The 144,179-nt window shown below is 44.7% G+C and overlaps 1 protein-coding gene and 1 pseudogene across 1 annotated transcript; one reads left to right on the top strand and one right to left on the bottom strand.

Annotated features, from left to right (window-relative positions):
* Positions 1–25,607: 25,607 nt before the first annotated feature.
* LOC144762333 (transcription factor BTF3 homolog 4 pseudogene) lies at positions 25,608–26,165 on the bottom strand (annotated as a pseudogene).
* A 17,762-nt stretch (positions 26,166–43,927) lies between these two features.
* LOC144762332 (zinc finger protein 862-like) lies at positions 43,928–99,408 on the top strand. The gene is given in 3 exon segments (XM_078647495.1): positions 43,928–44,322; positions 52,899–53,637; positions 97,235–99,408. Coding segments are annotated over 3 exon segments (3,243 nt in total). The 3' UTR covers positions 99,344–99,408.
* Positions 99,409–144,179: the final 44,771 nt, after the last annotated feature.

Here is a 144,179-nt window from a genome sequence, read left to right as displayed (position 1 = left end):
AAGCACAAAAGTTAGTAGTTCCAGGCAAATCATTAGTATTTTCAGCTGCTTAACAATATAGCAAAGCAAAGAGAATATTCTGGGCCTCATGTATCAAACGTTCACTCAGCACAACAAGCCACCTTGCTGTGCTGCATGAAAGAGCAGGAATGTGCCATATTTAACAATCTACAGTGCATTATTGTCCTTTTCTTGCTCTGGCACACAAATTGCTGCCTAGTGCCAATGCAGGCACTTTTTTGCTGAGGTGCAAGGGTGCCTGCGTTGCAAACCGTGTTGTTTTTGTGCAGGAAGGTATACCTTCCTGCACAAAAACAATCCTCGGAGGCATTTTTATCTTTCTACGTGTGCTACACAATGTAGCACAGATGGAAACAGGAAAAAATGAAGAGAAATACAAATATTTCTTCTTGTGATGCGTCACCTGGAGAGGCGTAACAATTTGACATATTCACATGTCTACCACTAATAGTAAATCTGGGAATGTGTCAAAATCCATGGCTGAATGCATAGGAACACCCATGCTCCAACCATGGAACGCCTCCCTGGGGCAGAGTAATGCAATGCCGTGATTTGCACTGTGTTTCATTACTCTAGATTTATCAAGCCAAATGAGACCATGCAAGATTATGCAAGGCCAAATTCTTCCTAAAGACTGTACATGAGCCCATAGTGTGACCTCCTGCCGGACTGCAATAGTAATCCTTGGTGGGCAGGCAGTGCTGCAGCAGTGTCACATGGTGCCTATCCCAGGCTCATATGAGAGATTCACACTGCACTTATGTGACACCAGTGCAGCCTGTTCCTGCATGGAATGTAATGCACCATGTTGTGCATTCCATACCGTGCAGGAACTGGGGGTGCATTTCCAGGTGGGAATAACATGTGCCCTCCTACATGCACCCCCTGGCTTTGAAGCAACTGGTAGTTGCCTCCCTGCGACCCTTTTCATGTCTGGCTCACCATCTATGAGAGGGTGTGATGAGGCAACTTGTAATATGCTCGGCGGTGCCAGCATATTACTCGGCCTGACCACTACCACACCGCAGGATCCTGGATGGCCAGCGGTCACCACAGTCCTGTGGTGGTCCGACTGCCACACATGTAATACTGCAGGCAGGCCCATTGCGCGGCGGTGGTCAGACTTCCACCACGGATTTGGTGGTCCTATGGACTGCAAAACTCATAATGAGGCCCTTAATAGTTATGTTCCCCTTATGCCCCAATGGTGTTGCAACTGCTTATTAATCTGATCCTCAATATATAGCAGCCGATCCACTTAATCGCTGGGGCAGCAGAGACACTTCTGCTAGCTCACTGGTCTTAAAGCGGCCACCAAGTTATGTGAGACCTTATTTATCAAACTTTCACACAGATCAGCAAACCCCCTTCTTGCACTGCGTTTGAGATAAAGGGCAGGAATGCACTGTATTTAACATTATACAGCACATTCCTTTCATTTCCTTGCACTGGTGCACAAAATTGCTGCCTTGCGCCAATGCAGGCACACTTGTGCCGTGGTAGAAGGATTCAGGGTGTTTTTTGTGTAGAAAGGTGCAACTTGCTGCACTAAAAATATCCTCTGAGGCCTTTTCCTCTTATCATGTGTGCTACAGAATACAGCACACATGGAAAGAGGAAAAAACAAGGAGAAACGTAGATATTTCTCCTCATTACGCCTCACCTGGGGAGGCTTGGCATTATGACGCATTCCAAGGTCTACCAGTAATGGTAAATCTGTGAATGTGCCAAAATCCATGGGTGGATGCAATGGAGCACCCAAGCTCCACCCATCAAGTGCCTCCTTGGGGCAGAGTAACGCAATGCAGTGATTTGCATGCCTTGATAAATATTACTTAGTAGTTGGGTCGCACTTGTGCCCCATTGCATGGCACGAGGATGACACAACTGCTTGATAAATCTTCCCGTTGATGTCAGCCTATGAGCTGTGTTTGGTAAAAAAAACTCTGTAATGGATTCCCCTGCTGATGGCGTTTCCTCTTACCCCTCACCATGACACCCCCTGTTTCTCCCACACTCACTCCACTTTCTTTGGCATCCAATGGTCAAATGGTTTACCCAAACTTTGGGAGGACTGGCTTCTGTTGTCCTGAAAATAGGGAGCAAAAACGCACAGTACTGCGGGCGTGACATCTGCCTCTTTTTGACAGATGTCTTATTACTGATCTAATCTGAATAATTCCCACAGTTTTGACAAGAGGCAAATTGGCTGTGATATCTGCCAAGTAATATACATGCTTGTCGAAGGTCCGAATATAGATTAGGAATCAGCTGACCTACTAAATGCAGTGCCTGGTTGATTATCGTGGAGACAGTCTTTTTTCATATGTGACTCCCTAATAGGGTATGTCGCTGATCTGTAGTGGAGAACAACTGTTTACCTCTTACATTCTGTATGATGAGAACAATTTTTTTGTCACTGAAAGCCACCCAGTAGGGAGAGATAAGCACACAGCAGGTGCTACAGAAGGACGATCGAGAATGCTGCTCATTGTACAGAGTTAAATCTTGTATTTTCTATTTACAGCTCGATACAAGGACATAGGGTTTGCAATTAGAGCAGACCCAACAGTACCATTAGTCATGACCGGTGCACAGACAGGAGGTGTTTCTATGTTCTGTTTTCCTGTAGTGTGCAGTATGGAAAACATAGGAATGGATCAATACTGAGTCTTTGCAGTAGAAAGAGATTATACTGATAGTGATGACCAAGCTGCATTTTTTTGCTCTGTTATTTCTTGTTTATTGGAGCCTTATTATTTTTTTGCAGCTTCGTTCTCCCAGTGGATAATCTGCAAGGCAGCTCGTTTTATTTGTATTCAGTGGACAGAGAAGAGAGGCAGCAGAGCAGTCTATCACCACAGAATGCCAAGACATCTAGTGCCCTCGAAGCACTGTTCTACTGATGAAAAAGGGAAAGACAACTGCTCTTTACCTGAAGAGATTTCAGAAGTAATCTATCATCATTCGAGCCTGAGACTGTGGACAGAAGCATTTCACCTTCCAACATCGATTACCTTTGTGCAAAGGATTGTCACTTCCTATCTCTCTCCATTCAGTTGTTCGAGCTATGTGGAAAGGTGAAGTGCAGCTATCACCGGAAGAATAGTTGCATTTCTTTAATAAGGTGTTCGCAGTGAGCGAGCAAGAGAGTGTCAGACACTTCTAACATCAGCAATACAAGATACTATATATTCAACTTTTTAAAACATCCTGCATCTAATCGAGTTTTCTGTTCAGAAGTTTCCTTTTGAACACGGAATAGATCTGTAAATAACAAAGTAGCATACAGATCAAATACCAAAGAAATAGGACCTGATCTACAGACAGATACTTTGTAAATACTGGGCACAAATTGCACACAGACGTTTTGCAGCCTGCTTTTCCTTTTGTACTAATACGTCGCTTTGCAAAGTGTCCATTTAAAAAGGAATGCAAAATTACATGCCTAATAAATGTTAATTAGGCAAGTCACAACTTGCGACCCCATTAGCATGAGTCAAAAGGCAGAGATAGTGAAACCAATGCTTGCATGTGCTTTACCAAACTATCTTTCTTTTTAGAGCAGCAACCCCTGCCCATTAAATGGATAGCTGCTGCTTTAAAAAAAAGTTGAATACTTGAGGAGAGCTTCTAGTGATCCTGTGAGCCTCTGCACTCCTTTCGAGGGTTTCTAACATGATTTCCAAACGTATTACCCCATTTGAGGGGTCCATATCTGATCAATGGGATGAGACCACTATTGCAGTCACAAGGCATTTATACATTTCATTAAAATTTCAAAATAGCTGAAGGACGTCCTTTCCCTCCACCTTCTATCTATGATCCGTAATTGGTTACAGAGACCTTTTACAAGTTGGAAAGAATGTTCTGACTAATAATAGGCTTTGATACTTTGTAAACATTTATTTTGTGGTAACACACCTTATGATTTTGTGAATCTCAGGCTTTGCAATTAAAAACCTCTTAATATACGGGTCTAAAAAGTAGTAGCAGGTGAGGAATAGGGGGTTTATGCCAAACATCTTATTAAAATCTGTGGTTATATTATGTGAACAGACATTATGTTCAACCTGGCATTATCAATGTTCACCAGCATCCCATAAACATTCTCCCACTCCCCTCAGTGATCACTGGAGAGTAACGCCGTGGTAAAAATGCTGTTTGGAAAATGCTCAGCTCGTCATTGCAGGAGGACATGTCATTTTTAACATTGCGCTTCCTCATCCATATCATACATTGCTCCCGTTATTTTAATGGACTAATGCAAGTTGGGATCAATGAGCCCCTTCTGTTTAAGAGGCACCTCTTAATCCCCTTTACTCAGCGAAATATAATATTCCAAGGCAGGCAGACAAAGGAATATTTTATGTAATATCTCTCCATCCAGTCATTACCACCTGACAGATATATTTCCACCTCGGTAAAGCAGAGAGTAATTGTGTCTATTCACTTATGTCAACTGAATTCAAACTGAACGATCTGACCAAGAAGATAATAAATAAAAAAACACTACTTGACTGATTGTAAATCATTGCTTTTGAATCACAGCAGTCAAGAATCAATCAATCAATCAATCACAGCACTTGTATAGCACGCTACTCACCCGGAAGGGTCTCAAGGCGCTTGGGAGCGGGGTCCGCTACTGCTCGAACAGCCAGGTCTTGAGTTGTCTCCTGAAGGTGAGGTGGTCCTGGGTCAGCCGAAGGTGGATGGGGAGGGAGTTCCATGTCTTGGCCGCCAGGTAGGAGAAGGATCTGCCTCCGACGGTGGCTCTTCGGATGCGTGGTACGGCGGCAAGGGCAAGGCTGGTGGACCGTAGCTGGCGGGCGGGCGTGTAGAAGGTCAGGCGGTCGTTGAGGTACTTGGGGCCCAGGTCGTGGAGAGACTTGTGTGCGTGGGTGAGGAGTCTGAATGTTATCCTCTTGTTGACGGGGAGCCAGTGCAGGTCCCTCAGGTGGCCGGAGATGTGGCTGCGTCGAGGGACGTCCAGTATGAGTCGGGCGGAGGCGTTCTGGATGCGTTGGAGTCTTTTCTGTAGTTTGGCTGTGGTTCCGGCGTAGAGGGTGTTTCCATAGTCCAGTCAGCTGGTGACGAGGGCCTGGGTGACCGTCTTCCTGGTTTCGGTTGGGATCCATCGGAAGATCTTGCGAAGCATGCGAAGAGTGTGGAAGCATGACAAGGAGACGGCGTTGACTTGTTCGGTCATCGAGAGGGAAGAGTCCAGGATGAAGCCTAGGTTGCGTGCGTGGTCTGTTGGCTTGGGAGCGATGCCCAGGGCTGGGGGCCACCAGGAGTCATCCCAGGTGGAGGGTGATGGTCCTAGGATGAGGACTTCCGTCTTGTCTGAGTTCAGTTTCAGGCGGCTGTTCTTCATCCACTCTGCGACGTCTTTCATCCCTTTGTGTAGGCTGGTTCTGGCAGTGTCTGGGTCTCTGGTGAGGGAGAGGATCAGCTGGGTGTCATCGGCATAGGAGATGATGTTGAGGTTGTGTTGGCGTGCGATGGCAGCAAGAGGTCTCATGTAGACGTTAAAAAGGGTGGGGCTGAGTGAGGATCCTTGCGGGACGCCGCAGATGACTTCGGTGGCCTCGGATCGAAACGGGGGGAGGCCGACTCTCTGTGTTCTTCCGGCGAGATGATCCACTCCAGTGCCTTCTCTTGGATTCCAGTATTGCTGAGGCGTTGGACTAGGGTGCGGTGGCAGACAGTGTCGAACGCTGCAGAGAGGTCCAGGAGGATGAGTGCCGCTGTTTCCCCGTTGTCGAGCGGGGCTCGGATGTCGTCGGTGGCTGCGATGAGGGCGGTCTCGGTGCTGTGGTTGGCTCTGAAACCGGACTGCGAGGGGTCGAGGGATCCGTTCGTCTCAAGGAAGGCAGCAAGCTGTCTGTTGACGATCTTCTCGATGACTTTGGCAGGAAAAGGGAGGAGCGAGATGGGGCGGAAGTTCTTGAGGTCGGTGGGGTCTGCTGTTGGTTTCTTCAGTAGGGCGCTGAGCTCGGCGTGCTTCCAGGTCTCCGGGAAGGTGGCGGTGGGAGATGTTGATGACGTCCCGGAGCTGGGGTGCGATGGTGGAGTCGGCCTTGTTGAAGACGTGGTGGGGCAGGGGTCGGTGGGGGATCCGGAGAGAATGGTGTTCATCGTGCGGGCTGTGTCTTCGGTGGTTACCGTGGTCCAGGTGCGGAGGGTGGCGGTGGGGTGCGTTGGTTCGGTGGTTGGATGCGAGGGCGGTGCGCCGAAGCTGTTGTGGATGTCGGCAATCTTGCGGTGGAAGAACGAGGCGAGAGAGTCGCAGAGATCTTGTGTGGGAGTGATGTTGTTGTTGCCGGTGCTGGGGTTGGAGAACTCCTTGACGATGCTGAAGAGTTCCTTGCTGTCGTGGGCGTTGTTGTCTAGTCGTTCCTTTAGTGATTTCTTCTTGGTGGTACGGATGAGCTGGTGGTGCTTGCAGGTGGCGTGTTTGAGGGTGGTCATGTTGGCTGTGGTCTGGTCGCGGAGCCAGGCTTTCTCGAGGTTGCGGCAGGTCTTCTTGGAGTCCTTGAGTTCGTCGGTGAACCAGGGGGCCTTCTTGCTACTGGGTCTGCTGGGAGGGTCCTTCAGTGGGCGCAGGCGGTCAGCCACTGCGTGAAGTTGCGGCCTGCTTCGTTGGGGTTTGTTGTGCTGGCAAGTGGGTTCTGGCTGAGGGAGGTGGTGAGCTGGTCGGCGGTGATCTTGCTCCATCTCCTGTGAGGAGCCTGCTGCGGGTGGTGGTGGGTTGTGGTTTTTCTGAAGCTGAAGTGGATGCAGCTGTGGTCGGTCCAGTGGAGTACGGTGGAGTGGCTGAAGGTGATGTGCTTGCTGGATGAGAAGACTGGATTAAGCATGTGGCCGGCGTAGTGGGTGGGGGTGTTGACCAGTTGCTTGAGTCCGAGGTTGGCGAGGTTGTCCAGCAGGGCGGCGGTGTTGCGGTCCTTGTTGTTCTCCAGGTGGAAGTTCAGGTCCCCTAGGAGGATGTAGTCAGCGGAGGGGAGGGCGTGTGGGCTGATGAAGTCCGCGATGTCCTCGCTGAATTGTGTGCGTGGTCCCGGGGGTCTGTAGATGAGGGTGCCTCTGAGGGTCGTCTTCGGGTCGGTGTGAATCTGGAAGTGGAGGTGCTCGGCGGCGGCGAAGGTGTAGATGGCGTTGGTCGTGATGCGGATGGTGTTCTTGTGGATGATGGCGATGCCTGCTCCGGTCTGGTTGACACGGTCCCTCCTGATGATCTTGTACCCGTCCGGGATGGCGATGGCAATGTCGGGGGCTGAGGAGGCATTCATCCAGGTTTCCGAGAGGAAGGCGACGTCTGGTGATGTTGTGTCGAGGAGGTTCCAGAGTTCCACGGTGTGTCTGTGGACGGAGCGGGTGTTGAGCAGGATGCACTTGAGGTTGCTGCTGGTGTTCGGCCTGGCGGGTGCGGTGCAGGTTCGGAGGCAGGTGAACTTGCAGGTTCTGCAGGTGAAGGGTCCGTGGGTGCATTTCGGGGCGGCCCGGCAGCAGGTGGGGTCCCGGCCGGCATTGAGGGCGTTAAGGGCAGCGGCGTTGTAGGTCCGTCGGGTCGTCTTGCATCGTTGGGGGCCAGGGGAGGGCACAGAACAAAAGGGGGCATGACCTCATGAGCGGCAGCGGGGAGCGGGGCGGGGAAGGCGCTGGGGGGAAACGGCAAGAATTAACAAAAGGCTAAGAAATATAACAGTGCAACAAAAGTACACGAAAAATACGGCGGAACTGCGGGGCAATGAGCAGCGAGGCAGGCAGGTAGGTAGACGTCACAGCGAGGCTGCGAGCAGCAGCGAGGGCGGGGGCACACACACAGCTGGTAGCCGTGCGGCACGGGGGTGTCCTGCATGTTTACCAACAGTTACAGCTGCAGTCGGTAGTGGGTGTACCTGCCGGGCGGTGACGTGGGGAGGGGGAGGGGCAGGGTGAGGGGTAGTAATCTATGGATTACGGAGCTTGACAGGTAAGTAAAGCTATAAATAAATAAAACAAATTTTGTTGCGTGCATTGCATCCCAAAATGAGATGCAGTGCACGCAACATTTTTCTATTTATTTATACGTTTACTTACCCTTCTGCCGTTTTCCTGCTACTTCTTCCCCAGCGGCCCCTACCTCCTCCTGCTAGCAGTGGGCGTGCCAATGGAACGCCAAAGCCATGCCTGTCTGCGGCTGTCTGCGACTCACCCACGACCAGAGCCAGGGATCCTGGTACTCCGACCCACCAACACTACAGCTCTTCGGCTCTCTACACACTCAATGTTAGCAAGAACAACAACTGCAGCTATCTTCACCTCTTGACATCCACTGACCTTTCACCTGCCTATGCTGTCGCTAGTCCTTCACCTACGCTGAGACCCATGACCCATCTCCACCATCGAGCAATTACTCCACTGCACCCCAAACCATGTAATGCATCCTCCTCAACATCTGCTCCCTCCACAGACACCCTGCGGAAGTCTGGGACCTCCTCGTCAGTGCTAACACCAAGAGGGGAATCAAAAGTGATGAACGTGCAGTGGCACAACTTGTGTTAATTGAAAACTGCCCTCACTCACACACAAATGTGTGTGACATGCTTCATCATCGGGTCTGCTTACAATACACCCTGGCGTAGCAACGCTCAGGATGGAGCATAGGGAGGGGGAAGACATACAACATAAAGATAGGCAAAAAAAAATAAGAGTGCTCCATCAAATGACGGGGAACAGTGATAGAACAGGTGCAGTGAAACAGGTGGTTAAAACTGGTTCGTGGGCAATCTATAAATCACCTTTATTCCAGGGTCCCCCAGCCAGGGTTAAAATGGTGAATGATGGGGGTGTTATAGAGATGATTAGGTACTCACAAAACCCCTCCTTAGACTGCCAAAGTTGTCATCATGTTTCGACTGTGTTAATATGCCCACACTAAAGGGTCAAGTCGGACTTCTTCAGGATTTCTATCAGTCTCAATCACGCTCGCCCCATTACCTTAGTCTGGTCAATTCCCGGGGCTCAAAGCCTAAAGACATCCATACGTGTGGAGGCAGTTCCCCGGACACGGGATACAAATACTGCAAAATAAAACATAAATATCACAAAAATATGAGACAGGTTTGGTAATATACATCCTATCCATCAATTGAGTGTCAACAGACATCTCTCATTTAGATATCATACTATACACTACATGTGTGTGCCAAATCCTCCCAATGGTTCCAAAAACAGGGGTTGTAAATATAATTATATCACCCACTTCCTACATACACTACTCCGGGATGTCCCTGTAAATCCCACGTATCCATGTACGTCCGCTGCTGCCACACACAAATTACATTATTCTCCATCTACTCATATTAAAATCAGCCTCGCAATCATTTCCTAAGGAGGTGATCCACTCCCATACCCCGACCTGCACTCGCAGAGTTCATCAATATCTCAAACTCGAAATGACAGCAGGCTGGGGGAACCTGCATCGAAAAGAAACAATGTGAAACATAAGTCGTAAGCACCAGTAATGTGCTATATACAATATCCAAGTTCGTGATCAGGACAAAGAGTGACCCCCAACTGGATCCCCTTACTGTTCCGAAGGTGGTTCTCTCCACTCATGCTAGCCTCTCACCGCCGTGCAGTACAATGTAAAAACGCCACCGGAGCATTACATTTCCGGTATCCGCATACGCCCCAATGGTCACGTGGGGCGAGCATGCGTCAATACTCCCAATGATAGAGGGGGCGATCCACGCTCGTGGTAGTCACGCCTCACAACAACAACACAGCCCCATGTTGCCGTAATGAGGGCAACCTCTAACATATCCAAGTGCTGAGGAAACACCAGGGAACAACCATTACAAACCAGGAAAAGGAGCCGCTGCAGATAGCCCTGCTGCATGTAACAGTAAATCCCTATCTGAAGGAAAAGGTGGTATTTCCTCCTTCCGCCCGATAATAATATGCCATTAATCATTTGGGAGTTCGATGTAATGGAGTGTATCAATAAAATATCGGCTCACACACCCAAACTCCAAAGGTAATAATCCAGGGGGCATATACCCACAACGTCAGTGCTACTATGGGTAACGCCCTACATCAAGTACAATTACAGATCCTCCTAATGAGAGATGTTGCGGACAAGGGGGGAGTGTGGATACAAAATTTCAAACAAACAAACCAACCAACAAACCCCCGTGCATAACCAGCAAGCTAGGCTTTCTCTTCCCCTACATGTATTCCAAGTAAAACCAAAACATGAATATACAAGGGTTATCTTGTGAGGGCATTCCAAAGGATATCATCAGTCAACCCCACAACGTGGCTTTCCAAACGATATAACCACTTCTGTTCTCTCAATAAAAGGGCTCTGTTCTTCTCCCCAGTGTAGGAATTAAACTGCAATTTCTCGATAACGGGCCACCTAAGATCTTCGGTGGTGTGCCATTGCTCCAAGAAGTGTGCGGTCAGTTTTGTCTTAGATCTCTCACTTCTAAGAGTACTCCGATGCTCCATTATCTGAGTCTTCACCTTGCGGCTTGTCATGCCGACATACTGCTTCTGGCATGTACAAGTAATCAGATAAACTACCACTTCAGAATTGTAATTTGTATGGGATCTCTGCTCCCAGGGGTATGCTAACCCAACATCAATATACTTTGTATTGCTGGAAAAATGGCCCACACTACAAGAACCACATCATGTTTGAGCACTGACCGGGGGCAAGGTAGTCAATATGCTTGCTTCACCATGTTGAATGACCCTCGGTCTGGTATGAACCAATAGATCTTTCAAATTCTGAGTCCGTTTGAATGAGAATAGTGGCTTTTTCACACTCAACCCATTAGAATTTAAAATCCTCCCATTCTTGAGGACAGTGCGTTTCATTTGTTGGGATGTCGTGTTAAAAGTGGAGACAAAAACTAGTTTATTAGTTACAGGTCTAATGGTTTTGGACAAGAGGAGTTCTCAGTTAACATTGGTCGCTCTCTTTCTTGCCCTTTTGATCACCCGTTCTGGGTAACCCCTCCTCGCCAGTTTATCAGATAGAAGACAGGCCTCGCCCTTGAAATTGGTTTTGTCAGAGCAGTTCCGTCGTATATGGAAAAATAGCCCAACCAGTAAGTTTTCCCGCAGGGATTTAGGGTGGAAACTATCAAAGGCTAGTAAAGAGTTTGTATCCGTAGGTTTATGGAAGACCCTTGTTTGGAGTAACCCCTCTTTTGGCTCGATCATCAGATCCAGAAAGGGTAACCCTGTCTTGGTTACAGTAGACGTGAAGTGAAGCAAAGGATTCCTCATATTTAGCCACTCCAGGAAGAGATGCACAGATGGTTCATCTCCCTTCCAGATCACCAGCACATCGTCTATATAATGACCCCAGAGTTTTATGTTGGTCGACTAAGGATAAGAGGTGTCATAGATCACAGATCGAAGGAACCTACATAAAGCCCTGCGAAACTAGGGGCAAAAACACTGCCCATAGAGGTACCATGGGTTTGCAGGTATAGGGTACCCTCATATTCAAAATAGTTCCTGGTCAGGGCTATTTCTGCCAAGTTAAGGATGAAAGCCCTAGGTGTTTGATAAGGCCAATCCTCAAAGAACAAGATGTCATCTAGACCCTGAGGGTTTCTCTCTATGGGATGTTACTGTACAAGGCCTCAATATCGAGGCCTATGAGAAACTCCGTCCTAGGGTCAAATGACAAATCCTTCAGGTGGTGTAGGATATCTAGAGTATCACGGAAATATGCCGGTAACTTCTGAACCAAAGGTTTCAAATAGAAGTCACAAAATTGTGACAGAGGTTCCAAAAGGGAACCCATCCCTGAGACAATACGTCTACCATGAGGTGGTCTGGTAGGTTTATGAATTTTAGGGAGAACATAAAAATATGGGGTTCTCGGTTGTTTGCTTACCAAAAATTCAGCCTTATGGCCCGAAATCCAATCATTGGACCGTGCTTCCTCCACCAGAGAAACAATTTCTCTAGTGATCTCCTGTGTAATTTCTGATAATTCCTCACATCAGATAACACAGACGGGTACACTCATTGTCATAGGTGGTTCTATCCAGAATCTCAATGGCCCCGCCCGTGTCTGTAGGTTTCAGAACAATGTCCAAATTCTCCTCTAGTTCTTTCAAAGCCCTGTTCTCCACATTGGACAGATTGGAGAAGGAACGTGTTTTTTGTTCATTTAAATTCTCTAGATCGTGGATCACTGCCTGTTCAAAAGTCCCGCCTCAAGAGGCAATACAAATAGTTGGGGAATGAAAGTAGACTTGTTTGTGGGAACAAATCCCAGCCCTTTGTTGAGGAGCTTTTCCTGAGTTTACCACTAGAGATGCTCCTTGTGACCCGTTGGTTGATGTCCTGGTCCTGGTCGTCCAAGGTAACCCTCTTTTGTCCTCTCTGCTTGCCCCTGCCCTTACTCCGGCCCCTCTTTAAAAAAGGAACCTGGAAGTTCTGAAATTGGGCTGGTTGTAACTGGGGTTTTTTAAATCGGGGTCCTCAAATTGATGGTTCTAAAAAGGGGGGTCCTGAGGAAAACCCATCATAGGCCAATTAAAGGCCTGGTTCTGATATTATTGAAACGGGTGTTAAAACATCGGGGGTCTAGGTCCCCGCCAATAGCCGCGTCGTCTCCCCCTCCTTCTCTGGGGATATTCATTGTCACTACTGTCACTGGAGCTACTCGTTGTGTAGTGTTGTGTTCTTCCTTGATGGTTACCCCTACTATTCTCTGTTAATTTCTGTTGTAAGTGTTCCTCTGTTGCATATGGGTACACTTTTTCTCTGGAGAAGTTTTTAAGATCTTTATGCAACTTGGTGATTTTGGATTGCATAAGATAGTCTCGATACTCTCCCAGTTCAGTGTTGACCAGGTCTAGTTTATCATCAAAAGTCCTGATTCAGTGGACTGTATCTGTATGAGGAGAGCATCAGCCAATCTTTTGGCTGTACTAATTATTAGAACCAACCAGTCCCTGGTGCAACTCCAAGCCACTAAGGCCCACTAAGGATGACACCTGGTGTCATCCCGCCTTTGGGAACCCCCTCCACCATGGACCACGCAGGCAACCTCAGAATCATCTTCAACTCAGAACTCAAAATGGACCGCCAAATCAACGCTGTCATCTCTTCCTTCTACCACACCCTGCGCCCACTCTGAAGGACCTTCAATTGGATTCCCCTCAAACACAAGAAAACTGTCACCCACACCCTCATCAGCAGCAGACTAGACTATGGCAACGCACTCTTCTTCAGGATCAACAAGAAACTCACTTGCAAACTCCAGAACATCCAGAACTCTGCTGCCAGACTAGTGCTCAAACTACTGCGCCACTTCCACATCAGCCATCACCTATGGATACTACACAGGCTCCCCGTCGAGAAGAGAATCACTTTTAAGCTTCTCACCCACACACACTAGGCCCTCCACAACACCGGACCCACCTACATGAACTACCGGCTCTCGTTCCACGCACCCCACTGATTTCTCTGCGCCGCAAAGCTCTCTCTTGCAACGTACCATGCATCAAGAAGGCCAGAACAGGAGGATACTCCTGCTCCCTCCTCACAGTCAATGCATGGAACACCCTCTCTCTCCACTCTGACAGACATCAACACGCCCCAAGTTCTTGAAGGACCTCAGCGCCCCACCCCCCCAGCACCTTGAGTCTAGCCATAGGCAGAGTTCACAGAGTTATGCTACACAAAATTCCACCACACTACGCGGAGCTCCGCAAGCGGTGGAGTGTGGTAGAAAAATGTTGTTTGCAGTGATTTTCAGTGCCGGAAGCTTGTCCACACTGTAATCATCGTGAATGGCACCATGCACAGCGCAGGCGGGCTCTGCTTTTTCTGCCAATCAAGTAGATTTTTACTTGTGCGGCAGCTTTCTCAACGCGAACGGGCAGTTTCTCAAGGCAAGCGGTCGCGAGCATACATGACCACTCGCAATGAGAACCCTGATCCCCCTGCATTGAGAAATCTCACTGGGAGGTTTATTTTCCACACTCACGATCGCCAGCTTGATGTTGAAAAATGTCACCGGGAGGTCGATTTTCCTCATTCCCATTCCCCAACTTGACATTGATGAATGCGAGCCAGGAAAAAAACTCGGCGTAACATTTTCGGAACTCCGCGAGCTCCACGTAACGTGAATTGTGGAAAACTCCACAAACTCCGTGCGTGGAGCCGAGTTCACCACCCAGGCTTACTTGAGACCCTTTGGAGTGAGTATCTGCGCTTCACAAACCCTGATTGATTGATTGAATCATAAACCATTGTGAGTGCGCATGCTCCAGCTTTCTTTATTTTTTATTGTTTTGGTGCATGCACGAAAGAACTAAAATGTATTAATCTAGAGCGTACCAGAGGTTCAGAAATTAACAATGTAACCATATCCGCCTCCTAATTTTTTATTCAAAGGCCTTGATAAGCCTATTAGTTTTCCTTTCTCTGCTAATGGAAGGAATAGCTCACAGAGCTGAAGAACCGGGTTTTCTTAGAACCCAGCGGTGCCAGGGACACACCCGAAGTCTTCGGATTCTCCTGTCTTGGAATACAGAGACACGGAATACTTCTGGATGGCGTCAAAGATCAAATTTATTAGCTGCAGCTAGTAACAGTAAACCAAGCAATACAACACGGTGTACAACTCAGGAAACTGCTCAATTTTCGTAGAGCAAGACATCTCTTTTTATACATATTTTGCTCATTACAAATGCATACCCACTGTGCAAAATTCTGACCAATAGGACACATTTTCTAACTATTTTTTTTACTTTAGTTTAATACACCACACCAGTGTATCAGGATTGACAGGCAGTGTCAAGGAGTGTCCATCTAAGTCTGGCAGAGGTTGCAGGCAACAGGTTCATCGTTGGATGGGGGAAGCATGATTTCTGACATTGGGAGCAATTTTTCGCAGCAGGAAAAGATCACTGGATGATTGACACCTGTGTGTCTCTCCAGTACGGGTGTTCTGGACACCGCAGGGGGGTGAGCTGCTTTGAGGTGCAGGCGATGGGGAACTAAAAGGCCTACAATCCCCCCTGGAAACTGCAGCTGACTACAATCAACGCTATCTAAGGGCTCCAGGGAACCGATGTGCCCGTCAGTGTCAGGAAGAGGCAGGGCTGGGCCACCCCTCTTGGCTAGGTAGATCTTCCTGCATCTATGGACTACTGAACAAAACGTGCCCCTTGAGGTCTGTTAAATTTAGTTATTTTTGATTTGTTCATTAATGATCACCACTTGTTTAGACTTTGGCCCAGTCCTGGGGTCACTTAAGTGGAAGGGGAAAATTACACCAACAAGCTGTTTAGTTGTATCTATTCTTTTTTTTTTTGTTCAAAATGATTTTATTGAAGTTTTGTTCAACAAAAGAAATAAACAAGTACAATACAGAAAGAATAATCCTTACAAGCCTAAATGAGTAAGTGATAAGTATGAAATGCAATAATCCAAAAATGAAGAGGAAGGGGAAGGGGGGAAAGGGATGGGAGGGCATGGGGGTGAACATATCATAGAATCATAAAATATAGAGTTACCATTAAGTTAAAAACAACAAAGATGACAAATAAAGAGAAATTAATCACCAAGATGCATAAAAGCATACTAATCATATCATTGAAGAAACATATGAATCAATAGGAGACAAAAAAGACTGAAATGACTGTGAATTGTGAGTAACAACTTTAAGGGACAGTTGAGCTCCTCTTCTTGTAAAGGTAATCCAAGACCACCAAGCATGAACTGAAAGAGAAGAAGCGTCCTTCCAACAAAAAGTAATGGATTTTAAAGCAGCTGTAAAAAATTAAATAACTTTGTCTCTGAATCATTAAGAGGATGGGAAAGGGCAACCACTTTGCATATTAACACAGCATAAGAAATATCATCATGTAAAGGCAAAATTTTCAGAATGACATTCCAAACATCCAGCCAAAATTTCATAACAATTGGACATTCATATAACATATGACGAAGTGATCCAGAAGTTGAAGTGCAGTGCCAACAAGTATCAGATGGTATCAATTTTGCATGACTTAATCGAGATGGGGTCCATAGAGCGTTAAATAAAATATAAGCATTAGTCTGATAAAGGGACACCGGAAGCCAACCAGAGATACTGTTGAGCCATATTGAGGACCATGAGTCATCCGATAAAGAAAGGGAAAGTTCATTATTCCAAAAAGATGAGATTGCACCAACATTGGAGCCCTGGAAAGTGGAATTTATAAAAAACAGAGACAGCTTTGGAGGATGACGTAACAGCCTTATGGTAAATCAAAAGGTAATTAGTGGTGGAAGAGGGAATACCATCGGGAAAGGAATCCAAAATAGAGTTACATAAAAATTGGTATTTTGAAAAATCAGAAGCTGTAATGTCAAACTGTAACTGCAGTTGCTCAAAAGGAATAAAGGCATTGCCAGAAAAGACATCTTTAAGATATAAAATTCCTTTTGAAATCCATGAGGACCAAAAAGTAATGTTTCTGTTTAGTTTAAGGAGAGCACTATGCCATAAAGACAAGTGGACTGTAGAGAGTAAGGGCAATTCAAAATTAGAGTCTAAATCATTAAGTATTAATCAGGAAGATTTAAGTATAGATGACCGATGAACAACCTTGGAAGCAGAGGACATTGACATCAAAGAGAGCAATGTAAAGGGACGTACAATTGAGGATTCAATATCTAACCAAATGGGAGGCTTGACCACATATGAATTTGTAAACCACAAGGAGCTTTGTTTTAAGATAAAAGCTTTATGGTAAAGGTAAAAGTCCGGAAGGGCAAAACCCGCCTGGGACTTGGGGAGTTTTAATTTTCTGTAGGCAATACGAGGAACTTTGTTGGACCAAAGGAATTTAGATAGCAATTTATCAAGATCTTTATAGAATTTGAGAGGAAATTGAGTGGGAATCATAGCCAAAGAGTAAAAGATTTTTGGTGCAATATTCATTTTTACAGCCTCCATTCTCCCCCACCAGGTGAGATGAAGGGAAGACCACTTGGACGTTTTGTCTTTGATGTAATCAAGGATAAAATCCTTATTGAGTTTTAATGTAGCAGGCAAAGAAGAGGCAAATAGGATACCCAAGTATTTAAGCTTAGTGGATTGCCAAAGAATATCTGTGTTTGGTAACATATCCGGTGTACAGAAAACATTTAAAGGAAACAATTCAGTCTTACTTACATTTAATTTGTAACCTGAAACTACAGAATAATTTGCAATAATATCTAAGAGGGAGGGAACAGAGGAAAGAGGATTACTAATAAACAATAAAAAAGTTTTAACATTGACATCATTTATCGCAACACCTTGAATAGTATCACAACAGCGGACATAATTAAGAAAAGGCTCAATTCCTAATAAAAACAACAGAGGGGAAAGGGGACAACCCTGCCTAGTACCTCTAAAGAGGGGAAATTGAGTAGAAATTTGACCATTAATAAACAAATGAGCAGTAGGGGCAAAATATAAAGCAGAAATCATACGAATAAAATGGGTACCAAAATTAAAAGACAATAAAGTTTTAAATAAAAATTGCCAATGAATTTTGTCAAAGGCTTTTTATGCATCCAACGCCATCACTCCCGCAGGAGAAGTAAGGTGAGAGCTCTGTTCAATAACGTGTAAAAGCATTCTGGTATTATTAGCAAAGTATCTATTTTTCATGAAACCAGATTGATCTGGATGAATGATGGAGTGAAGGATAGGAGCCAACCTAGTGGCAAGGATTTTAGCATCAAGCTTACACTCCTGGTTTATTAGGGAAATGGGACGATAATAAGAAACCAGGGTAGGGTCCTTATCAGGTTTGGGCAAAACAATGATTAGAGCATCCTTAAAGGAGCCCGGAATAGTACCAGAGGAACCAAAATGGGAATAAAGTGCACTTAAATAAGGTAAAAGATGAGAATGAAACTCTGTATAAAATTCAGCCGGGATACCATCTGGGCCAGGAGATTTATTTTTAGAAGTGATTTAATAGCAAGTAAGATTTCATCACAGGTAATAGGGGAATCTAAAGCTAGTCTATCGGATGGAGAAACTTGAGGCAAATTACATTTATTTAAAAAGGAATCAATTAAAGAATCATCACAGGGATCAGGTTTACTATATAAGGTAGAGTAAAAAGTTAAAAATTCTTGGACAATATCATTATGGGAAATAGCACTTTGGCCACGAGCACCACGTATTGAGGTTATTTGGGTTTTATCCTTCTTGATCCGTAAATAGTTTGCAAGGAGTTTCCCAGACCTGTTGGTATTAAAGCGAAATTTAGCATTGTATTTTGCAAGTTGAATCCCTGCTCTAGTACTAAGTATAGCATTGAATTCATAACGAAGCTTTTGTAGTTTAAATTTGTGTTGAGGGTCATTTGAAGAAATAAATAAACGTTCATATTTAGCAATTTGTTTGTCCAAAAGCGTAACCTTAGAGCTAAATTGCTTGTTTGCATGGGCCATAATGGAAATTGTGGTACCTCTAACGTATGCCTTAAGTGCATCCCATCCATTGACAATCGAAGTTGAACCTTCAGGGTTAAATAAAAAATAGTCCTGAATAGCTTGTAATAGTTTAGGTTTATGCGTATCATTAAGTACAATATTCGTGTTCATACGCCACCTATTTTGTTTGGTAAAAGTAGAAGAGATATTTAAAACAAAAAAAATTAAGGCATGGTCTGAGATATCAATATTACCTACAACAGGATTGGCAGCTGACTGGAGTAAAGAAGGTGTAAGCAAAAAATAATCAATCCTTGAGTGAGAATTAAGGGAATTAGAGAAAAAGGAAAAACATTTAACAGTAGGAAAGTGTAATCTCCAAATATCAGCCAACTTGGTGGATCGAAGGAAAGAATTAAAGGCATAAAAAACTTTAGGAGGTCGGAATTTCGTTGAGGAAAGCCTATCCAATAACGGATCAATAATCACATTAAAGTCCCCCCCAACAATCAAAGGAACTTGTCCCAACTTCAAAACTTCAGTTGTTGTAGAGGACCAAAAGGAAGGGTCATCAGCCGTAGGGCCATAAATATTAAGTAAATAGAAGGTTGAGTCATACATTTTTACCTTAACAACAATCTTCTGCGTCATTAAACTTACTAATAATCTGACAGTGTAACCTTTTTGCAAAGAAAATTGCAACACCATTTTTCTTCCCCAACGCAGGTGAGGAAACAATATTATCAACCCACTTTTTCCTCATAAATTGTAAAATTTTATCATCAACATGCGTTTCTTGAAAAAAACAAATGTCCGCTTTGCACTCACCCAGGTAGTCCAAAATTTTTGTGCGTTTTACTGGATGCCGCAGGCCCTTGACATTAAGTGAAAGAAGTTTAACAGCATGAGTATTAGCCATTAGGAGTTAGAAGAAAGAGGACAGAAAAAGATTCAAAGGAAGGAGAACTGAAAAACAGCCACTGAGAAAGAGTAACTCTACATAGAGAGCAAGAGAAGGAAGGATACAAAAGGGAGAAACACAAAGGGAGGAAAAAAGAACAAACAAGAAACATGAACATAAAGAAGAACATAGAGAAGCACACACGTTCCTCAAGCATGGCCATAGAAACCGTTGGAGCCCATGAAGATAGAGATATATAGATGTCAGGAAAAGTCAGAGTAGACGCCTTCAAGTAACAGGATCATGAGTGTCCATTGACGGTGAAGTTTGTTGTTCCAGAAAGAGTCTCAAATCTTCAGGACGATGAAAGGATTTAGAAAAGGTGTCTTTCCATATTCTCATCGTAGAGGGATCAAATAGACCATACTTAAAACCAAGGCTTCGCAATTGTGGACGAAAAGAGGAAAATTCCTTGCGAATAGCAAGTGTTTCCTTAGCAAAGTCTTGATGGATAAAGATTTTACAGCCATCGACTAAGAGTGAGGGAATGTCTCTTGCTGCTTTCCTGATAAGGACCAAATGATGGTGTCGCAGAACCTTAAAAATCACTTGCCTGGGTTTAGTGTGGCGAGGATTCCTATGTGAGGGAATCCTGTGAGCCTTATCAATTTCAAATTTCTCGGGAAATTTAATATTTAGGAGGCCAGGAAGCAAAGACTCTAGATATAAGCGACAATCAGATCCCTCAACCTCTTCAGGAAGATTAAAAATACGAAGATTGTATTGTCTGTTGCGGTTTTCCAATTCCAGCAGTTAAGTATGCATTGGTACTATTTGATTCACCAAAGGAGTAAAAGCGTCCAATTTATTTTTATTGTCCTGAATTTTGATAGCATTATCAGACACTTTCATGGAGATAGAAGCCATATCTTTGCGCACATTTTTCACTTCAGTGGCAATAGTATCGGTATTCAGACGCAGCGCTTGAATTTCCTCGAAAATGAGAGCAAGGGAAGATTCAGAAGATTCAACAACTTTAGACTTAGTTGGAGGTGGTGATATCTGCTGTTTCCTTTTCTTAGTAGGTACATTTTTATTTTCCATCTTGAGGTGAAAAAATTACCTTTTGCGTCAGAAGAATGCAAAAAAAAAAAAAACACCTCAAAATTTGATAAATATGAGGGAAAAAGGATGTAAAATTCCCCAAAAGTACTTGAAAAGGACTGGTGCAGCAGCTAAATTGGGTCGTGGGCGTGGCCAGGCCAGAGCCAGGCCCTTTCTTTGTGAGCACTCCGCCCCCCAAGCAGAGCAAGCCGGCAGAAGCTGGAGCAGAGGCAGGGGAAAGGACCGAGGAGCGAGCAGGAACACTTCCCCCCACAGAAATCGCTCAAAAAAACGAGCAAAAGGTAGGAGATGTGAAGCTGGAACAAGCGCTGCTATATTCTGGCGATACCTGACAAAAAAATCGTCGTTTTCCGGCTAATTGGGCCGGGAGACTTACGGAGCTCCGGCGGTGGCGGCCATCTTGGTCGACGCGCTCGCGCGACTCCAGTTTTATCTATTCTTGATTGAGTTTCGAAATGTAATAAGCACGTGGTCACTGAAAATGGGGTAAAGAAAACACCTAAGAAACAAAAGAATGTAGAACAATTGGGAGGGGGAGAACAGATTATTAGAAATGAAAGGTCCCAAAACCCTGCAGTCACAAAACCTTCAACTAGAGTACCAACTAAAAAGATGCATATGGAGGATTTTAAAACTCATGTTACATTGGTACAAGTGGTACAAGTGTTGGAAATCCTGGTAAAGACCTCTTTCAGCACACTTACCGATAGATAAATACACATGAAAAGCATTCTATGTATGTGTGATTATTTATTAGGCAAGGTACATCCACAGCCTACTAGACATATTTTGTCTGTGGAGTTCCCACAAGGTATTCATTAGTTCCCACAAGGTATTCATTAGTTCCCACAAGGTATTCATTCAGATACAAGAGGTAAAATGCTACTATCAATATTGCCTAACATAAATGGGGTAATCTTGAACGGTAATGTCGAGGGAGATATTCCGGCATCGTACACTAGACGGGGAAATGGGACCTTTTCTATTATAGACTATATCATCTGTGGTATGGATTTACTGGAAACAGTCACGTATTTGCTCTCGAATTTTACAGTAAATAGTGATCACGCACTGATGCATTTAAACACCTGCTGGTTGGCTAACCCTGCAGCTGCAGGACAGATCATCTTTTATAGAAATTCAACTTTGGTACAAATTGAACAGAGACGCATTTTCTGGAACTCAACAACTATGGACAAAATATCAGCTCTGATCAAATATTCTCAATTCTTAAAGAAAATATACTCAGATGATCCTATAGCAAACTTTTAGGTACATAATTAAGGAACTTAAAGATGTATTATTATATAAGTTTCAACAGGGCAAAATAGGAAACAAAAAGAATAAAAATAAAAATAATTCCCGGAATTCAATAACTAAGAAAAAGCTCAATAAACTGATACGTGCTCAATATGCGTACTTTTCCCCTTCAAAAAAGAAAGAAATTAATAAATTAAAAAAGCAATTGAGAAGAGAGAAACTTAGCTATAAAAAAACACTACAAGATCGGAACTGGGTTGATATCCAATTAGCCGCAAAAAAATATAACCAGCGCAAATATTGGTCTCTTATCGCTAAAATAACTGGAACAAAAAAGAAACTACAAGCCATACCGGTTCCACCGAAAGATTAGGAAACTTATTTGACTGATCTTTATAAAGCAAATTTGACTATATTAGATGGAAAAAGCGTTGATAACATCATGGAAAAGCATAATTCATCAATTTCTAAACCCACGGCAATATCTGTAGAAATATATATTCGAAAAGCAAGAAATACTGGTGCCTCTGGCCCAGATCAAATATCTATCAAGGTCTTGCAAGCTGACCCCAAGGAGTGAAGCCAGATGCTATCACCATTCTTCAATCACATTTTTAAGACTGGACTAGTACCAAAATCATGGCAGGGGAGCATAATTATCCCCATACACAAAAAGGGGAGTAAAAACATAGCAGGAAATTTCCGGCAAATAGCACTGATGGATGCCACCGGAAAATTTTTCGCCGCTGAGGTATTCGAACATTTGAAAGATTGGGCCTTCTCGAGGGGTCTAATACCTTTGTTTCAAGCTGGCTTTAGACCTAAACACTCCGTTACTGACAATATTGCAATCATCCAGGTTATCCTTGATAAATACGTAACACGAAAAACTCAGGCTGTATATGCAGCATTTATAGACTATTCTACCGCGTTTGACCGTGTCGATCGACCAACACTATGGAATAAATTAAGGAGTCTTGGTATACCAGAACAATTGCTACAGGTCATAGTAAGCCTCCATACTAACACCTGGTGTCAAGTGCAAATGGGGGGCGAAAAAGGCTTAACGGAAAAAATAAATACAGCTAACGGTCTCAAACAAGGGTGTCTTTTAGCCCCGATACTATTTTCCCTATATCTCAGTGACTTACCTTATCAGCTACAACAGGGCTCCAGTTTACCTCCTAAAATCGATAAAAAAAGTATTCATGCGTTGCTTTACGCTGATGATATAGTGATGTTAGATCTCACTCCTTTTAGACTGCAAAAACTACTGGACATCCTACATAAATACTGAAAAGAATTTTTTTTAATCCCAAATATAAAGAAGACAAAAGTTGTAGCCTTCTCTGGGAGGAAACAAAGTGCTAAATACAACTGGAGGCTTGGCGGAGAAAAGATAGACGAAGTTGACGAATATATATACCTTGGCAGGATTCTTTCAAAAAACTTAAAAAATACAAAACATATAAACAACCTAATAAAGAAATCTGATCTACATGCTGGAGCACTTTCTAGACTCTATAGTGCTACCGGTAATAGGCACTTTTCCTCACTGTTAAAAATATACAGAGTGAAGATCCCTCCTGTCCTGTCCTATGCAACGGAATATATCCCTATAAAGCAGTGGGATTACATGGATCGTAAAGAAGGAAAAATCCTAAAAAGAATTATGAAGGTCTCTGACTCCATACCAGTTCAAGCGTTAAGATTAGAACTTTCAATTACAAGCTCTTACGCTACGGCCGTGGCTAACGTTATTAGGTGGGCTTATAACCTCCTCCATGCAAAAGAGGGAACACTAAGATTCCTGTTGAAAAACGAAACTTTTAATTTAGAAGCCGCAAAACAAACTTTCCTAGGTAATATGACCGTTGCATTTCGAATGGCCAAAATCTGTCCGGACATTTTGCTCTCCTGGTCTGTATCACAACTGAAACTTTTTCTAAAATGTTTTACCCCAAAATTGAGCTACGAACTCGATCTTGCACATTGTAATAAACTATCTACCTACAAACCTTTTATAGAATTACTGGAGTACAAACAAATCCAGCCATACATTGGGTTTTCACTAACACACAGTGCAAGGAGGGCGATCATAATATTACGACTAGGCATATTACCTGTGCAATCTTTTAAATCAAGATGGTCGCCCGGAGGATCTTCACTATGTTCTCTTTGCCAAGGGGGTAATCAGACCATCGAGCATTTATTATTTGTATGCCCTAGTCCTAACGTAACAATGGCACGTGTAAGATACCTTGATCCTATATATCGCACTTGCAGAATTACAATGGTAAAAGAGCTAATAACAGTGTGTAAACAGCCACCAAATGAATTCGTATGTTACAATTTTTACAAATTTTTAAAATCTCTGTTATTTTTATATTGATTAGTAATGTAATTTTTCTTTTATTGATTGTTTAAATGTTATATTTGGGGTCCTCTGTCGAGTACCAATACAAATAAAAAATCTTTTTGTCTGTGGATAACAGGGCTGTACCTCAGACATTTAATGATGCTATTAGAAGTATCGTGACCAACCCCAACTGTTACCATTAGCTGCTGGATTACCTAGTGGTCCCCCATTAAAAATACCATTGCCTAGCACTGGGGATGTTCGCACCTCAAAGTGTCCCCAAGCTTGTGTTGTTGCTAGCACAAAGAGTTCTAATACCAGCAAATCTTTCCCCCTTTCACTTTTAGCCACATTCCCCATTAGAGAACCTGCCACTTATCTTCCAGTCAAAAAATCTGATTTCTTGAATTTTCCCCCTGCAGTGACACCGTACGTGGGAATTCTGGTCAATGTCCCAACATTACCTACGCCAGAACACGAAACATGGTATTCACTTAGAAACAAATCATTAAACTGGTTATGCAACAGGGTGGGGTCAACAGGGAGGAGCTCTTTTAGCTGAAATTAAGATTGTGAGGATAGTAAAATGGGTTAGAAGGGGACACAAATCATTTTAGGGAGACTGAGTGGTTTTCGGCCACATGCATCAATGTTCCCGTTTGCAAATTATTAATTGCGAAAATTAAGGAATCGCAATTAAGAATTCGCAAACGGCTATGCATCAAGAAATCGCAATTTTTTTTGCGATTTCTTAATTTTCCTTAATTGCGATTCACAATTTGCGAATCGCAATTAAGGAATCCCTTCCTATTGATTCCTATGGGCCTAGAGGCCCATAAGAATGAATGTGAAGGCATTCTTATTTTGCGATTCGCAATTAAGGAATCGCAAAATGAGAATGCAATTGCAAGGTGCATGGGGGGTCCAAAGGATCCCCCCCTGCACCCCTGAAATGTACCTTTAAGTACATTTTTCACACCCACATGCCCCAAGGGCATGTGTGTGTGTAAAATGAAACTTTCAAAAATTCACTTTTGTGCACTTTTGAAAGTTTTCGCAAATTACCATGAAGATTAACTTCATGGTAATTTACCACTACCTATTTGCGATTTCGCAATTTAAAAAAAATCATGCATTGCATTTAAGAAATCGCAAAATTACGATTTCTTAAATGCAATCGCAATTTAAGAAATTGCAAATAAATTGCGATTTCTTAAATTGCGAAAAAAAAGCAAAAAGCTTCATGCATCCCAAAAAAGGGATTTTCATTCGCAAACGGCCGAATTTTGCAATTCGCACCATTTGCGAATGCAAAAACCTGTGATGCATGTGCCCCAGAATCTTTTAAAAAACAGACTCGGTTGAAACCATGTTAAGCGGAGCCTGCTCTCTGTCCATGAACGTCACTCCTAATCGCAGTTTTACCTCTCGGGAATTTTTATCAAAACCCACTGTAAGAGAAGTTTATAATCAGACAGTACACACCAGTCAAGAGATACCTTGCCTTCCGTTTTCTACGAGATAAGGAACATCATCATCATCTTCATCAATGTCTTCAAGTTTTTGTGTTTTACTATCCAACACTTGTTTTGGAGGCATTTCCGCTAACTTTCTAAGACTCGGTAAACTATCTGTGCAGAGTTGGCTTAAAATGCCAGGAAGCATTTCTGTAATGTGTTTAGGCTCTGTGTGTCCGATAATTGTGACGTTGTTCGGCGAAAGAGAAGCCTAGACCTTTGGGTTGATAAAATGAATAACTGTTCCATCATCTTTTCTCATGGTTACCTCTTCAATTCCAGCTATATTATTTACTGCTAGCTTTTTTAGAGGACCCTAGTTTTTTTCATCAGCTGTCCCTGTTCAGTGTATGACGTTCTTCTTTCTGCGAACTGTATGTACCCTTCCCCTCATAAGAACCTGGGCCTGAAGTTTGGCTAGCTTTTCTTGATTTATTACTGAATCTGTGACTAAAGACCTCCGCAGCCACATGCAGTAAGTAAGATGGCAAAACAGGAGGAGAAGCATAGGAGACTCACATGCCTCCATCCTCTTACTCTTTTGTCTCTCTCTCTCTTAATTTTACCTCCATATTTCAACTCTCCCTCCGTTGTTTTTTTCAGATCTGTAGCTTTCTTCTATAGTGTGCCTACCGGGTGCAAGTCGCCCTCCCACCACATAAAAGACATGAAGCAGGTTGTTGTCGTTCACCGCATAGTCTTTTTATTAAATGTTAAAGCAGTGTAATGTCTTTAATGCTATATTCATCTTGATTAAGGTAGCTCTTTAAATACTTCGCTTATCAACACCACAGGATTAAATATAAATCTCAAAGTTATAAATTGTCATTATATTTGCAACCCGCTGTCCACGGGGCCTTTTTCTTGACCTTCAGGCTGTGCCAGCAGGCCACAACCAAGATAGCCTGCTCTCCTTAAGTTGACCGCTCTCGAAAGCAATTGAACGGTGCCCGGCCACCACTTGTGACAACCATACCGGGGTATACCCCCTCCAATGTTTATAAATCTACACACCGGCCTCTTGGGGTAGGGCAGGAAAAGCCAGGACCACCAGCAGGTCAGTCCCCGCTCTTGCCAGCCCAGAGCCCCTGAACGAATGCTTGCCCTTTCCATGGGCAGCCAATCCATACCAAAAAGGAAGTCCACACCCTTTTCTTGGCTGGGACCCCGCCACAGGGCGAGTAGCTTACTGGCGGGCTCGCCCTCCCCCTGACCTACCAGCCTTCTCAGTTGGTACCACACACCTGTTCATGTATGCCTGGGTACCCCCGCTCTTACCACCAACGTGACAATTATCAGCTGATGGCATACTAGGCCGCCCATCAGCACTTCCCATAGGCTGCTGTTGATGCTTTTCGATCCTTTCACAGTCATACTTGAGCACTGAATCTATCTCTTTAAGCAGTAGTAGCTCAATTAGTAACTCTTATCTTTCCAAGTGAGCATCATATACTCCTGATATATAATAAAAGAACTACCTATTTGTTTTACGTTCCCCTGCCTGGAAACACTTGTACTGTTCTAGCAGAATTATATTCAATTGCTACTATATTGCTAGTAATAGGTCAAACCTACTGGCTTTCCCAACACTGTTTGCTCCTTAACGCAACTAGAGATGGATCTAGGGGGGGCTTTTACCCCACAGAATTACTCATACAAGGAACCATAATTACCTTGTGAGTCAAGTCAAACTTTCCAGCGACCCTAACTACAACATTAGGACTGTTGGAAAACATGAAGGTGTCGAGAGTGGTATGCCGTCCCTAATGAAATTTCCCAGGAGTATATTTATGGTGATGACCTAGCTGTGCAGTTCCACAGTTATGATCGAGATTTAGAATGAACACCACACGTCCATACTATATACTAGGAGCCAACCTGTATTGTCTGGCAATGTAGATCTTCCTAGCGCAAGGATTGCATTAAGACCTAACACATACCTCTGTTTTTAAATTAAATGCAATTGGTTCTCCATTGATTGTCTAATTTCCTTGTTTGGTTTTTCTAATGAGTGAGCCAGTGAGTGTGAAACAAAGGGAGACAACAAGAAAGCCATTCACCGCATGTGACATGGACCTTTGGCAAGGCGCATTTGAATACTTTTGGAGCTTTTCACTGTCAGCCCATGTAACCCTAATCACTTATGTCCTACGTTCGGAGTGCCAGGCCTCCTGCCCTATTAGAGGTTGAGGCCTGCCTTCTGGATGCCTTAAAGGCGTTAAAAGGAACATGTATGCCTGGCAACGAGGTTTATTTTGCTGGGGATAGATGGCAAGGTAAGACTGCACAACAGGTTGCCGTGCCGGCTTGAGATATGTTTAAATTATGTTACTTCAGGGAGTGGCACCATGAAAGCTGCAGCCCACTTGTAGCATATAGAAAGCAGGTCCCGAGTTCATGTTGAACCACCTAATAGGGACTAGTAAGTATAACTGAGACCATCACGTGTATGCCAAATTTCTGATTCAAGGGATATGATTTCCAAAGAAATCGGGGAGTGGAGTCGACAAACACAAGCAATAACTCGTTCCGGCTATCCGATCTATCCGAATAATATAATGCATTGCAATACCTAACGTGAAACTGGGAAACCGTTGAGTCCCTTCACTTGTTAAGTGATTGTTTACCCCTTTGTAATGAATCGGATAGTCGTGGGCCTATGGGTACTTACTATGCATACGTACATTGTCAGCTTTTGACAAAACGTTAAATAAAGACAGGAAAACGTTATAATAAATAGCATTTATAAACATTTGAATTATTGAGGAGAAGTCTAGTGCTAAACATTTGCGTACCCCCAGGATGAACCTCCCGTGCAAAGCATCAGGGCATAATGTACAACATAATCCGGTTTGTTGAGGACACAGCCATATGAACAATTTGAAATATGCCATTTGAATACGTCGCAACATGTAAAGAAACCTGAAATACATGCCGTGCTGCTGTAATGGGTGTCTAACTGCCAGTAAAGGCAACTTGTGTCTAGCAGGAATATTAGATTTATGTTCTGGTCATGAGACCAGTCTTGTATCGCTAGTTATTGGTACTATGTCCCCAATGTTTTCTTTAAACTGTTCTGTTAGAATAAATGTTTTTGCGTCATATGTTAGGTATCAAGTAAAGGCTGCCCTTAATCTGTCCGTACGCCCCCAAACGTTCTCTTCTTTCACCGTACTTTGTGATAAGGCTTTAGCACTCTAGAATCTGTGCTATATTATGAATTTTAAACCGCAATGAATATCTGTCAACGTTAAGTAAAGCAAGCTAATTTCAGCATGCAGTTCAAAAACGAAATCTCTTCAAACTGTGTTAAGTGTAAGTCTGCAAGGGTGTCCTGGAGCGCTCACTAATGCCTGCAGGCCTAATTCATTGACTTACATGTATATCGCCAGTCAAATGTGCGCCCATGACGTCTCACTACCCACGATAACCATTTAAACGAATTACAACACTGAGCCTCGTGAAGCAGAACGTCCCTGCTCAGCACTGTGGCAATTCTTGATCCAACTAGTGACCCTGGAATTTAACTGCGAGTCCAGAAAAACGCCGGGGCCTGCCCCGAATCTTGGCCGCCTGCCTGCCAAGGCATCATAGAGCATTTAGCTCACTCTGTAAATCCTGCCTTACTTTTTCTCAAAAAGGAAATATGAAAATAAATAAATTGCCACCTATCTTCAAAGCTCGGGAATGATAGATCACTTGCAATCGACTGGCTTACATGTATATCACCAGTCAAATGTGCTCCCGTGACGTCGCACTTCCCACGATAACCAAACAAATTACTCCACTGAGACTCCACAAGTTACAGTAGAGGGCGGTGCATAAGTTTCTGTTGGCTGCAGTTTCTCTCACCCGTGAGGTTGTAACTGATTTCATGTAATTCAGGAGAGGGAAGGACTACATAATTTTCTATAGTTTTTCTAAGGCCGCAAGGCTCTGTGCCCTTTGCCTGCTAGCAAGCATGGCTGATGGCTAATTAGGCAATGTATGCACCTTCTACGGTGTTTGAGAAGAAACTGCAGATCAAAGCTCGAATACGTGCCACTATTAGCTTGTTAGGCTGGTAACAGTTGCCATTCTAAAATGCATAGGTGCCAGGCTCGGGAAAATTATCACACAATGCAGGACATTCATAAATGTTTTTTTTTTTTTTTTGAGTTGCACTAACATATAAAATAACAAATGCATACGATAACATAGCAAACCTGCCTAATTTTAAATTCTCAACAGTGCTATAATAACATATATACACTTACACGAAAATGCACATAAACGCCTAGTGATCAAGTCTGCCAAACGGACAGACCGTCCCTGATCAGTCCAACACAATCACCTACTAAGATGAGTGCCTCTAAAAATGTCCGCCCAAAACAACATTCTCTAAGAGGGTCGGACAATGAACAATCCATCCCATGACATGGCCGCCCTGGGTGCCATTGACCCCCTGTACCGGTCAATAGTGCTCCTCAAAATGGCCGTACCTGGACGCCATTACCACGTGGTGGCAAAGGACTTAACGTCCGCTTTAGTAATCTTGCAATCTGGATGCCTTCGCATGTATGGCACCATACATGTAATTTACCGTGTATCATGTTATATTGCATTGGTAACAAGTCTAATTCGCTTTTAATTATCCTCACAGTGAACGTCACTCACGGAATAGCGTTTCTCTAGGAAAGGGCTTTCGCCATCTTTGAACTAATGTTGGGAAAAGTCCTTCGGGCCGGATATGAACCGGCGACCTAAGGATGACAGTCACTCCACTACAGTCCTCCTCTCTACCCACTGAGCTATCGAAGGCCCTGCCTGCGTGTGAGGATTCCATCAATGTTTATTTTTAACAAGGACAGTACGTAGTGGATAATTGCACTTATTGCAGAAAAAAGTGGGGGCAAATCCACAAGCCCCCCCGCGCCAATCCTACCCCATCCCTCAATGTTAAGCTGACGCTGAATGGCGCAAGGGTCCTGCAAATCCGCCCCGTGGCCTTTAGGCATCCGTTTTGTTATGGCCGTGAGGTGTGACCCGTTACGATTCACGAAATGAATGTGGGACCTGTGACACTTGATATTTTGTAAACAATGCGTAAATATGTAACCCCCTTCGCTCATAGGCCTTTACACCCCCCAGAGAGGTTGAAGAGCTCCATACCCAAACTATGTAACTGTTTGTCACGGACTTGCAGGCGCGCATCAACAGTGTCCTGCGTCCGGTAGATAAACATTATGTAACACGAGGCAAGGGGTTTGAGTTCTGGTGTATGAAGCAAACGGGAACGAAGTGTAGTTAATTGCACGAAATGACCCCACACGTCCCATCCCTTTTAATAATATTATGTCCTTACAGCTGAGAAAGTGAGGCATCTGCAAAGTTTGAAATCGCTCAAACCGGTAGATGCCAGGTAGAGGTGGAAATAAGCTTATAATGACGGTGCTTACGATTAATTCCTTAAAACAGAAACTCCCAAAAATCTCTGAATTACTTCCTCCGACATACTTAATAAAGCAATTGAACGGTGCCCGGCCACTTTGCTTCTAAACTCTTTACCGCCAGCCATTAATTAAGCTCCGAAGGGAACACTGTGTTTTACGGAATTCGTGACTCACCCCACTGCCTGGCCATAAAAATTAAGGGAGCAAAGCGTCTGGGCCAATTCACAATGACCCACCCCTGCTCGAACCAGCCACAAGCGACGCCACTATTTTGCCATCCTAAAGCGTCTCCATCCTGCGCCTTCGCGTGCTCTCCTACTAATTAATTGTATATCACATGGGCGGCTTGACACGGCTTTCTTTTTGTACCAACTCACAATAAAATAAAATCCCCTCAAGGCTTGTAGCTGTTTGCCTTAGTTCGTAATGCCTGTTTCGGGCTGCCTCTGACTGTGCCCACTCTTCATTACAGCTTGGTGCACAAACCTCGCACAAACTCTACGCTTTCTCTATCCCTGTCAACAGGGTCGGATTGGGATTAAAAACCGGCAAACAAGAAGCGCCCGCGCGCCGTATCCATACCTTTTGTGCACGAGCTATGAGGCTTCCGCCATTGCTGTCCACGCTGTGGACATCTTCCGACGCTCGCTGGCCATCTTACCGGGCTAGGCTGCTGCTCTCCAGGCATGTTGCCAAACCGGGAACTCTCACTGACTGCGTTCTTTTCTAGGAAGCATGTCCTCGAAGTGAAAGAAAAACAGAAGAATCGATTAGTGCTAACGAATCCCGCACTGCTGAACATGCAACTGCTGATGCTCGGTGAGAACTCATTCGCAATCACCCACACAGGCATATACTAACACTCACCTAAGACTACGCTGTGAGGCCCTCTCCTTTCCTCCATGTGCAGCGACCCTGCTTCCGCCGTAATTCCTCGCAGGTCTGCTGCCGCCGGAGCTGTGGGAAGAGGACAAAGAGGGTTAGTTCCGCCTCCCCCGAGGCTTTTGTACCCTCGGGGGAGGGAAGGCCGACCCTGCCTCCCTGCTGACGTGGCTCTCCCCTATCATATTTCTTCGAGGCCATCTCTGCCGGCTTCCGCCCCCGGGTCCCACTAAGGGCGCCACGCCCCTAGGAGCGGGTGGCGCCATTGAATTTCCACTTTCTCTCTCTGCCGCCCTTTCCGTCTCCGTTGTCTATCACCAGCTGTCTCATTATTACCTTTGTCACACCAATCCCTGTATTTGTCTTCCTGCTCTTCTTTTCGTTTTCTTCTCAGTCTTTTCCTTCTTCCCCTGTTCTCTCTCTCTTTTTGGCACCTGTATTTCACGATTCTACCACATAGTCAGACACCGAGACAGATGCCTTTTTAATGAGATCCGCACACGACGTAGTTGAGAGGTACAGAAAGCAAAACAAAGCTCAATAAAGCCTTGTTTACCTTCTGTTTCTGACACTGCCCTTATCACCTATAAGACCAGAGGTCGCAGGATGCAAGGTAGCAAAATCAGCATGTATACAGACACAGCTAATCCCATAATATTTCTCGATATCAGCAAAATACCTAATAAATAATGAAAATAAATAACATCAAGTTTACCAAACTTATTGGCGAGACTGTTCACTAATGCCACCAAAAAACAGACAAATTAAAAATGAGGACCAACGAATTGTCACAGTACATTCCAGCATCTATAAATAAAAGGATAAGGGAAAATGAGTGAAGAAATAGGGTTTAAAGAATTGCACTTTCTCCTCGCATTTTCCCCACGTTTTCTTCAAATCCGCATGCTTATGGTGCATTTATGTGCCCTTCTGCCACTACTGTAGACATGGTGGAATATGAGGAATAAATATGAAGGGCAAACACATTTTTTCTTCACGCTTCCCATGTGCCCCGCTACGCTACACACTATAGGTCTCCTATGTCTTCTTTTCCTTAGTACTTAAAATAATGTGAACATGGTCTGTATTCAGGAAAAACGAGACAGCATAGCGAACGAAAATAGACTCTGTAATTGTAATTGTATTTATATAGTGCTTGTTACCCCTGATGAGGCTTTAAAGGTACTATTTGGAGAGAAGCATGCTACTCCTGGACCCAGAAGGATTAGTTGTGGATTAGTATAGGGAAATATGTGTTGATATGAGGGGTGGGCATGTGAGGCTGTTAGTTGGATTGACTAGGATAATGGAGGGATAGAAGAAGAAGAGTCTAGAACGCGTTATTTGGCAGATCATAGTTGTAAGATGAGGTTTGGGATGAGTAGAAGGAGAGGTGGAGGTGGAAGAGTTCCTAGAAAGGGATTGAGGAGATCATAGTAGTAAAATGAGGGTTGGAATGAAACAAGGAGAGATGTATGAGGCAAGAAATTAGAACGTGTTGATTGGGAGATCATAGTAGTAAAATGAGGTTTGATATGGGCCAGCAGGGATACAGGAGGGAAGAGTCTAGGAGGGGTTATTTTGGAGATTGTCGTAGAATGAGGTTTGAGATGTGTCAGATAGTGGAGGTAGAGGATATATTGAGAGAGGTTTAGGGTCATAGTGAGAAGTGCATTGTGGAGAGTCAAATGTAATATTTTCTACCACAGTCGAAGTAAAGTAATTCATATAATGATACATAACTACATAGAAAGGGTATAAATGTATAAAGAAGATAATATATCGAAATTTAAAGTTGTATTGTATAAACTCAGACTTTTAAGTGATGCTGCACTTGAAGCTCATTTATTTTGTTTATTTTTATCAATAATTGTAAAAAATGTTTGTATTTAATTAATTAATTTTATTTTAATGTTGTGTTTTCCTCAATAATTCAATAGTGAAGCACTTGTAGACAAAATAGTTATGATAATATTTACATATTGTGATAGATAAAAAAAACTCACCGATGAGTATCTAATCAAATAATGTATATAAAAACTACGCAGCGGCCTATAAACATGTTAAGCATATAATATATGCATTTTTAAACAGACCTTCTAGAGATACTGACAATGTATTTCTCAGAGAAGAAGTTTTATTTTAGTTACACCATAGGACATTTTTGTAAGGGTAGAAAGACTTTATTGTTTGATTAATTAAAACCTTACAATATATATGCAGTAATTCTTAATTATAAAATCAGTTATAAAATCAGTTCTATAAAAATAATAAACTTACAGTTTGTTACGCTATTTTCGTGTTATATACTTTCTAAAATACATTCTTTCAATTTTTGATGTTCTAACTTAATTCTCGATTGCATTAAAAACCTTACAAAAGCAGAGCTTAAAATGATATCGTCCGTATAGAGGCATCTTATCAGTGCTTTTCTGCAACTCCTTATTCCGCGAACATTAAAATGTCTCTTTAGAATAAATATTCTCTTAACTTTCAAATCTGGACAAACACACAGGAGTGCACAATATTCTCTTCGCCAAGTCTGCATAGGTTACAAGTCATTGGACCCTCTGTTCTCAACATGGCATTAGATGACATGAGCCCGGAAATACTCCAAAGCGAGCTTTTATGAAAATTTGTTTAAGTTTCACAGACCAAGGAATTTCGAGGTACGGTTGCACTTTTACTTTGGTATAGCCATTCACGAGAGGCCACGCATGTTTTCTTTTTGAGAAGGTATCTTTATCCAGGAGTAGTGATAAATGCTTTGTTGTACTATTAATGACTTTTTTAAAAGAATTCAGGGTAATTGGCATTTCCCAGACTGAGTTTACTGAATATTCCTCTATTGATGTAAATAGATATTTCCACGCCTGGGCTTTCGAGTTTAAGTTTATTTCCTGCCACAATAGTTTGGACAGTTGGTTTACAGTGTCCATTTTTATCCTTTTCCACACTTTGATGAATTGTCCTTTTTGCGCCAGTACCTGATTATTTATCCCAAATTCCATTTGTATCTGCGCAGGTGATGCATTGTGTGGGAGTAAAAAGAGGCTTTATAGATTTTCGTGATTGCATTGTTGATTAGGATTGAATGATTTCCACACAATGCTTCACTTCCATATGTTAAGTTTGGTAAAAGCTTTGCTGATAGTACTTTTAATGATGGACCATAACTCTGCCCGCCTAAGGATTTCTGTATAATTCTAAATGCCACTAACAATGATTTAGTTCTCCGTTGTATATCAATCTTATGTGGTTGGTATGATCCTCGTTCATCAAATAGTACTCCCAAATATCTATACGTTTTCACTTGCTCTAGTTGCGAGTTATCCAGAAACCATTTATACTTATGCTTGGACCTTGAATATATGTTTATCTCCATAATTTTTGTCTTTGATTCATTTATCACCATTCTATTTTCTGTGGAGTAGGTAGTTATCCTATTTAACAGGCGTTGTAGTCCAACCTTAGTTTGATTTAGTAGGATCACATCATCTGCATATAGCAGGTTTGATATCGGAGTTTTGGCTAATTTAGGTGGGCAAGCGTTCACCTCATCCAAGGCTTTCGTTAGGTCGGCTAAAAATAAATTAAAAAGCAACGGGGCCAATACACATCCTTGCTTCAAACCTGATGCTGTCTGTATTTTTTCTGTTACTGTTGAGCCATCTCCCATCCGTACCCTGACCCATGTGTCAGTGTAAAGAAGTTGGATTAGTTTTAAAAGGGAGGTTGGTATACCTCGGTCTATTGACTTCTGCCATAAAAGATCTCTATGAACACAGTCAAAGGCAGCCTTAAAATCAAAAAAGCACAAGTATAGTGGTTGCTTCTTGGTAATGTATTTATCCATAAAGACTGATAACACAAGGATATTGGTTGTAGTGCCTAATCCTTGAGTAAATCCAGTTTGATTAGGCGGTATTATCTGCTTTTCTCGTACCCATTCTGCTAGGTCAGATAACAGTACACCAGCGAATAGTTTAGCATTGGTATCCTGGAGCGTAATGAGTCTGTAATTTTCCGGCAAAGACCAATCTCCTTTTTTGTAAATAGGGGCTATCAGCGATCCCTTCCATGTTTCAGGTATCAATGATGACCTTACGATTTCCTTAAAAACCTTAGTCAGTTATCCTGACCATAAATTGGGGTCGCTCTTGTAAAGTGCAAACGGGACACCATTTGGACCTGGCGCACCATTTTTTTGTTTCACAATTAATTTACAGATTTGTTTATCCCCAGCAGGATTTAAATGTGTAAACAGGAACCTAATCCACTCATTCTCAGTTAAGGATGATGTTACAGCTGTTCTGTTTGATCGTGTTAGGCCGTTTATTAACATCCAGAATTTTCTGGAGTTTGATTGTTTACTACAATGGAGTACTTTAGCCCAAAGATCATTTTGCTTTTTATTCTTTTCATCCCACAATAACTTCTGTAGGTTCCGATTGACCCTTTTTAGTTTTAAACCCAAATCCATATCTTTAGGATTCTTTTTTATCTGTCTCCTCAGTTGATTACGTACTCTTTTCAGAATCCTTGTTGTTTCAGTTAGTGTAATTTTGTTTTCTCTTTCAGCTTGTACCTTTTCTTTCTTGTAAATGTTTTGAGTGAAGGATTTAACAAATTTATATATAAAATCAACCCATTGTTCAATTGGAGTTAAAGTGTGATCTTCAAAACATGTTCCTACCAAATTAAGGGCTGTTTTGTTTATGTGTTCGTTATTATGGTCCTGCCAAATTAATTTCTTATAGTTTACTGTGCCCGTCTGACCTGGCAATGTTACATATTCGGTATGCTTGTTAACAATCAAATTAGTAATAAGAATTTGTTGACTGTGATCACTCTTGGATGCTTTTACAATTGAATAAGAGATCACGTTAATAAAGATATTCAAGGATACCATGGTATAATCGATTCTTGATTTATGATCCTGCGATTGAAATGTCCAGGCCGGTGGGAAGTCTTGAGGAAACCTCCCATTTAAGATTCTTAGGCCCAGTGCTTCTAGGTCTTTAACAAAAGTTGCACATATTTGGGATTTGAGGGTGTTAGAAATAGTTGGAAATGTTTGCCGTGGGATTGCCCAGAGATAATCTTGTTCCTGAATTAACTCATCTCTCATAATGGGTAAAAACAGATTTAAGTTGAAATCCCCTGATATGATGTATTGTGTAAAAGGGCCATCCATCATCAGCTGAGATAGCATTTCAACCAGGGTGGTCGTCATAGTGCTTCTCGCACTTGCCGTGGGATGTATGTATACATTTATTATAAACAGGTTTTTTTAAATGATTATTTTCTATATATCGCATCTTTACTATCAATAAATTTGGGTTATTTGTATCGATTTTCTCGTGTTTCATTCTTAATTCTAGAGCAACAAATGTGGCTAAACCCCCACTAGGTCGCCCCTGATTACTTTGTTTGATTGCAGGCGCAAAGTATCCTTTGTATCCCTCAAGCATTACAGGATTAGTAGACCAAGTTTCTTGAAAAAGTATAATTTGATAATAGCTGGACATTGGTGATAAATAAGCGTTGCTTATTTTTCTTCGTAACCTTTGAGAAAATGGGGTAACCCATAAGGTATGGACCTGGGTATAATGCGATATAAATAAACAATGGTCCTAGACCTATTGATTGCATAAATTGACTCAATCAATTGTTATTTCAGAATTTCTAACAGTCCAGAGCACTACAAACTAATTTGCTCAAATTAAATCAATAATCTTAGTACAAAATGATAGCAAGCCACTACAACCAAAAAGCAGAGGTACAATGCATTTAATTCATTGTCTCATCATTTCAAATTTATTTTAAACAAATTATTATTTCAATACGTAAAAAGAGCAAGTTGCCCAATTAGAGCGTGCAACGAAAGAGAGGGATCAGGGTGTTGGGTGAATAAGAAGGAAAAAAGAATTCACAGTAGTAATCCTAGCAAGACGTTTCGACTCGTCTTAAGGCCAACCGGTCATTTGAACATGGGGCATGCGAGTCTTCATCAGGACAAGATAAAAAAGGGCAACCAAGGGATATCGATGACCCTGTAGAGAAATAGAGGGATGTTTACCCCTTTGTAGTGGCAAACTAAATCATTCAAAAAACAGCCCGGAAAGGGCAGGGCATGTGCTTACCCTCCAATGGAAAAGCAGCGAGGTGAAGATCCTCAGTCAATACTTTCTATTTAGGCTCCTGCAAGACACATTTTAAAGAAAATACATCTAGACCCAATCAATTCCAGACGTAAATTCTTATAATTATGGTCATGAAGGTGTTCTTTACCTTAATGAGCGATTTAATCGTCAAGTCTATGGGGTGGGCACAATATTTCAAGTATGTGTCGTTATCACGTTAGTACCTAAAAATGAAAATGAGTGGCAGCATCAGTTCATTGTCCCACCACACTATAGAGTGAGAAAGTTGGTGGTTAATACCCAAATGTTACCTTAATCAAATTCCTTCCTTCTAAGGTACATTAGAGAAAAACGCTCCTGCCAACAAGTTCAGGTAGCTGTTTTGATGAAAAGAAAAAGAAAACCTTACTTAAAATTCTAAAGTTAAAATCGGCCAAGGCACGATAGAAATAGAGTTACTCTGCTCATTTCAACTGCCAGAGCAAGACGTAACTGTCAAATGAATGTTCAGCTTGGCTCTTTATATGTGCTGAACAAATGGCTACACTGTAATTTTCCTTGCATTCATTTGACAGTTACGTCTTGCTCTGGAGGGGAAGAGTCAGAGGGAAGAGTTTAGAAAGGCTTGTTTTGGGGGATCGGTGATAAATGAGAGAGTGGAGGTACAGGATATATTGATAGAGGTGTAGGGTGAGAAATAGGGTAGTGCATTGGAAAGAGCAGTAGCAAGATGTTTGAGATGAGTCTCAGTTGAGGTAGAATATATATTGAGAGACGTATAGGGTGAGAAATTGGGTAATGCATTGAATATGCTGAATTCTAAGAAAAGTAATAAATATATTGTTATATTTAGCCTGTCACTTTTCTGCCCATGGGATTTCATTGTGACTCACATGATGTCACCACTAGAATGTTTGGTGACATCATGGAGTGTTGGGGGCTTTGCCTGGTCTCAACTGGCAGTTGGTACCAGGCCGGCTGAGTGACAAGGAGGTCACTCCTGGTGGGGTTTTTCATCTTTCCATCTTGATGACTTGACCTGAAATCCAGTTTAAATAAAAGTAACCTAAAAGTAATATGGCTCAAGGATTTCTATTTACAACATTTTGGGTGACGCGTGGAGAGACATATAAGAGCCTATACACAAGAGAACCTACAGCGTGCAAGGAAAAAAGGAACAAGGAACAAGCAAAGACAAGAGTAACTGGAACTAATTAAAAAAATTACAGCTTTCTGGAGAGACTATGTTTAAAAGAGATTACTGGAACTAAGCTTCACACTGGAAAATAAACGCCTTGCTCAGAACCCCACCAGTGTCATTTACCATATTGACAGCCTGCAACCCAAGGCGTTTAACACAGTAAGTACAGCGTAGCATTGAACATCACACAGGGAGGGCAGGAAAATCATGGAGAACAGCCTATCTGATGATTGATGCTTTCCTGTGCTTGGGAAGTAGTGCTTAAAAAACGTTTCCTAAGCGTTACTTTTAGAGTACTTCAAATGACTTTTGAAAGATCTGATTTATTCGGTGTGAACGGAAGTGATTGGATTGTGTCACGATTATCAATGCGATGCAGAATTTACTACTGCTACAGTTTGGTGAATATACTTCTACAATATTTTTACGAGCAGCGCACAGTTTTAAAGCAATTAGGTGAAGGTATGTGGAGAGCCTGTTACAGTTGGTTACCTGCAGCGCACAGATTTTTTACAAATTCGCTACGTCGCGGGAGAGTTTGGGCAGCAACTCTTGACATGCAGGTCGATTTTGTGAAGATGTGGCAACCAATACAGCTTGTTTATTTTCGTGAGGTGGATGTTACATGGGGATCAAGTGCCGAAGAGGATTTCTGGTGTTCTGCAACAGCTACTGACATGCTACGGACAGTTATTTCTGAGGAGAACTCGGGTGAGAGACCGCTCACCAGAGCACGGGACTTTCTCTCACATTATTTTGCTGGTCATTTTAATGTATGTCTCGTTGTTTGTGTGGGTTCAGTGAGTGGTGAGGGGTGAGTCAGTGGTGATTGGTGTCTTGTTGCAGTTCATTTTGGGTTGGTGTGCTTGAGGGTGAAGAGTTCCCTGTCGTAGTATGTTTTTGGGTGGTGAATACCTTGTGCAAATTTATTTTGGTGTTGAGTGGCGAGTGAGTGGTGTGACGTACTATTGTGCAGTTATAGAATGGTGTGCATTTGTAGGGTGGTGTGTTTTTGGGGTGTGGAGAGCCCTGTGCAGTATGCCTTAGATGGCAATGTTGGTGTTGGAAGTTATATGCTTCAAATGACTTGTTGCGGAGTAAAGAGTACTCCAATTTTTAGTTTTGGGGTGATCAGTTCCCTAGTATAGAGCAGAGTGTAGTCCAAATTTAGTTTTAGGGGTGGTGAGTACCCTGACTTATTTGGTGGCGGAGCAATATGTACTCCAAGGTGCGGTTCACGGGGTGAGATGTACCCCGTTACGGAGCAAAGTGGACTCAATTCTGTCACAAAACCAATTTGTGTTAGTGTTTCCCAAGGAAAGGGGATGGGACTTGGGACTAGTTGTTTTTGGGATTTGTTAGTTATTACCTTTGGGACTTGTTACTAATTACCTGAAGATGTAAGGTAGTGCGGATGTTATCTTAATGCTCAATCTTTAGAATGTGTAGTGTCCTTTTATATCCATGTATACGTTATTTTCAATGGTCTATTTTAAGAATGTACTGTATACTTTTATATGGATGTGTACACTGAAGCTAATTTTATTTATTCTAATTACATCTTTTTGATTTCCCTAAAGAAAGGAGATGTGTTATATTTAGCCTGTCTCTTTTCTGCCCATGGGATTTCACTGTGACTCGCATGATGTCACCACTAGAATGTTTGGTGACATCATGGAGTGTTGGGGGCTTTGCTTGGTCTCAACTGGCAGTTGACACCAGGCAGGCTGAGTGACAAGGAGGTCACTCCTGGAGGGGTTTTTCATCTTTCCATCTTGATGACTTGACCTGAAATCCAGTTTGAATAAAAGTAACCTAAAAGTAATATGGCTCAAGGATTTCTATTTACAACATACATAGATACATAAGGACATGGGAAGTATATAGCTGCATAAAGGAAGTAAGTATATGTAGATTAAAGATGTTGACAGAGGCGTACGGTAAGAAGTAGAGAGTGCATTGGAAAGAAGAGTAGAAAGAGGTTTGAGGTGAGTCAGAGAGCTGAGGTAGAGTATGTATTGGAGAGGTATAGGATGAGAAAAAAGGAAGTGCATTGGATATGTTGAATTACCAGGAAAGTAATAAATATATAGGTTCAGGTACATGGAATGGTATATAGATACATAACGGAAGTAAGTATATGTAGATTAAAGATGCATTAAATAAATCCCAACATTCAAGTGTTGGTGTACTTAGAAATTCATTTTATTATTTTATTATTTCTTTTAAAACACAATTATTCTACATGTTTATACAAAGCAATACACATATATAGGTACGTATCTATTGTACAAATAAATGCTTATATACAGAGGGATATACTGTATATTTCTGTTTGTGTATGGTGCCTATGTGGGGAAGGGTCAGTTCTTGAGTAGTTTTTTGAAGATAAGGTGGTTGTCTGTGGATCTTATTTAGGGGGTAAAGAGTTCAATAGTTTGGCTGCTTCAACAGAAAAGGATATCCCACCCATGTTTTTTTTCTTGTATCTTATGAGTTTCAGGCGAGGTGCCACTCTAGAGCGGGTGTTTCTTTGTAGAATGTGTTTGGTTGTTTTATTCCTGATGAAGAGCAGTCCTGTTCCATGTATCTCTTTGTGGGTGATACAAAACAGCTTGAACGTGGATCTTCTGGCAACCGGTAACCAATGCAAGGCTTGCGGTTTGATATGTAGGAGTAGTCTGGCAGCTGAGTTCTGAATCCATTGTAGTTTTTACATGGTCGTTAGAGGTAATCCGTGGTAGAGGTTTTTGGCGTAATTGACTTTGGACAGAATAAGGTAGATGGTAGCTTGGACCTTGTGTAGAGATCCCAAATGGGGGAAGATTTGGCGCAGAGTTTTTATAGTAGCAAAGCTTGATCTTGCTAGTTTGTCCACTTGGGGATTCATCGATAGCTTGTAGCCCATGGTCATTCGAGGTTTCTTTCTTCCTTCGATACTTTAGGTAGTGATACCAGTTCATCAGGCCAGGATGTGAACAGGTCATAATGTTTACAATCGCCACACATGAGTATTTCCATTTTGGAAGCATTCAATATGAGATGTATTTGGGGCATTGCAGTTGAAGGAGTACTTGCATATCATCGGCATAGTTATAGCACTTGAGGTGAAATTGATTGATCAGTACCTGTAAAGACTTCATGTAGATGTTGAAAAGCATGGGCGAGATCACTGAGCCTTGAGGGAGCCCCGCTGTTGTGAGTACGGTTTGGACAAGAAAGGTGGGGTATGGATGACATTAGTTCTGTTGCTAAGGTAGGATGCAAAACAGGCTAGAGCAGTCTCCTCTATGCCTGCTTTGTAGAGTCTTTGTATTGGAGTATCATGGTAAACCATTTCAAAGGCAGCCAAGATGTCCAAGATAAGTAACGCGGCACCCCGTTGCAGTCAACTGTGTTCTGCAGGTCATCCCAGATGGCAAGGACGGCAGATTCTGTGCCTCTTCCCAGACGGAATCCCGTTTGGAAGTCTGAAAGCATGGCATTGTCTCTAATAAATTGTGACATTTGGGCAAATGCTGCTCTTTCTATAAGTTTGCCCAGGAAAGGTCCATTTGTAATGGGTCTGTAGTTGTCAGGCTTCAGTGGGTCCAAGTTTTGGTTTCTTCAGTAATGGGCGTATGAATGAGTTTTTGAGTTCTTCTGGAAATATTCTGGTAGTTAAGGAATCGTTGATGATTCTTCTTACTGGAGTGGGAGCAGAGGTTGTTAGAAGAATTGTCTTGAAAGCTTGTGGTGGACACGAATCAGAAGAGCTGCCAACAGGCCTGCTTGCTATGACCAGGTCCATAAATTCTACGTATGAAATGTGTTGGAAGGACCGGAGAGGCTGGGTTAGGGTATTATTGGATTGTTGTTTTGGAAAAGGGTCGGCGCTGGTGCTTTGTCTTTGTTTTAAGTATGAATCCAATGTGTTTTCTTTGCCCGTGTAATGGTTTGCCAGTTTGTCTGCGAAATCTTAAATAACGGGATGAGCTCGTTCAAGGCAATTCGGTTAACAAAATGAAATGAGTATTTTATAGAAATCTTTATTTGCACATTTAGCATTTTGAATTCTGTCTGAATAGTACCTTTTCTGATAGCTGAGAGGTATAATCAATTCATTTTCTGTATGTGTAGTTTGTCTTAATTGGTGTTTGTTTTGAGCCAGGCGCAATGCAGCTTTCTAATTTTTTGTTTTATGTCTTTTATCTCTGCATTTCTCCAAGGTGCTTGTTTTCTTTTGTTCTGTTTTGTGGTATTGAGTGGTATCAGGATATCAAAATCTTCCGGTAGCCACTAATAAAGTTTTTGAACAGAATTTATTGTTTCCAGATCTGTACTGAATGTTAGTTGTGTTCATAAGTGTTCCAAATTGAGTTTGTTTCACCCCATTATGCCGGTCCGTTTGGGTCCCTTATCGTTTGATGAGGCCATGTGTCCCATTTTGGCTGGCTATACTCCACACCCGCATTATGCTCCTACTGCTACACTTGTGGAGCTTCGCGTGTTGCATACTTCATTGATATGCGTACATAAGGCTGTTGTTCACTTTGTTTCACGCAATTTTCAGGCGGGTCCGCCTGGAGCTGCTGCGCAATAGGCGGGGCCAGGGGTAGGGAGCATCAGTCATGTTAAGATTAATTCTGTAATGGGCAAGTGTCCCCAAAATAAGGACGAGTTTCCTTATTGGCTTGTCGAAAAATTTGGGAAGCTCGAGGCAGTCTTTCCCAACACCACTCCTGTGGAAAAACCCAGCATTCTAACAGTGAGCTTACCTAAAGATCTGGTTCCTGGTTTTGCTGACTGTAATACTTGGGTTAAAGTGTTTGCAGTAGTATATTCGATGTGCTTCGGCACCTCTTCCATGACCATACTCCCATCCATGATTAAGCGTGTTCAAGATGAGCACAGAGCCGAAGCAGCTGTAGAATTGGGTATGGGACTGGTGTGGGTGTTCGACATTGTGGCTGATATGATCCTTGCTAATGTAAAGAGGGATGCCATGAGCTTTCAGGTGGCTAATAACCACCTCCAGGCCGTGGCGTAAATAGACAAGTTATGAGAATTAGTGAAGTTTATTGCAAAGCTTACAAAACTATAGGGAGCATTAGTCTGGGGGTTAAACCCTTTGCGCAAGCGCATGCGCAAGCCCATGCACCAAAAACACAATCGGATAAGGATGGGAAACCATTGTTTTCTAAAAAGAACTGAAAGAATAAAAAGGGGCAGCAGCTACAGAAGCGGGGTTGCCTGCTGGACACTTCTGAGCTGTACTTATGATTTGCGCGACGGCGCAAAACTTAAGTCACCAGATAGATTTACCGTCCCTGAACAACACTCACCTTGTTCTTTACAGGACACATCGGGCTCACAACTCGGTGCTAAAGACCGACAAGGTCGTGGCAGATGACCATTGACGCAACAGGGATGGGATCAGCCTCGGCAGCTTGACGATAAAGCCAAATCAGAGGAGCTGCCTCAGTTTTGTCCACATTTTAAAAGAAGAAAGTTGCTGCTTTGACAGCGAGATATGCCTCAAAAGGTGAGAACCCGACTGCTGGATTGGACTTGGGCAGTGACTCTGCTCGACAGCGCAGCGAAAGTTACCATAGTGCTGTAGGCACTGCGTCCTTGTCTGGAGGTGACAGCATTACTGTATAGATGGCAGCCACCCGAGTTGCCCCCCCTCGATAGACTGTATAACATCGTTTTTCAAATTGAAAGTGACATTCAGCGTGTGATCACAGGGATTTTTTGAAAAATCTGACCTCTTCTTACAAAATTTTGTTGGCAGCGGTAGGTTGGCCCCCACCTGTTGTTCTGGCCGCATCAAGAGGAGAGGACGTGATACTTCTGAGTCTTTTGCCTTCGCCTCTAAGGAGCATGCGCAAGGTTTCGCCTCTGAGTGGGCTTTGGCCCTTGCACCGGCGGTATACCGTAATCAAGTGGGTTGGTATAAAGATTCTCCGCCACATGAGATTCCATTGCGGTTTATGCCACAGCCTCAACCCAAATATCCCATCCGGCGGGAAGCTAAAGGTCCCGTTTCTGATGTTCTAACTGAGTTGGAGTATCAGGGTGCGTTTGAGACGTGTGTGTCACCGACGAATAATCCTCTTTGTACTGTATCGAAAACCGATGGGTCTTATCGCATAGTGTTAGATAACCGGCATTTGAACTCTCATTGTCGTACTTTTGCGGTACAGAATACCCGTAGCTCTGCACTTGTAGACCGTCTTGTTCGTAAGAAATATAAAATGACACTAGACATTTCCACCGGCTTCTAAAGTCACCACCTATCCCCTGAATGCAGTCAATGGACAGCGTATACAGCCGGTGGAAAACAAAATACATTTCAGCATTTTCCTATGGGGTATAAGAATAGCCCCGGGGTTTTCGCAGCACGTGTTGTTTCTTTGTTAGACAGCATTGACCCAGAGGCATACTCGTACATTGATGATAATATCTGATGAACGATGAACTATGGCTATATCTATGCCGCGTCGACCACGTCATACTTATGTTTGCGGAGTACGGTTACAAATGTAAGTTTGCTTAATCACACATCGCTTGTTATGCCGTGTTTTTTTGGGGCTATGAGCTCAATAATGAAGGTAGGGGCTTAACACCCCACTTTCTGGAGAAATGCGCACAATTTGCAGTCTCCGTCTACTCTGAAGAAATTTCAGTCTTTGCTGGGTGGTCTTACATTCCCGATTATGCCCAGCGTATCAAGCCTCTTTATGCATTGATACAACTGACATTTTCAAAAGCCAGCTGGCTTCCAGAACATTCAGCTATACTGCAATCTTTGCAGTCTGATCTACTTGAATTTAAGTACTTGTTGACACGTGATAATCACACAAACCTGGTGATACGAATCGTGCCAGGTGCAGTGGGTTTCACTTACTTGATGTACAATTAAGGTGACACAGTACCTATTGCATAGAAATCGCATTTGTACACTCCAGCCGAAATGCGGTTTTCCACTGTTGAAAAAGTTTTAACAGCTGTTCAGATTGTGGTCATGAAGGAACTCGCACTGGCGCTGGGGAAACGCATTTTGGTGGTTACACCTTTCCCTGCTTTAGTAGCAGCAACTAAGGCAAGTGTGCCAAAGTCTAAAGCATTACATCCCCGTTGGATGCAATGGGCTACTTCCTTGACGTCTCCTGATATCACATTTATCTATGACCCCCCTCTTCAGACACAGGAGTTCTAGCAGTATGAACAAGTTCATCTACCTCCTCTGTATTTGCTTCCTTTAGAGGAGTAAAAATGTATAATTTACACCGATGGTTCTGCAGAACCGGCCACCGGTTCTAAACATGCTTACTCAGTGGCTTGTGCTATCGTGGCTGGTACAATAGTGAATGGAGAATTCAAGTCTAATATAGTACTTTTCGTTCTGACGTGACGCGGCTGACAACACGAAGGACTGTCGATCACAGTACGGGGTGTGGAACACGAGAGCTTTGCTGTTATTAGATAAGGATCAACCCAGCAAACAGAACCCACCCCCGTTAAAAAAGGCTTTTAGGACTGCAGATCCACGAAATTTGTTTTGCATTAGAGACGGATTGTATAAACCAGACAGAAGAATCACCAGTGGACCACATACAAATACAGAATATAAAAATAGAAGGGAGCAAAGTGCGATACAAAGGTTATAGAAAAAGGTGGCTTCTAGGAGAAAAGAACAGCAACAAAATGAATGAACAGAACAATATGAAGGTTTGAACGCTCTGTATTAGAAAATCTGCGAAAGTAAGATCTGGTGCTATGTGATCAGGAGCTTTATGTCAGTGGCAACCAACCAGTGTCCAACAACAGGAGAGACCTATCACTTAGTCTTGACAAAGATGGTAGATTATCAATAGAAACCATTGAAACGCGTCAACGCCTTCTTCGCACGATCAAGGGACAAAAACTAGCCTGTAGACAAAGAATTAAGCAAGTCCAGGATCTGGTTATGTTTATGTTAGGTCTCAAAACGTGCAAAATTTAATGACAAATAACGTATGTCTCTGTATGTCTCTCCCTTTTTTTGTGTAATTCTTCCAGTTACAGCCAATGAATGTCAATAGAAATTGATTGTGTTTTTAATTTTCATGTGTATCAAAATTGTATTTTATGAAATTGTTCATATCGTTTTTAATTTAGGCGCGCCATGATTTGTTTTTAACAAAAACTGTATTTGTAGACAATATTTTTTATGAAAATAAATAATGAGCTATACTATTGTTGTGTGTTCCGTAATGTTGAAAATTGCCGGGGCAATTTTGGTCGAACCTGGCTGTTTTATACTTTCTTTAAAAAATTGTGCTTAGTCCCAGTATCCGCCGGGCATAGTCACTGGACTTTAACTAACAAAAGACGACGCCAAGTGGGCGCCGTGTTAGCTGCGAAGCATACCATTCCCTACTTGGGGGATTACACAAGTAAAACCACCGATGCTGGTCAATCATAGGACGTCAAAATAGGGATCTGAACAATTGTTATTCGCATACAACATGGTGAATGACCATTTTACATAGAAGCCTTGAAAAAGTGGCAAATGGTGACGAAACACGTGTCAGCTGTACCATTGCTGTAAAAAATCTGACAGCAGTGGTGAAGATCATTTGCTGGATACAGTGCTGCTATGTTCTATGTATTAAATAATCTTTTCTGACTAGAGATATTCAGTCGTATACTTGTTTGTGCTGTGCTCTGTCTTTGCTTTATAAACAGCTTTGTGTTCGAGTGGCAGAACTCAAAACACGTCTCCCACTCACACATGTTATCCATACTCTTGGCCATCAGCTTGTGGGAGCACATGCTGTTGGTAATTCTTTGGCTGATGAGGCAGCAAAATCTGCAGTAGCCGTGTGTTCCTTATCAGCTTTTACAAGGTCCATGACTGAGATTGATAATGACATTTTGGCAGCAATACCTGCTACTGTGGAGGACACCAATTACCCACATAGTTTCCCTTCAAAGTATTCTTATCAGTTAACTCCAGAACAAGTATATTTTGCAAGGATACCAGACGTTGGTGATCGGCTGATTCCCAACGTGGACCGCAAGTACTCTTTGATCAAAGCTGCACACAAAGGCATGGCTTCGGCTTATGTCGGACTGTCTGCAACAGTGTCTATCTTGCAGCAGCGTTACTGGTGGCGTGGTTTATGTTAACATACCCGTAATTATGTACATTTTTGTGACATCTGTAAACAAATCAAGCCTTCTACGGTAACATGTCTGCCACAAACACAGCTGTGGATTTCTAATCAGCCTTTTGGTTGTGTATATCTTGATCACTGCAGTCCAATTTCTTCAGATGCTGCATATAAATACATTTTGGTTGCAGATGATTCGTGCACTAGATTCCTTTGGGTTTTTGGCCACAACGCAGCGCTGACGCTCAAAATGCCATCAGGGATTTGCGTGTCTTTGTAGGGATCTTTGCCTGTGGCACCTTTCATGTGGACCAAGGTCCGGTGTTCGCCTCTAAGGAGTACAGGGATGCAATGAGGTCTTTGGGTGTGCTGCTGCAGTTTTCGTCTCAGCACAGGCCAGAGGGCAATTGTGGAGCGGATAAACTGTGACTTAAAGCAATCTTTGACAGCTAGAGTCTTAGGTACTGGCTGGAACTTGCTGGCCCATTTGTATGGAGTTCGAGGTGCACTTAATAATCTTCCTAAAAGACCTCTGGGAGGGCGGACCCCATACAAGAAACTCTTTGGCATCAAAATGTTTGTGTAGTCAAAGAGAGAGATGGCCCAACTCATTCCAGGGAACAGTGCACTCTATATCATTAGGAAAAGAAAATGATCCCTGGAGGTAGATCACATACACTTCCACTCTAAAACCATTCACTCAATCGGTTATATGTTACCCCTATTGACCTCAAGACTGCCCAATGCTACTAGTCATTGGCACACAAATTAAACCCCAAACAGAAATGTAATGCTTACACAATTTTATTTAAAAAGGGTTTTTCTACTTTCATATAAATGTTAAACATCTCAGAAAAAATCCATAGATTGACACAAAAACAATAAATTAAAAATCACAGTTCATACAATACAGTATCATTTATCAACATATTAAATCACTAAAAAACATACACCCAAGAGCAAAAACAGTCATAAATGTCTGTTCAAAATTAATATGATCCAAATACAATACATAGTATTCGAAGGGCCTTTAGTAAAAAGATTTCTTATCTAAAATGTCCCTTGTTTGTTTGGACTCTTAGTTGACACAAGCGTTGACGCGTTTCAGTGGTATATTGGCTTTATAAACAGAAACCACCTTCTTCTGGACAACAACTGATAAAGGGTCACTTTTCTCCACATAATAGAGATTTATATCATAAAGTATGTACGGTCGTACTGATCAACAGGAATTCTTGTTATCCTGTCATAGATCCTTCTATTTACTGGATCACCGGATTTATCATTGGTGTCCTCAATCCTTCCTTCTCTTGTTAAAAGTGCCTGGCCTTATGTTTTTCCACTTTTTCCTTTTTTTTATAGCAGCACCGAGGATGAGTGGCACAATTGAAAACACATATAGCAACTTCAATATAATAATTATTACTCGTATGTAGAGTTCGTGGGGATGTGGGAGTCTTATTCTGCCTGCATCATATTAAAAAAAATCCGTAGACTTTTGATGCATCTATCTGGGTGTGCCACAATACCAGCTATCTCGGCGTAACAGCGTCTTGTCTTCCCGTTTGGCAGTTGTGAATTCTCTGCTAAGAAGAGGAAATTAAGGCACAATATCGGTGATGGGTACTAAATAGGGAAGAACAAGTAAAATTACATATATAGTTTATAAATTTACAAAAATCCAAATTTTGTCGGTATTTGTAATATGCAATCATGCATGCTGAGCACTTCATGGAGTGTGAACATTGTATGCGTGCAGACATTTCCCAGTTGTATTTCTTAATTAGTGAACACATATTTCATGAGAGTAGATCTAATATATACAGTTCAAATGTCACAGCAAAAATTAATTAAATAAAGCTGTTGGAGCAAGCATAGTCGGGTGTCAGATGACATACAAGTGTATTCAGGCCACAATTGTTATATCACAGACAGTTGTTTAGCAAAGGGTAGTGATATATCCTCTCCATTCCTCAGCAGATTGAATCCCTTCATTTATTGAATTAACCTTGTCTATCCAGCGGCATTCATTCCATTGGAGTATCTGAAGGATGTCACCTCCTCTTTCTGGAAGAGTGGCGATCTCAATTACTTGCCACTTTATTTCATCAGCAGTATGACCTTTTACATTGTAATGAGACCTAAGCGGTGTGTTTTCAACTGATCTGTATATACAGCTGTGATGTTGGCCAATGCTAGCCTTGACCGGTTGCTGTGTTTGTCCTATATAGGGAAGGTCACATGGACACCATATGCAATAAGCAACATTCTTTGTGTTGCATTTAGAGAATGATTGTAAATCGTGTTTTACATTACCATGTTCAAATGTGATGGTATTGAATGTGACATTTCAGGAAACACAGTTGCCACATTTGTTGTGCCCTTTTATTTTGGGTAGGCCCCATGCAGTAGTCAGTGTGTTTGTCTTGTTGGTGAATAAATCTGTTGATGACCTGACCAGATGATCCTTTAGATTTTTTCCTCGTTTGTAGGCAAACAGAGGTGTGTCTCTTGTAGGATCAATACTCTAGATAATATTCAAATTTTTGTTAATCAGGTTGGGGAATTGATAGGTGTGTGTGCCAAAAGTGGTGACACATACAATCTTGTTAAGATTGGGTTTCTCTTTTGTCTTGAGAAGTTGTTCCCTGGGGCAGTGCCAGGCACACTTGAGAGACTTTTTTACAAGTCTATTGGGGTACCCTCTCATGACTAGTTTGGTCCGTAGTATCTCCGCCTCTCACATGTAGTCTGTTTTAAGGGTGCAATTGCGGAGTATCCTGAGGAATTGGCCGAGGGGCAGTCCATCATATAGTGCACATGGATGTTGACTTTGGTATGAAAGGAGGGTGTTCTTTTCAGTGGGTTTCCAATGGAGGGAAGTGTATAGTCTCCCTTTGTCATGATTGATGTTTAAATCAAGGAATACGATGGTGGATTTATGTACTGTGGATGTAAATGTGAGATGGGTCTGGATGGTGTTAAGGGAACGTGACAAAATTGCTAAAGTCTGCCTCACTTCTTGTCCAAATCAGAAAGATGTCATCTATGTACCAGTGCCAACATTTAATGTTGGAGCGGTACACATTGTCAATGTTGAGAGCAAATGTTTACTCCACATTGTTCATATAGATATTTGCCAGATTTGGAGCAAAACCTGCTCTCATGCTGGTGCCAGAAAACTGCTGGTAGTAGTTGCCACCTGATAGAAAGTAATTACTCTATAGGGCAATCCGTAATAGTGTGATGATAAATGTGGTGGGTCCATCCAGGCACCTATTAACAGAGAATTCACAACTGTCATTACGCAGCAACACACCATTGTGCCACAACATCTAGTTCTTCACCTCTCACGGAGGTCTTTTTTCACTCTTTACCGAAAACAGAACCGGAGCACCAGATTGCTCAGTGCAGCGGTTTTCCCTAGCTAGGTCTGCCGGTTTCCCTTGTATATAACAATCCTCTCTGGATGAGGATCAAGCTGACTGACGCGGCTTTTTCTGAATCTACATGCAGAGCGCTGTCCCGCGTTTCTAAACTTCTACTGAGGTAAGAAATGGCACATCCAGGCCGCTTAGCCCTTGCGCTCAGCCCCCATTTTAGCATACTGACCACTATATCATTATTATTTTAATTTCCAGGGAAACTCCCAGTGCATTATCACTGTTAATCCACAAAGTGATTCTACAACGCTACGGCTGTGGCGTAACATTAATTGAGCCCCTCTGGCCTACCTACATACCCAATTGGATTGACAGCCTGTCCTCACATTGGGGTAAGAACCTCGCTGAAACTTTTATTTGATTATACACAGCGCATTGTCCTATTATCAGTATTTGCAACATTCTTCTTTGCTTCTTTTCTCACAATTATAGTACCTGGACGGGTCCTCATGTGAGTAAACCCTTTTCCTCTATTCTTCACAGGTGGCACATCATTTTCACAAGGCTGCGCAATCATTAATTCAGGTACCTTTTATCCAATGGCCTTTATTTTCCTTTTGTCGCATTTCTGCCGGTATATGGACCTTATGGTCTTTTCATTCCCATTTAGATGTCCCTTCATCAATAGTCCTGAAGTGACCCCACAATGTTTTGAGGGTCAAAACACAGTCGAGTAACAGAATAAGCGAACCATTTTCCCAGCACATATCATTATGTATACCTGCTATTCACAGGAATTTGTTTGATAATGGTCGACTTCTACGAACTTTGGAAACCTTGTATATAAGATTCACATTGTCACTTAGGTTTAGGTTCCCTTTGTCACTTGGGACACCATGCACAAATGTTGTTTTGATGTATAATGTTTACTCCTAACTTTATTGTTTGAAAAATCTATAAAATATACTACCCTGAAATCGGTGTGTTAGTAGTTCCTTTGCACTCTGCCATTATCTAACTCTCTATATTACGAGTGTGCTTATGTATCATAACCTCATAGTATATCATTCCACAGGAACCACTGTTTTTCTTATATAACTATTGGAACGAGGGCTCCTCTAGGAAAAGAACGAGAGATCTCTTGTGGGAAAAAAAGTTCAGAGTATCAAGGTCAACCAAGGCAGGGGGCAGCGACTGTACAATGGGGAACGCTGGAGATAACAAGACACAATTCCAGGATAAGCGAGGACCAGGGGCTTTTACCCCTTACACCACAACCTGACTCCACAGCCCCAGAAAGAGGGCTGGAAGAGGGGGCTTTGAGTTCTCTGCAGAGAACGGAAAATAGCAGCGCCAATATTGGAGGAGGTATCCCTGATACTGTCTTTGCCGTGACTCAATCCTCTGTTGTCTCGTTAGATCAGATGCAGCAGCTCTTTGAGACCATTCTGGAAGAGATCCGAGACTGTAAGGCCGCGCAAGCCCAAGAGCTCTCCTTACCTGACCAAGGCCTAGATAAAATCAAAACTATGGTACAGCAAATACCTGAGATACTTAAAGAGCTGGAACAACAGGTTTCTGATACTGAGGATCGTTCGGCGGTATATGACTCTGAAATCATTTCTCTCCAGAAGAAGCTCCATGCCTCTCAGAATAAGATTGATGAAATGGAGAATTATGCAAGGCACTCGAATGTGCGCTTCACAGGAATACCAGAGGCTAATGAATGTATTGACTGGCAATCCAACCCAGTGTCCTATATGGAGTCAATATTCAGAGATCATCTGCTCGGGAAAGCACCTGAAGACCCCACAGTAATGAGAGCCCATAGAGTCCCTTTCCCCTTAAAAAAACAAGGGGCTAAGTTTCCCAGGACAATAATAATTGTGAAGTTCTCAGATTATCATATTAGGGAGGCTGTACTAACAAAAGCAATTCAGAAGAGAGAGATTGTTCTACAGGGTCATGTGGGGGTTCCTACGGGTTGTTATGACCTGGATGGGACTCCCTGAGGAATTTCTGAATGCTATTAGAGCACTTTATCATCAACCTAAAGCCGTTATCAGGATTACTGATACAGTCTCTGAATCTTTTGGGATAACAAGGGAAACAAGGCAGGATTTTCTCTCCTCCCCCTTGTTGTTCGCCATGTATCTGGAGCCCTATCTCCGTAAATTAGTAATCGAGGAAGGAATTGTTCCGGTAGCGATTAGAGGAAACAATTTCAAAATATTCGCATACGCTGACGATGTCGCTATCACCACCGCAGACATTAAAAGTGCATTACCAAAGATAATCCTCTTAGCGGAAGAATTCGGGGAGTTATCAGGTTACAAGTTAAATATAGCAAAAACACAGATAATTCATTCCGAAAATGACTGTCCTAAAGATATGGTGTTCGTATCTGAGGCACAATATTTGGGGATTACAGTATCCCCCAAAGTCGAGGATATTGTACGCCTAAATATAGAACCTGTAATAAAATCTTTGAATGCCACGTTGGAAAGGCTCAATAATTTACACGTTTCCCTTTATGGCCGGGCTAATATTTTGAAGATGTTGATCTTCCCAAAAGTTTTATATTTATTTCGCACAATTCCTTTATTGTTTTCGACATCTTATTTCTCTCAAATGGATAGAATGGCATCTAGATTTCTATGGAGCTACCATCGGACTAGACGCGCTATGAAATGGTGCTCTCTTCCAAGAATGAAAGGTGGTTGGAGGTCCCTAATTTTCGGTTATATTATTGGCTCATCTTATTAAAATATATGGCCATACTAATATTCCATGGAATTACCATTGATGAAGCGATTCATCCGTCAATTTATGAAATATTATTGGGCGAGGAAGTTTCTCAATCTTTGGTTAAAATTCTGGAAATCAGTTACTATAAAAAGACCAAGTGTAAAATTGTATTAGCGGCTGCCTCAATTTGGAGGCAGCTTAAAAAGAAATGTATTAACTGTAAAGACATTAATTATTATACTCCAGTCTTGAAGAATATGTTACTCCCCGAGATCTTCAATGACCAAGTCATGAAAAGGTGGTATGCTGCAGGGATTTGTATTCTAGGAGATCTCTATGATGGTACCCAACTCTGTTCTTTTTCCAGTCTACAAGCAAAATATAATTTGTCTAGATTTGATTTTTTTAAATATCTTCAGCTTCGCAACTTTCTGGAAACAAAGGGGTTACTCGATCATACCTGTATGAGTAAAAATGATATCCTAGAAGCAAGCAGAAGGGGGGGGGACATTGGATTAATATATCAGTTAGTAATGAATCAAATTGACGACGATCTGAATTTAATTGAAAACAAATGGCAAAGAAAATTTGGAATCGCTAATGTTGATATAGCAAGATCAATTAAATTATCAACCAGAGTGCTGTTTAATGGCTCACTGCAGAGCCAACACTTTATGACCGTTTTTGATTTGTATTACTCACCGGCGAGGCTGGCAAAATGGTAAGGGAGTAATGGGGACAAATGCAAAAGATGTGATGAAATAGCTGCCGATTCTAGTCACATGTTTTTTAAATGTCCTAAACTTTCTCAGTTTATTGTGGATATTGAATTTTGCATTATTAATAGTTTGGGGATTCCTGTAAAACTAAATATGGAAATGGTTATTATTGGTTTGGAAACTAATCAAATAGGAATCAGGACATTAGCTGAAGAAGTTTTTCTATATATTTGTATGGCAGCTTTTCGTTTTTGTATTACCTCTCATTGGCTTGATTCTGAATCTCCTGTTTTCAGCCAGTGGCAAGCTAAAATGTTATCTATATATCAACTTCAAATGGCCATCTACAGATCTAAGAGTGTTATAAAGAAAAGACTCGGGCTAAAAATCTGGACACCAATTCAGAATTGGATTTAATTTATCAGTTCATATAAGTTACTTGTTCGTCAAATGAATTCATCTATTGTATATTGTCATCATTATTTTCTTCTCCCTTTCAATCATGAACAAAGATAAGTCTGTCGCATTTTCTGTATAATATCTGACTGTTTGCTGAAATAAAACCAATAAAAAAAAAAGAGAGAGATTGTTCTACCTATTGGAGCCTGTGTATAAGTGTTTTCTGACATTTCGGCAGCAACAACAAAAAGACGGAAGGACTTTGTTGGGATGCGTAGCCAATTTCAGATTGCAGGAGCCCAGGCTTCCATTGCGCAACAGTCCAAACTGACAGTGCTATGGAAAGGAAGGTTCCATCTACGTGCCTCTCTAGAAGAAGCACAAGATCTACTGCAGAAGATTACCCAAAATAATGAATAAGAGACTTGGGTGGACTCAATTAAATTGTCAAAGAATTTTTTTTTTCCCTTCCCTTTATTTGCCTTTTTTTTCTATTCTATTGTAAAAAAAATGAAGCAAAAGGTTTTCCTTTGCCTCTTGGATCTCTGGCACCTTGACACTTTAATTGGCACCTTAATTAACTTTTGAAGGCAACCTTTTGCTGATAAGGCATATTGCCTTTTTGCACTGCACTATCCCTGTGGGGAGAGATGAGTCATAATGCACTTTTACAGAGCACTTTACAGGGTTTTCCCTTTTGTCTCACAAATGTAGGCTGGAGCCAGTAAAACTGCGGTCTTTGCATTGGGGAATTGTAGATATGACATCAAGCATAGTATAAGTTCTCAGCTGATGTTTTCCCCATATGGCACTTTGCACAATGCATATTTGCACTTTTCTGAATTGGCACTTTACAGAGCCTACTCATCCATTAGACAAATTGAACTTGCATTAGCTTCTGCATCTAGTATAGTAAGTTGATAGCTAACGCACTTGATATCTTGCATACTGCAATTTGTCTGGATTATTGCACTATAAATGCACTACCCCATTTACATAAGGTTTACCGAGGCATAACAAGGTAGTAATGAGGTAGTAAATCGCACTAATTAAATATTGCACTTGCTGCACTAGATGCACTAGACCATAATAAGCGTATAGTTGATGTTATCTATACACCACTTAGCATAATGCACATTGCACATTGCACTCTACTGTCTATGTTACTGTGCTTTTGTACTAATGATTCATGGTTGCTGTACTGTATATGTTTCTGTGTTTTTATATGTATTGAATTAATACACTATAGCTTTTGCAAGCAAGCAATATAGTTCAAATAGCCTGGGGGTATTTGATCTTATATTTTCTTTTTTTTGCAGAGGTGAAGGGGAGGAGGGGGTTGTGCTCCAGGGTATTAAGACAAGGCACCTTGTTGGTGGAGGGAGGCTGTAGTAGTGAAGGAAGGGCAACCTCACTTCACAGATGGTTCAGGATGGGCAGAGGGGGTGTTGAGGGGTGTAGCATTGGAAAAATGAGTGTAGGACTAGGAATTGTGAGCAATTTTTTAAAACTTGGATGCCAAACTGTAATTGGCAGGGATTTTGTCAACAAGGGGCTTGATTTGATTTTTTTTAAAAGGTTGGTAAAAATGGAAGAGAGTTGGAGGAGAAAATATGCTAGTCCGGGCTGTAAAGAGCCACGTGGGTCTAAGGGATGACACAATTGTTTAAAGTAATTTCTTGTAATGTGAATGGCTTCTTGAACTCACAAAAAAGAACAGCTATGTTAAAATGATTGAAAGTCTTTTCGCACCAGGTGATCTTTTTTGCAGGAGACGCATCTTAAATTTTACTCCCCCAACTTTACTCTCCCTAAGAAATATGCCCAAGCATATTTTGCCTCAGCCGAGGCGGCAGTGAGTGGAGTGGGCATTCTTTTGTCTTCAGATTTGGATGGGAGGTGGGTAAGGTGATTCGGGACGAGGTAGCTTGATGGTTATGGATAGAGGCCGCAGTTAATGGTATAGCTATCGTCCTGCTTAATTACTATGGTCCAATTGGTGACGAGTGTGCGCCCCTGGAACAGATCTAAGAGCTGCTGTTGGGTGTGCAGGGATATATAATTATGGGGGGAATTTGTAATCTATTATTAAGACTTACGTCTTGATACTTTCAATATGGAGTAAAAGCAATTAAAACCTAAAACAGATAGACTTTTAAAAATTATTAAAGAGGATCTCGCCTTACTGGACCCATGGAGGGTAGACCATCCAGGTACAGCTGAGTTCACTTGTTACTCAGGGAGATTTAAAACAGCATCCCGGGTGGATTTGTTTTTGACTAGTAATCAGTTCACAAGGGGAGACTCTATGATTCTCTCTAATCTATTTTCAGATCACCCTTTAGTATCCTTAATTTTACACTTCCCGGCCCCCAGAAGAAAGAGTAATAGGTGGTATTCTGATAAAGCACTGTTATCAGACCAAAAATGGATTGATGAAACCCAGGATTTTATGGGGTGGTTCTTTAAGGAGAATGTGAATACGGCGCTGGATTTTATAGTATGGGAGGCATCTAAGGCTACATTTAGGGGACGAGTGATGGCATACAGTGCTAATCTTTATAAGCTGAGAAAACTGAAGATTGCCGGACTCCAAGAAGTGGTGTAGCAGGTTATGAGAGAACTTTCAGGGAGGTTAATTAGGGAGGAGGAAGGAGAAGTACTTCATCAGGAACTATTAAGAGCTAAGGAGGAGGTGAAAAGTTTTTTCTGCTTGAGGAAATTGCTGGAAGTAAGGCCGCCCATCAAAAGGCATATGAGGAAAGCCAGCATATTGGGAAATGTTTAGCCTGGTCCACAAAAATGCATCAGAGTAAACAGTGCATCCCACAAATTAGAAATCCGAGTACTAGGTGTCTGGTGAACGATAAAGAGGATATTGCCGAAATTTTTATATCACAGTTCAGCAAGATATATGCGTAAGTCCAGACAGTTGACCCTCAAGCTCTTGCGGAGTACTTTACAACAGTCCACCTGCCTAAAGTTAGAGAGGAGGACTGTATGCTTTTGACTGAACCGATTACAATCACCAAACTATGGGGTCGATTAGGATGGCGGACGGAAATGGGTACTGTCCGCCATGGTGGGGGAAATTTTACTCCCGGCTGCGCCGCGGAGATTCCGCGGTTGGGATTAGGATAATCATGTCACGAAACTCCGACCGCGGCGGACGGATCATAACCAACACCGTCCGCGGTGGACGGAACACATCCAACTCCGTCCGCGGCGGACGGAGTCCAATGAACAACCACTGCCGCGGACGGAAATGACCGCGGAAAATAACACATGTACCGCCATACCTGTGAATACTCCGTGGCCGCAATTAGGATAAATCCGCCCGTACCACGGAACGCACAGCCATCCACGTCCGCGGCGAAAAGAATGCAACGATAACCACAGCAACACTGCGGAAGGCCAACACGCACAACATCCCTAGCGGCAAACAAATGTTAGAAAGTGTACCGCAAGTCCAAAGCAAACATACGAACATTGACAACGTCCCCCCCATACACCAACACCAAGCACAAGCCACCACGACACGTCCCAAGTATCCAATAATGCACACTAGTCAACACGCCCACCTACCACTTGACTGCCAACAACCATTGAGACACGACTATAAAATGACACCCACACACTACCACAATCCTTTGCATCACAGCATTGCTGCTAGCAAGAGGCCCTATTCGAGATACTGCTAACTCACATAGAAGACACACAACCACCACCCTACCACACCCACCACACAAACACCCACCACACAAATCCTACACATCACACACCACACACCTGCACCCCCCAACTCACTCAACTCACACACTGAGCACCACACACCATGGCACCCAAAAAAAAAACGAAATTCATGGAGACAGAGTTGAGGGTAATGGTAAATGAAATAATCCGTGTTGAGCCCCACATCTTCGGGGCCCAAGTCCAGCAGACGTCCGTGGCGCAAAAGAACCACATGTGGGACAGGATCGTCACTCGGGTGAATGCGTCGGGGACTGTGCCGAGGACGAAGCATGACATTCAGAGGCGGTGGCATGACCTGAAGACCAGGGTGAAGGGCATCCGAGCTAAAAACTTTGCTAGAGCCAATCATACTGGCGGTGGCACACCCCCGGAGCCCATACCCTACACCGATTGGGAGGAGAAGGTGCTGGTGATACTACACCCAGAGAGCCTAGACGGACTTGACGAAGGAGAAGAGACTGGTGAGTACAAACCAAGCACCACGATCAGCACGACATGGTCAGGCTCACACAACTGAGAAGAAACATCTCCTACACCCCAACCCATGCACGTTGGACACCAACTCACAAACATGTACATGGCTCCCAACAGGCCCCCATGTTCATGGGGAGGGTGGTGGTGGTGGATGGTGGGGTGTGTGAGAGGCCCAAACTACAACTCCCAACAGGCCCCCATGTTCACGGGGAGGGTGGTGGTGGTGGAGGGTGGGGTGTGTGAGAGGCCCAGACTACAACTCCCAACAGGCCCCCATGTTCACGGGGAGGGTGGTGGTGGTGGAGGGTGGGGTGTGTGAGAGGCCCAAACTACAACTCCCAACAGGCCCCCATGTTCACGGGGAGGGTGGTGGTGGTGGAGGGTGGGGTGTGTGCGACAGGAAACAGAAATGTCCACAAATCTATATGACCATGTAATGTCCACATTACTGACCAGCTCTATCTTGTCCCTCAGGTGATCGTCAACTGACTGGGGAAACCAGTACCCGGCCGCCAGCTTCGCCTCCCACACATACAGGACTCTCTGGTGACGAGGACACAGGCAGCTCCGGTGCGGAGGATGGAGCAGGACCAAGCACGCAGCCAGGGCCATCTGGCTCACAGGGACTCCCGGGACCGACCAACGTCGCATGTGTGACTCCAGCGACACCTGTCTCTGTGATTGCACAGTCCCCACCACCACCAGTACCACCAGTACCACCAGTACCACCAGTACCACCAGTACCACCAGTACCACGACTCCTGCCTGTGCCACCCAGCATAACCCAGCGCACGACGCTGGTCCATCGGCCTCACACACAAGCAGGGTGAGTGGGCCACAAACACAGGCAACGGGACATCAGCCAATCAGGCGAGCCACACACCGCCGTGCAGAGGAAGGACAGCTACCCCATCCAGTGGCAGAGTCCCTACAAGCCCTTGCCAGGTGTCAGGCGTCATACGACCGGTCCCAGGCAAACACTGATCGTGCACACCAGGACTCAGTGGACAACACCAACATCCTGCGTGAAATCTCTGGCTTCCTTGGCCAGATGGTGCACATCATGGGCCAGCAGACAACGATGTGGAGGGAATGGGTTGGCCAGAACAACCACCCCCCTCCACCAATTGTCGTAGCGCCACCGCCACCGTCACCTCCGCCTCCACCGCCACGGTCACCTCCGCCTCCACCGCCACCGTCACCTCCGCCTTCACCGCCGCCACCACCACCTGTGCCCCTGGTGACGGATGTGGCCCATCAACAACCTGCCCTCCCAGCTGACTCTGTTCCACCTCAGAGACGGAGGGGCCGGCGAGGCAGGAAGTGGCTGAGAGCAGTGTTGGAGCGCCATCCACACGCTCCAAGAGGGGACGCCAATGACAATGTCACTGCCTGTGCCAGACATTCACCCTGCTAAGTATCCTGTCCCACAGACAATCATTCCCACTGGTCTGCTGGACTACCCTGACACCCCCCAATGTGGTGTCAGCACGGACATTTCATCTGCCATTACCTTCAACTCCAACTCCCTCCACCCCACTTACTTGTAAATATTCACCAGCACAAAAGCACAACCTGTAAATAAATTGCACTTACACACACAATGATGTTTTGCCTCCATGTTTATTCACATGATTGCCTTCAGAAACAGACGTAAACAGGTTCAGGGATCATAGTCGTACATGATCATGGCGCTGCGGGAGTGACCTAGGGAAAATCAGAGACAGCAAACACACGTCAGGAAACAGATTCACACACATCACAACACAATGCACAGCAACATTACACAAACGACAACCATCACAAAAGCATGGGATGAGAGCACACACATCATGGAGACTTGTATGTCCAAAGACATGAAGACACACATATGCAACCATCACAAACAACACCCAGCTGATGAACCCCACATCCACACAACACCAGCAAACATACATGAGGCATTGTCAACCGCCACTAGAGGTAGTTACTCACATTCAAGGGAAGTAGCGATCTATGAGCTGGCGCCTCTGGTCCACACCTTCCTCCTCACCACTATCCTCATCAGTTGACATGGGTGGGATGGGAGGCCGAGGAACTTCTTCGTCTTCAGGGTCCAACAGCAGTTCAATGTCATTGCGTACTGCCAGGTTGTGGAGCATGCAGCAGGCAATCACGATCCTGCATACTTTTCCTGGTGAGTAAGGCAGGGCCCCTCCGGTCTTATCGAGGCACCGAAACCTAGACTTTAGCAGTCCAAAGGTACGTTCGATGACTCTCCGTGTCCTTCCATGTGCATCATTGTACCGCATTTCACCCGCTGTTGTAGGATTACGTAGGGGACTGAGGAGCCAGGGCCGGTTTGGGTACGCCGAGTCGCCTATGTAGGGGGATGACAGACACAAACATCACAACAAGATATGGTGGGTACCCCATGCAACACAGAGATCACAAGAGTCCCCACTGCACACTCGCCAACAAGCCACGCTTGACCGGGTCGCAGATTTGCCATGAGTCGTGGGACAATGCTGCTCCGCATGATGTGGGCGTCATGTGCGGAGCCAGGAAATCTTGCACACACATGGGAGATGATGTTGTTTGCCAGGCACACCACCTGCACGTTCAGCTAATGGAAGTGTTTGCGATTCCTGAAAACTTGCTCCCGTGCCCGTGGTGGAATGATAGCGATGTGTGTGCCATCAATTGAACCCACAACGTGAGGTATGTGGCCCAGTGCATAGAAGTCAGCTTTGACTGCTGCCAACTCTTCCGGCCGTGGGAAATGTATGTAGTCATTCTTGTACAGCATCATAGCTGTTAAGACATCCCGAAGAACCGTGCTGAACATGGCCTGTGACATCCCCCCGGCATGTCCAACTGTGTACTGAAATGTGCCAGTAGCAAAGAAATGTAGTACCGCCATGACCTTTGCAGTGGGTGTAATCGACCCAGGATACGTCCTACGTGGCTGCAGATGAGGAGACAATTGAGCCACAAGCTCCAGCAACCGACGTCGATCCAGCCGGAATTTCCGAATCACCTCCTCGTCAACCATATACTCCAGCACAGTGTATGGCCGATGCACATTTGGAGCCCTCCTGTGTGGGAGAGAGATGTAACTTAGGTCAACTTACAAAGGACGCATACGTGTACAACTCCATCACATGTGAACCTTACTGACAAAACTTCAGTCTTCACCCTAATGTTTAGTAGCCACATCACAGACACACATGCAACTGCATGCACACAAACGATAATTATACACACGCCATGTCATCAAGCACAAATGCCAACACCAATAATGTTGTGCATACGGTAATTACATGCATGGTGACACAACGTCCAAAACACATACACGGAATGCATGTGTACCACCACCACTGTAGTCACCTCGCCAGAACAAGACACTGACAACAGATGCATAATTTGGCCATACAGCCGTGATGTACTGTGTAGTTGTGAAGATGTAAGAACGTCTGTAGGGTCACACCCGACGTCAACACGTACAAATGCACATCTGTTGCCCATTGTGTGCCGACCGATGGGCATAGTATGGACACACATGCTATATTGTATGACATATGACCTTTCCCTATCACGCTCACATCCCTCATGACGCAACTGCACACAACACATCACGGTGCAGCGTCTGACAAGATAACATAATTGGCGCCGCCATGGCGGTGCACAACTTCCGCTACTTCCCAAAGGCCATACGCGGCCAGCGTCCCTCTTCCCATTGGCTGCATGTGCAGGGACCGTCACGGGCACACATCGGCAACCGCACGTGCAAGCTTCAGGCACGGATGCTTCAGTTGCAACAATGTTCTATCACTGGCGCCTCCATGGCGGTTCACGTACTCAGCGGGGGAGGTGCAGGCCTATACACCCTGTAGATGTACTCAATGGACATGCCAGTTCATGACCCCCCTTACAGTCACATTGCATCATCCACCGTACACCGGCCGGAGCGGCCGGGCCTAGGACGGCCGTGCCCGGCCATGTACACAACCGCCGTGCCCGGCCATGTACACAACCGCCGTGGCCGGCCATGTACACAACCACCGTGCCAGGCCCGGCGGTTGTGGACATGGCCGGGCACGGCGGTTGTGTACATGGCCGGGCACGGCGGTTGTGTACATGGCCGGGCACGGCGGTTGTGTACATGGCCGGGCACGGCGGTTGTGTACATGGCCGGCCACGGCGGTTGTGTACATGGCCGGGCACGGCGGTTGTGTACATGGCCGGGCACGGCGGTTGTGTACATGGCCGGGCACGGCGGTTGTGTACATGGCCGGGCACGGCCATCCTAGGCCCGGCCGCTCCGGCCGGTGTACGGTGGATGATGCAATGTGACTGTAAGGGGGGTCATGAACTGGCATGTCCATTGAGTACATCTACAGGGTGTATAGGCCTGCACCTCCCCCGCTGAGTACGTGCACCGCCATGGAGGCGCCAGTGATAGAACATTGTTGCAACTGAAGCATCCGTGCCTGAAGCTTGCACGTGCGGTTGCCGATGTGTGCCCGTGACGGTCCCTGCACATGCAGCCAATGGGAAGAGGGACGCTGGCCGCATATGGCCAATCGCAAGTAGCGGAAGCAGTGCACCGCAACAACAGGGCCAGTCATTGGCCCATTTCACGAACACGCTTCCAGGGCTGACCAATTGCTGGCGACGTATGCCACTGACACGTGCTGAGGGCCCTATATATGTGTGTTGGCCAAAATGACACTTCCTACCCTGGGGACCAGTGCTGCCTGTTCACCTCGACCTGCTGCTGCTGCTGAGCTGACCACCGACTGATGCCTGTGACCATCACCTCGACCTGCTGCTGCTGCTGAGCTGACCACCGACTGCTGCCTGTGACCATCACCTCGACCTGCTGCTGCTGCTGAGCTGACCACCGACTGCTGCTCTAGTGCCATACTCCGTGATCTTGCCATGTCGAGAGGCAAAGAGATCCGGTCTCGACTCTTCACCGCCGCGGAGCTTGATGTCCTCGTGGACGGTGTACTCCGCAACTATGGACGCCTCTACGGCGCACCAGGACGGGTGGTAAGTGCAGTGTGGGACATGTTGGTGTGCATGAGGGGGCCAAATAATCAGGCCTATTTCTATCTTAGCTGTGTAGTGTGGGCTAGACATATGTTCCTGATTGTGCATGGCTGCTGACAGTTACGTCTTGCCCCTATGTGTGTGACAGGCCAACTGTCCACTGACTTAAACCCTTTTGTCTCTCATCACGGTAGGTCAAGCTGCACCTTCGCAAGGACCTGTGGAGGAGCATAGCACGGGAAGTACGGGCATTGGGGGTGTGCAACAGACGACATACACACTGCCACAAACGCTGGGACGACATTTCCAGGCTGAGCAAGAATGTAGCGGAAGTAACACTGGGCATGATTCCAAGGACGCCCCGTCTGGCCCGACGCTCCATGACCCCTCTCATGCACCGTATCATTGCAGTGACGCATCCTGAACTGGCCGAACGTCTGAGTGCCGATCAACAGCAAACTAGCGGTGAGCATACTGTCTGTGTAGGAAACCTGTGAGTGCTATGCATGTATTGGTGCACAGACACAGTATTGAGTTCCGTGTTGCGTATGTATCTCTGTGATGCCATTTTGGTCCCATTGGGTGGTTCTCATTTGACATCCAGGTCCGCCATGTTGACACGCCACTTGCTTAGTAGTTGAGTGTTGAAGCACATCCCCTAGTGGTCCATGGCCCCATGGCAGGAAATGTGAGGATGACTGGTAGAGGTGGGCCGTGTGCAGGATGAGGGCTACAAAATCTTTGTCAGCTATGTAATTTGGCAATCCTGGTCCTTCTGTACGTCAGTCTGCCCATGACTCACACATCTTTTATGTGCATTTCAGCTATGACAGAGGACACTCAGCCACAGACGGTGGAGAGTAGTCGAGGAAATGAGTCCGGCTCAGACTTCGCACACACGCAGACTGACACAGAGGAGGCCAGCGCCGGAGAGGGGGACAGGACCGTCCCTGAGGACTCGCATGTGGAGACACCATCGTCCTCCTCGTCGGACACTCTTGGTGAGCCTGCACTGTTGTCACAGACTGGGAGTGGGCACTCATCACCTTCTGTCGGAAGACAGCACACAGGGCCCACACTCACGCCAACTGCACCATGTACTGTTCGTGGCCGGAGGAGTAGGGGGAGCAGAGTGGCGTTCGGTGCAGGCACCGCTGCCCCTGCCACGGTGAGCCAAAATGCACTGTGTGCTGAGGCCGTTGATCTGCTGCGACAGCTGTGTGTGGGGCAGAACAATATGACAAATGCTTTCCAGGACCATGATAGGAAGTTGGGGCAGGTGGTGGCATTCATGGAAGGGATGCATGGCGATCTTGCAGGTCTACACAGGACAGTGCAGTCATTGGCAAGCAGTGTGTCGTCTGCAATAGTACAGTCACATGAACAGGGTGCTACTTCTGTTTCCCCATCTACACCACTGGATGTCTCAGGGGGTAGTGATTATTCTGAGCAGGACTCAAATACAGGTTATTGCACTAGAAGCAGCGTCAGACAGCACGTCAGGGCACGCAGGGCACAGACCCCATCCCCTAGATCAGCTAAATCTGTTCACGTAGACAACGTCAGATACACTGGAGTACACACACAGGATCCACAAGTGTTGTTGGGGGACATGCCTTCAGGAGCTACACAGGCATTCAACACAAAAGGTACTCCCAAGGCAAGGGATACTCACATGTCCATGGACTGTACCTTGGACAAGGCCAGTCAGAAGACAAAGGCACCTCCTAAGAGCAGGGAGACTCCCAAGGGCAGGCCCACAGTCGAGGAAAGGGACACTCCCAAGGACAGTGACAAGACAAAGGCACCTCCTAGGAGCAGGGAGACTCCCAAGGGCAGGCCCACAGCAGAGGAAAGGGACACTCCCAAGGACAGTGAAAAGACAAAGGCACCTCCTAGGAGCAGGGAGACTCCCAAGGGCAGGCCCACAGCAGAGGAAAGGGACACTCCCAAGGACAGTGAAAAGACAAAGGCACCTCCTAGGAGCAGGGAGACTCCCAAGGGCAGGCCCACAGCAGAGGAAAGGGACACTCCCAAGGACAGTGAAAAGACAAAGGCACCTCCTAGGAGCAGGGAGACTCCCAAGGGCAGGCCCACAGCAGAGGAAAGGGACACTCCCAAGGACAGTGAAAAGACAAAGGCACCTCCTAGGAACAGGGAGACTCCCAAGGGCAGGCCCACAGCAGAGCAAGGTCCATCTCCCAAGGACAGTGAAAAGACAAAGGCACCTCCTAGGAGCAGGGAGACTCCCAAGGGCAGGCCCACAGCAGAGCAAGGTCCATCTCCCAAGGGCAGGGACACACACAGAGAGCAGGTGTCTACTGGAGACAGGTACACCACAGACGACAAGTCTGCTGGCAGGAACAGGGCGGCGACCAGGGCACAGGCTACATCCAGAGACAACACTCAACCTAAGGATAAGGCACATCCTACGGACAAGGCATCTAGCATGGACAATGGCGCAATCAAGGACAGGCATACTTCACCCCTGGCTGCACTGAGGCTGATGTTTTCTACTGAACGCCAGATGTCTCCGCGGCGGAGTCCCCCCATACCTCCACTCCCATCCAGGCCAGTCAGAAGCAGAGGAGGGTGTCCCCTGTTGTTGCATCCCCCATTACACATGATTCCGAGTCCAGGCGGCAGGCACAGAGCAAACGACAAGCAGGCTCCAGCACGTCCCCAGAAACCAGATCCCCGGCTGCAGATGCTCCACCTATGGTGGGTGGTGATTCTTTAGAGTCCCCACCACTTGGCAGTCCTGTCCTGTCCAGGGTGCACTCACACATCCCTAAGAAACACAGACACACACCATTGACACCTGCCAACCCCGATTTGGCTCAAGGTCAGCTATCCCCAGCTCCCAGGCCCACCCTGCCTCCTGGCCCATACAGCCCTGTGGCTCATCATTTCAGTTGTCCCAGTGGCGCTGGTGCAGTTGACTCTCATGTATCAGATGGTGGCACTGTGTCTGTTGTTGGCTGTCATGCATCATGTAGTGGCACAGTCTCAGTTGTGCCCTCTCCTGTTGCAGGTCCTGGCAGTGTATCTGGGTCTATGGCTCACGTGTCAGTTAGAAGATCTGTGGCTGTGTTGCACACTCCTGTTTCTGGTGCTGGCAGTCTGTCTGGGTCAGTGGGTCACGTGTCAGTGACTACATCTGTGGCTGTGTTGCACACTCCTGTTTCTGGTGCTGACAGTGTGTCTGGGTCCGTGGCCCATGTGTGTGTCACTCGGGCTGTGGCTGTGTCTCACACTCCTGTTTCTGGTGCTGCCAGTGTGTCTGGGTCCGTGGCCCATGTGTGTGTCACTCGGGCTGTGGCTGTGTCTCACACTCCTGTTGCTGGTGCTGCCAGTGTGTCCGAGGCAGGTAGTTCACGCAGTCCCCCTGATTCTGTGAAGTGAGGTGCTGAACACTTCACTCAAATGTTATTTCACATGGTGTGTCCATTGAGAACTGCGTGGCACTCTTGTGGTTCCTGTGACGGGTTGGTAGGGACACGTACTTGTGCTGCCTCTGATGTACCTGCTCTGTACTCCACAATGCCCTGTTGATGCTCTGATACTGCATTCTGCCCTCTCGTTTACTGCCTATGATGTACCTGCTCTGTACTCCACAATGCCCTGTTGATGCTCTGATACTGCATTCTGCCCTCTCGTTTACTGCCTATGATGTACCTGCTCTGTACTGCACAATGCCCTGTTGATGCTCTGATACTGCATTCTGCACTCTCGTTTACTGCCTATGATGTACCTGCTCTGTACTGTACAATGCCCTGTTGATGCTCTGATACTGCATTCTGCCCCCTCGTTTACTGCCTATGATGTACCTGCTCTGTACTGCACAATGCCCTGTTGATGCTCTGATACTGCATTCTGCCCTCTCGTTTACTGCCTATGATGTACCTGCTCTGTACTCCACAATGCCCTGTTGATGCTCTGATACTGCATTCTGCCCTCTCGTTTACTGCCTATGATGTACCTGCTCTGTACTGCACAATGCCCTGTTGATGCTCTGATACTGCATTCTGCACTCATGTGCTGCCTTTGATCAACCTGTTCAGTGCAATGGACTGTTGATGCACTTAGCCCCTCTCACGTGCTGCCTCTGATGGACATGTTCTGTGCAATGGACTGTTGATGCACTTAGCCCCTCTCACGTGCTGCCTCTGATGGACATGTTCTGTGCAATGGACTGTTGATGCACTTAGCCCCTCTCACGTGCTGCCTCTGATGGACCTGCTCTGTGCAATGGACTGTTGATGCACTTAGCCCCTCTCACGTGCTGCCTCTGATGGACCTGCTCTGTACTGCACAATGTCCTGTTGATGCTCTGATACTGCATTCTGCCCTCTCGTTTACTGCCTATGATGTACCTGCTCTGTACTGCACAATGCCCTGTTGATGCTCTGATACTGCATTCTGCACTCATGTGCTGCCTTTGATCAACCTATTCAGTGCAATGGACTGTTGATGCACTTAGCCCCTCTCACGTGCTGCCTCTGATGGACATGTTCTGTGCAATGGACTGTTGATGCACTTAGCCCCTCTCACGTGCTGCCTCTGATGGACATGTTCTGTGCAATGGACTGTTGATGCACTTAGCCCCTCTCACGTGCTGCCTCTGATGGACCTGCTCTGTGCAATGGACTGTTGATGCACTTAGCCCCTCTCACGTGCTGCCTCTGATGGACCTGCTCTGTACTGCACAATGCCCTGTTGATGCTCTGATACTGCATTCTGCCCTCTCGTTAACTGCCTATGATGTACCTGCTCTGTACTCCACAATGCCCTGTTGATACTCTGATACTGCATTCTGCCCTCTCGTTTACTGCCTATGATGTACCTGCTCTGTACTGCACAATGCCCTGTTGATGCTCTGATACTGCATTCTGCACTCTCATGTGCTGCCTTTGATCAACCTGTTCAGTGCAATGGACTGTTGATGCACTTAGCCCCTCTCACGTGCTGCCTCTGATGGACATGTTCTGTGCAATGGACTGTTGATGCACTTTGCCCCTCTCACGTGCTGCCTCTGATGGACCTGCTCTGTACTGCACAATGCCCTGTTGATGCTCTGATACTGCATTCTGCCCTCTCGTTAACTGCCTATGATGTACCTGCTCTGTACTCCACAATGCCCTGTTGATGCTCTGATACTGCATTCTGCCCTCTCGTTTACTGCCTATGATGTACCTGCTCTGTACTCCACAATGCCCTGTTGATGCTCTGATACTGCATTCTGCCCTCTCGTTTACTGCCTATGATGTACCTGCTCTGTACTCCACAATGCCCTGTTGATGCTCTGATACTGCATTCTGCCCTCTCGTTAACTGCCAATGATGTAGCTGCTCTGGTGCCCACTTTGCCCATGCTCACGCATACACTGTGATTATACCCCTATTATGTACAATAAAGGTAGTCTATCAAGTCTCGTGGTCTGTCGTTGTCATTCCTGCTTGCGTACTGCAAATGTGTATTCGTATTTGCTTCTCATCAGTGGTTTCGGTAACATGACACTCCCCCTCCCTACGTCACGTCCCTTGCTGGTATTCCCCTCCAGACAGCCAATGGTTTGTGCCTTACCTGCGTCGTCGTCGATAGTGGGCCATGACTAGGACGTGGTGGATCGCGAAGAGCATCGGGAAAGCGTGTAGCGCTGGGTCCATGGTGGTGGTCAGCTTGCGGTGGGTATCTCTGCTATGTCACCTATGTTCGCTGTGGGGATTCCGCCGTGTTCAGACAAGTTGTTTTTCCGCTGCGGTTTTATGTGTATTTTCCGCCATCTTGATTTGGGGGACGGTCTTAGACGTCAGTACGTACGGCGGGGCCTCCGGATGTGTTCCGTCCGCCACGTGGTCATGTGTAGTTCGGCGGCGGTGCGTGCTTTTCCGTCGCGGACGGAAATTTGACACGTTTTCCTATCCTGATATGGCGGACGGAGTATCCGCAGCAGGCGGACACGGAAAAGGCTTTTTCCGCCTACTCCAGGGCCGCGGTGGCTCTTCCGTCCGCCATCCTAATGAGCCCCTAAGTGATATCATTAACAAAATGACAAATGGGAAGGCGACTGTCAATGATGGGATCCCCATTGAAATGTATAAACTGTTTTTCAACAAACTCATCCCACCAGGGAGATCTATGGCTGCGAATACCTTCTATCTGATTCAGGCTATCGACTATATCTCTGCTACAAAGGAGGCTGCGGCAATGTTAATGATGAATGCAGAAAAAGTCTTCGATCTGGTGGATTGGCAGGCCCTCTTCTTTCTTTTGGGGAAGTTCGGCTTTCCACACCAGCTGATTGAGATGCTGGAGAGAATCTACAGGGGAGCCATCGCAAAAATTATTATAAATTCAGAAGAGGCAGGAGAGGTAGTAATAAGGCGGGGTACTAGGCAGGGATGCCCCCACTCCCCCCTTTTGTTCTCACTTTTTTCTTAACCATTAGCGATAAAAATTCACTCTAACATATTAATTCAAGCCCCCCTACTTGAAATGGCCAACATAAAGCTATTTGCTGATGATTTGATCCTGTACCTGAATCCATAAAAATCCAACATCCAGATTGATTGACCCTGTATCCTCCTAATTCTGTAAATACCTGAATTTCAATCTAAAAATGGATCTTCTTTTATTTAATACATCAGGAATAGAGCTGCCGGAAGTACCAAAGTTTTTACCTTTTAAACCAATTAGATATCTAGGCTGATATGTAACAGTGGACTACCTTCAACTGTTTCACCTAAATTATGGTAAAACACGTGACAAAATAAAAATTCTGTTAGATAGATGGGCATTATTGCCCTTGTCAATAATAGGTCGAGTCTCTCTGATAAAAATGACGATTCTTCCTTTGTTGTTATTGTTATTTTCAAATCTTCCTTTAAAAAATCCAAGCTCATATTTTAATGACGTCGATAAGGTGTTTCAGGAGTTTATTTGGGCCAAGAAAAAATCTCAAACTAATTTATCTATTTTACAATTAGATGTAGAACAGGGAGGGTTTGCAGTACCTCACTTAGCCACTTATTACCAAGTTGCATTACTTAACCTTACAACTCAACTTTTGTCCCCTCTCTCGAAGTTTGATGATTTTTTAATTAATCACATGCTCAGGGAGAGTGCTATTAAATTACTATTAAATTACCAGCATTCTTACAAAAAAAATATATAAGGTGATCAATACACTATTAAACCGCATTCAGCGATTTCATAAAAATTACAATATTCCATCATGCCATGCATACTCCCTTCTTTATGATGGCAAGGTATGGGGCCTTAAACTCCCACAGAAAGGGGTACAGCCTTTTATTTTATTGGGTTTTTATGTATTGGGTGATTTTTATAATGGTGCTAATCAGATGATATGGGGGGTGCTTGTAACACAATTTGAACACATAGCCGCAACCTCTGGCTAAATTGTAGGCAGAATTCGTGCTTCCTCTGGACTAACTTCAGAGGAATTAATGAGAGTACAAGAATAATTTTAAAAGCTGCTTTTGAATCAAATTTATTGGGCATCAGCAATGGGTACAAGGTATTACGCCAGGAGAAGAACAAGAACGTTATTGATTTAATGCTCCCAAAAATTGCTCAGGAAAGTTACTGCAGGTTTAGTAGACAGGAGTGGATACGAGTCTGTGAGCTTGGTCACAGAGCACTGAGAGCAGCTAACTTTCAAAGAATGTCCTTTCTGTCTAGATGGGTGGCCTATTACACTTCTTATAGGCTTCATAAACAGTTCCCTGCGCTATCGATTGACTGTTTTAGATGTAATCTGCCGGAGGCAGGGGACTGGACACATATATTTTTCACTTGTTTGATACCACAAAATTTTTCGGAAGAGGTTTTTGTGTTTAATAGTAGATGTGTTTCATTAGATATCCTTTAATCAGCATCGCTGGCGCTATTTGGCTTCTCCTACGTAGTTGATCAGATCTCACTATATGAGCAATTTTTTGTGTACCTTGTCATAACAGTAGCCAGATCTTTAATTTAACAAAATTGGAGATCTCAGAAACTACCTATACTGACTTTGTGGCTACAAAAGATGGAGAGGACTTACGAATTGGAGGAGGCCTACTCAAAGAGTATAAGGGCGGTGCGGTAATTTGAGAACATATGAAAGGGCTATGTCATAATTAAGCAAATAAATTATACTATGTGATTTATTACTGTGGAATTTTAAGGCGCAGGGTGTAATTATATAGGTTTTTAAGTTGGGGTCACACGCCATCATAGATTTGACCTCAAGAATGCTGGTTTTATACAACATGTAAAATGGAGCATGAACTCATGTTTTCTTTTACTATGCACTTTAAATATGTGACTTAATATGCAATAGGTTTATCTTTTCTTCCTGTTAGTATACATTGTAGATCATATTTATTATGCACTAGTGGATTATGAAAATTGTTAAACTTATTGTCTATTTATTATATGTGAATGGAGAGTCTGGCAAGTTTTTCTGTACTATGGGGGTCATTAGGATGGCGGACGGAAGTGCCTCCGCAGCACCGGAGTATGCGGAACATGCCTATTCTCCGTCCGCCCGTCGCGGACATTCCGTCCGCCAGATCAGGATAGCAAATAGAGGTCAAAATCCGTCCGCTGCGGTAGATGACAGTCCGACGCACAACCTCACCCAACCACGCAGCGGACGTAACCAATCCAGATACGCCGCCGTACGGACTGACGTCTACGCCCGTCCACCAAATCAAGATAGCGGAAAATACACATAAAAGCGCCGCGGAAAAACAACCTGCCTGAACACAGCGGATTCACCACAGCGACCATACCCACCACGAGCCGCTCGCCGACATGGACCCTGCACTACACGCATCCCCGATACTCTACGCGATCCACCACGTCCTAGTCTTGGCCCACCATCGAGGACGACGCAGGTAGGCTACAAACATTTCGCTGCCTGGTGAGGAGTACCTGCAAGGGACGTGACGTAGAGAGGGGGGAGTGACATGTAGCGGAAACGACTGATACGTGTGGAGGGCACCACCTGCAAGGCTCGTCACCCAGGTAGGGGGGAGTGGCATGTAGCGGAAACGACTGATTCTTGTGGAGGGCACCACCTGCAAGGGTCGTCACCCAGGTAGGGGGGAGTCACATGTACCGGAAACCACTGAGTCGTGTGGACGGCAGCACCTGCAAGAGTCGTGACCTAGGTAGGGGGGAGAGACATTTATCCGAACACACTGCCTTGAAGGAAAAACAAATACACACCAGCATCACACACGCAAGAATGACTCCGACAACCCACGACACATGAATGACAACTTTATTTACACATAATCGGGGTAACATCACAGTGTAGGCTCGAGCATGGGCAGTGTGGACACCAGAGCAGGTACATCAGAGGCAGTACATCACAGGGCATAGAGCAGCATGAGAACACCAACAGGGCAGTGTGGACACCAGAGCAGGTCCATCAGAGGCAGCACATGAGAGGGGCTAAGTGCACCAACAGTCCTTGGCAAGGCACAGGTCCATCAGAGGCAGCACATGAGAGGGGCTGAGTGCACCAACAGTCCTTGGCAAGACACAGGTCCATCAGAGGCAGCACATGAGAGGGGCTAAGTGCACCAACAGTCCTTGGCAAGGCACAGGTCCATCAGAGGCAGCACATGAGAGGGGCTAAGTGCACCAACAGTCCTTGGCAAGGCACAGGTCCATCAGAGGCAGCACATGAGAGGGGCTAAGTGCACCAACAGTCCTTGGCAAGGCACAGGTCCATCAGAGGCAGTACATCACAGGGCATAGAGCAGCATGAGAACACCAACAGGGCAGTGTGGACACCAGAGCAGGTACATCAGAGGCAGTACATCACAGGGCATACAGCAGTATGAGAACAGCAACAGGGCAGTGTGGACACCAGAGCAGGTACATCAGAGGCAGTACATCACAGGGCATAGAGCAGCATGAGAACAGCAACAGGGCAGTGTGGACATCAGAGCAGGTACATCAGAGGCAGTACATCACAGGGCATACAGCAGCATGAGAACACCAACAGGGCAGTGTGGACACCAGAGCAGGTACATCAGAGGCAGTACATCACAGGGCATAGAGCAGCATGAGAACACCAACAGGGCAGTGTGGACACCAGAGCAGGTACATCAGAGGCAGTACATCACAGGGCATAGAGCAGCATGAGAACACCAACAGGGCAGTGTGGACACCAGAGCAGGTACATCAGAGGCAGTACATCACAAGGCATAGAGCAGCATGAGAACACCAACAGGGCAGTGTGGACACCAGAGCAGGTACATCACAGGGCATACAGCAGTATCTGAGGCACCACAAGTACGAATCACCAACAACCCGTAACAAGGTCCACAGCAGTGGAAGACTGTGTACAATGGACAATTCACACACCATGTCCAAATACATGTGAGTGAAGACAACAGCACCTTACATCACACTATCAGGTGGATTGCGTGAAGTTCCCGCATCGGACAGACTGGCAGCACCAGAAACCGTAGTGTGACACACAGCCACAGATGTAGTGACTGACACGTGAGCCACAGACCCAGACAGACTGCCAGCACCTGAAACAGGAGTGTGAGACACAGCCACAGCCCGAGTGACCGACACATGGGCCACAGACCCAGACAGACTGCCAGCACCTGAAACAGGAGTGTGAGACACAGCCACAGCCCGAGTGACCGACACATGCGCCACAGACCCAGACACACTGCCAGCACCTGAAACAGGAGTGTGAGACACAGCCACAGCCCGAGTGACTGACACATGCGCCACAGACCCAGACACACTGCCAGCACCTGAAACAGGAGTGTGAGACACAGCCACAGCCCGAACGACCGACACATGCGCCACAGACCCAGACACACTGCCAGCACCTGAAACAGGAGTGTGAGACACAGCCACAGCCCGAGTGACCGATACATGCGCCACAGACCCAGACACACTGCCAGCACCTGATACAGGATGAGGCACAACTGATACAGTGCCACTACATGATGCATGACAGCAAACAACAGACACAGTGCCACTACCTAAGTTATAGAAACAAAGGTTCAGAGCTTCTTTAGATTTTAACAATACAATATAGCACACAATGGACTACTATATGATAACTTGTTCCTGCCCAGCCGGGCCAGGAAGTTTATTTTCTCAAACAATGTCGATTTAGACACAATATTTTCAAACAATTAGTATGACACAAGCCTGTGCCGTACTTAGAAGACGAGAAAATAGAAGAAAGGTGAAAGGGGTGTCTTCAGGCAAGGAAAAAGAGCAAAACAGGGCACTTTATAGTTGAAAAGAAATAGTAACAGTGTCGCCTGGAGTGAAACAAACATTCTTAATTTATGAATTTCTACATGTATGTACACTCATAGGTGTCGACGTTTCGATCCCTTCGCTCAATTAATTAATTGGGATCATCATCAGGACTTAGTAAATAGGGTTGCCTGAAAATAACAAAGCCTGTTGGGAAGATAAGAAAAACAAGCACAAGAAGAAATCTTTTAGAGAAAAAATTTTGAGAAATTTTAAGAGAGCAGTAAACACATGCCTAAAACTAGCTTTTTCCAGCTTTTTTCCACTGCGATCGCAAAATGTGACATGTGCCAAGTGAGTGTGCCTTTGTGAAGCAAACAATCAGATTCATAATTTATATTTGCGTTTTGACATTTACTTTACATACTGATCCTCGGAATCGCAGTGATTCAGGTGCAGAAAACGCCGCAGGTTTGTGCATAACGAGTGACTGTGGGGAGTATAGTGAATATGAGAACCTTATGGCTCAGTGAACTGGTGTTAGAGCCGGTGCACATGCAGGTTTGGTTTTGTTGTGATAATTGGGCTTAACAGACAATATTGGGCATTTCAGCACATACCTCTGTAATAAGAAGAGGTTTTTGGGTGAGGCGTCAACCTTGCTAGGGGCGCCTGGGGGCAGTGGCATCCAGGATTTCAATGACTTGTCCTGGTAGAGGGTTTTAATTGTTACTCCGAGGATCAGTATGTAAAGTAAATGTCAAAACGCAAATATAAATTATGAATCTGATTGTTTGCTTCACAAAGGCACACTCACTTGGCACATGTCACATTTTGCGATCGCAGTGGAAAAAAGCTAGTTTTAGGCATGTGTTTACTGCTCTCTTAAAATTTCTCAACATTTTTTCTCTAAAAGATTTCTTCTTGTGCTTGTTTTTCTTATCTTCCCAACAGGCTTTGTTATTTTCAGGCAACCCTATTTACTAAGTCCTGATGATGATCCCAATTAATTAATTGAGCGAAGGGATCGAAACGTCGACACCTATGAGTGTACATACATGTAGAAATTCATAAATTAAGAATGTTTGTTTCACTCCAGGCGACACTGTTATTATTTCTTTTCAACTATAAAGTGCCCTGTTTTGCTCTTTTTCCTTGCCTGAAGACACCCCTTTCACCTTTCTTCTATTTTCTCCTGTTCTAAGTACTGCACAGGCTTGTGTCATACTAATTGTTTGAAAATATTGTGTCTAAATCGACATTGTTTGAGAAAATAAACTTCCTGGCCCGGCTGGGCAGGAACAAGTTATCATATAGTAGTCCATTGTGTGCTATATTGTATTGTTAAAATCTAAAGAAGCTCTGAACCTTTGTTTATATAACTTAGTCATACCCATGGTTCTTAGCTACCCGCTGGGTTTCCCTTGTTTGTCAAAAAAAACAGTGCCACTACCTGACACATGCGAGTCAACTGCAGCGGCGCCACTGGGACCACTGAAATGATGAGCCACAGGGCTATATGGGCCAGGAGGCAGGGTGGCTCTGGGAGCGGGGGATAGTTGCAATTGGCCGACATCGGGTTGGGCATGTGTCAATGGTGTGTTTCCGTTTCTTGGTGACATGTGACTGCACCCTGGACAGGACAGGACTGGCAAGTGGGCCTGACTGGGTAGAAATATCACCCACCATGGGAGGTGCATCTGCTGGCGGGGGAATGCTCTCTGGGGACGTGCTTGAGCCAGCTTGTCGTTTGCTGTGTGGCTGCCTTCTGGCCTCTGCAACATGTGGCATGGGGGATGCTACTACAGGGTCAACCTCCATCCGCTCCTGACGGGCCCTGATGGGAGTGGAGGTAAGGGGTGACTCCACTGCGGAGACATCTGTATTCCGTTTCCCAGAAAACAGCAACCGCAGTGCATCAAGGGGTGATGTCTGCCTGTCCTTGACAGCACCACTGTCCATGGGAGATGCCTTTGCCCTTGGATGTCCTATTTCCATAGGAGGAATGATGTCTGTGGATCTTCCCTGTTCCCTGGATGGTGCCCTGTCCCAGGCAGCAGACTTGTCTTTGGTGTACACATCCCCAGGACACACCTTCTCCCTGTGTGTGTCCCTGCCCCTGGGAGTGTCCGTGCTCTTCTTAGGTGCGTATGTCTTGTGACTGTCCTTGTCTCTGTCCTTGGGAGTGTCTCCTTCCTTCCTAGTCTCCCTGCCCTTGGGAGTGGCTCCTTCCTTCATAGTCTCCCTGCCCTTGGGAGTGGCTCCTTCCTTCCCAGTCTCCCTGCCCTTGGGAGTAGCTCCTTCCTTCCTAGTCTCCCTGCCCTTGGGAGTGGCTCCTTCCTGCCCAGTCTCCCTGCCCTTGGGAGTGTCTCCTTCCTTCCTAGTCTCCCTGCCCTTGGGAGTGGCTCCTTCCTTCCCAGTCTCCCTGCCCTTGGGAGTGGCTCCTTCCTTCCTAGTCTCCCTGCCCTTGGGAGTGGCTCCTTCCTTCCTAGTCTCCCTGCCCTTGGGAGTGGCTCCTTCCTTCCTAGTCTCCCTGCCCCTGGGAGTGTCCCTGCTCTCATGAGGTGCCTTCCTCTTCTCACTGTCCATGTCCAAGGTAGTGTCAATGGAACTGGGAGTAAGGTTTGCCTTGGGAGTACCTTGTGTGTGGGATGCCTGTGCAGCATGTGTAGCCATTGAACCCAAACCCTCTATTGGATCACGTGTCTGTACTCCACTGTCTCTGACGGTGTCTCTGTGAACAGATTTAGCTGACCTAGGGGATGGTGTCTGAGCCCTCCGAGACTTGACGTGCTGGCTGACGCTGCTTCTAGTGCAATGACCTGTGTTCGAGTCCTGGTCAGACAATTGACTCCCCCTGAGACATCCAGTGTTGTAGATGGTGGAACAGAAGTTGCACCCAGTCCCTGCAACTGTACAATGGCAGACGACACACTGTTCCCCAATGACTGCACTGTCCTGTGTAGAGCAGCCAGATCGCCATGCATACCTTCCATGAAAGCTACCACCTGCCCCAACTTCCTATCGTGGTCTTGGAAAGCATTAATCATATTGGTCTGCCCCACACACAGCTGTCGCAGCAGATCAACAGCCTCAGCACAAAGAGCATTTTGGCTCACGGAGGCCGGGGCAGCGGTTCCGGCACCGAACGCTACTCTGCTCCCCCTACTCCTGCGTGCACGAACAGTACATGGTGCAGTTGGCGGCAGGGTGGGCCCTGTGTGCTGTGTCCCGACCAAAGGTGTTGATTGCCCACTCCCAGTCTGTGACAACAGTGCTGACTCACCAACACTGTCGGAAGATGTTGACGATGTTGTCTCCACATGCGAGTCCTCTGGGACGGTCCTGTCCCCCTCTCCGGCGCTGCCCCCTTCTGTGTCAGTCTGCGTGTGCCCGACGTCTGATCCGGATGCATTGGCTTCAAACATCTCCTCGGTCTGTGGCTGAGTGTCCTCTGCCAAAGCTGAAATTCACAGAAAAGAGGTGTAAGTCACGGCCACACTCACGTACAGTACTGGTACGGAATCCCTATTGCCATTGCTGACGATGTACTTCGATCCCCCAACCTGCACACGGGCCACCCCTACCAGTCATCCTCACACGAAATAAGTGGCGTTGTCCGTGCGACATGTACAGCATGCGGACAGGGCATGAGCAACTACATCTGCACACCAGTCTTGCCATGGGGTGACGGAGCACTACAGCATGTGCATCAACACTCAACTGCTTAGCGAGTGCCGTCTCAACATGCCGCACCGGAAAGTGACTTTTAACTGCGCCAATGTCACCAACATGGCATTGCAACGAGACGCACGATTCACGGAAGTCACTAATGTGTCTGGCCAACATAACATGCATTGCACTCACAAGCAACATTCACTGACAGTATGCTTACCGCCACGTTGCTGGTCATCCACACGCAACCGCTCGGACAGGGCAGGATGCGTCACAGCTATGATACGGTGCATGAGAGGGGTCATTGAGCGTCGGGCCAGTCGGGCCGTTCTTGGAATCATCCCTAGTGTCACTTCCGCTACCTTCCTGCTCAGCCTGGAAATGTCGTCCCAGCGTTTGTGGCAGTGTGTATGTCGTCTATTGGACACCCCCACTGCTCGTACATCACGTGCTGTTAAAACTAAGGTCAATGGACAATCAATATTTGCCCGGCGGTATCGCCTCTTTAACCCACAAAATATTAACCAATGAAGAGGCAGGCGCTGGAGACTGGAAGGCAGGAAACAAGGTTTATTCTCTCCGGAGGAGAACACATCAGTTCAGACAGCCAGTATCGTCACGAGGTGCTCTAACCGCATCTCTGAGGCCTGGCCTCTTATACACAGTTAAATGAATTTTATTGCAGGTAACACAGTCTTGTAATGCTTTGAAGTATGAAAGGACATCCTCTGAATCTCCCCTACAGGCCCGTTCCCACACACATTTACAGTTGAAGTCCCCGCCCCGGTCACAACAGGTGATGATTATCGCGCAGCTGGACATTCCGCCGATTCGCGGAATGTGGGGGGTTTGATCGGATCTCATAGGGTGGAGGCTTTGATCAACTCGGGGGTGCTTTGATGAGGGAAGCTTTCTACTGTACGGGGAGGGGCAATAAACAGTATCGGCAGAGCTAGGTGTCGGCCTGGGAAAGAGGAAGACAAACGGGCACACAGGAAAAAAAAGGGGGGGGTTGGTATCAAAGGGCCTGGGACCATGAAAAGAATGAAGGGAGGTGTCGCGCTGGGAACAGGATGGGGTTCTGAGGCAGAGCTGCGTTGAAGGGGGGTTTATGACCCAAGGCATGCGAGTGTGGGGGTTGTCAGCGTGCGGGCTTTGCGAGGGCGAAGGGCTATGCTGGGGACCAGTGGCGTGCAGAGGGTGGTTCTGATCGAGGCACCTAAAATGGCGGGTGCACACGACAAAAAGTGTGGCATCCGGGGAAAAAGGCAAGATGGCGCAGATAATGTTTACCAAACCGTACTAATTTTCCACAGTCCTCCCTTTAACATATCCAAGACATCTTGCTGGCCTATTTCCTATCCATGTCTACTGTGGCGGTCATAAGTAAAGAAATGGGAACCCAGGTGAAGAAGCTATAAACATTACATTTAAAATATTTCGTCTTAGGAGGCGGGTCTATCGATAAACTCGTTTGCAGGAAGGTCATAGTAATGCAATATCGGACAAAACGATTCTGTAGTGTGATCATTGAGTACATTTCATAGATACTTGTGGTCATTCGGAATGTGAACTGATAGGTTATTACATATGTAAGTTCTGTTCATTTTTAGTTGGAGCATGATCAATACAATGGTGGTTGGGAGAGAAATGAGACGTAGTAAAAACGATAATCAGAGGCGCCATTGTTCGAAGGGGAGGTCCTATTGTCATGGACCGTTATTAGTGAGTTCTCAGCATTCTTTGTCGTCTTCTGTTGGCACGGTGGAGCGATGAGTCCAGCTCTCTTCTGAGCTCCGCGTTGCAGGGCATGATCTTTTCCTCGCTTTCCTGGTCAAGAAGGTCCTTTTCGCCCTGTGTCCTTTGGAGTCGATTGTAAAAAAGTTCAGGTGGAAGAAGAGTGTGTGTAAGTAGTCCATAGGGTAGGTCGGAGAAAAAAAGGGGGGATGGAGCAGGGCCAAATCGGGAACAGACCAGGGGGACGGAAAATTTCGGGTAGGCGGGCTCATGACCGAATTCAGAGAGCGGGGACTTTTCGGCACACGTTGAACATTGAGCAGGGACATCAGGTCAGCCCTTTCCTCTCATTTTGTCGGAAACAGTGCCTCGTCCTGCAACTCCTTTCTGTCGCGGTCTCGCCTTGGCCAATGTCGCAGATGTTCCACGATCTGTAGTCAGGCCACGTGCTCCCACATCCGGTCTCTCTTTCCTCCGACAGCGGTACCCTTAAATGAGTTTGAAAAGACAGTCTTTAGAGAATTGGCAGAGGAAGGTAATCACATAAGTCTATTTCTCTCCCAGCTCCACGCAAATGAGAAACATCCGTTACATTGGGGTTCACAACCATCATATAAATAATTGATGATGGGCTCGTTGGATTTCCTATAACTTTCCTTCGTAACTATTTCTTTGGTGCTTGTTGGCGTTACATTCATTGTCGTGGTACGAAATCTGGTGCCTATTCATCGTATTTTGTGTATTACAGTTACGTCAGATCTTCTGACAGAGACCCACCTTCCTAGTACGTGCCTTACAAAGCTATACCGTTCTCCAGGACTTTATATTTTTCAAAAAAAAGTGCAACGTGCTATCACCATGGTCTGATGGGTATCTTTCTGAGGGACGAACATAGGCTAAACATTTTTCCATCCTATAAATGCATCCTACCTTTCAGCTAAACATTTTACTTTCAACAGGGTTAATTGCAACGATTTCTTCATTTCGGCCTAATCTTTAACTTCGCAAACATCAGTCTAGTTCCTACATAGCCTCTTACAACCTTATTACTTTATTAAAAAAAAAACGGGGTCTTATGGAAACAACTAGGGACATAGCAAACTGTGGTTAGGGACTATCATCTTGCTTTGTGTCATAAGGGCGTTATTTAGCAGAAGGCCACAGTTCAGTTGGTAAGCGTTCAGTGACATTTCTCGAATTCTAAAACTCCGTAGCTTGCTCACCAACAGATCATTTCTAGGAACAACGGCTGGCCCGTGTTAGTTGTAAGTCGACTTGTTTCCTACAACAGGGGGTGAGGGACATTTTTAAAACTCTCATCCGGGGCAGCTGATACAAAACTGAGGGGGTTCTGGGAAGACGGGGATGTTTCGATCACTTTTTACTGTTCGGGGATTGCGACAATTCGGGATGGGGAAGGTCGCATTATCCTGAGGCAATTTTTTTATAGAAGCCACTGACATGTAGTTCCCTTATTACGGGCCAGATTAGGGTACCTTAGTCGTCTAACCTGTCCTTTCCCGTTTGGCCAATTCTAGGTTTCATCAATATTTAGCAGAAAGGAGAGGTAGTGACACGGCATCAGGGTGATTATATTTAAGACAAATTTTGTGCAAATACTTGCGGTATTTGGAGCCAATTGGGGGGTGCACTAGGGGTGGCGGTTTGCCAATTTTGGTGCTAGTCGTTCGGAAGAGTGAGAGTGTGGAGGGGAGAGAGAGAGAGAGAGAGAGAGAGAGAGAGAGAGAGAGAGAGAGAGAGAGAGAGAGATGTGCAACAATAGGCTAAATAGTACACGTGTGACATGGGGGGTGGCCGTGTATTAAGATAGGCTATTCAGCGCATTACACAACATAAGACATTACGGGTCCGTGTTAGAATTTCGAAAACATGCAGTTTGGGACGGACGAGCATTAGGTAGGGTAGAGGGGGCATGCATTGAGTAAAAGACACCATTGTATCGCACTTCTCGCACTCTTGGTCCGCCGACCAGTCAAGTCAGCGCCTCAGTCGCACAAAAACATGTTCTCATAGTTTCAGACATACGTGACACGTGTCCATTCGCACAGCACGGATTAGGGGTGACCGTGTTTTCAGACATACGTGACACGTGCCCATTCACGCAACACGGATTAGGGGTGACCGTGTTTTATCATATTATACAACTTATTAGCTCTTTCGTTACAAGAGCAGTTTGTGGGTGTGCTTAGGTGCCATCTGGCAACGTTAGTCCGCTTCGTGTATCAGACATGGCGGGGCTTCAGATCTTCACCATACCTCAGTCGTGATCTCCAGTGTAACCTGTAGGGGGAGGAAAAGAGGGGAAGGGAGGGGGACAACATTCGCGCATTTCAAATGCATGGGCACGAAAGTTCTTTACTTACCTCATACTCGTCTTGTCTCCTCGGGATAGAATCCCTGGGGTCTTGGTTTCTGAAGCCAGGGGGGGGGAAAAGGGGCAGTGTGTCCTTATAGGTCGCGTGTAGGGAAACGTTAAAAATCAGGGGCTCTTAGTGCGGGGTATCTAGTTGGTAGATGTATCTAGCTATCGGGGCCCTTAAATCTTTTCCAATGCTGTGATGGTCTAAGGCATACCAGCTCTTCGGCCAACTCTGTTCCCTAGTACCTTTGAGTGTCGTACCTTCATAACGTTCTATCATTTACACCGCTTCACGTTACCCGTCCTCAGAAGTCGAGGTCCTTCTCCATGCGTTAGTTCCAGAGCCAGTCGCATACTTGGAGGCAGAGTATCGTGTCTTAGATTCGATCCTCCCTCTGGAGCTGAGCAACCATCTTCTAATAACCTTAAAAAGAGAACAAAGCAGGGTGCACAAAAAACTCTCCCGCTGACCCCACATTTAAAAAAAAAAAAGCATGCAATACCCATTTCATAGTTCGGAAAACCTTTATTTGCACAATCGTTCAGCATGTAGATATGACAGTGCAATCGTATTTGGCCGGGCACGGCAATGGCTAAAGTGCGTACAGTAGGGGGGTTATTTTGCAGTATTGGGAATATTAAAAATATTAAAAAGGCTTATTCATTCATTTGCAGGGGACTAAAATGTCTATCGATAGTTGAGGGATCAAGGGGCATTCATTTCATAGTTGGCAGTACAGTTGGACTAGTTGCAATCAAATTTCCTATATGTATACCGTGGGTGTGTGTCGTAAGCGAGGTTATGTATCGGCTACAATAAACATCATAATAAATTGTACATTTGAAAAAAACACTTTTCACGGGACCCTTTTACATGTTCGTCGAGTGAACCCTCCCTCTTTTTCGTCAAGTGTACAAAGGATCATATACATATTTCAGAACATCGAGTCTTTTTAGCTAAAAAAAACACCACGAGGCGTTCGCAAGTTCTCATTGATTCAGGCGCCATTTTGGGCGGGGCCGGGTTAGTCCGGAAGTAGCATCAGAGATAAAATGTTTCCCATAACCGGCGGTTGGACCAGAGTCCTCTTCGGCAGTTCAAACACTCGTGCTAACAGAAGGGGTGGCTATGTCGTGGTTATTTTCGTTAGCGACCAAGGCAGTCGTTCCTCACCGGGAGCCGGCAGGGGCCGAGGGCTCCTGGGACTTTTGTAGAATCTTCAAGGCTGTGGGGATGCTGTCGGAGGTGGGGGCTCGTGCCCCGGTGGACAAGCGCCCGAGTTATATTGCTGGTCAAAGTTACTCTAGCGGCCTAGACCCGCCTTCCAGGGGGCCCAGACGCCATTTTGAGGCCTGCAGCAGCCGCCCTTCGTCGAGTCTGCAAGAGTGGAGGAGACCTTTTGGAGTGAAAGAAAAGGAACTCTGTGTTGTAGGAGCAGGACATTCGGCTAGGGTGCAGCTGTGGCGCCCCCACCTGGGGGGGCGAGGGAGACTCGTTCGCGCCGTCTCCCTCTCCCGGTGTACCCCACGCTGCTCTCTTTCATGGGCATGCATGATGGCCACTCCACATCCCGTGTTCCTCAAGTCCCATGTCCAGTGCTGCGGAAGTATGGCCACCTGCGGTGCATGTTCGGTGCTGTGCGAGTATTGGCGCAGCCGTTGCATGTTCGGTGCTGCGCAAGTATCGGCACCGTTGCATGTTCGGTGCTGCGCAAGTATCGGCACCGTTGCATGTTCGGTGCTGCGCAAGTATCGGCACCGTCCAGCTGGAGGATTTTGGTGCCGGGCCGGGGGCTGGGAAGCCTCCTACCCGTGGAGGTGGGAGAGGCTCGTCCGCGTCGCCTCTCCCTCCCAGCCCAACCTGGACACATTTCTGCAGAGGTATTTGTGATGGCCGGACTGGGGCTGGGAAGCCTCCTATCCGTGGAGGTGGGAGAGGCTCGTCCGCGTCGCCTCTCCCTCCCAGCCCGACCTGGACTAATTTTCGCGGAGGTATGTACAAGACATCCCCCCCCCCAGAGTTGTCGCAGCCATTATTCAAGAAAGAAGTGGCGCCTGGCGTGTTGCTGCTGCCATTACGGAGGAGAAAAGAAAGAAGTGGCGCCTGGCGTGTTGTCGCTGCCATTACGAAGGAGAAAAGGAAAAAAATGTCCCGTCCGTCTCTGGGCCGGGCTTCCGGTGGATGTCGGCCGGACGCCCCTTTCTCTGGCCCCATGAACGGGTTCCTTGGCTCATCGGCTGCAGCCGGATCCAGTTGGCCCCAGTCCCCGGCCATTGGTGGCCGGACCGGGGGAGCATGTGGCGGGACTATCTGCAACTATCACGTGCCAACGCGGCCGGACTGGGAGAGAGAGGGAGGAGGGTCGAGGACATAGACATTCCCCCCCTTACAACTCTCCAGTGTGGTCAAGGCGATCCCCTGGCTGGGTCCCGCTGGCCCCTGTCTCTCCTCCGGCTCCACCCTATGTTACGATTTCCTGGCCGACTGTTGGCAGCAGGACCCGCCTTATATGGGTTGCTGCCGGCTGGGCGTAGCCGCAACCCTGCCCCACCTTGGAAGTTTCCAGAGTGGGGGGGGGATGTTCTGCTGACTTTCATTTTCTACAGTTTACCGTTCTTGTTTCTAACGTTTCCTGTTGTTAGGGCATTAATAGGTGTTATTATTACGTATTGTTATTGTTTCTTGCTCGTTATGTTAAATAAAAGTTCATGTTCATCAGTGGCCTACTGATTTCGTTTTCCCATTCCTTTCTTTCCAGGTTGTTTCATGCTAAAGCTTCTGATAACAGAAGTTAAGTAACACGGAAACACAGGCAGAGGGATGACGTAGATTCATGCATCACGTACACACAAACTCAGACGGGGAGACAGTACAAGTATTATATACAAAGACCCAAGACAAACATAAAACAGTTATTGGCCATAATTATCTTTTTCTGTATGCTGCGCATACTTATTGTTCTGAGTTCTTTTTACCTGTTTCTTGTCTTTTTATTCGTTGGCTGCCTTTTTCTGGTGGCTTTGATTGTACGCACTTACGCCTTTGGCAACTGGTCATGAACTAACCTAGTCGGGCTAATGTTCACAGAGGTTTTTTTTTTTTTTTTTTTTTTGAGTCACTTTAGCAAGTACGTTTCCAGGCTGAGACAAACCGTTGGTGTCAATTGGAGAGCAATGGGGCAGCTTTTAGTTATATGCCTATAAGGATGCGGAAAAGGAGGTAGGAGGTTTTCAAATATTTGGCAATATCCCTAGTCCTCTCGGCGGAGGATACTCGTGTAACCCTTACCTCGAAATACCCTAAACTTTTCCCTACTTGGCTAAACGTAAGAATGCTTGATCACGTGTGTACATTATTCTTTTTGCTTTATTCGGGGTTTGTCGTGGTTAATTTAGAGCTAGACTGGGTTTCCCGTCTTAGCGTTGTTTGATCTATGAGGACTCGAACATGTCGCTAAAATCGGCCTGGCGAAATCTGTGCCATCGGGCATAATCGAACGTGGTGGTTCTATCTGACCTGTCCATGTCGGTCTGATTCATCTTTGTCTCGCACCTTTTCCCTTTCTGCCGGCCTGTTATTCCTGTCGGCCCTCTGCTCCTACTCTCGTTCAGTAGAGTCGGACATTGGGCTTTCCAGTGCCCAACATATTTACAAAAAGCACATTGGTTTTGCCCTAAGTCTGGTCGCCCTGTGCGCAGTGTCGGGGGATTACTTTCGGGTCGTTGTGTCCTGGGGTTGTCCTGTCGATATATTCCTTTACCTACTCTGTCCTCGTCTCTTTGCATTGCTTCTTTGCGCCACATACCGAGACTGTCGAGCATAATAGGCGTTGTCTTATTATTACGAAGGGCTATTTCTAACGTTTCTATTTTATCAAGATCGAAGGATCCTATCAGTGGCCACTGTTTCTCTTGATTTTCTTTGGTATACCTGTGCCACAGTTTACTATAGGCTATGGTAACTAATCCATAGTTTATGAACATGTCTTTATTAGGGGTGCCTTCCAGCGGAGCTAGATGATCCACCTCTAATAAACGGTCCGGGCTGAACCAACTATCGACCAGTGGGGAGAAGACAGACATGACGGCTCGCGAAGAGGACAAAAAGTCAGCACTGCCTATCTTATCACTGCGTGCAAAGACTAGACAGAATATTTCTATTCTACGTTGTTTGCAGGCAGTGAATACCTCATGAACCAATATCAAAACAATAAATAAACGACCAGTGGGAAGAATAAGTAGATCCGCAAAGGTCTGCGTCCTCTACCCTTTCACTATCTGCAAAGGGGAACCTGTTCTTTCCTGTTTGTAGACAGAGAATCTCCAGAAAACAATCCGCGAACAGTAGCTAGGGGTCAAAAAAACAGTTAATCAGTGTGGGAGAGGGAATCTCCCGAAAACAATTCGTGAATAAATAATCAATCAGTGGGGGAGAAAGATAGGCACGCTGGCTGCGTTACTTATCCTTCACTGTTTGCAAAGAGAAAGAGCCTACTGTTTCTCCGTTTGCAGACAGTGAATCTCCAAATAGGTCAACAAAGAGTAATACTAGTATTTTCTGAACAATTAAACAACTATTTCGCAATTCGTCGTGTCTACACGACCTTACCCGGACCGTATGGACAGTTTCTTATCTTCCGAATCCAGCGCCCGATCGTCCTCCTTTCCTCGTATTCCTCGCGGCACTCCTGATGGTTCCCAGTCAGGACCGTAGATCACTCGAGAGAGGTCTGTTCGGAGCCAGTGAAGTTCGGATGATCGGCTGCCAGACGAGGGTCTATTGGGCAAGAGCTCTCCCGATCGTTGCAGTCGTTCACTCTGTCGTCAGGACCTCTCCCACTGGATCCACGAGTCACTGATGGGCCCCACGTTGGGCGCCAATTGTTAAAGCTAAGGTCAATGGACAATCAATATTTGCCCGGCGGTATCGCCTCTTTAACCCACAAAATATTAACCAATGAAGAGGCAGGCGCTGGAGACTGGAAGGCAGGAAACAAGGTTTATTCTCTCCGGAGGAGAACACATCAGTTCAGACAGCCAGTATCGTCACGAGGTGCTCTAACCGCATCTCTGAGGCCTGGCCTCTTATACACAGTTAAATGAATTTTATTGCAGGTAACACAGTCTTGTAATGCTTTGAAGTATGAAAGGACATCCTCTGAATCTCCCCTACAGGCCCGTTCCCACACACATTTACAGTTGAAGTCCCCGCCCCGGTCACAACAGGTGATGATTATCGCGCAGCTGGACATTCCGCCGATTCACGGAATGTGGGGGGTTTGATCGGATCTCATAGGGTGGGGGCTTTGATCAACTCGGGGGTCCTTTGATGAGGGAAGCTTTCTACTGTACGGGGAGGGGCAATAAACAGTATCGGCAGAGCTAGGTGTCGGCCTGGGAAAGAGGAAGACAAACGGGCACACAGGAAAAAAAAGGGGGAGGGGTTGGTATCAAAGGGCCTGGGACCATGAAAAGAATGAAGGGAGGTGTCGCGCTGGGAACAGGATGGGGTTCTGAGGCAGAGCTGCGTTGAAGGGGGGTTTATGACCCAAGGCATGCGAGTGTGGGGGTTGTCAGTGTGCGGGCTTTGCGAGGGCGAAGGGCTATGCTGGGGGCCAGTGGCGTGCAGAGGGTGGTTCTGATCGAGGCACCTAAAATGGCGGGTGCACACGACAAAAAGTGTGGCATCCGGGGAAAAAGGCAAGATGGCGCAGATAATGTTTACCAAACCGTACTAATTTTCCACAGTGCAATGCTCCTCCACACGTCCTTGCGAAGGTGCAGCTTGACCTACCATGATGGGAGACAAAAGGGTGCAAGTTAGTGGACAGTTGGCCAGTCACACAGATTGGGGCAACACGTTACTCTCAGCAGCCATGCACATTGCGAATCATGTGTTGGTCCCACATCACACCACCAAGATCCCAGAGCCCAGGTGTCATGGTACACCTCATGCACACCAACTTGTTCCCCACTGCACTTACCACCTGTCCGGGTGCGCCGTACAGGCGTCCGTAGTTGCGGAGCACACCGTCCATGAGGACATCCAGCTCCGCGGCGGTGAAGGGACGAGACCGGATCTCTTTGACTCTCGACATGGCAAGGTCACGGAGTAGGGCACTAGAGCGGCAGTCGGTGGTCAGCTCCGCAGCAGCAGCTGGAGGTGATGGTCACAGGCAGCAGTCGGTGGTCAGCTCCGCAGCAGCAGTTGGAGGTGATGGTCACAGGCAGCAGTCGGTGGTCAGCTCCGCAGCAGCAGTTGGAGGTGATGGTCACAGGCAGCAGTTGGTGGTCATCGTGGAATGTGTGGTATTGCACATGACACATTTATAGGGCCCTGTGGCCATGTCAGTGGCATACGGCGACAGCCATTGGTCAGCCCTAGAAGCGTGTTTGGAAATGGGCCAATGACTGGCCCTGGTGTTGCGCTGCACAGCATAGGTACATTCTATTAGGCACACGCGGCCCGCCTTCGACATTCACATTGTCTGCACGTGCACAGACCGTCACGCTCACACACCGGCAAGTGCATGTGCAAGGTTCCGGGACGGATGGTCGATTTGCAACAATGTTGTATCACTGGCGCCAACATGGCGGGGCACGTGTTCGGCGGGGGACGTGCAGGCCAACACATCCATTAGCTGATGTCAATGCACATGGCAGGTCATGCCCCCCCTTACAGTGACATTGCATCATCCAGCCTTCACCGGCAGGCCGGCCGGCCCTGCCCTGGTCAGGACCGCCGTGTCGGCTATGCCAACCACCGCCGTTGCACGGCCCTTCCACTACCGGCGTTCCCTGGCGGGCCGTGCAACGGCGGTGGTTGGCATGGCCGGCACGGCGGTCCTGGGCAGGGCCTGGCATGGCGGTAGTGGAAGGGCCGTGCAACGGCGGTGGTTGGCATGGCCGGCACGGCGGTCCTGGGCAGGGCAGGGCCGGCTGGCCGGCCGGTGAAGGCTGGATGATGCAATGTCACTGTAAGGGGGGGCATGACCTGCCATGTGCATTGACATCAGCTAATGGATGTGTTGGCCTGCACGTCCCCCGCCGAACACGTGCCCCACCATGTTGGCGCCAGTGATACAACATTGTTGCAAATCGACCATCCGTCCCGGAACCTTGCACATGCACTTGCCGGTGTGTGAGCGTGACGGTCTGTGCACGTGCAGACAATGTGAATGTCGAAGGCGGGCCGCGTATGCCCAGACGTAAACAGCGGAAGCAGTGCACCGCCATGGCGGGGTCAATGTTTGAATCTTCGCTGATGATGCACCTTGTACCATTGTCTGCAGCTGCCTGCTGACGGTTGTGTGCGTGATTGCGTGGCTACACATGTCATGCTCTATCCCATGTGTGTCCATACCATGGCCATCGGTGAGCCACAAGTGTCCATCACGTCTGCATGTCCACATCGGGTAGTACCCTACACAAGTTTGTCGTACCTCACATCTACACAGTAGATCCCGTATGTATGGGCACCTGTGAATCAGTTGTCAGTGAGTGGTATGTGTCAGATGATGACTATGGTGGGGGTTCTGTTGTGTACTGTACATGTGTGTTGCCTATTGTGTCCCCATGCATGTGATGTCCGTATGGCCACCATTATTGGTGTTGCCATTGGTGCATCATGAAATGGGGGGGGGTGTTTATTTTAGTATGTGTGCATGTACTTGCATGTGTGCATGTGATGTTGGGCCTACACATGTGGGTCATGTGACATGTCTGGTTGGCAGTAATGTTGAGGTGAGACACTGTGCATTGCACATGTTGCTAAACATCATGTTGCTAGTGGATGCACATTGTTGCTACGTCAATCCATGTTGTCCTGACAATCAGAGAAGTCACACATATGACAATCATACACTGGATACTACATGTTGGTAGAGGGCGTTGACATGTGAGTGAGTTGCACACACATGCGTTGTATGTGAATTGACTTCCATTCCATCTACTCCCACACAGGAGGGCTCCAAATGTCCATCGCCCATACACTGTGCTGGAGGATATGGTGGACGAGGAGGTGATCCGGAAATTCAGGCTGGATCGCCGTCGATTGTTGGACCTTGTGACCCTATTGTCTCCTCACCTGCTGCCGCGAAGAACCTATCCGGGTTTCATGACACCCACGCAAAAGGTGATGTCGGCACTCCATTTCTTTGCAACAGGCACATTCCAGTACACAGTTGGACATGCCGGGGGAATGTCACAGGCCATGTTCAGCACGGTACTCCGGGATGTACTGACAGCCATGATGCTGTACAAGCATGACTATATACATTTCCCTCAGGCGGCGGAGTTGGCAGCGGTCAAAGCTGACTTCTATGCACTGGGTCGTATACCACACGTTGTGGGTTCCATTGATGGCACGCATATCGCTATCATTGCACCACGGGCACGTGAGCAGGTGTATAGGAATCGGAAACACTTCCATTCCCTCAACGTGCAGGTGGTGTGCCAGGCCGACAACATCATCTCACATGTGTGTGCAAGATTACCTGGCTCTGCACATGACGCCCACATCATGCGGAGCAGCATTGTCCCCCAACTGATGGCTAATCTGCGTCCGGCACAAGCGTGGCTTGTTGGTGAGTATGCTGTGGTGACAGGAGTGATATCTGTGTGGCATGGTGTGCCCCACAATGCAGGTTGTGATGTTTCTCTCTCTCTCTCTTCCACCAACACAGGCGACTCGGCTTACCCAAACAGGCCTTGGCTGCTCAGTCCCATACGCAATCCCACTACAGCTGGAGAAATGAGATACAATGATGCCCATGGTAGGACACGTCGAGTAGTAGAACAAACATTTGGCCTGCTCAAGTCTAGGTTTCGGTGCCTGGATAAGACTGGAGGGGCCCTGCCTTACTCACCAGGCAAAGTATGCAAGATCGTGATAGCGTGCTGCATGCTCCACAACCTGGCTGTGCGCAATAACATTGAACTGCTCTTGGACCCTGATGAACTGCAAGTTCCTCGCCCTCCCGACCCACCCATGTCAACTGATGAGGATAGTGGTGAGGAGGAAGGTGTGGACCAGAGGCGCCAGATCATTGATCGCTACTTCCCTTGATTGTGAGTGTGCTCCTCTTGTGCTGCTTGGGTATGCCCTGTGAATGTGTACTGGTGTTGTGGCATTGTGGTGTGCTTCATCTCTGTGTTCTGCAATGTGATGCATGCATGTGTGTATGTGTTAATTTTTGGCCAATGCACGTCTCCATGATGTGTGTCGTCTCATCCATTACTGTTGTGATCACTGTTCCCTCTAGGCCGCGCGCGCGCGCACACCTTCTCTGACGTCAGCGCGCACCACCTATCGTGGAGCGCGCACACAGGCCGTCGCAAGAGATTCGCGCCGCCCGCCGCTTTTAAAAAGCGAGCGGCGCGAACATGACATGCAGCACATTTCCAGTGGTGGCGGCGGTTGGCGGCGGTGCGGGCGTGAGAAGTTGCAGGTAAGGAGCGGGAGGAGAATGAATTTACCATGGCGGGAGGCGGGTGGTGGGAGGCGGAAGGCGGGAGGCGGGAAGCGAGAGGCGGGAGGCGGGAGGAATCGGTGGTTATTGTGGGGGTTATGGTAGTGTGGGAGCGGGAGAAGTCGCTTGGCAATTAATGGGTAGTCGTTTGGAGGAGTGCTTTCAACGTAGTGAAATTGGCCGAACAGATGTGACTAACCAGGAATGATCGGGCAAATCCAGGGCATCTCTATCACCGTCTCGCGCCATAGTCTTCTCTATAAAAGACTGCATGGGCTTTCTCTCCATCAATTCTCACATCTACTCCGGCCCGACGGGTGGAGGACAATTTGCCTGATTGTTGACTTTAGGGAGCGAGCCCTCGGTGAACATGTCTGCTATGTAGGTCGGAAGAAATGGCGGCTGGGTTTCTTGCCGTGCACACGCACACACTGTCAGTGTATCACAGAATGTCAAAGATATTAGTACAGTTGGTTCCGAACATGAAAATGGGTATTCAAAGATGACGAAAAGCCACCAAATCTTCTCTAATGGGGAATAGGTCCAAGAACATGAAAAGAAATCTCGAGCACTCTGACACCAGTCAATCTTTTCCTTTGTACTCAATCTTCTTGCATTCTTTATTCTGCTGAAGGGCTAGAGATATCCTTCTGAGTCCATGTACCCAAGGGTGTTTGAACACTGTATATAAGTTTGGGAACCCCTGTTAACCTCAGCCCTGATTAAGTCTATTGTAGTAATATCCAAGGGCGAAACACTTGTGGATAGTGTGTGGTGCCTCCAGTTTAGCGACATAACCACAGCGTGCAATCCACAGAACAAAAGGTTATCGGCTGTTCCCTGCTGGTAAAATAGCAGTTTTAGCACCTGCAAATCTGCTTCCCATTTAATGTAAGCCCTTACCCGGCGCTGAGTAAATGGAGTTGCAGCGGCGCGGTGCTCACACCGACTGAGTTGTGCCATTGTTATTTTATTATTTTAATCAGTCTGTCAGACATATAGCTGGTTGGGTCAGCTGAATCCCGCACGGACCGCCACGGCCTCTGGGATTGTTTCTCAGCAGCAGACCAGCCCCTCTTGTGCAGCTGCTGTTGAGCCATACTCCCTATCCTGCCCGGACTGTGTTTGCTGTGGTGAGAGTTGTTGCGTCAGTGGCGATGTGCGATCGGTAAAATTACTGTTCCTTGAGTTGCCTTAGAAAGTAAGTGTTGCGCCTCAGTGAGTTATCTTTTCTTGAAAATGTGATCTACATGTTATTAATTGTGCAAGCGGGCCACCAGTGCTGCCGGTCCATTACAATTACTTTCAGCAACAGCAAGGTTAATTCACACAGATCACGTTGTAAATGCCTGCCAAAAAATACCATTTTTGTAAAGCAGCATGAAAACGGAAAAGGGAGAAATGGCCCCTTAAAAATCACACTTTGACTACTTACAGTTCACATATTTCTTAATTACCATGATTGATGTTTATCTGTGTGCAATATGGAATTTTAAAAGACAAGCCTGTTGCTAGCCTGAATTATAAAATGGCTCCTCTTGGATCCCCTTCCTGTAACCGTCTTTTTGGAAAGGGGCACTAGGTTTGTGACTTTACATTTCAGGGGTTTTGCAGCAGCTTGAAAGTCTTTCAAAGCGAGGTATTGTTTTAAGGGCATACTTCCTGATATTGAGCTTTTTCCATGGACTTAAGAGCTTGGTTTTATTCAGGGAGGGGGGAGGGTGGGGAGTGGATGTCTGTGATTAAGAGCCGTCATGCAGTTTGTCTTTGGTTGGTGCCCTTCCGTTTCTGGTGCTTTGATGCAATTTTGAGATCCTAGACTTTCTTGTTGCTGAACTGGGTGTAATTTCTGATATTAATTTGTTTCCCTCGTCTTCAATGCTTGATTTTACTTGCGTGAAAGAGTCACTCATATTCATTGAAATGTCACTCATAATTAACTGACATTGTGGAAATGTCACACATAGCAATCTGAAACCTTGGCAGTTATGCACTAAAACCGTTTTACACCTGTTATCACCTGCATTAGTTTTAGTGTAAAAAGGCAGCCTCCACGGAGCTCGTTAAAGACTCAGAAAGAGGGCATTATGCCCCCCCCCAGATCCTCACAGTGTACAGATGCACATTTGCACATTTTGCTCCCCTAGCATTTATTGCAAATGACCTGGTAGAAGAAGTTTTGGATGTTATGGTTGAGCAGCACGTATTGTAATCCTATTCTAACATGTTTGTTGCTTGACTTATATACCAAATATTTTTCAGACTCAGCTTGTGCACAGGCTGTTAGAGCCCACTCTTGACTCCCTTCTAGCTCAACCCTTCCTGTTAATTTATTGTCTCCCTCTCCTCTACTCTGAAGTCACACTGTCATCTGAATGCAGCCTCAGGTTTGAGAACCCACTGACCTCTGCCTGAGGACTCCTCCATATTCATTATACTCCCACGAGGCTCTGTTGCTTCAGCCCTGAGGACACACTGTCCTCTGTTTGACTGCAGCCTCAAGTCTGAGGCCTCCTCTCCACATGTCTTGCTTCCACAAGGCCCTGCTGCCTCAGCTCTGAGATCCCACTGACCTCCGTCTGTGGTCTCCTTTGTACTTGTCTTTGATGGATTGTGTGCTTCTCAGCCATCCTGTGGGTTACCTTGTTCACCCACCTCAACCATTTGCAGTTTGTATTTTGTGCTACACCTTCTGTAATGCCGCTTTCCCCTGGGATTCACATTTATAGACCAGTTTAAGATAATGGATGCTAATAATGGAACACATGGGCACACCCCTGTTTGTCCTAGGCTGAAATCCCAGGTAATTATTTGGTCATTTTTTGTCTTGGGCCTCTTGACCGGTCCCATTCACAGTTTGTAATTCTTCAGGCGTTTGCTGACTTGTAGGTTTCCAGTCTGTACGGTATTTGGATTACAGTGGTCAGGTGCGAGTACCACAAAGACAAGGTAATTCTGTTTACGTTCCTCTTTGGGTTGGGGGTTGCTGGGTAAATAGATTCACAATCTGCACCCTTTTTTCTTTTGCAGGTTCGTGAGACCGTACTACAAAGACAATTGCACAGGCAGACGTGAGTGCAGGCAGAAGAGGTAATTGTTGGGTTGAGTTAAACTGTGGTGTGTCTTGAACATTGTATTACCATATATACTTACCGATGTTTTCTTCTGTTGCAGGTTTCACAGCAAGAACCCCAAACATTTAAAGAGGCGCACGTGAGTGCAGGCAGAAGAGGTAATTGTTGGGTTGAGTTAAACTGTGGTGCGTCTTGAACATTGTAGTACCATATATACTTACCGATGTTTTCTTCTGTTGCAGGTTTCACAGCAAGAACCCCATACATTTAAAGAGGCGCACGTGAGTGTAGGCAGAAGAGGTAATTGTTGGGTTGAGTTAAACAGTGGTGCGTCTTGAACATTGTAGTACCATATATACTTACCGATGTTTTCTTCTGTTGCAGGTTTCACAGCAAGAACCCCATACATTTAAAGAGGCGCACGTGAGTGCAGGCAGAAGAGGTAATTGTTGGGTTGAGTTAAACAGTGGTGCGTCTTGAACATTGTAGTACCATATATACTTACCGATGTTTTCTTCTGTTGCAGGTTTCACAGCAAGAACCCCATACATTTAAAGAGGCGCACGTGAGTGCAGGCAGAAGAGGTAATTGTTGGGTTGAGTTAAACTGGTGCATCTTGAACATTGTAGTATAACAGTTTGCATTCATGAGCTAGGCGTCACCGTAAGCCATGTTTCCTTATTTTGCAGGCTTTGTGGGACAGCAGGCTCAAACCGGCGGGTACGGAAATGTTCAAGCGCAAAGCTGTAACTTCGGGAGAGTGCAGTGCTTCACCACAAAGGAAGAAATGTTGCCTTGTATTCAAGGAAGAGTGGATGAAGGAAATTGTGGAGGCTGAGACACAGAAGTCACGAAGCAAGGTCCGCATGCAACTCGGGGAACTATTTCAATACAGTCCGGATGTGGGCTTGATTTGCAAAGCATGTGCCGAAGCCAAGATTGTTGGGGACTTTTCCACAGGGAAGAAATGGAGTGATGGCTGGAAACTGGACTACATGAAACGCCATCTACTTAGCAAAGTACACGAGTCTGCCATGGTGATATTGAGAAACAGAAGTGCTGCTGCGAGGTTTGGTTTTGGAGTACGGGCAATGCTGACAGAAACTGCCACAGACAAAGCAAATAGAATGGAAGTAGTTGAACGCTAAAGATCTATGCCTGAGGAGATAAAGATTCACATCAACAACGTGTTGCTGGCAGTCAAGATGAACACTTCAATGTTATCTGTACAAGACATCCATGACCACTTAGCTTTGTATGTGAAGATACCAGACAGCTGGAGGAGCAAGAACTATGCCTTTGAGTTCCTTGAGGCCATCAATAGCGTGATACACTGTGAAGCTATGACAGAACTTCGGCAAGCTTTGTATCACACCTTGATAATTGATGAGAGCACAGATAATTCTGTTTCAAAAATGCTCATCCTGTATTTCAAGTTCCGACCTGTAACATCAACTGAGCATAAAACGCAGTTTGGGGGCTTAGTGAAGCTGACTAGCTGTAATGCTGAGGCTATCACTACTGCCGTGAAAGAATTCTACACTGCCAATGAACTGGACCTCATGAAAATGGTCATGTTCACATCTTATGGTGCATCTGTGATGCTGGGGAAGAATAATGGTGTTGCTACTCGCCTTAAACAATCCATTCCTCATCTAGTTGAGCAGCATTGTGTCGCCCATCGAGAAGATTTGGGAGTTGATGATGCCTGGAAGAGGGTTCCAATGATTAAAGAGATGGAGACATTATTGAGGACTGTCTACACTGTGTTCTCCAGATCTCCTGCAAGGAAGTCCAAGCTGGATGAAATTGCTTCGGTCACTGAATGTGAAGTTGTCTCTTTTCGACCACTGAATGAAGTCCGGTGGCTTTCAAGGCATTTTGCTGTTGGTGCACTAATTCGTAATTACGAAACTGTTCTTAAGTACTTTGAGCATGAGAAAGTTGAGAAGAATGATCCAATTGCTAAATATTGTTATAAAAAGCTATCGGACTCCAACTACCATATTTCCCTTGCAGTACTTAATGACATTCTGGGTGAATTTGCATCTTTGTGCAAACTATTCCAAAAAAGTTCTTTAACTACTGTTGAAGCCGTACAGTATGCAAGAGCGAAGATTGGCCAAATTAAGCAACAGTATTTGGGGGACACTGTCTTTTGGAGCAGCAATGTAAGAGAGCTGATGGTTTTGTACAAGGATAGACAAGAGTTTGACAGTGGGCCTATTTTGTCTTTTGTTTCCCTTCTTTGTGAGCACATGCAAAAAAGGTTCCCTGAAGGTGAGCTAAAAGAATGGGCAAGTTTTGAGATCCAGGCAATAGCCACACAATCGCATTTTGATTTTGGGACTGAGAATATTGAAAGACTTGTTGAAAAGTATAAAAATGTCTTGGTCCTGGGTGATTGTGAAACACCAGAAGATGTTGTTCGACAGTACAGAGACTATAAATATGTGGTGGCAGAACATGTTAAGGGTGGGTTATTTACCACCTTTCAAGATATGGTGACTTTCACTGTACGCAATGCTGCTCAGTATAGTGTCGTGTCTCAGCTTGTTGATGTCTGCGCAACATTTCAAGCATCTAGTGCAGACTGTGAACGAGGATTCAGCCTCATGAATACTATCAAGAGCAAATTGAGGAATAGACTAGAGCAGAAGCATTTGGACATGCTGATGAGGACAAAGGCCTACCTCCTGAACGGGAAAGTTGACCTAGACCGAGTTTATCAGCACTGGAAAAATGGCAAGGATCGCCGTGAGAAGCAACCCTGTCACCCATCTAGTGACGCCACTTGACGTGTCTGAACAGCCCTCTACCTTCTTGTGTATATGTGATATTGTATAGGCTCGCAGCATTTCCCCACCCAATGAACTGTGCTCCAGTTAAGAATATTTATTAAAATCTAATGATGGTACCATCATTGAAGTCTTGTGCTTTTCTAAACTTGAAGTGTACTTGCCAGTGTAACCAGTTCATGTCATGGCGTGCTTATCCAATATTGCAAACTGCCCTTAAGACCCTTATTGTGGCGCTGTATGTGTGAAAATGCACTATCTTTTCGCTTTTTAAAGAAAAATTTTGGAGTGCCATTTGGCGCCGCAGACACGCGCGGTTTGGTTCCTGGCGCACATAGCCATGGTTGCAGCGCACAGAGACCCTCCACTGCCGCACACAGATGAAAAAAATTAGAGGGAACATTGGTTGTGATGCGTGTGGGTTGTTCAATGTTGCACTGCAGTGTGTTCTGATGAGTGTGATCATGTTTCCTGACGTGTCTTTGCGGTTTCTATTTTCCCTAGGTCACTCCCGCAGCGCCATGATTCTGTACCAGTTGGATACCTGTACCTAGTAACATCTGTTTCTGATGCATTCATGTGAATAAACATGGAGGCAACACATGATTTAGTGAGTAAGTGGCATTTATTTACAAATTGTGCATGGGTGTAGGTGCATATTTACAAATGAGTGAAGGGGTGGGGGAGTGAGAGTAGAAGGTTATGGCAGATGAAATGTCCGTGCTGACACCACATAGGGTGGTGTCTGCCTAGTGCAGCAGGCCTGTAGCAGGTGGGACCGGATAGTTGGCAGGGTGAATGGCATGCTCAGGTACTGTTATAGTCATTTTCGGTTCCTCTTGGAGCGTGTGCCAGCTGCTTCCACACTGCTCTCGCCCACTTCCAGCCTCGGACGGCCCCTCCGTCTTTGTGATGGTACGGAGTCAGCTGGGTGCGCTGGCGCATCAGGTACCACATCCGCCGCAGGTGGCGGTGGCGGTGGCGGTGGCGTTGTTTGTGGGGTTGTGGGGAGGGTGGTGTTGGCGGATGTACATGGCATCCGCATGTTGGTTGTCATGGTAAAAATGTCCACTAGTTGGCCAAGCCGCCTCTCAATGGCCCCCAACATAGCAGTGTTGTCAACAAAGTCCTGGTGGGCCCGGTCTGCCTGTGCCTGACCACTTTGATAGCTTTCCTCCACCCTGGCCAGTGCTTCCAATGACTGTTGCACAGCATTGTGTGTGTTGGTATCCTCATGTCGTCTTTGGCCTATGCTCCTGCCTGCCGGATCTGGCCTTGCATCTCTGCCTTGCCTCACACTCTCCCTGCGTGGCTGGGATGGCGCTGGCACGGCGTTGGCCGGTGGGTTGGGCAGGGTGGCAGGGGCAGGAGTGGTGGTAGTAGGGGTGGTGGTGGAGGTGGTGCTGGTGGTGGCTGTGCAGGTCACAGTGGTCGGTGTTGTGACAATGGCAGAGGCCGTAGTCGTTGGTGCAGGTGTGACCTGGGAGCCAGATGGCCCTGGCTGCCTGCTTGTGCCGGGATCATCTTCTGCCCCGGAGGTGGCTGCCCAATCGTCCCCTGAGACTTCTGTGTGTGGCGAGTCTGGAGGGCGGGTGTTGGTTCCAGCTGTCAGATTAGGATGACCTGCAAAACGATAATGTGAGGATGAGTAATGTGGACTTGACAGGTTGTTTTCATTTTGTTGCCGATTCTGTCTGCACTGGTACTCACCCCACCCACCACCACCACCGCCATCCCTATGGACATGGGGGCCTGTTGGGAGTTGTAGTTCCGTCCCCTCACACCCACCACCCACCACCACCACCGCCATCCCTATGGACATGGGGGCCTGTTGGGAGTTGTAGTTTCGTCCCCTCACACCCACACCCACCACCACCACCGCCATCCCTATGAACATGGGGGCCTGTTGGGAGTTGTAGTTCCGTCCCCTCACACCCACCACCCACCACCACCACCGCCATCCCTATGGACATGGGGGCCTGTTGGGAGTTGTAGTTCCGTCCCCTCACACCCACCACCCACCACCACCACCGCCATCCCTATGGACATGGGGGCCTGTTGGAGTGATTTCGACGTTGGTGAGTATGTGGACTGCATGCATGGGTTGGGGTCTGGGAGATGTGTCTTCACAGTTGTGTGAGGCACACCATGTAGTTGTGGTCATGGTGCTTGGTTTGTACTTACGAGCCTCTTCTCCCTCAGCAAGTCCATCAAGGGTCTCAGGGTAGATGATGGTCATCACCTTGTCCTCCCACTCGGTGTAGGGTAAGGGCTCCGGGGGGTTTCCACCGCCTGTGTGATTTGCCCGGAGATAGTTCTTGGCTCGAATGGATTTCACTCGGGTCTTGAGATCATGCCACCGCCTCTGTATATCCTGCTTCGTCCTCGGGACGCTCCCGGAGGCATTCACCCTGGTGACTATCCGGTCCCACATGCTGTTTTTCCTGGCTATGTGGGTCTGCTGCACTAGGGCCCCGAATAAGTGGGGTTCGACACGGATTATCTCATCTACCATAACCTTTAACTCGGTGTCAGTGAATTTTTTTTTTTTTTTTGGTGCCATGGTGTGTGGTGCTCGGGGTGTGGGTTTGCGTGAATGGGAAGGTGCAGGTGTGTGGTGTGTAGGAATGGTGTGGTGGGTCTTTGTGTGGTGGGTGTGTTTGGGTGTGGGTTATGTGAATGATATATGTCTTTGCTGTCAGTTAAGTTGTGTATCCTGCTAGCAGCTATGCAGTGATGCAGAGGATTTGTGGAGTGGGTGGGAGTTATTTTATGGTGTGTGTCTTGGCCGTGTCTGAATGGTTATTGGCAGTCAGGTGCTAGGTGGGTGTGTTGCCAGGTGTGCATTGTGTGGTGCTTGGCGGTGGATTATTGTGTGTTGTGATTGGTTTGGATGTTTTCGGTGGGTGGTCGTTCATTTTCGTGTGTTTGGTGATAACTTCCGTCGCAATGTATGGCATTGGTTTGACAGTAGGGATGTTGTTTGTGTTGGCGTTCCGCTGTGGAGCATGGATTCTCGGTGCATTGGTACCGCTGCGGACGTGGATGGCGGTGACTACCGGGGTACTTGCGGAGTTATCCTAATTGCGGACACGGACACTGCGCAGGTATCGCGGGGGAAGTGGATGTATTTGCGGTCATGTGCGTACGCGGCGGTCGGTGTTCTTTCTGTTCCGTCCGCCTGCCGCGGACTCAGGTGTACTCCGACCGCCGCGGACGGGGATTGGTGTGCTCCGTACGCCGCGATCGGCGTTTTTAGCATATTTTATCCTAATTGCTGTAGCGGATTTTCCGCGGACAGGTCCGGAGTATCTTGCCACCTTCCGCGGCGGATGGTACACGTTTCCGTCCGCGATCCTAATCGACCCCTATGTGTGTACCCTACGCTCAATAAAAAAATATATATTTAAAAAAATTGTCATTTCTTGCCCGAACGCTCTGCTGTGAACCTGGTTGATGGTGTTTTGGCCCCCCATTCGTCTTCCCACGTGATAAAGTGTGATCGGACTCTTGTTAAATTAAGTTTCTAAATTGTCCAATGGGTGACAGGCAGTTGGAAGAGAGGGCCTGTGTTGTTATATGTGTGTTAGGTGTGGTGGAAAAGAGAAAGCTTGGCATTTGAGTTTGTTTGTTTGAGTAGTTTGAAAGGTGCGTGTATGTTTGTATTTTGTGACAGTAAGTATTTTAAAGTGTTGCACTTGAGAGATTTTGTTGTGCTGGTTTGTGGTATATTTTTTGTTTTTTGAGGAGTAGTGAAAAGAGGTGCTGGTGTATTTGTTTTATGAGACTGATTTGTTTGTATGCTATTGTTTGCGAGTGGAAGTTACATGGAGAAGGGGGGTGGTGATGTGAGTAGAGTGTATGCTGTGTGTAGGAGGGGATGAAGCAGAGTTAAGAGTGTTTGTTTTAGACCTGATTGCTGCAAGAGATAAAATATGTGGTGCTGTGGAGTGTATGTGTTGTGCGGTTGTGTTATTTTGGTAGAAAGAAGAGGCGGGTGTTGGTTGGCAAATGATTGAAGGCTGAGTATAGGTTTGTTAGTGATAAAAGGGTGTCTGTTAGAGGTAATCAAAGTAGGGAGTGTGTGTCTGAATGGGTTGTAGTTAAGTATGGCGTGGAATAGGGTTCTGTTAGTGATGAGTAGATTGGTTAGTGGTTTCGGATAGAGTTGTGTACTGTTCGTAGGTGACAGTTGAAACGTGTGGTAGCTGGTATAGAAGGGTATATAGGCATGGTTTGTGTGGTTTACTAGTGTGTGCTGAGATATTGCGTTGTGTATGGAGTTAGTTTGTAGTACATGACTGGAGTATATTTGACGTGAATGTGTTACTCTGGTCGTGAATGGGGCTGGGTGTGTGCTGATGAATGGAAAAATGGGCAGCATTTCTGGCCCTAGTCCCGACCAGTCTAGAACAGGATCAAGCAGGCAGTCACCCTTGTACTCTCTGCCCTTAGCCTCGATGCCCAGGCTGGGATGTCCTAAGCGTTGGCCTTTTATAGCCCTAGTCGTCAGGCGACCTCTTTAGCCAATGGAAACCCTAGCGCTAACCCCATCCAATCACAACACTAACCCTAAGCATTGGGAGAAATAGGAGACCAAGACCTTACAGCCAAAGCACTCAATCAGACACAAAACCCTAAACCCTATGTCCCGTAGAAAGCCTTACCCAAACCCTAGTCCCATCCCTGTTCCCAGCAGTCAATTATAGAGGATACCCTAAACCCTATCGCCCATAGAAAACATAACCTTGGGCCCAGTCCCAACCCTAGACTCAGCAACCAATCGCACACGAAACCCTGAGCCCTATATCCAATACAAAGCCTAACCCTAGCCCTAGTCCCAACCTTAGACTACACAACCAATCACTCAGGAAACACTAATCCCTACATCCAATAAAAAGCCCAGCCCCAGAAACCAAACTGAAACCCTAAACCTATTCACCAATCAGATCGCTAACCCTAAGCCGTACATCAATAGAATCACTGACCCAGGAACCAATCAGAACCCTCAAATAACCAACCATGAGAACACTAACACTAATCTAATAGAAATACCAGATGTAGCCACCAATCAGTGCACACGTTTACCATCCAGTAGCAGACAATATAAGGTCCCTGCAATCTCAGTCAAGGTTTGCTCGCCAGGGAGTTGGAAGCTGCTCCTCTATTCACAATTTCCGAGGAGATAGACAGGCTCAAGCCACACTTTAGACTTTAAAAATACTGTTTGTATAAAAGTTTACTCACTCTCCTAACCAAAAAACGAGTGCACAATCCGTACAAAACATAGCTTAAACAGCTCATAGCAGATTACTGCTGTCTCAGAGCACCCTCTGTTCACTCTCTTATGTAGAATATTCCTGTTGCTGGGGGGGTGGAATGGGGAGGTCAGGTTTCACTCACTTGCTAAGATAACATGGGAGCTGGGGTGGAATGCTTAACATACAGGTTTGAGCACAGAGCCAGGGAGAATTAGGAGTGAAAAACAGATAGTCATGTGCAATGAGAGGGAAAAACTACAGATTTTTGGACTACAAATCCCACAATTCAACAGGTTAAATTAAAATATTCATGGGCAAGCAAAAACCACAAATGTAAACACAAAACAGGTGAGAAATTATGCAATCAGGGGCAGGTTGAAACTACAATTTTAAAACTGTAACTACCAGCAAAAACAGTTAAAAAATGATGCCATCATGGGTAGGGAAAATCACTTTTAAAATTTTAGGAAAGAGACAGCACTAGTCTGCCTCCTTACCACCTCCTGGTCTTTGGTTCACTGCAATTTGGAGCACAGGGACACTTCAGTTCACAAAATGGAGGTGATTGTTTTGGGGTTTACCCAGCAAACCCTTAAGGACCATGGGCAGGTGTGACAGGAGAGCTCGGGTTGCCTGAGAGCTGGGGAGTCAATCAGCAGGCTTAGTTTTGTGGGCCCTGGGGGGCTAGGAAACTGTTCCTCCATTCAGAATCCTCTGAGAGACAGACAGACGCAATCCACACTTTAGACTTCTGCATGTAAGGGCCTAATAAAGCTTGTCCTCTAACAATACTGTTTGTATACAACTTTACTCACTGTCCTAACCAAAAAATGAGTGCACAATCCCTACAAAACACAGCTTAAACAGCTCATAGCAGATTACTGCTGTCTCAGAACACCCTCTGTTCATTCTTTGAAGTAGAATATCCCTGTTGCTAGGTGAGAAAAGGGGGGGTCTGGTTTCACTCACTTGCTAACACAATATGGGAGCTTGGGTGGATTCTTTAACATACAAGTCTGAGCACAGAGCAAGGGAGAAATTAGTAGTAAAAAGCAGATAGTCACGGGGAATGAGAGGGAAAAATACCAACCGTTTTTCAGACTGTATATCCCACAATTCAACAGATTAAATGAAAACAGTCATAGGAAATTAAAAACCATAGGTGTAAACACAAAACAGGTGAGAAATTATGCAGTCACAGGCAGGTTAAAACTACATTTTTAAACTGTAAAAAATTGGTGTAATCTCGGATGGAAAATTGCTCTTTAAATTTTAGGAAAGAGACAGCACTAGTCTACCTACTTACCACCTCCTGGTCTTTGGTTCACTGCAATCTAGGGCACAGGGAAAGTGCAGCTCACAAAATGGAGGTGATTGTTTTGGGGTTCACCCATCAAACCCTTAAGGGGCCTGGGCAGGTGTGAGAGGAGGGCTCAGAATGCCTCGGAGCTGTGGAGTCAATCAGCAGGCTTAGGTTTGCCGGCCCTGGGGGGCTGGGAAGCTGCTCCTCTATTCAGAATCTCCCAGGAGACAGACAGGCTCAATCCACACATTGGACTTCTGAATATAAGGGCCTATCAAACTTTGTCTTGTAACAATACTGTTTGTATAACACTTTACTCACTCTCCTAGCCACAAAATGAGTGTACAATCCATACAAAACACAACCTAAACAGCTCACAGCAGACTCCGGCTGTCTCAGAGCACCCTCTGTTACGTTTTGTGAAATGCTAAACACTACTGGTCCACATTACATGCAGTTAATATAATAAACAGATGTGGCTGAGGAAGAAAGAAATCTGTCATCCCACCAATACCAAGAAGACTAACAAACCCAAAATCTATGACTACTAAGTAGTAGTACAATACAAGCAATGGACATGGACAGGCTAGTTGAGATAATAATGTTAACAGCTGAAATCTGTTACACACTTTTGTGGGCCACTTCAAGGCTACCACAAACCAAGTATCTGATTTAAATAACTGGATAGAACACTGTTCCAGTTTATCCTGGAATTGGGGGTTTTAACGGGTAGTCGATAGGCAAGCCCTAGTGAGCCCTTACACCAATCAGATCGCAGGGTTGTGCAGGTTACATGTGCAGAGCACTTTATGGTGAACCCAGATGATTAGCTGACCATACTGGGTAGGGGAAAACGGTGCTCCTAGTAGTGTGGCTCGGGCCCCAAGGGCTGTGCCAAAAAAAAGCTCTGTGGCATTGGTGGGGAGCCTGCACGGTTGTCGTTCAGCACCCCTCAATGTCTGAAAGGTTAGGGACTTTGCCCTCAGCATCTGCAAAGGGACATGGTGGCAAGATCAGGAGTAACACCTGCATGTTCTCCCCAGTGATATAGAGAAAGTGCTCATTTTGGGCAGTGCGGAGACTCCACCCTCATTAGGAGGCCTTATAAAACAAGTCAAAGTCCTGCTAATGCAGCTTTTGTTTGCAGTTTTAAACTGCCATTTGTACTTGACAAAATACACTTTTTTCCTAGCCTAAATCTCCAGTTTTAATACATATAAGTCAACCCCAAGGGTCAGCCCTAAACCGCCCATAGCTCAGGGTGTGTTGTATTTAAAAAGTTGTCCATGTACTTTTAGGTTGTACATGTTTGGGTAGTAAAAAAATGCTCACATTTACTGTTCACTATTGCAAGGCCTACCTCTCCCATAGGATAACATTTGGTTATCTTATTGCATTTAATAAGTGATTACTTTTGATTGGGAGCAGGTATGAAAGTCAAGTTTGGTGTCTGGGGAATTGTAATTTAAACCCATCTTTAATGGTAAAGTTGGATTTTAAGTCAAAATTCTGAAAATTCAACTTTTAGAAATTTGGCATTCCCTTGTCCCAACAATTTTGTGTCTGTTCCTGGGTCACATGACTACTTGTTGCAATTCACCTTTGTGTATTCCTCCTAGAAAGTATCACAAAAGAGGGTCTGGTAGTGGCAGGATTGTCCTTCTCTGACTTGATATGTCAGCACTCACACTTTACAAGGCACTGTCACAGCTCACACACAAAGGACTTCAGAGTAGCCTATGGTTCTACAGATCTGGGCTGAATCCATTATTGTTCTTTAGCTCACTTCTCCTACCCGGTTTCAGACCCAGCCATATGCAAATCAGTCTTCACCCTGACCTCATGGGAACAGTCCATCCTGAACTGCCAAGCCCTCACCTGGACCGGAACCAAGCATCCTGGGCCTGGTTTCAGGGTAACCCCCTCATCAGCCAGGCTAGCTTGAATCCAGTGGCAAAGTGAGCAAGGGTCCCACGTCTCAACAAACCCTGCCAAATTAGGTTGAACAAAGCAAACAAGAAGATGATGGACGGACTGCTGTAACCTTTCAGACACTTACCCCCATTGCAGATCTGCTTTGAATTCATCATCGTTCTTTAGCTCACTTCGCCACCCTGTTTCAGACCAAGCCATATGCAAAGCAGTCTTGACCCTGTTCCTCATAGGAACAGTCCAGCCTGAACTGCCAAGCCAGTTCTTCCTGGACCACAAATGAGCAACCTTGGACCGGTACGGGGTAACATGCCTCATCAACCAGGCTAGCTCTCTGCTGTGCTTCAGACACAATTGGCTTTGTTTAGTCACTGATTGAACTTATCTCTTGCCTTTATGACTGTTTCTGAACCTTGATTTATGGAATGCTTGCGAAGTCCCAACCAAATGCAGTGAGCAGAATTGTAGCGGTGGTGGGTACCTCGTTGAAATATCCTCACTGACTTAAAGGAACAGATATGTGTTCAGCCTGACATCCTTTGCCTGGTATTCCCCTAGATCGTTTGTCTTTACTCCCCAGTTTTGCTGAATTCGTTTTTGTTGGCATTAGGACTATGTGTACTTTACCTCTTAAAACCAGGGGTAAATTGCTAGTGATCTCCCCTAAATTATGGGGAAATTGGGCTACACCAAATTGGCACCTAGGTTCCTAGTAAACTGTACTATATGTACTCAGAGCCTGTAAATTGAATGCTACCAGGGGGCAGCAGTACCCATTGTGCAACCTACACTGTAAAACATACCTCAGTTTTGCCACTGCAGCCTGTAATGCAGCCTTAAATAAAAATCTTTTGTAAGGTCTATACTTCATTTTTACTACCTCTAAGTCATCCCTCAGGTAAGCTCTAAAGGCACATGGGTCAGACTGCTTAGTATTTAAAAGGTAGAACATGTGAGATTACATTTTACATGCCCTGATAGAAAAATACTCCTAAAGTAAATTTTCTCTTTTTTAAGACTTTCTCGCCCAAAGGCTAACACTTTGTTACCTCATTACACTTATAAAGTGGTAAATTCAATTTTAGATCAGATAGAGAAATGCTGTGTCCACTCAAATTAATTGTAATTTAAATCATCTTTAATGGCAAAGTCATATTTTAAGTATTCTGAAAATGTCACTTACAGAAAGCTGCTGTTTTTCTGCTGAAACCAAATTTGCCTTTCGACCAGTGTCCAGGATCACATGACTGTGAATGGCTCTCCTGTTGTGGGCTGTAAATTCTTTCAGACATGCCCTGCCCTAACTTCAAAAGGCCCTGCCTGTAGACACTCACAGTTATCTGCACTCAAGTAATAACCCGATTTCATGTAATATACTTGCCAGTATCCATGAACATGGCATTCTCACCTTTCACAGTCTAATAGAACCTATGGCTCAGCCCATGTCTTGTATTTGCTTCTACACAACCATGCTTAATATTCCACTGGAACATTCTCTTTCATTTCCACTGTTTGAGGAACTCTCATTCAACAGCTTGCTATGCACCATCTCTGTTATGCAGTTGCAGCTGGCAATTCTCACTGATACTACAAATGGTATATGACTCTTTCTGATGATTCTGCCATCAGTGCTGCTCGTCCATCAACCTATTCAACAATTGTGACTACTTAATGGGGCTCACTGCAGACTCATCTGCATCACTGTTGTTGGCCTTCTAACCTACAGGCCCAATATCCATCATCTTTAGTCACAAGTATCTCCCATTGACTGAGATTTATCACATTCACTCTTCATCACCATCCATAGTTTTTGTGATGCATGTTTTAGAATTGCCACCACCTGTACTGGTCATGTCTAATTCTACAAACTTGGATGTTTCTAGCCGCTCAAGGACAGACAGCTGTTAATATTTTACCTGTGATGTAGTTCTTTGTATCCAGCATTAGAAGTATGGCCTATCAACCTGGGGGTGTTGTGTGTATCCATTATTAGGTTTTTTGTACATTAAGCATCTGTTGATCTTACTCTCTAAATGTTTTTATTTATTCATATATTATTATGTAGTTTATGCTTCCATATCAAGAAAATTTGTTTTTTGTTCAAATAGCCATATATGTGATGTTGTATGGTGTGCAGATGTAAAAGAGAGTGTTTGAACTACTGTTTTCTGAGATGACATAGGTAGATGAGAATATATGTCATAACAAGCTTTAAGAATGCAATAAACAAGAGGCTGCAACTCTATTGTCTGCCAAATTGTTAGGCAAAGGGAGAGCCTCCAACTCTCTCAATCAGAATGCTATGTTCAAGAAAGTCTACCACAGACCAAAATCTCAGTTTTATCACCATTCAGTTTAAACCAATTATGCCTCATTCATTTTGCCACAGTGGATAAACCATTCGGAAAGTTGTATTTTGCACTTTAAAAGAGATTGACAAAATAATGTGTGCGCCAACCGCATATTACACCACATTAAAGCAAAAGGATACTATTATGGAGGTAATTGGAACTGCATGAATAATTTTAAATGTGTAAGTGTCATGAATTCATATTTGGAAATGCGGAAACATAATTACAAGCTGTACCCTGGCCAGATCACATCAATCTTTTGATCAGAACCTTCTCCATCAATTGACTTTTCTGTTTTGGACTATTCTAGACAAACATCACAGTCCCTTTATGGCCTGATAGCATCATGTGTCCCAGCTAGGCCTAGAAGGAAACACTGCAATGTCTACATGATAGAGAGAAACCATCAAATTTCTACATGAACATGGGTTTCTTACTAGATTTGCCTTGACTGTCACTCAATGAATTTTGACACACATTTGCCTTCATGACATCCTGAACTTGTGTACTGGTAAACTATACTTGCTTACAGAAACAACTTTGCAAGAACAATATCATGCTACCTTGACACCACGTACAAGGATTATACATACATTGCATATATGTGCTTATTGTTATCGTGCATATGGTGACACAGCTATCTATAACCCCAAAACAATGGCATCCTGATCGAGATCTCGGCCCAAGGCAAGGATGCCTTTTGTTATAAATAACGATCCGTTTCTGGGCATTGGCAGAGGAGACCTTCTGCTGTCATTGCGAAGTCCCTACACGCTGATGCTTTGACCCAGCAGTGTGCTGATATCTCCTCAAAGGGTGTCCAGCTTATGACCAAGACGGGACTCCTACATTCAGGTAATAGGACTGGATCATCAAATGCAGGGATTCTTAACAGAACACACACACATAGACCCTTGACACTTAGGTTAGGGAACGCAGAGTAGGAGAACACAAGATTGTTGTATTTTTGATATGTCTGCATATATACATTATCTCAGCACAATGGTGGAACTTTATATTTTGTTCACTGTCCACATACTTCTAATACCTTTTATCTGCTTCTGTCTATTAATCATCAAAGCACACCTATTATATACAAGGATCACGTTGGTTCAATAAACACTGAACACATCACAACATCGTCAAAGATTTTGTTAAGCCTCCCGCTATGACCTCTAATAATATCTCCAGTCAGACCCTATGCAACGGCCTATCAGATTATTTTCAAGAAAAAATTGATAACATTTCTTCCTCCTTTCCAGCGGTCCCTATACTAGCACAACCCTCTTCCTCTGTCAAAAATAAGAATGATAAAGGACCTGCTTTGATAGCCTTTAAGGAACTTACTGCGGACTCAGCACTTAAACTGTTTACTCAATGCAAATCGGGCTCTCCCTTAGACCCAGCTCCCCCTAAAGTTATGAGTGACCTAGCTACCCTCCTGATTGAGCCTCTTGTCTCTATCTGGAACGCCTCATTACAGCTAGGCCAATTCCCTTCTGTCTGGAAAGAAGCCATGCTAGTCCCCATCTTGAAAAAGACAAATGCTGACCCCACACAATTCTGCAACTACCGCCCCATTTCCCTCCTCCCTAAACCAGCTAAGGTTTTAGAAAAGGCCGTTCAACTTCAGCTTGCGGAATATCTGGAGACTAAGGTCATACTTCATGATTCCCAGTCAGGATTCCGCACTGGCTTTAGTACTGAAACGGCACTCCTGGAAGTCTCAGAGACCATTCGAGAGTGTGTGGATAGGGGAGAGGAGGCCATGTTGGTCCTCCTCGACCTATCCGCCGCTTTCGATACGGTATCCCATAAGATACTTCTAGATCGACTGGAGCAGATTGGACTGGGCGGCTCTGCTCTTTCATGGATCAGCTCCTTTCTTCAAGGTCGAACGCAGAGGGTCCTTCTTAGACTTTTCCAATCGGAATGTAAACCCCTTGTCTGTGGAGTGCCGCAGGGCTCTGCCCTGAGCCCATTGTTTTTCAATGTGTATCTGGCCCCCCTGGCTAAGGTGGTTGAGTCACTTGGGGTCAGAGTGATCTCTTATGCTGATGATACACAGCTTATGTTTTCTTTTAGAGATCACTCTGACTCCAGTCTCGCCAGTTTTCGCCACTGTTTGAGCGAAGTATGTTCCTGGATGGCATCCAACCATCTACGACTTAACACTGACAAGACGGAGGTCTTGTTTTTTAATCAAAAAATTACCATTCCCTCTACCTTGTGGTGTCCGACTGTGCTGAATCCTCCCCCCATTCCTGTTCACACTGCTCGCAATCTGGGTTTTCAGTTCGATGATGCTCTGTCGTGCAATCCCCAAATTAATAAGGTTACTGCGGCCTGTTTTGGGAAACTGCGGATGATGCGAAAGATCTTTCCTTTTTTGCCATTAGACGCTCGCAGAACGGTCACGCAGGCCTTAATAACATCACATCTGGATTACGCCAACAGCCTCTATGCCGGGGCCCCCCAATATCAAATTGAACGCCTACAGATTGTTCAGAATGCGGCAGCGAGGCTGATTGGCAACATCCCTGTACGACATTCAGTTGCAGCCTACCGCAAAGTACTCCACTGGCTTCCAATCGCAAGTCGTATTAAGTTCAAAATGCTAACTCTTGCTTTTCGGGCCCTCAATGGGATGGGACCGGACTACTTACGCAAGAGATTAACACTATCTCAGTCAGTGCGATCTTTGCGATCCAACAATCTGCGCCTCATTGTTGTCCCTCGATTTCGCCGCTCCAGAATGGGCGGCAGAGCCTTTGCAGTTATGACGGCTAAACTATGGAATAGCCTCCCCTTAGATCTTAGATTTGTTTCCTCTGAAACACTCTTCCGTAGCCGTCTTAAAACCTGGCTATTTTCATCATTATAGGCTCTACTCTCTTTTAGCTCACAGTCTAAGCGCCGGGACACCCCCTTTGGGGGTAGCCGCGCGCTCTACAAATCTAAAAAAATAAAATAAAAAAAAAATGTCTATTCCTTGTATCTTTCGCTGAACAAACAAGAGCATGAGTAAATTAGCAAAAAGGGTTCTAGATCTCTTGCCATGATTCCAGAGGGATTAGGGTTGTCACGTTCAGTGGATGCCAGAACCATTTGCTGACTGTCTAGGCTTAGGAGGGCTTATGGTGGCACTGTGAGCTAGGACAGCATATCCTGAGGGGGTGTCCAGAATCAGCCTGGAACCATCTCATAGTTTATGCTGTCCACAAATGTGCAGTTCCTACTGTAGAGTGGAAACTACACAACAATAATGCAGATTTCCAAAGTTCCAACACCGCCTTAGCATATGTTTTACGTTCCAAAATGAAATTTTAATGATAGGATTATTTTCTATATTACTGCTCTTATGCAAGATACTATTTTCTACAGTAGTTACACAGAACTGATCTCATTCATGTCATGTCATTTTGTGCACACACTGCAAATGGCTAAAACATTTCAATTCACCTCATTCTGAAACCTTTGAAAGGTCTTGGATTGCTGTCCTTCATTCATGATATACGTAGCATACAATTAATATAGATTTGATCAAATGATTTTCATAGCAAGGTTTATTATTAAATATTCTTTTAGTAAGTTAGCTGACTTTTTGCAAAACTTAATTGATAGTTGAGACTGTTAACCATCCTGGGGCCGTAATAGGATGAGGGAACACATTTGCTGTTTGAGCCATGGCACACCTTCAAACACGTGTGCGAAGCTCGACAGTTTGCCATATTATGTTGAATTCACGGCCCTCAGGGCACCTGTGAACTTGTGCTGTCCTCAGATCAGCGTATTCAAGTGAAATACGGAGCGGCTGCTTCCAACCCTCATTGTTTCACAGTGCAGGTGGCACACACCTGCACTTCTTGCAGGTGGTTGCATTGAGTAACTGCACCCACATGCAAGGGAATGCCTGAGGTCCCATGAGACCCCCTTTCATTGCTCAAGAAGGCTGCCCTCAGGGGGCACACTAAGAGTGTGCCACATTTTTGTTATGCACTTTCAGTGCATCTCCTGAAAGTTTTGCTCCTGTGCCTGCATACATAAGATGGCAGAGCCTTAGTGGAAAAGTGATTCTTCATTTTCAGTGGGCCACGCCCCCATGTAAACGAGGGAATAGCCTCTTGGGATAGCGCTGGCATTACATGTGCACCAGCGCTATCAGTATTATAGAAGGGGACACACAAATGTCTACGGCCCCTTCTGTAATACCATAGCCCAAGAGGCACACAAAGTGGCGCACATTCCTGTTTCACCCGAGGGCACTTTCTGTAATACGCCTCCTAGAATTTTGCTTAAGCATTTTAAACTTCCTGGGCCTTATTCACAAAAGTAACTTACAGTTTTGAGTAATTTACAAATCAGAGTGTACATTTACTCCAAAAGAGTAACTTACATATCTTCCCTAAGTTAATTAAAAGGCTTAGGAGATATTCATAAACTGCAGTGACTATTCTCAAAAGTAACTTACACTTTTAAACAATTTAAATGTTCAAATTACTTTTAAACTGTTGAGGAGTAACTTTTCTGCTTTGTCTATTCACAAAATCCCAGTGTAACATTTGTCCTGCTATGATAAAAAAAAACACTCCTTATTTACAAGATAACTTGCCATTGAGAGTTGTGAGTTTATCGAAGAATCTCTGCTCCAAAACGTTGGCATCTTCAATAACAGAAATCGTTTTGATCTGACAGACTTTGAAGATGCATTTGTTGATAACATAAATAGAGTTTTAAAGCTAATTGGGGGGTTGGCAAGCAATAAGGCTGGGTAGCTGCACTCTTTGAGAGCTTCGGTGTCTGACTAATCTTGCCTTACCAGGGACCATCTACATATGAAGGGCAGACAGAATGGTTGGATGTCGAGCAGATTTGCTCATTTGTCATCCATGAATGCAGTACGGCCTCGGGCAAGCCACCATGGTGGTGACTGCTATGTTAGAGAAGCATGGGTAATGGTGGCAAAACAATCTTGTAATCAAGGGGGAAAGGATCACTTGTCCTGATCAACCTTAGGTCTGCAGGATGGTTGGCGGGGGGAATTCTGTCCCAATATAAAGACCCTCATGCACGTGATGGGTATGGTGGTGTCTGAGAGCGGTATATCTTGATTCTCCGCTTCTATTTCACGTGTGTGCATAATCATCAGGTCTACTTAGGTTATGCAGCCTCCACCAGGAGGATTTTACCCAAGGTTGGTGCAGTAGTGAGCCAGAGATAAAAAGACCAGAGATCAGGAGAACAAAACTTTAATAGGTCTGATTTCGGGTCTGGTAAACTCAATAGTTGTGCATCCGATTTTACTTGTTTAGGAGTTACAGTTGCACTTTGAGTAACGAAGGAGTTAAAAGATTGGTCGACATGTTTCTGCCTCTATTGCCTTACTACTAGGACTTACGGGCATTCTTCAGGACCGTGAAATGACGTGCAAAAAAATATCATACAGTGTAAAAGGTGAGAAGAAAAGGTTATTGACCTGTTTCTAAGTCTTGGAGGTCTTAGTGAGCTGATAACGCCGTAATCATAGGGGGCGCCATGTGGCATGCAAATGTTGTTTACGCTTGCGTTTACCTCGCGCATTGCTAATGCACACTTCCTTCAGCCGGTAGAGGTATTGGAGCGGGCTTGCTACGAAACAGGTAGCAAGGAGATACCCTTCACCCGGTCTACAAAACCGCAAGTACCAACCAGCCGCTCTTACATTAATGCTTCCTCTTGTCTAACCCCCGCCTTTAGCCCGCTCCAATACCTCTACCGGCTGAAGGAAGTGTGCATTAGCAATGCGCGAGGTAAACGCAAGCGTAAACAACATTTGCATGCCACATGGCGCCCCCTATGATTACGGCGTTATCAGCTCACTAAGACGCGGAGTATGCCTTGCATGTCACGAATATATATATCGGCTGATTTAATCACCCGCCCTGATAGAAATGACAAACTCACGACCATTATTGTCACGAGAGTTCACAAACGAATACACTCACGATACTATGATAGTCCTGCACTGCCACTCTGGAAGCATGCTATAGGACGGTGCCTGAGCATGGAGAGGATGCGAGAGTTGACACTCAAATGGACGCGAACGGTCTAAAAGTATTGCCATTTTTTAGTTGTTTATTGTAAAAATGACAGCGGAAACTGCTGTGGGTGTGTGTCTTTCCCCTCCCCATCCCCCGACCCCGTGTGTGTGTGTTACAACTATGTGTTTACTCATTACAGGTACCATAAGACCTCCAAGACTTAGAAACAGGTCAATAACCTTTTCTTCTCACCTTTTACACTGTATGATATTTTTTTGCACGTCATTTCACGGTCCTGAAGAATGCCCGTAAGTCCTAGTAGTAAGGCAATAGAGGCAGAAACATGTCGACCAATCTTTTAACTCCTTCGTTACTCAAAGTGCAACTGTAACTCCTAAACAAGTAAAATCGGATGCACAACTATTGAGTTTACCAGACCCGAAATCAGACCTATTAAAGTTTTGTTCTCCTGATCTCTGGTCTTTTTATCTCTGGCTCACTACTGCACCAACCTTGGGTAAAATCCTCCTGGTGGAGGCTGCATAACCTAAGTAGACCTGATGATTATGCACACACGTGAAATAGAAGCGGAGAATCAAGATATACCGCTCTCAGACACCACCATACCCATCACGTGCATGAGGGTCTTTATATTGGGACAGAATTCCCCCCGCCAACCATCCTGCAGACCTAAGGTTGATCAGGACAAGTGATCCTTTCCCCCTTGATTACAAGATATCCTTTGGAAAATGAATGGATCAATATTCCATCTCCCCCACCTCTGATTAGAAGGCAAAACAATCTTACCTCTCAAGTAGGGGTAGAAGAAGAATTCCGCTCGACCGGCGGATTTCACAAAGCTTTGTCCACTCCGTGCGGAGTGCGGGGTTCTGAAAAACTCCGCAAAGTGATGTGTAGCGGAGTTTAGTCTCTCGAGTGGCTTGACAACAGTAAGTTGGTGAGGGTATTAAGACATAATATCGAAGTAAAAACATAGAATGGACATAATGTCGAATTAAAAATATAGAATGGACAAAATATCGAATGGACACAATATAGTGGTTAAAAATATCGAATTGAAGGTAAGTAATATTGATTGTCAAAATATCGAAGTCAAAATATCGAAGTATATAATATAGGCATTAAAATAAATCCAATTTTTCATAATATCGATTTTTAAGCGTTTTGTATGTTAGTGTATGTGTGAAAAGTGTATATTATTTTTGTAATGTATGTTTAATTTTTTTTAAGTAATGAATTTTATGTTATTTAATTTTAGCATAATTTAATTCTGTAGCGGGTTGTGGGTTTATAGCGGAATAGGGTGGGAAGTAATTTAATTACATTAAATTAAATATAAATTTTTAGTAACTATTAATTATTTTTAATTTGATTTTGCTTTTTAGTTCTGTAGCGGGTTGTGGGTTTACAGGGTGGGAAGTAATTTAATTGTAATTAATTAAATATTTGTATGTATTTATTGGTATTCATTTTTATGTATTGGTAAATAATTTTTAATTGGTAATTCATTTTTATTAATTGGTAATTAATATTTATTTATTGATTAATTGAAAATTATGTTAATTTTATTAATGTATTTTCCATAGCGGTTTGTGGGTTTATAGGGGAATAGGGTGGGAAGTAATTTAATTGTAATTAAGTAAATATTTTTTAATTATATATTGCTATTCATTTTTAATGTATTGTTAATACATTTTTCATTGGTAATTAATTTTTATTAATTGGTAATTCATTTTTATTATTTGATTAATTGATAATTATGTTAATTTTATTAATTTATTTTCCGTAGCAGGTTGTGGGTTTATGGGGTAATAGGCTGAGAAGTAATGTAATTGTAATTAATTACATATTAAAAATACTTTTTGTGTCTTGATAATTAATTTACTGTTAATTAATAATAAATTTGTATTAATTTGTATTAATAATTCGTTTTGTTATTGAAAATTAATTAGTTGTTAATTAATTATGACTAGGTAATTGATTTTGAATAACTAGTATTTATTTGTATTTTTAATTAACTAATTATTACATAATATTACATTCGTAATTAATTTTAATTAATGTTTTATTGGTATTGATATTTAATTTACTTTTAATAATATATGAAATCATTACTTTCCCTACTGTTAAACTCACTGGAGTGGGAATAGTAATTTTTACTCCTACGCTATCCAACATTTTCCCTACTGTTGCACTCACTGGAGTGGGAATAGTAATTTTTACCCCTACGCTATCCAATGCTTTCCCTACTGTTGCACTCACTGGAGTGGGAATAGTAATTTTTACCCCTACCCTATCCAACGCTTTCCCTACTGTTGCACTCTCTGGAGTGGGAATAGTAATTTTTACCCTCCCGCTATCCAACGCTTTCCCTACTGTTGCACTCAATGGAGTGGGAATAGTAATTTTTACCACTATGCTATCCAATGCTTTCCCTACTGTTGCACTCACTGGAGTGGGAATAGTAATTTTTCCCCCTACGCTATCCAACGCTTTCCCTACTGTTGCACTCACTGGAGTGAGAATAGTAATTTTTACCCCTACGCTATCCAATGCTTTCCCTACCATTGCACTCACTGGAGTGGAAATAATAATTTTTACCCCTACACTACCCAACACTTTCCCTACTGTTGCACTCTCTGGAGTGGGAATAGTCATTTTTACCCCTACGCTATCCAACGCTTTCCTTACTGTTGCACTCTCAGGAGTGGGAATAGTAATTCTTACCCCTACGCTATCCAACGCTTTCCCTTATGTTGCACTCACTGGAGAGGAAATAGTAATTTTTAACTCTACCCTATCCAACTCCTTCCCTACTGTTGTACTCTCTGGAGTGGGAATAGTCATGTTTACCCTCCCACTATTCAACGCTTTCCCTACTGTTGCACTCACTGGAGTCGGAATAGTAATTTTTACCCCTACGCTATCCAATGCTTTCCCTTATGTTGCACTCACTGGAGAGGAAATAGTAATTTTTAACTCTACCCTATCCAACTCCTTCCCTACTGTTGTACTCTCTGGAGTGGGAATAGTAATTTTTACCCTCACGCTATCCAACGCTTTCCCTACTGTTGCACTCACTGGAGTGGGAATAGTAATTTTTACCCCTACGCTATCCAACGCTTTCCCTACTGTTGCACTCACTGGAGTGGGAATAGTAATTCTTACCCCTACGCTATCCAATGCTTTCCCTACTGTTGCACTCTCTGGAGTGGGAATAGTAATTTTTACCCCTACGCTATCCAACGCTTTCTCTACTGTTGCACTCTCTGGAGTGGGAATAGTAATTGTTACCCCTACGCTATCCAACGCTTTCCTTACTGTTGCACTCTCTGGAGTGGGAATAGTCATTTTTACCCCTACGCTATCCAACACTTTCCCTACTGTTGCACTCTCTGGAGTCGGAATAGTAATTTTTACCCCTGCCCTATACAACGCTTTCCTTACTGTTGCACTCTCTGGAGTGGGAATAGTCATTTTTACCCTCCCGCTATCCAACACTTTCCCTACTGTTGCACTCACTGGAGTGGGAATAGTAATTTTTACCCCTACGCTATCCAATGCTTTCCCTACTGTTGCACTCACTGGAGTCGGAATAGTAATTTTTCCCCCTACGCTATCCAACGCTTTCCCTACTGTTGCACTCACTGTAGTGGGAATAGTCATTTTTACCTCTACGCTATCCAATGCTTTCCCTACCGTTGCACTCACTGGAGTGGAAATAGTAATTTTTACCCCCACGCTACCCAACACTTTCCCTACTGTTGCACTCTCTGGAGTGGGAATAGTCATTTTTACCCCTGCGCTATCCAACGCTTTCCTTACTGTTGCACTCTCTGGAGTGGGAATAGTCATTTTTACCCTCCCACTTTCCAACGCTTTCCCTACTGTTGCACTCACTGGAGTTGGAATAGTAATTTGTACCCCTACGCTATCCAACGCTTTCCCTACTGTTGCACTCACTGGTGTGGGAATAGTAATTTTTACCCCTACGCTATCCAATGCTTTCCCTACTGTTGCACTCACTGGAGTGGGAATAGTAATTTTTCCCCCTACGCTATCCAACGCTTTCCCTACTGTTGCACTCACTGTAGTGGGAATAGTAATTTTTACCTCTACGCTATCCAATGCTTTCCCTACCGTTGCACTCACTGGAGTGGAAATAGTAATTTTTACCCCCACGCTACCCAACACTTTCCCTACTGTTGCACTCTCTGGAGTGGGAATAGTCATTTTTCCCCTGCGCTATCCAACGCTTTCCTTACTGTTGCACTCTCTGGAGTGGGAATAGTAATTTTTACCCTCCCGCTATCCAACGCTTTCCCTACTGTTGCACTCACTGGAGTGGGAATAGTAATTTTTACCACTATGCTATCCAATGCTTTCCCTACTGTTGCACTCACTGGAGTGGGAATAGTAATTTTTCCCCCTACGCTATCCAACGCTTTCCCTACTGTTGCACTCACTGGAGTGAGAATAGTAATTTTTACCCCTACGCTATCCAATGCTTTCCCTACCATTGCACTCACTGGAGTGGAAATAATAATTTTTACCCCTACACTACCCAACACTTTCCCTACTGTTGCACTCTCTGGAGTGGGAATAGTCATTTTTACCCCTACGCTATCCAACGCTTTCCTTACTGTTGCACTCTCAGGAGTGGGAATAGTAATTCTTACCCCTACGCTATCCAACGCTTTCCCTTATGTTGCACTCACTGGAGAGGAAATAGTAATTTTTAACTCTACCCTATCCAACTCCTTCCCTACTGTTGTACTCTCTGGAGTGGGAATAGTCATGTTTACCCTCCCACTATTCAACGCTTTCCCTACTGTTGCACTCACTGGAGTCGGAATAGTAATTTTTACCCCTACGCTATCCAATGCTTTCCCTTATGTTGCACTCACTGGAGAGGAAATAGTAATTTTTAACTCTACCCTATCCAACTCCTTCCCTACTGTTGTACTCTCTGGAGTGGGAATAGTAATTTTTACCCTCACGCTATCCAACGCTTTCCCTACTGTTGCACTCACTGGAGTGGGAATAGTAATTTTTACCCCTACGCTATCCAACGCTTTCCCTACTGTTGCACTCACTGGAGTGGGAATAGTAATTCTTACCCCTACGCTATCCAATGCTTTCCCTACTGTTGCACTCTCTGGAGTGGGAATAGTAATTTTTACCCCTACGCTATCCAACGCTTTCTCTACTGTTGCACTCTCTGGAGTGGGAATAGTAATTGTTACCCCTACGCTATCCAACGCTTTCCTTACTGTTGCACTCTCTGGAGTGGGAATAGTCATTTTTACCCCTACGCTATCCAACACTTTCCCTACTGTTGCACTCTCTGGAGTCGGAATAGTAATTTTTACCCCTGCCCTATACAACGCTTTCCTTACTGTTGCACTCTCTGGAGTGGGAATAGTCATTTTTACCCTCCCGCTATCCAACACTTTCCCTACTGTTGCACTCACTGGAGTCGGAATAGTAATTTTTCCCCCTACGCTATCCAACGCTTTCCCTACTGTTGCACTCACTGTAGTGGGAATAGTCATTTTTACCTCTACGCTATCCAATGCTTTCCCTACCGTTGCACTCACTGGAGTGGAAATAGTAATTTTTACCCCCACGCTACCCAACACTTTCCCTACTGTTGCACTCTCTGGAGTGGGAATAGTCATTTTTACCCCTGCGCTATCCAACGCTTTCCTTACTGTTGCACTCTCTGGAGTGGGAATAGTCATTTTTACCCTCCCACTTTCCAACGCTTTCCCTACTGTTGCACTCACTGGAGTTGGAATAGTAATTTGTACCCCTACGCTATCCAACGCTTTCCCTACTGTTGCACTCACTGGTGTGGGAATAGTAATTTTTACCCCTACGCTATCCAATGCTTTCCCTACTGTTGCACTCACTGGAGTGGGAATAGTAATTTTTCCCCCTACGCTATCCAACGCTTTCCCTACTGTTGCACTCACTGTAGTGGGAATAGTAATTTTTACCTCTACGCTATCCAATGCTTTCCCTACCGTTGCACTCACTGGAGTGGAAATAGTAATTTTTACCCCCACGCTACCCAACACTTTCCCTACTGTTGCACTCTCTGGAGTGGGAATAGTCATTTTTCCCCTGCGCTATCCAACGCTTTCCTTACTGTTGCACTCTCTGGAGTGGGAATAGTCATTTTTACCCTCCCACTATCCAACGCTTTCCCTACTGTTGCACTCACTGGAGTGGGAATAGTAATTTGTACCCCTACGCTATCCAACGCTTTCCCTACTGTTGCACTCACTGGAGTGGGAATAGTAATTTTTACCCCTACGCTATCCAATGCTTTCCCTTATGTTGCACTCACTGGAGAGGAAATAGTAATTTTTAACTCTACCCTATCCAACGCCTTCCCTACTGTTGTACTCTCTGGAGTGGGAATAGTAATTTTTACCCTCCCGCTATCCAACACTTTCCCTACTGTTGCACTCCTTGGAGTGGGAATAGTAATTTTTACTCCTACGTTATCCAACGCTTTCCCTACTGTTGCACTCTCTAGAGTGGGAATAGTAATTTTTACCCCTACGCTATCCAACGCTTTCTCTACTGTTGCACTCTCTGGAGTGGGAATAGTAATTTTTACCCCTACGCTATCCAATGCTTTCCTTACTGTTGCACTCTCTGGAGTGGGAATAGTCATTTTTACCCCTACGCTATCCAACACTTTCCGTACTGTTGCACTATCTGGAGTGGGAATAGTAATTTTTACCCCTGCACCATACAACACTTTCCTTACTGTTGCACTCTCTAGAGTGGGAATAGTAATTTTTACCCCTACGCTATCCAACGCTTTCCCTACTGTTGCCCTCTCTAGAGTGGGAATAGTAATTTTTACCCCTACGCTATCCAACGCTTTCTCTACTGTTGCACTCACTGGAGTGGTAATAGTAAATTTCACCCTCCCGCTATCCAACGGTAAAAATATTGTATATTTTTTAATAATATTACGTTCATATATATATATGTATTAAAAAATCAAAGTGTATGTTTATTTTGTTTTAACTTACAATAATTATGTGTTAATTTTAGGGTTATTTAAGTTTTTTAAGTATGTTTAAGTTAATTATATTTATTATTTCATTAATTTTCAATTACTTTTAAGACATAAAAAAAATTCGATATTTTGTTTAACAATATTTTTTACGACAATAATTTTGATTCGATATTTTTGTACTTACCTGTTTGGAGATAGGAATTTGATATTTTTGCATTCTATATTTTTTTCCTCGATATTTTGGTAGTTCTATATTTGTGTAATCGATATTATGTCAGTGATCCGTTGGTGAGCACTTGCAAGAAAAAATAAGGTACCGGACTTCCTCCTGGAGAGATTTTTCATCACGGGCAATTGCGGCAGGTCGGGACCGCTCACCTTGAGAAGTCTGCCACTCACGTTGAGGAAGCTACTGCTCGAGTAGAATGTCTACTTGTGGAGCAGAGGGCCTCAGCGTCCTCTGGCACAATGCGTAGTGCCATTTGAACTGATTTTAGAGCGCAGGACAAACTCCTGGCACTAAAAATTGTGCAAACATCGTGACTTAACAGACTCCGCCACTAACGGAATTCCGTGTAGCGCGGCCAATTTTTTCTGTCCCTTCGGAAAGTTATGCAGAGTGAAAGTCTGCAAACTTCACCCAGGCTTACTGTCAAGTACATGTATTTCATATATTCGTAGGTATAATACAGTCTATGTATCTACAAATATTCAGTAATAGTGCTCCTTAGGTATCACCTACCTCACTATCAAAGGTGTGAATTTACATATGCTCAGATGATCCTCTGTGTATAAATAACTTTTGATAGTATAGCACTCAACAGGAAGTCCACAAAAGTCAAAAAGAGTCCCTACCTCAGTAACTCATATTGTTCAAATAATAAGATGTATTAAAGAGATAAAATCTTCATTATATTCAAGGTGACAACAGTTGCATAGTTAGCACAGGAAAACAGCTGACACATATTACGTTACATAGTGACTTGTTCAAGGCTGTAAAGTAGTTTGTAACATATATGTAAATTGAAATGTTATGGAATACAGAGATAGAGAAAAATGCATAGTGTGCCAGTGTTGCAATAGACAAACATAAAGATACCACTGTAAATGAGAAACATGTTGTCTTACTATTAGTGCGTATTAGAGTGGGATCATCATATCCACCTGAGAAATAAAAGAAAAATAACACCCAGTGAGTATTAAAGTGTGAACCATTTGTGAAGGAAGAAAGGTCCCAAAGGAGAGGTGAGATGATTCAGAGATTCACAGTGATATCATGCACCAAAAACACCAAGGTAACAATTTTAAAAGAAGTTGTACTTCGCAAAATGATTTTGAATGTACACAGGAAATGCTGAAAAAAAAGTCGACCTGAAACAGGTAAGTAATCAAAATGATAATGCTGTCAAAAGTTCCTCGTACATAAAGGTGCCCATGTCTATTGCTAGACGCAACTGTTAAAGAGATGACAAACGTGTTAGAGCAAGTTATAAACATCAAGTCTAAGAGAAGTAATATGATGTAATTGTGATTCCTGCTTGTCTAGGAGATGACTTACATTTACTAAATTGATACTTATCGCTCACAAGTCCTTTACAGTAAGCAGTCATATATTGTGATAGTTGCCCATAGACCAGGAAATGGCATCTATGAAAAAATGTATCGATCAATATGTGAAGAAAGGAACAGCAAGAGAAAAAAGAGCTATTCTCATATGCAAGACTTGCCTACAGAATGGTAGAGGTCTTGTTCAAGTTCACGATGTTTAGATTCTTGACATGAGTACGTTGTAGGGTCCTGCCTCTTGAGAGGAACAGATATCAGATAGTGTGTGAAGTATATCTCTGACTGATTGTTAGTCAAGTGCCTATGAGTTACAACAGTCTGAACAGTGTAGTATATCGTAAGACAATGGCCCATTATTAATGTAAGTAGGGGTGTGCCCCAGAGCACCTTATTGGGCAAGAGTTAGGAGACCAAAATTGAAAAGTGATGTCTTAAAATAAAGTCAAATTAAAGTAAAGTCACATATTGGCTTACTTCAGGACCTGTGTGCTGTGAGGAAAAATTATCAAAGTTGTTCCATTATGTAGGCTCAATACCATCTGACCTGTAATAAAGCAGTAATGTGTGAGCCTCTAAGCCTCTAATCCCTAGTGATAGTAAGAGTTAAAGTTGTGACAGAAAAGCATCTTACTGAAAAGACGATAAGTAAGTAAATTGATCAATATGTAAGATTTGAGGCAGGTGGAGACCTTGGTAAGCTCCTATCTGAAAAGAAATTGACATGAGGTTGTCATTCATATATTCAGTGTATATTAATACCTATTTAAATGTGCTCCAAAGTAAGGGCAGCTAAAGTCTTTATCAAAGAGTCAGCTTATGATCCTGAACCATAAATTGGAAGCAGTTTTGAAAATTAAAGTTAAAAGCGGGACAATCTTTTAGGTGTATTCCCACATAATGTGAGTAAATACAGATACAACACTCCAATTGTAGTAGGCAAACAATGTTGGGATAGTGATCCATAATGTTTCATAATGCAGAAAAAGGGAGTGAAAGTTATAGGATGCCCTGATGTAAGTTAATCTGACAATATAGGGGACCGTTCAGTTAAAGAAGTGGCCTTTCTATAATAAATGCGTGCATTTGCAAATAACTGCGTTTGTCAGATGTTAGTCCATAAAGTATAAAGCAGGTGAAAAAACAGTCTGAGGTTCAAAGGGACACAGAGTACGAATTCGCCCATAATGTTAAGGAAGTGCAGGCAAACCGACAAGGTCAAGGAACAAACTGTAATTGGAGGTCTAGGAGTGCCCGGGATTAGTCTGGTCAGAAAAAGCCCATCTGAAGTATCAAGATGCTTATCATCAGTAAGTACGCTACCGTACAGACAATACATTCTTATCTCCCTGGTGAATTGTAGTGCACTGCAGGTCTAGCTATGGGCATCCCACACAGTTTGCTGGAAATCAACATACCTGCTCAATGGTGTGCATCGCATCTTGGTGAAAGAAAATGGGAGCAATGAATCCTGTGATTTCAAAGACACACCTATGGCATAAAAAGTAAGGAGGAACTAATAGTTTAAGCTCTAAGATGAGCGAGGCTTTAAGGGTGCCATGTAGAGGTGTAGTATGAATGCACCGGGTAGTGTGCTACTACCAATCGTACTGTGAATTGTGAAAAAATGTATCCATGTTCTAAAAATAGAGATGTGTTCCAGTATTTCGCATGTAAGATAAGTGAAAAAGAAAAAGCAAAAGTAGGCCAATTGGCAAATATCAAAACTTTTTCTTGTAACGTTTTTCAATTAATCATCCTATATCTTAGTGTAAGTGATAGTGGCTAGAGTATGATTAAGGAAAGATAGTATTGTTACTTTCAAAAAGTCTATTTTATAGTTTAAACAGCTTCAGAGAAATAATGTAGTCAAAAAAAGGAACTGTAGAGAGCCAGGTCACATCTAGTGCACTAATAATAATACACGCAAGGATAAAAGTAAGATAAAAATACAAAATAGAAGATGTAGAAAGCACAGATAAAAGTGTATTAAGGTTGCATGTAATGCGCTCCAATTTATATGTGTAAATACATCTAATATGAGGTGCTCATTTTGGTGTGTATCATGCAGGCCACCCATCCAGGAATGACAAGCCCGTTATGAGTGAGTTAAATGTAAACGTATTACACGTTGTCTATGAATTTGTATTCTTCATACAGTAATTTTATGTGAGCACTTGATGATCAGACTCATGAGGTCCTGTGATTATATGCATGTAAGCTGTGATATACACAGGGCAAGTGTAAACAACCACAAATAAGGTAACATCAACCAATGGGTTCACGTTTTTGTAATGAAATCATATGTTGGCATTTACACATGACACGTTTCTCTAATTAGATAACATATATGCAATTATGCTCTCATTACAACGATATCATGACCTCACCCAGGTCAGTGGTTTAAAAAACAAGACCATCTTAGGAAAAACTGATGCAAATAGCATTTATTGTAGAATATCCTCATTCTGTGAGAAACATATGCAGTTATGCTCTGATTATAACCATTTCAAGACCTCATAGTAGTTACATCAAGTTGAAAACACTGATGCAAATAACCTGTAGTGTCTAGTATCCTCATTCTGTGAAAACCATATGGAGATCCTTATCTGCATTAAGGCCTCTGTCTACTACCCGGAGTTTGATTATCCAGCTCTTCTTAAGGTCATTGTTCTATCTCCTCCTCTAGGGTTGGTTTGAATGTGGGCTATACCATGGAATTTCATGAAGATCACTTCTGAGGTGGCGTGACAACCTCATGTAAATTTATTTGCAGCTAGAAGCTTACCAATGTCTTCCCTTGCCTACAATCTTACTTATTGATCAATTTACCTATGTATGGTCTTTGCTGTAATACACTTTTCCATCATTACTTGAACTCTTACTCTCACAAGGGATTAGAGGCTCACACAGTACTGCTTTAATACAGGTCAGAATGGTATTAAGCCTACATAGTGCACCAACTCTGAATAGTTTTACTGACAGCACTGGGTCACCCACATAGCCCTTAGGTCCTGAGGGTAATTCAATTTGTCACTTTACTTTAATTTCACTTACATTTTTCGTCCTCACTTTTTTAAAAGTTAGCAACGTATGTACAAGCCCCTATCGCCACTGAATCTTTTTGTGACATTTCCGTGGCAATAGGGGCTTCGCCTTATTTACACAAGCCGGAGTAAAGCCATTTAATGTGGCTTAATGCTGCATTTTAAATGAAGCAGTGCCAAAATTAAGACCAGGGAAAACCTGGCCTCAAGGTCGCTTAACAAGGAGAAATTGTATATTTCTCCTTGTTTTTGCTTTTTACATGTGTTTTGCCTTGTGCAGCACACATGGAAAAAGCAAATAAGCCTTTTATTGTTTGTGTACAGGAAGGTCCCCCTTCCTGCACATAAACAATCTTTAAAAAAAATGACATCTTGTGACTTCCATGTGTGCTGCTTTAAGCAGCAAACGTAGAAGTGCCAAAATGACACTTCGAGATTGTTTACGTATAGGAAGAGCGACCTTCCTGTACATAAAAAATCTTTCCTCTGCACGCAGACACCCTCGCAAGATGGTGCAAGCGTGCCTGCATTGGTGCTACACTGCTAAGTGTAGTATCAGTGCAGGGGAAAACACAGGGCTGCACCATGTTCTTGTAAATATGGTGCAGCCCTGCGTTTCTGAAGTGTCGTTTGGCCAAGGAGGATAACGACAAGCTCCACCACTTCTGTTGTAAATATCACCCTAGTCTTCTATATGATACTATTTGACACTACTCAGAGTATTGTAACAATTGGGCATTTGACTAACAGTTGGTCAGAGATATACTCCACACACTCTCTGATATCTGTTCCTTGCAACAAACAGGACCCTACAACGTACTCATGCCAATAATTTACAAACTGTGGACTTGAATAAGACTACTACAAATCAGTAGGTAGGTCTTCCCTATGAGAATAGCTCTTCTTTTACTCGTGGTTCCTTTCTTCACATATTAATCAACACTTTTTTCATAGACTCCCTTTCCTGGTCTATCGAGAACTATTACAATATATGACCGCTAACGGTAAAGAACTACAGACTGTGAGCGATATGTATCGATTTACGAAATGTAAGTCCACTAGACAAGCAGGAATCACAATTACATCACACTACATCTCTTCGACCTTATGTTTATTCCTTGCGCTAACATGTCTGTCATCTCTTTAACAATTGCGTTTTCACCTCTTCGATGAGACCTTTATTCCTTCACAAGTAGGTCACACAATAGTCTTTAATCCTCACTGGGTGTTATCTTTCCTTTGTTTTCTGGTGGAAATGATGGTCACTCTCTACTGCGCAGTAATAGTAAGGTGGTATGATTCTCTTTAACAGTGGCATCCTCTTGTTTGTCTCTTGCAACTCTGGCACACTATGAGTTTGTCTGAACAATCTTAGTATTCCATAACGTTTCAATTTACATATATGTTCAAACTATTTTACAGCCTTGAACAAGTCAGTGCATGACAAAACAAGTTTCGACTTTCTTCCTGTACAAACTATACTGAAGATTTGAAATGCTGTCATGTTGAATGGAACAAAGATTAAAGACGTTCGTCTCTCCAATAAATCTCATGATTTAAACGATATGAGTCACTGATGTATGGGCTCTTTTTAACTTTGATGGATTTCCTATTGAGTGCTATGTTATGAATTGTATTTAAGTATTCACACAGTATACTTCTTGATGGGAAAAACATATATGGGAATTGGTTTCATTTGTTGGCTACCTGGCCGTGTTCAGTGGCGGTGGTCTTTTTGCTGGAGGCATGCTAGTGTAACCAAGGCCACTCCGTTAAATGGCAGCTGAGGTGTAGATTTGCCACTGGCGTGCCTAAGGCAAGCTTGTCAGCGCCTGTCTGCATCCTGCCAGGGACAGGGGCCAGAACCCCTGGCCATTTTTCCACAACTAGAATTAAATAGTCAACAAAAGAACTAAGGAAGCGGAATCAAAAACTAGGAGCACTGTGCTGTCACTCCCTAGATCCAGATAATTTTCCATATATAGGTCCATTATGCAGTTGCACTTTCAACACTGACAGGTTAAAAACAGCTCTGGATCTATGCATAGCACCTAGAGGTGATGATTAATAAGTGACAGATGTATTTAATCAACTGCCAGTCCCTGTCTATACATAAAATTGAATTATTCACCTTCTTAGAAGATAATCAATTAGAATCCCTTTTTATTATGGAAACATGGGTAAATGAAGACAGCTGGCTCGATCTGGCAGTAACCATTCCATCAGGCAATAAGATTGTCAGGTGTGACCAGTTTAGGAAAAAGGGAGGAGGGGTAGCTATTGTCGTGAAAAAGGATTTGGGGTGCAAATGTTTTCCAATTTCAATTCCAGGTAGTGAAAGCTTTTTATTCCATCAAACTCTCTCCAACAGTTACTTCTTCAGACTTTTTGATCTATCGACCACCAGACTCAGCAGCAGATTTTGTGAAAAATCTGCCTGACATATTGGTAACTTACAGTCTCTAATCAGCTCATTTTACATTGCTAGGAGATTTAAACAATCACATGGAGGAGTCTGCAGACACTTTGGCAGCCAGTTTTGTGCACAACATGTTAATGTTTCAACGATCTCAGACGGTCAGATCCCTGACGCATTCTTGACGTTATGTTTACTAATATAACTAATATGTCAGTGGAATCTCTGGTCCCAATAGTTTAGTCAGTTCACTATATAATACCAATCTCTGTAACTAAAGTAAGAGAACACATACTAAAGAAAGCTCAACAATGGCACACATTAGATGCAGCCAGGTAGCAAACAGCATTACAAAATTCGTTCCTGTATCAAGCAGACTACATAAATGTTTCTACATCCTATTCAGGACTCACAAACTGGATTAACGAGACCTTGGATGGATAAATACCATTAAAAACTATGACAATAGTAAAATTATGAGATAAAGCTCCGTGGTTTTCTCAGGAATTAAAACACTTAAAAAAAAGATGGAAATGGAGAGTTAATTAGGATGAATCAAATATAGAGATTTATAAAGCCTCCCTAAAAAATATCAACATGCTATCTGTAGTGCCCGGTTTGATTACCTTTGCAGAAAGGATTAAGCAATCCTCTAATTCCTGTAATAAATGTACAGTTTTGTGAATTTATTCATGAAACCTGATGTATTGGGAGAGACCCAATCTTCCTCAGTTGACCTGCAAATTATTTGCCAAGCATTTTCTGGGGATTGTGAAAAACATCTATGAGGCCCTATCAGGCCCCATATGTGTTATGGATAATCTTAAAGAAATGAAACCTACCAACAAAATGAAGACTGGACTGGCATCACTTCCCCAAGTGACCAAATAAGACGTTATGGCAGTAGCAAGTTCGGTTAAATCACAGGCTTGCCACTTGATTCTGCTCCAATATATATTCTATTGAAAGGTGGAGATGCTTTCTGCTCTGATAGATACATTTAATCTGTCTCTAACCAATTGGCATGTTGCTTTAGAATTGAAACAAAGCTCATTCACCTTTTACTTAAGAAGCCTATCCTGGACCCAGAGGTAGTAGAAAACTACAGACCTACCTCACTACTCTCCGGCAGGGATGCCTCCTCTACCCTCTGCTATTTGCTCTTATGATAGAATCTCTGGGGTGCCAGGTTTGGATGTATCTGGGTATCCGTGACTTTCAGGCCACAGAGACTGAAGATGTAGAGGAGAAGATTTGCCTCTGTGTAGATTATATTCTTCTGTACATCACTGAGCCCATAACTACCATCCCTACTCTATTTCACACTCGACATTCAGGATATAAAATCAACTGGGATAAGTCTTGCTGGGACCTGAACAAGACTGGCCCCCATTTCCAGGTGACCTAACAGTTGCCCTTGAGAGATCCAAACGCCTTGGTATATTTATGACACCCATATAGAAACCTGTTTTGGCCCCAATCTAGGGAGGGTGGTGTCCAACCTTCAAAAGGATGCAGAGAGATGGAGGGACCTGACACTCTGTAAAATGATTAAGTTACCATAATTATTGTATGCACTTCAAAACACACATTTCCCACATCTCTAGGAACACATTCACAAATATTAATGGGATGTGAGGTCTTTCCTATGGCAGGGTGGACATTCAAGGATAGCTCTTACGACCCTGCAGAGCAACCCCTACAATGGTGGGATGGCGCTCCCCAATGTAGCAGCGCAACTGATCCCTATCAATGACTCAATACATACATCGCAGGACATCTCCATCAGTAGACTAGAAAGGGATACCCTGGCACATCACTCCTACCTACATTATCTCTATGTGGGAAGAGTGGAGTGAGGCCTTCTCCCACCCATCCATGTGACCTTGGAGGTGTGGGACAGGGCAGCAAGGATGATTGGTTAGGCCAGGAAAATCATTAGGGCAACACCACTTTGGAAGGGGACACGGTTGGGCAAGATGGGAAAATGACAAGGCTTTGGGGTGTGGGCTTTAATTGGAATGCCCACTATTAGGGATGTCCTGGAGAATGCGGCACTTACCTCCCTGGCAACTTTCTGTGCTGAATATAACTTGCATAGATCTCATTTTTTTAAATATGCACTTTAAAAGGTAAATAAACATAAAAATAAATAAAACGACTTACCTTTTAAAGTCTGTAATCCATACATTACTACCCCCCACCCTGCCCCTCCGCCTCATCATGTCACCGCCCAGCCATTACTCCCACTACCGTCCGTGGTTGCTTCTTCTGACACATTGATCTTTTCTGTAGTTGTCGATTCTTTAACAGTCTTTAGGCATTCCGCTATAGGTGGATCTTTACTGCCATTCCTCTATAGTGGGATATTTACTTCTCATCCACTTTATATCAATTCTGAACTTCACTACGAGCAGCATGAGTATTGCTTACCTTCTTTTATAGTATGGTTTTTGTCGCAATTATACTGACAGCTATGTATGTTGTTCATATCTCCCTGCTGTTGGTGACTAATAGCTCTCCACTTTATGACACAACCCCACCAAATCAGGAAATATTGCTATCCTGTCTACTGCCGCATGTCAGTTTTGCCATTGTTCTATGCAACAGTATAGGAGAAACATATGACTATGGTTTCTGGCCTTCTGCTAAAACCTGTTATAGCAAAAACAAACACTACTCAAATATTTGTTTTTCAATGAAAAGGAAACACCTATGAGAATTACAGCTTGTATATTTCTTTGGTGCCTTCTGATGTGAAAGAGGTATACGTGTAGCCCATTTCTCTAAGCACTTTATGATGATTGTCTCCAACATGAAACACTCAAGGCCCATGGTAACCCACCAATAAACACACATTGTGAGAAGTTGGCCTGGTATATGATGCTCACTAGTTCTAGTGATCACCTTGTACCATGCCAAGCAACCCTTATGATGATTGGCTGTAAGTCAACCTTATAGACCAGCTATCCTAGGGGTAGCATGGACTAAGCAGTCTTAGGCTAAACTCTGTAAAGGCATGTGAAACAAGCTGTTTTACCATACACAATCCCCTTGAATACCAAATGAAAGGACACCACACAGATATATATTGAAAATATATATAGATTTATTTCTACAAATACCCCCTATACTCTTTATAAGCACAGAAGTAAATGCGTTAAAACAAAACACAGTTTAAATATACAAAAGTTGCACAATATGGATGAGCCCTAGGGGCCACTTAAACCATATACTAAAATAGTGGTATAAGAACCACTATGGGGAAAGGAAAGAGGCCTAGGGCCTGGGGAATCGCTGGAGCTGTTCGGGACTAACAGTGATGAAGTCGGGAAAGGCCCGCAGGACTCGGGTGCAGCGCTTAAAGCGCACGCATGCACCAATGCAATGTCAATGGTGTGTAAAAGTTACAAAGTTAGTGTTTAAGGAACCTTCCGATGGACCTACAAGGATAAAACTTTAGACACAGGCACTAGAGGTGTATACCAGTGTGGGAATACCGCCGTTGCTGAGTTACCTCACCCACAGGAAGCGGGTGCACAGGTGCGAAGTAGTTTCGGGTTTCGTCACGCAGGTTGATGGTGCTTGGAGCTGAAGATGCTGCAGGCGGGTCGTCGAGGAGAGTTCCGGTGGATCCAAGGGTGGATCTGAAGAGGTGAAGAACTGAAAGAAGAGGGGACAATGTTCAAAGTCACTAGCCAGTGACTACTGTGGAACCAGGATGGAACCATGCAATGTCGGGTGCAAACAGGTGAAGAAGTGAAGATTGTCTCTGCAGCCACGTGGACACGAAGAGGTCAAGGACGTCCAGGCGTTGTTCACGAGCTGTCCCACAAATGCTCTAGCTGTTGGCGGTGTCAGTTTCTTGATCGGAGCAAACAGGCCTTGGCTAATGCAAGCCATGCAGGAATCGATGCAAGCTTCTCTCTCGGACCAGCAAGGTCAGAGCGGGTGTTCCATTTCAGGGGAGCAAGGGCCAGTCTGGTGCAACCAGACCAGCAGTGTAAGTTGTCGTTTTCGTTGCCAAGATGGCCACTAGCCACGTGGCAAGTGGCCGGGATGGCGCATTGAGTGACAAAGTGCAAAAGGGCCACACGCAGATCGTGGAGATGCTGGGGGGCTGATCTTCTTTGCAAATGCTGCTCGGTGTTGGGGCTTCACAAACTCTAAAGAACAGCATCGAGGGTGCCTTGGGTGCTGCGCAGTCAGCTTGTCGGGGGTCTTCCAAGATGTCCGGTCCCACATCTCTCGGTGCCTCCATGGGTCTCTTCTTTTCAGGGACTGTGGATCGGACTTTAAGATGTCTGGGAGTCTGGGACTTGTCAGGCTCTGAGTTCGGGCTCCGGCGGGAGGTGGCGGCAAAGTAGATGTCGAGTTGCTGGTTGGTGCCTGTATTCACAGGGTGGTCACTCCTTGGCCACAAGGGAGATTCTCTTCAGTCTTCTGTGCAGCAGAATGTCAAAGTCCAGTTTTCTTCTTAGTTTCAAGTCGAGTTCAGGATGATCTGAAGTCTTGGGACACAGCTCCTACTCTTATTCCAAATCTAGGGGCTGGATTACCTGCTAGGTCCCTCCTCTGGGTGGGACCAGGAAGGGGGGTGGTTACACCCCCTTTCCTTTGTCAAGCTTCGCGCCAAGACTGGGGCTGGAGAGCCCCAGCACCGGTTTGAACTGGCATATGCACAGGGACTCCTTGTGTGCCCCAGGCATGTCTGATTCTATTCAGCCCTGTCCTACCCAATACACAAAACCCTGTCTGAGGTGGTGCTAGCACCTCCCAAGGCAGGAAACCCTTTGTCCGAGCTGCCCTCGCTGGAAGGACTCCCAGCAGCAGAAGGTCAGACTTGTGTCTGTGGTGGCAGCATACATTTTGTGATGCTGAGGCTCATGTTTAACTTTAACCGGGGTTCAGGTTAGGTACATGTCGTGTCCCTCTAGAAGGGTGGAAGGCTACCCCCATCGCCAGAACTGGCGAGGGGGTAGTATTCCAATCCGTATGACACCTTACTCGACATGTTTTGATAAAGCCAAACCAAAGATAGCATTTAACCGCGAGGTTCATAATGCACTTAAGAGTATATGGTATGGCAGTTTCATGAAACAGCTAAAGGACTTGGTTCGGAAAGCTGCAGACAGGCTCAGCTCATGCCAGAGCACCATCTCACATATTTCCAAGCACTCTGCCTCCAGGATTGATGAGGCCTTCCATAGGAGTGGTTGATAGGAACATATGTGTCCATTTTAGGTTAGATAAAGGCATACTATAACTAAGTAAGGGGTGGTTACACCGACTTACCCCAGCTGAGTGATCAGCCAGTTGTGTCAAATATGGAGGCCAGGCCAGGGGTGGCACAATACGTGCTGCAGCCCCTAGTAGGCCTTGGAAGCACCTATGCCCTGGGTACCTGGGGTACTCTGTTACAGGGGCCAATAAGGTGAACCAGTTCCAATTTCGTAATGCACCTAGTGTGCAATGGCATTAATTTAGAGAGAGAACAGCAGGCTGTGGGTCTGATTAGCAGACCCACAGCCACATTAAGTCATAAACCAGTGAAGCAAAAAGCAAAAATTTGGGGTGACCATAGGATAGCAGACCCTACTCTCCTACACACATGATCATTCTCAAGGTTTCTGGGTCCCCGGGACCTACACCCACTCCCTGTTTCTATGTTTCAACAGCACGGCTCACCACATAAGACTCATCTGGATGGTTTCGACATAGTGCTATGCAGTGACAAGCAGGTTTGCAAATTGATTCTGAGCCATTCTCAATACATGGCAAGGAGCTTGACCAGGACATTACCCTACATCGTAAAGCGTATGCCAAGGGTTCACAGTTTGAAAGGTCAGGGATGGGATTAAGACAACAAACAACTACAACTATGCATATGGATGGCCCCAGAATCAATGTCCACCTGTAAACCACTACATCTAAAACAAATGTTCTTACTATGACCAAAGCCTTCCAACAGGTAATGAAGTTTCTTTGCTACCACTGCTTTTTCTCCCAATACTGTACTGGTGCTGTCACAAATAGAGCCAAAGGAATACATACCTATCCCTTAGCATGATTCCCATTGTGATCATGGGGAGCAGGAATAGTGCCATGTCAGCAATGGGTTATTAATTAGTTAGAGAGTATCACTACAACCTCAATAAGAAATAAATTCAATCTGGTTAGGTCAAAATTCCGTTGTGAGAAAACTTGAGCGCAACCCTTTTTAGACAGTTCAAAATTCACACATAAATGTGTGTTAAGTTCAATCAATAAAAACAAATTTAAAGTAAGGAACACAAGTTGTTCTAATCACTTAGCCTGCATATGTGTGCACACTTGTGTGACACATGATCACGTGCTACCGGTCTAAAGCTTCTCTCTCCAGCTACATAACATCTTTTTTTAAAAGGCCTGAACTGGCAGTTATCATTTAAATACCTTTTACCTGAGCTTACAGTGAGTGAGACTCAATTAGAGATACTCACTCACATCCAGAGTCTAACAAATAGGCTGTGCTGACACAAAAGTATCTAGGGGGCATAAATGGGCCAGAACACCATTAATTCAAATTAGATGGAAATAGTCATTTTATTGTCCCAACCCTTTTTTTTTAGTATCTTGAGACCAGACTCATGATAAAATGACACCAGCTCAGAATAAAGGTGCAACTTATAACTTATTTTCTAAGTCGAAAAGAAGTTCTGATTAGCTCTTCAGTTAAAAGCCTACCCTTATCCTACTCAAAGAAATTCTTAATGAGATTCAATTTAAATTTCCAACTTAGAACAGCCTTGAAGTTTGGTGGAACTTGCCTGCTGGGAACGAAAGCTTGAGTGATGGAAATAAGACAGGCAGCCGGCTTGAAATATAGACACAAGTTACACTAGAGAGCAAATTGAAGAAAAGGTAGAAGCAAACCTGTGGGGACAGGAACGAAGAAAGAATTGACAATGGAAATTAATAAGGGAAGGAAGTAATAAAAGCAAAATGTTCATTCAATAAACACCATCTCACATTGGTTTCCTATAGAAAATATGGATTCATTTATCGCAGCTAATTTTCACAAATTCGTAAAACAATGAAATCACTGAGAAACTGAAAATCCATATTAATAGCAACTGAATACAGGAAACACAATTTAGGACTGAAATACAACTTTAAATAGTAGTACTTAACATTTTGCCCCAGTTGCTAGTTTGTCCATTTGTAGTAGGGATTATTTGCACCCTCTATATCGCCAGAACAGCCATTCCTATTTTAACTTGACCACCAGTATTTTTTTTGTGTATATACCTTTCCATAGAACATTTTAAAGAACAACTATTGCTTTCTTCTGTGATATCAAAGTATAGATGACTGCAGGCATGTGTGGGAACACTTTCCATTAATCAGTAGTTGACTGCAAGTATACATTACGTTGCAGGAATTGGTCTACGCCATTGTCAAAAGTGGAATAAGCTTTACTAAATGATATAAAATATACTTAATGAATAAGCCCCCTTTGTACTTGTAGCTGCCTTCTTTCCATTTAGACATCTCCATGTTCCTTGCAGCCTGTCATAAACTTGCCAAGTTCAACAGTGGACCAGCCACAATGCAATAATGCTAGTAGATATTCACAAAGACACACAAGGGGCGATTTGCTTGACTTTGTAAAGAAATGTAAAACATCGCTGCTAGTTGCGCTGCTTTGTGTTACTTTTCTTTATGTGAGGCGTTCAATTGATACAGCAGGGGCATTCCTGTGCTTCCACCCATGAAATACATGCAGTCCCTCATTTACGAAGGTATGAAAATCTGGGATTGTCTAAAATCACTACGCCACCCAGCTATTTCTTCTTTATATATGTTCTGCATTCAGCAGCACACATAGAAAGAGAAAAAAGTTTCAAGGGATATTTTTGTGCAGGAAAGTATCCCCTCCTGCACAAAAACATTTCTCCTTGCAATGAAGACACCCTTGCACCATAGTGCAGGAGTGTCATTATTGGCGCTAGGCTGCCTGAAGTGTTCCAGTGGTACGAGAGAGGAGAAGTGTCCAGACCTTGGTGGATATGCTGCATTCTGCCATCATCATTTAAGGCAACACAAAGCAGCAATTTGCTTGCTGCCCTGCATTGCTTGAAAGGTAAGAAAATGTGGTCCTAGGTCTCTTAAGAACTAGTGTAGGCAGCATTTCATCCAAACTTTATGCAGAGATGAAAGGCCTATTTTGACTTGCTTTTGATTCAAGTAATTATGTTGTTAGCTGTAGATTCTGGACAACTTAGGCCATATTATACATTGTGACCTGGGGGACGCAACAGGCATGTGTACTCGCTTTGTACACCCCCGGCCACAATAGCATTTCAGAAAGGGGCATAGATCAATGTGCACCTCTTCTGTTACACTGATAGCGCTGGCGCAGATGTAGTACCAGCACTATCATGAGGGGACATTGCCTCATTTGTATGGGGCATAGCCACCTGCAAATGAGGGAATCACCTTGCCTCTGTGCCCGTGCCGTATTGCTGACATGGGTAAAGAGGCAAGATACCTTTAGTTGACTCACTAAAAGTGTGCCCCAAAAAGGTGGCACACTTTCAGTGCTCTTCCTAAAGGCAGTCCTCTGGGGGCTAACAGGAGTCCTATGGACTCTCCCTACATCCACCTGCAGATGATTCCAGGTGCTCATTTCAGCCACCTGCAAGGGGATCTCTAATTCTCCTTGAAAGTGTGAGTGGGTTGCTGCCTGCATTGTGAAACAGTGAGCAGCTTTGAAACACCTGCTCCATATTTCACCTGAATACACTGCCCTGGGGGCAGTGCCCCCTTTGTAATGCAGCAGACTTTCCTTTTTTGTGCAGGGTGTACCTTTTGAATGATGCGCCGTGGCGCAAACAATGAAAGTGTGCCTATTCATAATACAACCTCAGGCTTCTGATCTCATATGTGACCAGGAACAATATCCCTGTGATCGTTTATCTTCCAACAACCGGACCAGCTCTTGGTCTGTATTAAACATATTTACATGAATAAGCTTGCTTACAATTGAAATAGCATAAATTGCTAGGGCACCGAATATGTGTCCAATAATGTTTACTCTGTATCGACACAATATTATTATCGGCAGATAGTATTCAGAGAAAGGGCGGCATGTATTACATTGTGTACTCTTAAACCAAAGCCCCCGTGAATTCAAATACCATATTACCTAGTAATAATGATTTTTCCAAATATCCTAAAAACAGCTGAGAAATGATGGGTTAGTCACTGGAAAATATGATAGATCAACTATCCACCTTTTTCCTTATAGTGAAGATACTTTTTTACCTCGACCGCAATCGCTACTAAGATATCACGCATTACTCTTTTACAAATACAGTAGTACTAGAACTTTAGCTTTATTTAATGCCATCATCACTGTGGGAAATTGTAGAAAATAAATATATGAGATGTTTAAAGATGGTGTGTCTTTTCATTACCTCCTCTGTTTTGCGGAGCTAGGAATAAGAGTGACTGCGGGAAATATTCCTTAGGTTCTAATCACACCAGTCCTGCACTGCAGCGGTTTTATGTTCTGGTGGAGAGATAATCATTGAAAAACATTGCTTCTGCCATTCATCTCTCGTACTTATTTTCTTAGTGCTTATTCATAGATGGTATGGGACTCTTAATTCAAACTGAAAACTCTTTTTGCAATATGAGAAATATAATATAAATCCAATATTTTGCACGACACTATTAAAATAACATTAGTCATCTGTTGGATAGAGTCCCATAATATGCTGCAAGATGAACCAGTCGATGATAACATTAGATGCTTGGGAAACGAGCGCTACCAGTGGATTATGTTTTTGAAGGAATTGACTGATGGGTGTTAAATGTTGCTCTATGTTGAGAAAGTAGATTAGATTAGCTGAAGATATAAGGGCAATCTGCTGCACTCAGTAACACTATGGTGGCATGCTGGTCCAGTGAGTTAAAAGCTAGCTGCACGTCTGGGTTGTGAGCTGCTGGTAATACAAGTTCAAGACCTGGTAAAGCCAACTCACCCTCCAAATATTTACTAGACCGTAATTTGAGCACACCTATTAAATGCGGTACTAAGAAACTGCAGAAGTGTGACGGGAAAAGGTAAAAAAAATAAGCATTTATGAATGCAATACCTTTGACCTTGCTCGACCAAGGTATTAGCTAAGTCATATCCCATGTGGTTTTTGGGGAGAGGTTTTTTGAGCATAGACAGTCACATACATTGATACTGCTCCCCAGAATCAATGTGCAGCTCAGAGGCAAACCAAGAGACGGTGACATATATCTTTTTGAGTGGTTTCACGAGCCGTCACAGGGCACGGACCAGTGCTTAATTTGTGCACCGGCACCTTTTTCTCAGGGCTGGGTCTATTGAATGTTTCTCCGAAGCACAGCCAGCACTGTGCACTGGCCATTAAAATTCCCCAGCCCCGGAGCGAGGCTGGTGCACCTGCACATTCAGATTTGGTTCATGCTACCAGAATGCTAGCTTTGGTCCACGCCAGTGCCTGGTCTCAAGGGTGGCGGACAGGCAGGTGTGTTGTGTCATGCGCACTATAAACCGCACGCACGATCAACTGGAAACACATTTCAGCGGCGCCAGCCAGTAGTCTGCGCTTTCCAGTCTAGCTGCACCTGCGAGGTTAGGTGAGTTGTGTGTGCATTATTTTACTCACAACTGTTATCCTACAGGTAACAGAGTGACGGAACAGTGCTCCTTGGTTTTGGGGCACCATTAATATATTCCTGCACAGCGGCACCTGCAGCAAACTGCCTGGCTCACTAGCACAGATAAGGTCTTGCAGCATAACAAAATACGGGAAGGAGCTGAGGGTGGTCCGAATGTGAAAACTTTTCTTCCTGCCAGTCAGTGTAATAATACCTACATTTTTCACCATTCTATGGCATTACAATACGAATTAGAGTAAAATCTGGGTTCAGTAAGATTTGTCTGATACAGAGAAAGCTTTATTTTAAATAAATCATGATAGGCGGGAAGTTTGCAAACAGTACACTGCATGTTACTGGGTGATTAATGAAGCATTCTGTCGAGAGGGGCAGTGTAATGAGGCATGCACAGGCAAAGGATTTGCTGACATTTGCAGGGCGCATGTGGCTTCCGGAGCTTTAACGACACAGAACGCACAGGCTTGTGGGGAAATTGTTTGTATACTCATACTCGCTCCTACCTTTCCCAGTACCGTCTCGTCCCTATCACACCCCTCCTCTCCCTTCTTCAATGGGCACCATTGCAGCCACAGGCTACTTGATGAATACCTCCCATCCCTGCCACTGTGACCGTCCCCCACTGCTACCTTATACAGTGCCCCTCTCTCCACAGTGGCCTTCTCCCGCTATCACAGAGATCCTCTCTCCACAGTGCCAATCTCACCTGTATCTCAGTGGCCCTCTGCTTACAGTCCCCTTCACCTCTGTATCACAATGCCCCTCCCTGCCACAGCATTCGTTCATTCCTGTTACAGTGCTCCATGGCTCCAGCCCTCGCTGTCACAGCCATCCTTCCCCACCATCACTTTCATTAAAGCTTACACTGGGCCCTGAGCATCCATTCTTTAAGAGTTTGCACATGAGACCACAAAGCCCTTCTCAGTCTTGGTTACTCAAACCAGGAGGCTTTCCCAGTTCCCCCCAACCCGAGAGAGGATACAAGGGGAATTTATCAAATTTGACCTGGACAAAAATAGCATTGATTTCAAACAAGCTATCAGAGGGGCTAGGCTGTGTTGTTTGCTCTGTACCTCCCCCCACCCCCACAAGCCTGCTGAGATCTATCGCTCCACATTGTCTCTTTGCCTCCAAAGACCCATGTCCTGTCAATCCGTGCTGCATACATACAGCCTTATGTCCATGTTGGAGAGAGATCAGAGTTTTGTCTAGTTGTAGTTTTGACTGTTGTGCAGAGGGGTAATGTAGAACATGTGCCATGCAGATGACACAACTGTTTTTATGTGGATATCTCAGTGGGTTTCTGTTTTTTGTCATAGATGTTCTTTTGATACTCGCTGATCATAAATTACAATCCAAATATAGCACAGGTGGCAGACTCAGTTGAATTTTGTGCTTTATTAGTGTGTGTGGGAGTCTCTCTGAATGAATTTGTTTGAAAATAGGTGGCAGTGGGATTTTGCGACTTATAGCCTGATCATGTAATAGAAATATTTGTTTGAAGCATGAGAGCCTGGTTCTCCATCAAAGCGTAATCCCAATGGTATAACTGACACTTTATTATGTTTTATCAGGAATTCCTTTTGTGATGGCACAAAACATCTTTTGATGGCAAAAAACTTAACACAGTTAAATAATCGCTATTGTGCGTCTTGGACAACACTGCTATGCATTGATGAGACAGTCCAAGAATGATACACTCCTGTAACCCCTCAACTTTACATAACTAATTACTGTAGATTTAACAAAGCAGAGGTGTACTCTTTTCTTGCTCTCCCTCTGTATCTGCTTTTCTTCCTCCCCTTCTCACCTCACTTCTTCCCTTCTCTCCAATCTTCCTTTACTTTCTGCCCTACATCCACATTTTTTCTTAATCGCCAACTCCCCTCATTAAATGCTTGTTCACCTTTCCATCTTTCCATTCCAATCTACTCCTACACGCTCCCCGCTGTCCACTCTTCATCCCTTACATTTCTCCTCTTTTCATTTTTCCTTCTCATCACGTTCGACTCAAATCTTGCAATCCCAATCTCTGCTTTCCACATTTCTCTTCACATTCTTTGTCTACTGTATCTATCTTTGCCTTCGGACCTCTTCTCCTCCCTCACTCTCCCTTTCAATTTTTTCCTTGCACATATGTTTATATCCACTCCAGGAATCTGTGTTCTACCTCAGGGTCATACATTGAAATATTGGTGTGGCCACTCAATCTTTCATCTTTAAATACAATTATTGCAATTGAGCTGGGTAACAACATTTTTAATTAGGTGTCAAGGCCCCCTCTAGTGAATATGTGCTTTACAAACATACATGGTGTATTTCTCCCTCTATCCCTTCATTTCTTCCTTTCACATTCTTTTCTTATTTCCTCCCTCTTTTATTCATTACTTATTTCCTTAGTCCAGTGCTCCTCCTCAAGCCTGCATTTGTTGATGCCTTCTTTAATGTATTCCTTCCTTCATCCTTTCCTTTCTTTTAAACAGCACAGTACAAGCACATTTTCTTTCATTTGCAAAGCTGCCTCAAGTCCTTAAATGATCTTTTCTAAAGCTGCATTTTGAGATTTACACACATTCTCTACTTTGAGTTCACTTTTAAGTTGTTGTCATAGGGTTCCTACATGTTATGTTATATTGATTTGTATGTGTTGTGTTTTTATGGGGTTATGCCCAAATAAAGACTACATGTCCTTGATTTGTATAGCACACTAATCACCCAGGAGGGTATCCAGGGGCTTGGCAGGTGTGAGGTGCATGAGGTGTTTTTGTGAATAGCCACACCTTCAGCTTCTTGCAGAACTCAAGAAGTGAGGAGGTGGCTCTGATTTGTTGACGCTTGTGGATGTGGGTGAAGCCAATAAAGGAAGTGGGTGGAGCTGGGGAAGTGGGTGTGGCCTCTATAAAAACTGTGAGCACCTACACATCATATTTTACAAATTAAGCACTGGGCACAGTGGCAGAAAGAGCCCAGTCACGTAGCGCTCTATCACGGCTGAAAGGCGAGGGGGCTGTTAGCACCATAGAGAGCAGGGCAGGAGGGTTTCCTCTGGAGGACAGTTTGGGCTGGGAGGGTAAATATGGATGGGGCCGTTCTGATGCAACATTCATGTCTATTAAATAGTAAATAACAAATTCTCCACCGGGTTCTGATGGTAGATTATACTTTGCACCCAGAGACTTTGG

The sequence above is a fragment of the Lissotriton helveticus genome, chromosome 6 (assembly GCF_964261635.1).
Source record: "Lissotriton helveticus chromosome 6, aLisHel1.1, whole genome shotgun sequence".
NCBI lineage: Eukaryota > Metazoa > Chordata > Amphibia > Caudata > Salamandridae > Lissotriton > Lissotriton helveticus.
Note: the sequence above shows the minus strand (reverse complement) of the source record. Positions and strands in the feature narration are given on the sequence as shown.